The sequence below is a fragment of the Oryctolagus cuniculus genome, chromosome 16 (genome assembly GCF_051225735.1).
Source record: "Oryctolagus cuniculus isolate XC-2025 breed Fujian yellow rabbit chromosome 16, ASM5122573v1, whole genome shotgun sequence".
Taxonomy (NCBI): domain Eukaryota; kingdom Metazoa; phylum Chordata; class Mammalia; order Lagomorpha; family Leporidae; genus Oryctolagus; species Oryctolagus cuniculus.
In genome coordinates, this window is record NC_142882.1 from 75,733,671 (window position 1) to 75,875,921 (window position 142,251).

Genomic DNA, 142,251 nt, shown 5'->3' on the forward strand with positions numbered 1-142,251 from the left:
CACCCCAAACCCGCGCACAGTGAGGCTGCTGATTGGAACATGCTGTCTCCGGACCTCACAGAGCTGGGTGCTGGGGTTTGTATGTTCTTTGGTATTCACTAAAAACAGATTGCCAGAGTCCTCCCTTCCCCCTGCGCGCGGAGCGCGCGCGCGCGCGCACACACACACACACACACACACACGTCCCCCCTTTCCTTCTCTCTCTCTCTCTCTCTCTCTCTCTCTCTCTCTCTCTCTCTCTCTCTCAGCAATGCTTTGTTGTGCTAAAACTAGTTGGACGAGTTAGGGTGTTGCTGCTGCTCCCGAGGCCCTGGCCAATGGAACCGGATCCACCCCGCTGTGCGTAAGCGCGCAATTAAGGATTTAACCACGGCTGTGCTGCGCCTCAGCCAGCAGTCAGCGGGCGGGAGACGGAGCCTCCACGACTCCCAGCCTCCTCCTCGCCGCCGCCGCCGCCTCGCCTCCTCCTCTTCCTCCTCCTCCCTCGCGCCCACAGCCATGTCTGCTTAGACCAGCGCAGCCCCAGAGCCAGCCCCGGCTGCCGCCGCCACCACAGCAGCTGGGACAGCCGCCGCCGGGGAGCGATGACAGGCGTGTTTGACAGAAGGGTCCCCAGCATCCGATCCGGCGACTTCCAAGCTCCGTTCCAGACGTCCGCAGCCATGCACCATCCGTCTCAGGAATCGCCCACGTTGCCCGAGTCGTCGGCCACCGATTCCGACTACTACAACGCCGCGGGGGGAGCCCCGCACGGCTACTGCTCTCCTACCTCGGCTTCCTACGGCAAAGCGCTCAACCCCTATCAGTACCAGTACCACGGCGTGAACGGCTCCGCCAGTAGCTACCCCGCCAAAGCTTACGCCGACTACAGCTACGCCAGCCCCTACCACCAGTACGGCGGCGCCTACAACCGTGTCCCGAGCGCCACCAGCCAGCCAGGTACGGGGCGTGGGGTGCGCTGAGAGGTTGCGGGCCATGCCGGGCCCTGCCATCCGGGCACACCTAGCAAAAGGGCGTTCGGGCCGGGGCTCGTCGACCTAGGGAGTTTCTCTCGGGCCAGCATTGTAGGGATTCCCCGTGGAAGAATCCCGAGGGGGCTCAATCTCGCGCCTCCTGGGCCCTTGACCCTCTGGACTCCCAGCTCGCCTGGCCAAGGAGCCAGCCGGGCTGGAAAGGGAGTGAGGGGTGGAGAGAAGAAAGAATCAAGCAGCCATGGTGGCGTTTGCGTAACAGAAGGGAGGTTGGTCAGGACTTTGGGTCGGTGGTGCGAGGGCTAGCGGGTAGCTGCCTGCGAGACCCAGTTGGGATTGGGCTGGAAGCGGCCGGCGGCGAGCGCGATGCGGGTGCCCGGGGCGCGCGCGGCAGGGTGGGGGCCTGGGGAGCCCGGCAGGGAAGAGCGCACCAAGCGCTCTGCGGTCTCTCCATGGCATTTCCAAAAACAAAAAGGCTTTGAAAAGTGGAGAAGGGTTGCCGAGGGGTCACGTTGTCGGAGAGATTCTCTCTCTCTCTCTCTTCCCCCTTGAGTGCCTAAAATGTGCTTTCCTCCTCCTCCTCCTCCTCCTCTTCCCCAGCCCCTCCTCTTTGGTCCACCTTGGGACTGGCTTGGCGAGATCTCGCGGGCGGGGGGCCGCGAGAGGCCTGAGGTCTCCCAGGAGGGGTTGTACTGGTCGGGTTTGATCTCCCCCCACCGGCACATTAATAATCCTGCTAATATTAGCATCCCCTACTCTGGCGGCACGGAGACCGCAGCCCTCACCCTCCACCCTTCCTCTCTCGGAGGCCACACACGGACAGGCTCCGAACTGCTGAGGACGGGGGCTTGTGGCCCCAGGGCACGTCTGCCCCTCCCCCTCGTCCAGACTCCGACCTGCCTCCCCTTTGCTCCAAAAAGACCCCACGGCCGATTCCTTTCCAACGAGTGGCTCTGGCTGAACCCTGTGAGAGAGAATCCACGGGCGGGATGTCTTCCTTCCTTTCACTGTCTCTGCATTTCGTGCCTAAGTGGAAGATTTCTCCCCCCTCCTTGGCCAAGAACATATTAAGTCTATTTGTAAAAGAAACCAGACACATGTGCGCCCTCGCAGATCTGCAGCGAGATTATGGGGGCTGCATAATCGGCCCTCTGTCTGCGCCGCCCCGACCGCTCGCCGCTGAAGTGCTCGAGCCTAGTTTGCTTGTGGGCCTTTGAACTTTGGAGACCTCGGTCAGCGTCCTCGCTGCCCATGCGTCTGGCCTCTGCGGGCGCCCGAACAGACGCCGACAGAACCCGGGTCACAGCCGGCCCCAGGGCCCAGGGAGAGGTTGCCTCGGGGCGCCTCCAGGGAGCACAGCACAGGCGGAGAAACAAGCCCGGGAGAAAGGCGAGCCTCCTCGCGGGCCGCATCCTGGCGCTAAGAAGCGCTCGCGGGGCGCAAACCCACCTTGAGGGAACCGGGTAGGCTTGGATCCGGGCCGAGCGGGCTTTTCCGTGACGTGGGGCGTGCGCTTCCTTCTCTGGGGTCTGCCGAGCAGAGGTGGGGATTAGGGCGAGCGCGGGCGAAGCCCACACGGTAAGAAACTCTAGGACCGTCTGCAAAAGGGCCTCTTTCTGCCCGCCAGCTCTAACCGAGTCTGTTCTGATTATTTAGAGAAAGAAGTGGCCGAGCCCGAGGTGAGGATGGTGAATGGCAAGCCAAAGAAAGTTCGTAAACCCCGGACTATTTATTCCAGCTTTCAGCTGGCTGCGCTGCAGAGGAGGTTTCAGAAGACTCAGTACCTCGCCCTGCCCGAACGCGCCGAGCTGGCCGCCTCTCTCGGACTGACGCAAACACAGGTAAATCCGGCCTCGGCCCGGCGCAGGCCCCGCCTGGGCGGTCAGCCTCGCCTGGGTCCCGCCGTTGGGTCCCCAAGGGCCGCAGCCCTCCTCCTGATAGAACCTGCAAGCATCTCACAGACAGAAAGCGCCAGCCCCGCGCGCGCGCCCTGCGCCCTTAGAGTCCAGCCGGCTGGCGCCGACCCGCGGCAGAGGGGACGCGATTCGTCGTGCGTCCCGAGGTGGCCCCTGCATTGGGCCTGCGGGGCCGGGGTGGCCGGTTTCCTGGGTTGGAAACAAGGGGACAGGCGTTTCTGGGACAATCTCGCAGTCTTGAGGAACGCGGAGCCTTCCCCCGGGCGTGCGCACACCGACTGGAGGCCTCGCAGTCACCCCAGGCCACTTAAAGGCCGGGGAACCTAAAGGGTCGTGGGCCGCTCCCGCAGGAGCTCTGAGGGTCACGAGGCTGGGGGCGCTGTTGCACGGCGGCGCCTGCCCCGTCCTTTCACTTCACTCCCCCCCACACCCCAACACACACAGGGCTGTGGCCTATGGAAGCATAAAGAATCCGAGTCGCCGCCCAGAGCTGCAGACGGGCTCCGGCCCCCCAGGGCTAGCAGGGAGTGAAGGAGGTCGAGCGGGAGCTCAGGAGATCACTGGCACCCGCAGTCCATCGCCAGTGCGCGCACACGCTCGCTCAGGCCGCCCCACGCCCCTTCCCCGCCTGCCGGCACCGCCATTGTTCCGGGCACCCCTGCTGCGGTGAGCGCCAGCGGCAGCCGTAGACGCAGGAGCGCACCCCCACCGCGCTCGCACCCCGGCCCCCAGCCCAAACAAAAGACAAAAGCCTTGGGGTCGTGCCCTTGCAGCGGCCCCGGGAGCCGCAGCCCTGGCCGGGCGCCCCCTGGGGCCCCCTGCGCTCCACGCTTTGCCTTGGGCCCAGCCCCTAGGCGCCGAGCTGCAGGGAGACGCGGAGGCCGCGCCGCCACCGAGGGGCCAGACCTCCAGTCGCCGCCCGCCCCCAGGGAAGGCGCGGGCGACCTCTGTGTGTCCCGGTAACGTGTGCCTTTGTTCCCCTACCCAGGTGAAAATCTGGTTTCAGAACAAAAGATCCAAGATCAAGAAGATCATGAAAAACGGGGAGATGCCCCCGGAGCACAGCCCCAGCTCCAGCGACCCCATGGCGTGTAACTCACCGCAGTCCCCGGCGGTGTGGGAGCCTCAGGGCTCCTCCCGCTCGCTCAGCCACCACCCTCATGCCCACCCTCCGACCTCCAACCAGTCCCCCGCATCCAGCTACCTGGAGAACTCGGCTTCCTGGTACCCAAGCGCAGCCAACTCCATCAATTCCCACCTGCCGCCGCCCGGTTCCTTACAACACCCGCTGGCGCTGGCCTCGGGGACGCTGTACTAGACGCGCTGCGCTCTCTTGCTTTCTGTTTTGGGACTACTGTGTTTGGCTGTTTTAGAGAAACCTAAACGAGAGGAATCCAAATGGGCACGTTTGGAAAACGGAAACGAAAGAGATTCATGTGTAAAGCTTTTTTGTGCATGTAAGTTATTGCCTTTCCGGAGGACCCGCCCCCTTTTTTTACAGATGAACTTTTTTGCGCAACTGTGGACACTATCAATGGTGCCTTGAAATCTATGACCTCAACTTTTCAAAAGACTTTTTTCAATGTTATTTTAACCATGTACATAAGTGTAGATAGAGGAATTAAACTGTATATTCTGGATAAATAAAATTATTTCGACCATGAAAACAATGTTTCCAAAAAGTACCCCACCCCCTTTTGCCCCTCCCCCCCGCCCCCGACTGACTAGTGATGCTTTATGCAGGCAATCAGAAAAAAGACCAGCTCTGCAGAGATCCAACAAGGCAAAAAAGAAAACCAGACGAAGGGCTGCATGGAAGCAGAACTGCCTATGTGTACATGTTGCATGCCTTATATGTCTATATGCATATGTGGCCTGTTTACAGTACTGCTGTGTAATATGTATTTAGGTGTATTTTGGCCTAACCACAAAAGCATTTAGATGATTTTGTCTAACCCCAAATTGTTTCAGGTAGATAGTCATGTTGGAATTTAAGTGCATCCCTTCCACCCTGGAAGCAAGAGTGTAACAAAAACCCCTGAACAACCCCTCTGAATTCTAAGCTCAAAGCAATTATGGTGGAGCTGCCCCCCCCACCCCAGCTTCTGGGTATTGCCAGAGCAATTAGACAAATTACACTCCCCTCAGAAGGAGCTTCCAGAAGCGAGAAAAGGAAAAAAAAAAAAAAAAAAGGAAGGACATCTCCCCCTCTCGTTGTGTTGCTTTTTTTTGTTTTGTTTTGTTTTGTTTTGTTTTGTTTTGTTTTTTTTTGAAAATCTGAAAGGGTAGGGCCTTGGACTCCTTGGGAGTGTGATGCCGCATTTGTGTGAGCTCTTTGAGAGAATGGAAATTGGCAGGCGGTGAGAGCCAGGATGCGCCCGAGCAGTGGGCCAGGAAGGGTGTGGGGTGGAGGGGAGGAATGAGCCCAGTAAGGCCCGCGTGGGTTTCTTTCCCATGACAGCGCTCCCAGCAGAACTTTGCTCCACTTTCTTTACCACTGCCTAGTGTTTTGCTTTGTTTTTGTTTTTAACATGAAACAGTGGCAAAGTAGACTCCAAGCGGGGAGACCTGGAATCTGTTGGCGGGCATTTCTCCTTTGTAAGCCGCCTTGGAGCAGCCACGGCGGCCTGCGTCGTTCTCCGCCCCCTGCCGCCAACCCCGCGGAATCTCGGAGCCTGAGAGCAGAGCTGCAGCCGGGCTAGAGCTGCCCCGCAGGCCTCCGTGGGAGGCGTCTCTCTGGCTGTCGGGCCTTTAGTCTGCCCGACTCTGTTTCCTTAGGATACCAAAGCAAAGCGTGCGTTGGAAATTATAAGATGCATGTGAAATATTTTACAGCTAGGAAGTCGGCAGCAATAAATGTGACAAAAAAGCCTTCTTAAAGGATGGGGGTGGGGTAGGGATTAGAACATAAAAAATTACATTCTGTCATCTGAGGATTCTGAGTAGGCTCTTGCAGGGCTGAGAGGAGAGACCTGAAAGGGCTGGCTGGGTGCCTGCAGGGGAATTTACCTGTGTTCTCTCTCTCTCCATGCCCCTCCTCCCCTTCTCCCTCCAACGCCCACCCCCAGCCCCGATTTCTTCTCTTCTCCCTCCCTTTCTTTCCAGAAGGAACTCCAGGCCGGCCAGTTTGGAACCGCTTGGGTCTTGGGAGATGGTACTGGCTTGGCAGATCTCTTGACGTCCCGCTGCCTGGCCCCGGGCAGCAGCACGGGCGGCGACCCGGGCCCTCCTGCTCCCCGCCCCCGAGGCCGGAGCGGCGGCTCCGCGGCCTCTGCGTCTCCCCGCTGCCGCTGCAGCCGCTCCTGCCCAGAGGCAGCGCCCAGAGGCTCCGGCGCACGGGTCGGGTGGACGGCGGGGTCGCGTGCCCATTCCGTTTTCTGAGTTGGCAGAGATTCATACCTCCTGCTTTTCTCTCTTTGCTTATTAAAGCAAACGGCAAGTTTACAGCGCGTCGAAAGCCGGCACTTTTAATTTCTGGCGACTCAGGCTGCCAGAAATCCCGAGAGCACCTGGCGCTTCCCCGCGCGCGGGAGCCTCACCCCGCCCCGGAGCGTGAGTTTGGGGAGGGGGCGCCCACGGCACACACCCATAGGTTCCCTGAGAGTGGCGAAAATGTGCTCGGGAACTGCTCTCCGTTTCTACCCGGGAGAGGGAGGTCCCCACCCGTGTCCCTGGCGGACTAGGGGGGCTCGCTTCCACATCGCCCCCCAACACCCGGTGCTGGGAAGGACACGTTTGGCCGGCACTCCGGGGAGCAGGGCACCTCCTGGTTGGTGCTCGGCCCTGCACTCCTGGCCTTGACACTGCGGGCTGTTTGGGCTTCCCAGGCCCTGCGCACGCGGCCTCGGCTTCAGGATCCCTTCTCTTGTGCTAACCCCTCGCTCGGCCCTCTTCTCGCGCGCGGTGGTGGTGGTGGTGGTGGTGATGGTGGTGGGGGTGATGGTGATGGTGGTGGGATGTGTGTGTGTGTGTGTGTGTGTGTGTGTGTGTACGCGCCCGTTAACTTGGTCCGGGAGCTGTGAACAAAAATATTCCGGCAAACCAGTGTGCAGCGGGCTTTCCCTGGAACCGTGGGGATGCTCCTTTGAGAATTTAACTCCCTGCAGCCCCGTGCCCAAGATGTAAAAATAGCAGATCCTCAGCAAAGTCTAAAAATACCTGCGTGCTGTTCTCTCCCTCGCCCTCCTCCCACCTTCCCGGTCCCCGCCATTGTTTCTTCTTGGGTCCGTGCCACCCTCAGCAGCCTCCCTAACCAGCAGTCCCTGCTCTCCCGGGCTTCGCACGGGCGTACCCTCCGCCCGCACCTCCCAGACACCTCTTGGTGTCCCCGAGACGAGTCGAGCCCACCTCAAGGTTCATCTTCCTTTTCCGTGGGCCTCTTCACATGCATCCCCCCCCCACCGCGCGCGCGCGCGCGCGCCCTCCACACTTCCACATCCCCCGCCCCTCCTCCCCCGTCTTCAGACCTCGCAAAGCCCAGGAGGCCTGGGGCGGGCAGACAGGGCCACGGCGATTCCTCGGTGCCCTGCCTGCCTCCCGCTCCCCCCCCCCCCAAGAGATCAGATAAATTGGCCTTTGTCTGAGGCTCGGGTTGGGCTAGGCGGCTTTCTGCCCTTCCCCCTCCCTTCTCTGGCGGCCACCTCCTTGTGGGACAGGGGGCGGCCTGGGGATCCGAGAGAAGCCGCATTCCTGTGGGTGCCAGGCGGCTCCAGTGCAGAGCCACAGGGCCTGAGTCGCGCACACAGAGGAACCCGCAGACTCGCTGCCCTCGCTCTCGCTCTCCCCTCTCCCCGACTCCCCCGTCGGGGCACCCACCCGGGAGCCTGTCCACCCGTACTCGGGTGCGCCCGGGGCTGGGGCTCGGGCAGGAGCACGCTGACCCGCACAAAGACGCACACACCCGCTCCGGGCGACACAGGCGCGGCCAGCATCTCTCCGCCCCTGCCAGTCCTCTCTCTCCCGCCCCGGAGCCCACAATCCCAGACGCGCCGGCTGGCCTCCTCTGGCTCCTTTGATCCCACCGGACGCCCCACGGCTCGCGGCGTCCCGGTCGCGCCGTCCTGGGAGTCACCCACCGCGCGCCAAGGCCGGGCGACTCTCGCCTCCGCCCTAGAGCTCACTGCGGCCTTGACACCGCTCGGGCTCCTGAGCTCCCGAGCCCCGCGTGCCCGGGGTGCCAGGCTGGAACCCTGCCCTCGCCCTGTCCTCGGCGCTTCCTTGTGTTCCGGGCGAGGGGCTTTAAGGGGCTGCCCGAACACCCCACTGCCCGCCCTGTCCCCGCAACCCCTAGGATCGCGCGCCTCCCACTGGCCACTGGGACCCCGCCAACCTAGCGCTCGGCAGCCCTCCCCGGAGGCACACCCTGAGGGCAGAAGCCGTCGGGCACCTCTGGGAAGCGCGCCACGCCGGCGGATCCGCCTGCGGTCACCCCGCTCCTCCGCCCTTACGCACCCCCTCCCGCAGCGGCTGGGCGGAGGCCCCCGCCGCCGGGAGCTCGGGGAGGGGGCCCTGCGGCTCGCTGCAGCCCTCGGCTTGCCTTCCCTGGTTGCCTGCGGTCCTGGCACACAGAGCTTGGCCCGGTCACGGCGAACTCCGGGCCTCGAAAATAGCCCAAAGAGCGGCGCCACACGTGGAGCTGGTTAACTCCTCGCTGTGCACCCCTGTCCCTGTCCCCCGCCCCATGTATCTACTGCTGGGGGGCGAGGGGGGGGGTGCTGCCGGCAGTAACGCAATAACCTGCTTTATGGGTCCAGCGCTGACCGTGAAGATAGGAGCTGGGGGAATTTACATGAATCTCTCTTTAAAGAAGATCTGTTTTGTAGCAATTAACGTTTCTGCTCTTTTGTTCGCTCTGACTTCTTATTTCCTTCTGATTTATGGGGATCCGAAAGAGTCTCTTTGCCAAAAGCGCATGTATTATTTGAGTCTGTTCCACATCCTAAACCGAGATTTATATAAAACCGTGAAATACCACACATTACGACCTTTCACCACAGGAAGGGGAAAAAAATGACTTCATAACATCATTCTACACACACGCACGGTTTCCTACGATTCTCCAGGAGCCTCCACCATGCACAATCTAGTTTTTTTTTTTTTTTTAGAAGTGGGTGGGGGTGGAGGGCGGTAAACAGTTCGCAAGCTATGATTTATTTTAAAGCTTTTTTTTTTTTTCCTTGCAAGGCAAGAAGACAAACTGCCACTGGAAGCTTATTGTCATCCAAAGACTATTTCTGCCACTTGCCATTTGCAAGGTGGAAGAAGGGGGGGGGGCGGGAAGAGGCAGGATATGGACTCAACTTTCATCTATAAACAGGGGTCACTAAACAGGGGACATTTCATTATTGCCCTTAAATTCACAGGAACTAGCAAGTCAGCTTGCCACCCTGCAGGGTGGTCCTGGCTGGGCAGCTCCCAGGTCCCCGAGGTGGTGGGTGGAGGGGGAATCAAGAGGGCCAGGGCTCAGTGGCTGGAAAAGATGCCCGCCAGACTCTGCAGCTCTGGTGTGAAAATTGAGCTCCTGGGGCTAGAAGGGCCTTAGGCATCCCCGACCAGGAGGTCCTCACCAGGACCCAGAACTGGATGCCTGGAAGCACCAGCTGGAATCCCCAGAGGGCTTTACCTCTAAGACCTGCACTGGTCCCCAGCCTCCCTCCATCCTCTCTGCCTCTCCCCCTCCCTCCCTGTGGCCTTCCCATGTTTGGAAAAGACAGACCTTGCTTTTTCAGGTATCTGGGTGATGTGTAGCATTGAAGCGGCTGGACTGGTTTATATGGGGGAGGGGGTGGCAGTGTTCATTAATAAAAGTTAATGATGGGATTAAAACCAATACCAGCGAAGCTGACTGGAGAAGATCGCTTCTCAGCCAGCTATATTTAATTAACAGCAATTAATGCATTTTCTGTTAATATCCTCTAGGACTCTCCATGACTTGTCTGCCCTGAAAGCAGAGTGAAGATGGAGTGCGGGAACATTCATGAGCACTCGGGGTGTTTTGCTCTGATGACATGAAAGATTGCACATTTATTTAGGAAAAATGTTCATAAACAAGTGACAGGCAGCTCCGAGGGCTTAGGTGGAAACAATGGTGAAACTGACAAATGTTCTTTACTTTGGGGGAGGGGTAACTTTTTTTAAAGCAAGGAAATGCTTTGAGAGAAGAAGAAAAAAAAACCAGGAGGTTAAAAAAAGAAGAAGAAAAGAAAAATTATTTCAGACTCCAGGCAGCAGCAGACGCAGCAGCCCTTGCAAACACATCAGCCCTGCACTATTGAAGATTTGGACACGTAATGCTTCAGACCACTGATTTGCTATTTTCTTAATTCCCGCTCTTCTTTTTCCATATGAATCAAACAGTCTTTTGTCCTTCAGGGTTTGATTTGATCGCTACTGTTCACATTTCACTTTTGTATTTTCCTCTTCCTATACCATTACTCATTGAGTGCCCCGTGAAATTACAATCGTACATTTTCAACTCAGCAACCCATTTGCAGTGCAAAAATAGGGTCTAAATAATGGCTGAATTAGCCCTACTGGACAGTTTCAGATGTAACACTCTGTAATAATTATATTGCAGGCTGGATTAGGATGCTATTATCATAATCTGGCCGTTTACAATTATCTGTAATTTGCAAAGATGCGCCAGGTCTTGATTACAGCAGTTTTTTTTTTTTTTTTTTTGTATCACGCTAACCATCACTAAACAGTGACAGTAATAACAGCTAATTTTGCTGGCAATATAAGAGGTGCTGGGGTGTGCAAACAATTTCACACCTGGATGTGCTCACTCAACCAAGAATATAGAGAAAGAGCTTCTGCCCTGAGACTCAGAAAAATATTCTCTGCCTCGGTTCAGTATAGATTCTAGACCCTGGTCATTGCCCGAGAGATATTCACTGGGGTAAGTTTTTATTTCTTGCCTACTTCAAGGCATAGTTCCGATTTCTCTGCTCACACTCTCCAAGCTATGTGTGTTGCTGTTGCAGTGTATGGGGGCTGCGACCTCGCCTCATAGATTTTTTCAATTCTGACCTTCTAGCCCCCTTTCGCCGCGAAAGGGTGCTTGTTCTGGTGAGTAAGCGATGTGGGTGCGAGCGGGGTCCTTGCGAGCGCATTTGTCTCTCTTGCTTTCTGTGCGGCGGCTGTGTTTGGGGGCTGTTAGTGACCAGAGACGGAGCAAAGGACCCGGTTTCTGTAAGGCGTCGGGGGAGCCGGCCAGGGATTCCAAGCTAAAATCTATTTGAACGTTGTTACTCACAGGTAATCCTAGGTGAATCCATAGAGGGCTGTGTGTGTGGCCCTGATTTCAGGTGCTGAGGCATCAAGTGATCGATCCACGGGGCTCCTTGACAATTGCGGGTCTGCGGACCTTGGCAAGAGGCAGGGGCAGGGGCAGGGGCAGTTCAAATCTCTCCACCTCGAAGCCCCCTCGACATCTCTCCTCCGCGTGGGGGGAGTCACTGGCCTCCGAAGCCTTTCGGGACTGCTCCTCGGGGCAAGCGCCTCCACCGGGTGGGGCTGCGATGGGCTGGGGGAGGGCGTGCGGATCTGGGGAGCGGGTGGCCCGAGGAGCGCCCGCGCCGCGACCCTGGCGCTCCAGGGGCATGATTGGCTGAGACGCGGCGCCGGGCCGCGGAACCCAGGAACCCGAGTGGCTCAGGGGCGCACCGAGGAAGCCGCGCCGTCTGTAGATGACGCTGTCTCCCGACCCCATGGGCGATGTAAGCAGCTAGAGGTGGGGCGCACGGAAGCCTGAGAGCGCTCTGGCTTCCTCACCGTGGTGCAGAAAGGCCTCTGTCGGCTGGCTGGGAGATCGGGACTGGTTGTGTCAAAAGATAATGAGATGCTTATTGGCGCCGCGGAGAAACCATGCCCTTCACCCCTACCCCCTGCAGCTGCTGTCCCCCCCACCCCTGTGAAACTCCGAACTCTGCAGCCACGGGAATGGCGAACGTGGGGAGGCGCAGTGGGCGCCACAGCGACTGGGCGCTGCCTCTGCCCACGCCCCTCCTACCAGCCCCTTCCTCGGCGACCGGCTTACTGTGGGGCCAGTCCTTCTTCGAGAGCGAGAATATTAACCCTTGCGGCCCAGAGCACCCAAAGGAAGCCCGGTCCAGGGAGAGTTTCAGGGGCACTGTTTGGCAGAATTCCTTACTCGATTACACTCGTGTTAAGAGATACAGGGATCGATACAGATGCGTCACGGCCACACCTCCGTAGGATACGTTAGCGTGCATTTGTGGGGTTTCAGAGGCCCCTGCACTCGCAGTGGTTTGGCGTGTATTTTGGTGAAAAAAAATTTTTAAAGAAAAATTAGTGTTGGTTTCGATGGATGGTAGCTTTTCTCTCTAACGTAATCTGAATAATTCAGCAAAGCCCCACTACCAGCTGTACTTCTACAGCCTCTTCCATTCTTTCCAGCATTATAATTTTGGTTAATTTTCAATTTTAGGTCCTACGTCTCTGCAATTTGTGTATGAATAACAGAATAATTTCCCTCTTTTGTTTCGCCTTTCCTGTTCCTGAATCTAAATAAAGATGGCTTTTTAGTATTAAAAGTGGAAGAAAATTACAGGTAATTATCTTTGACGGTAAAAACGCTGTAATCAGCGGGCTACATGAAAAATTACTCTAATTATGGCTGCATTTAAGAGAATGGAAAAAAACCTTCTTGTGGATAAAAACCTTAAATTGTCCCCAATGTCTGCTTCAAATTGGATGGCACTGCAGCTGGAGGCTTTGTTCAGAATTGATCCTGGGGAGCTGCGAACCCAAAGTTTCACAGTAGGAAGGGAGAAAAAAGAAAAGAAAACATTTTTCCTAATGTAACAATGCGAATGCTAGAAAATGACAAGACTGATCGGTTTTAAACCATTCTGAAGACTGACTGAGCGTGGAAGTTGCTCAACAAAAAAAGGAACGGGTATATTGGTAAGTAGTCTTTGCTTTGTGTCTAATTATAGTGACTGTCCTTTTGCACGACTGTATGTCGCTGTCATTATATGGAGCACTCCGAGTATCTCTATTGACTTCTGATAAATGGCTCAGTGGTTTCAAGGTTCATAATTTGAAGGATGCCCAGGTCTGTAGCCATTAATTCTCACAGTATGGGGCTTCCTGCTTGTATGACGAAAGGACTTTTCATTTTCATTATTTCTGTGCTTTCCACAAGATCGAAAGGATGTATTTCATCCAGGATAGTGCATTTCTCTACCTAGCTAGCTTGCAATGGGGTTAAAGCATTAAGTAGGCATAATTGTGCACTTTACTTTCTGGTTTTTTTTTCTCTTTTATTCTTTTCTCCTTTTATTTTAAAAATAATTGTTTCCAAAGACAAATACAGCTGGATTAATTTGGCTGGGAAAATGGAAAGAATGTTTAGTTTCAACACTAGAGACTACTGGATGTCTAGAGCTTAACCTCAGGATAGGTCATTCTGGTGTTGTAAGAGAGAGAGAGAGAGGGAGAGAGGGAGAGAGAAGCTATATAGAGATGACAATAAAGACCTAAAACATAGAGGCAGCTGGGAAAACAACCACAGTTGATATTAAAGTACATAAGACAAGGGCTAGTGGTGCAAACCGCCATCCTCGCAGGCACTTGATGTTTATATATGGGGCTTCCCATATTAGGAAACAGGAATTCTTTGAAGAGTGATAGAAAATATAACGGGAGGGCAGGAGAGGGATGGGGAGACAGAAACAGACCAGACACTCCCAGCATTTTGTGGCTTTTACTCCATATATGAAAGAAGACAAAAACATACAAAGTATATGTACAACTAAAATTCAACAATATATACAGAAATGTTTCTCAATATAAACGTCCCTATTAGCTTACTCAATGCCACCAGTTCAACTAGCAAAGGTGTCAGAGCAATCGGATGTTGACTTCGGTTGCTTCCTCTGTCTTTCCTGGTTCCAGCTCAGGGTTTGGGGATAGGGTGGGAAAAGTGGTTGTTCTTTTATTTTCTCTTTTGAAAATCAATCCTCATTCCTGGTTGTTGCATTTGGATAAAACATGCAGCGCTCCCTTGGTGGCAACCTTCTAACAGCCGGGTTTTTCTTTTTCCTTTAGAGAGGGGCTGTTATGTGAGGGTTTTTGTTTTTTCTTTTTTCTTTCTTTTTCTCGCTTTCTTTTAAAAACCAGTCTGGGGTTGGTAAATAAAAACACAGGAGTCCAAAATGCTTCTCTTTCCCCATGTAATGTCTTAAGCTCATTAAACAAGTAAAAATGCTGCCATGTTTGTGCAGATTCTTGTGGTGGGGGGAAGTGTGTGTAAAAAAAAAAAAAAGTCACTTTGATGGATACCAAAGAGAAGTGGAGGCTCAGAGCCTGGATCCCAGGGGTAAGGGGAAATATCCTTACAGTGAGGGGCTTCAGGAGTGCTGGCATAGAGACCAGTTGCATGCTCGCTCGATCTCTCTCTCTCTCTCTCTCTCTCCTCCCCCCACCCCCCACCATGTATGTGTGTGTGTGTGTGTGTGTGATGCAAGATCAATTACTGAGGCTGCTCAGGGTTACAAGGTTGATGAGCAAAGGAAAGGAAAAAAGAAAGGAGGAAAGGTAAAGAGGAATGAAAAGAAAGTAAAGAAAGAGAGAGAGGGAGAGAGAGAGAGGGAGAGAGAGAGACAGCGCACACAAGCGCCCCGCTGGCTTCTCGCCACACCTACGAGTTCTCCCGAGCCTGCTCCTTTGGCTCCGTCTGGCAGAGGCTAGCAGGTCCCGGATCCTGCTTGCCAGGTGCAGACGCCTTCCTGGGGCGTTCCTCAGACAGCTCACATCATCTGTGGTCTCTGCATGGTGTCCTGGTGTGGAGAGGAGTACCAGTGCGAGTAGCCGGGCATGTAGCTGTTGGGGGGCATACTGACGCCCTTGGCCGAGGCCGAAACGTCCCACACCGGGGGCAGTGCCGGTGAGCGCGGTGACAGAGCCGCTGAGCCGGGGAGGGGGTCGCTCTCGTGAGGGTTGCTGCCTTGCTTCAGCAGTTTCTTAAACTTGGAGCGCTTGTTCTGAAACCAAATCTTCACCTGGAATGAATGCAGCAATGATTAGTCCCGATAAACATCCAACCGGTGCCTCCAGTGTCACTGGAGGCTTTCAAAGTAATATAAAAAAAAAAAAATCAGTGCAAAAGCTGAGCCAAGTCCCGCCTCCTTCCACCTCCGTCTAGCCTCTTCCACCCATCCCCACCTCCTAGCCTACTAGGTATCTTGTCTGGTTACCTAAAGTCACTGTAGTTCTTGAGTTGGATGCTAACCTGGTGTAAGTGAGAATAAAAGAAGAAAGAAAGTGAATGAGATAACAGAGTCTAAAAAGTCTAAAGAAGGGTCCTTTTTTTTTTTTTTAAGGAGTACTTTTTGGATCAAAACCATACAATTGAATGCACCTCTTCTGTAGTCTGTTTTGGTGTTTACCAAACTCAAAAGCTGGCATCTCCATACGTGTTCAGGGAGCAAATGGCTACAAACAGCTCACAGCCAATGCATTCATAACCAAATGCCTTGAATCTATTTCCATGTATACAGCTCTGCACAGAGCATCTTCCTCCAGATGTACATATATCCCCATAAGCCTGCAGGGATTAAGGATTGCACTTCCCTCATTCCCTGCTTTGTAGGTTGCTTAGACCAGCGTGGGCAGCAACCCTCACATGGTTGCTAGTGCAGTCACCGCAAGGCAGAGGAATCTGGGATGGCAGCACACACAGACCAGCCCTGCAGACCCACTTGGTGTGAAGAAGAGAACCTACAACGCAGCTTCCTTTTGCTTTAAAACTCCTTAGCCAGAGGTTCTGCTTTTCCCAGAGGAATACAAGTCACTGCGTACCTGGAATCCTTTCATATCAAACCCCAAATATTCTCAGGGACAACAGAGCAGAGAAAGCAGGCTACAATGAAAAGAGATATTCAGGGACCACAGAATTAGTCCCCGGCAACCGCCTCATAACACCTGAAGTCCCCTTGCTAAAGGAGGGTCTCCCGCCACTGCTGGGGCCTACCATGGCATGAAGCTAAATTAATCGACAAGAACAAAAAGTTCAGGTGCCAGCAGCCTGGCTTTGTAAGCGAGGTCCACCTAAAGCCCGTTCCTGGGAATCTGAAATGCCCTCCCCATCGTGTCCTTCCGGTTACTGGGACTGAGAGCCCTGGGAGCTGTATTTCACCGCGGCTGCACTGCTATGACCTGGAGAGCACCTCTCTTCCATCTTTACCTCTGCCATTTGCCTCCAGCATAATTTAACCCCCAGCCAAGGGCCAGCTGCTCAAAGACCCACCCTCCATCCTAACAGGAGCAGTTGGCCGGCGCTGACTTCCCTGTGCCCACCTGCCTCCCCCACCCCTTATTCCACTTCACAATTTTTCTTCCTATGCCAATGAGCTGAAATCCTTCTGAGTTCCTAGGGCCTACAAAAGAATCCTTAAGAGAGGTGGGCCTGGTTTTGCCCGCCGGTCTGCACATCTTTTCCTCCCACTCGTTTGTTCTCTTTCGTGGTGTTCTGCTCTGGAATAGCACTCAATGGAACTAAGTCTGGTCGCCAAAGGACGCTAGGCTGGGGCTGGGTCGCCGAGGGCTGTGGGGGGATGTGCAACTCCAATGTAGCATTCAACACCAGGTCATTTATTCCGTGCGTGTTGTCCCGGGGAAAGTGGCAACTGGAGCAAAGGCATTTGTCACTACGCTGGTTTGGCCAGGCCAAGAATTGCTCCGGGTGCGCTCCCTGCCGGATCTGCAAATGGGCCCGCATTTCCAGGCCACGCGGGCTTCCTGGGAATTACCTGCGTCTGGGTCAGTCCTAAGGAAGCTGCCAGTTCGGCTCTCTCGGGCAGGGCCAGGTACTGAGTCTGCTGAAAGCGATGGTTTAAAGCCTGGAGCTGCAGGCTGGAATAAATGGTCCGAGGTTTCCGAATCTTTTTCCCTTTTCCATTGAACCTGATTTCCCCGTTTTCGATCACTGTCGTTTTTTGTTGATCTGCAAGCAAATGACACAGGAGCGGTCACTCGTGAGGCCACTGCCGCCGCTTCCGCTTGCTTGGGCCTGGCCTGTGCTGGGTCCCCCCACCCCACCCCCAAATCCCAAAAGGGTTTCCTCCAGGCGTCCCCAGGCCGCCCTGACCTCTCCGCGTCCGCGGTGCCCATGTGCTGCGGGAGGCTGCGTCAGCTTCTCCCCGCCCCGGGCCCTGGCCCTCACAGTGGGCAGCCGGCTGCTGCACCGTGGGAGCGCCCAAGCCCTCCGGCGGTCAGCCCTGCTCCGCGGCGGCCGAGGCGGCGCCAGGAGGCCCGGGGCTCTTCGAAGGGCCTGGCTCCTTAGCTCCCGAGGCTGAGCTGGAGTCCCTGGGGCTGCTTACCCGTCCCGTTGGGTTGATAGCACCAGCTCCAAGCTCAGTGCATCAAGCCCCCTCGGCGCGTCTGAAAACGATTCTGCCGAGAGGGACCAGTCCCGCAAAGCAAACACGAGCAGCCGCTCAGGCCAGCTCCCCCTCTCCCCTAAGGCTGAACCGGTCGCAGCAACCTCGTCCCCTTGGGCGCTGAGAACCAGTGGCCGAGGCCCTCGGCTTCGACTCCACGAACAAAGAGCGGCCACCCCGGTATGGAAAACCCGGAGAGGGAGGGGGCTCGGCCTGGGGTGCAAGCGGGGGTTACCCCAAAGTCCCCAGGAAAGAACCCAATTGTCACTAGTTGAACCGGAGCCACAGGCCGCGCTAGCTTGCCTGCAAGCCACCGAGGCGCCCCGGGCAAAGTAGGCCACCGCCTGCCCAGCGTGCTCGGTGCAGCAAAACCCGCTCCTCGGTTCCGGCCCAGGGACGTCCCCAGCCGTGGCACTCGCTCTGCGGCGCCTTAGGGCCCGCAGCGCAGCGAAGGAGCGGGCAAAGGGCGCGCGGCAAGAGCGCGCTGCGGCCCGACGGGTGAAGCCGGCGCCGAGCGGGGCGCGCAGCCCCGGCGGCTCGCTGGAGGCGGGGGAGCCGCGCGGGCCGCGCCGCCAGGAGGCCCGGGGGTCCGCGGCGGCGGCGGCGGCGGCCAAGGGGCCCGGCCGGGAGAGGCCGGCAGCCAGGCGCCAGGCGAGCGGGCGCGCACGGGGGCCCGGCCGGGGGCGCGCCGCGGCCGCCGCGGGGAGGGGGCCGACCGCGGCGCGGGCGCCGGGGCGGTGAGCGGGGCGGGCGGGAGAAGCGGGCAGCCGCCGCGGCCTCTCACCTGTGTCGTCCCCTCGCGTCTGGGCGGCCGCGCTGCTGTTGTGGTAGGGCTGGAGGTAAGGGCTGTGCTGCGAGTGGCTCATGTAGGGGTAGGCGGCGAGCGAGCGGTGGTTGTAGGAGTTGCCTCCGCCCGCCGCGTAGGGCGAGCCGTGGTGGTGGTGCTGGTGGTGGTGGTGGTGCGAGCCGGCCGCCGCCGCCGCCGCCGCCGAGTGCAGGCAGTGCAGCGGGTAGTGCGCGCCTGCCATGGCCGGGGAGGTCTGCTGCGGGTGCGGCGGCGGCGGCGGCGGCGGCTGCTGCGGCGGCGGCGGCGGCGGCTGCTGCTGGGGCTGCTGCTGCTGCTGCTGCTGTTGCTGCTGCTGCTGCTGCCCGAACTCCATGAAGGCGGATTTGGACGAGTCCTGGCTTTCCAAGCCGTCAGCCATCGTAGTCATGGTCATCATCAAAACTTTGGGGGCTGGTGAAAGCCTTCTCCCGGGTTTCCTCCACCCTCCCCCACTTGGCTTGCGCCGCGGTCCCCTCTGCAGCCACCTTAGCTCTTGGGATCCTTGCAAAAAAAATAATAATAAAATAAAAAATAAAAAAACAACAACAAAAAAGAGGGGGCGGAGGTGGTTCTCCCTCTCCCTCGCTCTTCTCTAATATATATATTTTTAATATAAAGAGATACGGTGAGCGGGGCCTTGTTAACTCCAAGGGAGGAGGAAGGGGGAGGGATGGGAGAGGAGAGGGGGGAGGGGGAACCTGCTCTCCCCCCCCTCGCTTTCCCCCCTTGGATTTTTTGGGGGCTGGTGCAGTTTAAGGCAGAGATTTTAAGGTGGATTCTGCGAAAGTTGCGCGTCTGCTTTCAGACTTGATGCAGACGCCACGAGTCGAATGGTTTGTCTCCAAAGGGCAGCGCCTCGCCATTGGTCAGTCGCCCCCTGACGTCACAGGCGCACGGCTTCCACTGGCGCGCGCGCCTCGGGGCGAGTTCTTCGCCTGCCCGCGGCGGCTCCAATCCCAGCGCCGAGCCGCGGCGCCCGGGGCGGCCGGGGAGGGAGGGAGGCGTCGAGCCGCGGCTCGCGCCCCGGGCCCCCCGGCTCCCGGCGTCGCAGCCCCCGGGCCGCCCGGCCAGGCCCCGTGCGCCCTCGCAGGCTGCCTGCTCGCAGATGCGGGGCCCCCTCCCCTGACCTCCTCCCCCACCCCGCTCGCGCCGCACGCCCCGGGGAGCGCCCTGTCACCGTGGATTTTCCTAGGCACACTTTATTGAAACCACAGAGGGAAGACGAACCCACACACCTGGGCTCCACCCCACGGCGGGAGGGGGGCGCGGGGTGGCACAGGACTGGAGCAAGCAGGCCCGGTGCTGGCGAGGGTCCTGCCCTTGCGGGCTGCGCCGGGCAGAAATGGGGGGCCTAACCGCCCCCCTCCAGGCAGAAGCCTCCTCTGAAAGCGAATCTTTGGAGGAGTGACAGTAATGCATTTTTTCCTATTGAAAACAGAAGCTACTGTAATGCTTTCAAATATATGCAAATGATACATGCGGTTAGTGGTTTGGCAAATCTTGATTACAATATAAACTACCCAAGTAAAAGTGCCTTCGTCCTAAATTTGTCTCTCGATTACAATTCCAATTGATTTTATTTTATTGTCAACATTGTTAATGATAAAAATAGAGTCGTTTTACAGTTATTTTTACTTTCTGGAAGGAGGCAATTAGAGCTCTAATCAGGAATACACAAAAATCTCCCATGATTAACTGCAGTACTTTGTTCAAATTGCTGCTATAAAATTCAGAACAATTTGCCTGTAATGATTATGGACTGGGTTTATTTTGGGAGGTGGAATAAAAGTGGATATAGCATAAATTATCCTCTAATTATACACCAGTGTCGCCTCAATTATCCTCTTATCAAAATGGTTGTCTAACTGCCGCATTTAGTTTCAATTCTCTCCTTTTTTTCTATAAAAAGAACTTCATACCTTGTTATTATTAATCCATTTATTATTTGCAAGGGGATTTATATCCGCACATCCAGGTGGTAGAACCACTTCTCTTTCAAAGATGGACTGGGGAAAGACATTAAGTTCGGAGCAGCCCAGGACTGCGGATCTAACCGCTCTCCCTCCGGGCTCCAGGCAGCCGAGCGGAGACGGCGGAGCCCCGGGACGCAGCCCAGGCCCGACCACCAGGTAGGAGCGCCGAGCCAGGGGCCGGGCGTGCAGGACGGCGGGCCGGGCCGGACTAGGCGCCCCGGCCCTGGGGCCGTGCAAGGCGCAGGGAGCCCGCGCTGTCGGGGGTGATGGGGACGAATCCAGACTGGGTGGGCAAAACCTGCAGACCCCTGCGGGCTCGGCGCCGGCTTTCGGTTTGCGCCGCGAGCCCTGGGGAGAGACGTGCAAGCTCACAACCCTGCGTCGCCGGGTCTGGAGGTTGCGAGCGAGTCCGTGTCTACCTTTGGGGAAGCTACCGGCGACTTTTTGGTCTTTGTTTTCTGGGGGGTTTTGTTTTGTTTTGTTTTTGCACTCGACTGCGCCTAGACCCGTCCGGCCCCTAAGGAGCCCAAGGGTAGAGAATTCCGCGGTGCTGCCGGCGCCCGAGACTCCGGGACCAGGTGGCTGCGGACAAACGCCCCGGCTCTGCGCGGTGCGCGAAGCTCGCCGGCACGGCTCGGGCAGGCTGCTCGCCCCGCTCCCAATCCGGGGTCTCCAGGCACGGCCCGGTCAGCTTGCCTTTTGCCTTTTCTTTCTTTCCTCTCTTTGCTTTACGGGGCGACCAGAAGCCCGCCGCCCGCGGGTTTTCTCCAGGATCGCCAGGACAGCGGCATTCGCTCCCCGCGTCCCCTCCTCAAGTCTGGAGACTTGGGAGCCGGTTCAGTAACTCTGAATTCATTTTTAAGTGGCCTGCCTTGTTCCCCTTCCTTTTCACAAGAGATGCACTTTAGCGCGCGGACCAGTAACCTGATCCACGCGTTTACAAATCGGCAGTGAAGGAAAACAACAACCAAAAACGCTGCTAGGAAAGTGCAAAGGTGGGCCGGGTGATGGGGCGTTTGTGGGGGCCCCTGAAGAAGAGGTCCGGAGGGGAGAAGCTCCCCCCGCCCCGGGGAAGCTCTTGGCACAGCCCGGCTGCGCCCCGAGCCTGTAAGACCCTCGAAGCTCGCAGGGAGACGTGGCAGTTCATTGCTTTATCCCCAGCACCTTGCTTTTAACACGGCTCCAGAGTTTCCCCCAGCGCTCCTCTGTTTCTCCCCTATTGCTCGCAGGTGCCTGGCTTTCTTTGCCTGCTTCCCACACTTCGGGCCGCACCCGGAGCAGGACCCCGCATGGCAGGTCCTCAAGTTGAGCACCACACCCAGGGACAGCGATTTCCATTAAGCAAAGATTTTTCTCTCTCTTCCTTTCTCTCTCTCCTCCCTCTCTCTCTTTATTGAACGTCTGAGATAGCTGGGTAGACTGCAATGGAGCAGGCTGAAGTTTCAAGGCTCATATGCCTCCCGCATTAGCTGGGGAGAGAGTCCCTGCACTGTTGCATTGGAGCTAGGTCATGCAGAGACCTGCTGGGAGACCCTGGGTGGGCTTGGGGAGTGCAGTGAACGAAGGGGCCTCGCACACTCTCAGTGTGCACTGGTGGGACACACTCCAAACGGCAGGCAGGAGCGCCCTACTTTCTCCTACGCTCAGGAATGGGGAGCTGAGGAACTGGTGTGGCCCCACAGAGGGTGTCAAGGTGGCGCCCCCGCCCTCCCGTAGCGGCCACGTGTGGCCCTAGCCACCAGCCACACCACGGGGGTTCAGAGTGCAGAGGCCAGCTGTGGCTGGGGTGCTCATTTCTACCCAGTTGAACCGGGCAGCTCGGCTTCCCAGGCCTTTGCCCTGTGTCAGAAGCTGCGGTAAAGGGGCCCAGCAGCTGGAGCCACCCATTGTCCAGTTTGTACCACCAAGCCCTTCTGCAAGAGGCCAACTCGGTTCTTCGGGGCCTTGCAAAAGAGGCACAGAGCTCAGGGCCTCCATTTCGTGGCGCTGGCTTCTACCTCTTTGTCTTGCCTGCTGGGGAGGCCCAGCCAACCTTTGTGGGTAGGAGAAGGAGAGCAGGCCAGGCGGGTGAAGGCTTTAGCATTCAAAATATAGAATGGGAAGGAGCGGAGCCCTAGGGCTCACTCTGGGGCTGTAGTGCTTGAGGGTCATACTCACTGAGAAGTTTGAGAGGGGCAGCATCTGAGGCCAAGGCTGCATTTTGCTGTTTAAGGTGGTGAGGGGTAGAGGGCTCCGTGCTGGGGCTGTGTTATGGAGAAGGAAATTCTTGCCTAATTCCAACACCAGACCTTGCTGGTCCACCTACCAGAGGCCCCAGTTGGAGAGATGGGCTTTTTGGGTTGGAGCCTGGGCAGCTCCAGCCCTGGACCGGTGTTTCCTGGCACCAGACTGCTGGGGGCCCTGGGTTGCCTTCTCTCGGGCTGCAGAAATACAGTCAAGCTTGGCAGGGCCTAGCTGGGTTCGGTTGCTAAGTTGAGCTCAGTTGTCACGTTAATTCTAAAGAAATTAGACCTGGATAAATAGCCTTTGAATTCAAAGAAATAACTGGGTGTTGAGTTACACAGCCATGCTAAGAAACCCCTTCTCAACAGGAGACATTGGTGTAAAAAAAATATATATATCTAGCTGGTCTTTTTCCTCATTCATTGTAAAATATGGTGCCCATATCCTAGAAACTCAGACACCCTTCTCTACACCTCCCTCCCCCACCTGCCAAAGCTCTGGGCCACAAGCAGACTTCGGCTTCTCCTTTCTTAGCCCTTGGCAGTGATGGTATCTTTGCCAGTAGTAGCTGAAAATAACAGGCCAGGAAGAAGATACTGAGATGTTGGTGTTATTTTCTCTAGTGCTAAAACTCCAATGTCCATATTAACACCCTCCCCTCCCAGGCTCCCCAGGTCCAGCTAACTAGTGGGTTCTGTTGATTCCACAGCCAGGAGGAGCCTTGCCGAAGTTTGGGGGCGTTTCCTGCATTTCTCCAGCCCTGGGTCCCCATAACAGGCAGTTAGGAATCTCTAACATGGCACTGGCCCACCAGGGGGCTTCGCAGACTTTTGAGATTGTCCAGTTTGGAGACTATTAACTAACAGGTCTCTGACTGAGGCCCCTGCTCCAGGCATTTTCAAAGCTGGAGCCCAGTAACCAGGGCCACAGACTCATTGAGTGCATTTCCATGTATTGTCATCACCCAGAACTTCCTTCCATAGACTGGGCCCAGGGGCACAGTGCACTCCCATCTTTTCTGCATACCTGTCTTCCCTCCCTCCCTCCCTCCCTCCCTCCCTCCTTCCTTCTTTCCCTCCTTCTTCACTCCCACTCAAGCACAGGACTCCCTAGTACATGCCTGGGGCAGGGCAAGGAGGGGTGAGCTCCACAGTTGAAACGCTTAGATTAAAACAAGATCAGTGCTGGTGTTTGTCTTTTAATTTGTAGGCTAAACCAAGACTGCCCTGCTAGGGGAAGGAGTGGGGGTTAGAATCAGCTGTCATCAAGCCTGGCTCTGGAAAGCAGGACCCCTTGACCACTGGAGGACAAATGTAGCCCCAGAGTAGCAGGGAACAAGCATCAACAGGAAGCGGCAGGCTATTTTTAGGCATAATAAGGAGTTAATATAGCTGCCCAGTGGTCTTCCTAAATGCCTGCAGCATCTTCTGTGTAAGTCGGTGGAAAAACAGCAAAGTCACAGCAAACGCCTCAGGTTACCAGAGCACCGGGCTTGGGACAGCTCCTCAGCAGCTCCGGGGATGGGAAACACCCTCTTGCTATCACAGGAGCTCTTAGATGGCTCCCTTGTTACAACCAAAAAATAAGGTAAAACCACTTTTTTCATTAGAGAGAGAGAGGTTGATTCTGTATCTGATCGCCCTTGTGATGTGCTAGTGGTTTCCATATTCATACCTGCTCAGAGGCGTTTCTTCTCATCTTTATTTTGGAACATTCCAGTAAGTGAGAAGGAAATTTGTTAGGGTTTCGAGCAAAACTCACCCTAGAGGGTCAAAGATCTAAGAGCCCTAGAAGCTAGGATTGTTTTAAAAACCCCATTCTTGCAACTGTGCCCTCTTTTCTTTTGTGTAGTAAAACACACAAATTTCCTGAATGCCTCTGGTGGCCCATGCCACCCTGGGAATGGGATCATTTATTTTTTCTGTAGTTTTCACCAATTTTTGCAGAAAGCAAAAGTGCTTCTACCCCTTTCATTGTTTCAAGCAGGGCCCCTTCCCTATGGAGCTCCAGCCTTGGACTCTCGCTGTCCACAGGGAGAGCTGGTGTCCCTGTGGCTGGCTCCTGTTTGGGTTCCCAGTCTCTGGGAAGCACAGGCCGCAGAAGCAGGGGGCATAGAAGGGAAGGGAGTTACAGAGAGAATATGCCAGTGGGTGGAAAAGAATGAGTGGGACTCTGTTCACGGTGCCCGTTCTTTGCTCTCCTTCTCTTCCTTGGGCCTTTTCACTGGGGACCATTGGCCCACCGTGTTAGCTGCACAATAAATCAACAAAACTGAAGCTGATACGAGTGGCCCTGTTTGCCTGTGGGCCTGCGGTGTGTGTTAAATTCACGGAGTAAAACCTCCAGGGTCTGGGACGAGGGGTAGGGGTGCAGGGGAGACCCCAAAAGGAGCAAGGATGCTGCCCCTTTCTCCTGCTCCCCTCGGCACTCCGTGGCCTGTTTCTCCCTAAACAGACAGTTGCCCACTCTGACAGCTGCGACAGAGAAGCGGGAGGACCCTTTAAAAATCTACCAACGAGCTCGCCTCCCCGGACAAAGCGAGCCCTTTCGTGAACGAGTCTCTGGGGGATGAAGTCTTGGGCCCGGGAGCTAAAAAGCAAAGGCAGCTTATCCGCTGTTAGCCACGCTGTGCCCAACACGCAGGTGGGCTTCCGGGGTTACCCTCGGGCCCCGGTGAAGCCGGGGCCGCGACGCAGGAGCGCGGAGGGCGCGCGGAGGCGAGGGCCGCGGGAACGCCCACGCCCGCAGCTGCCTCCCACGCGACGCGGTCTGCAGGCACCCGGGCCGGGGTAATGGAATTCAGCAGGCCGGGATCCTCCGAGAGCCAGCCACTGTCTTGTACAGATTTGTAGAGAAACCCTCACTGTAATTAAAACCGTACAGTCAGATTAATTCAATGTGTTGCTCGGCAGCGTTCTTAATAGTAAAAATCCGCTTTAAAATTGAATTAGGGTTGAAGAAAATTTCTGCGAGACTCGCCGGATTTGCCAGCTTTCATTGAAGCCAGCCTGGGCTGGACCAGGGAGGTGGCTGCGCCAAATAGTCCCCTCCCCCGCCTCGGGGAAGGGGGCGGCGGGGCTGGGGGCTCCGAGCGACTTGGGGTGCCAGTTTGGGCGCCTGGCCTGGAGGGCGCAGCCCGGGGTTAACCCTTCTGATCCCGGGGGTCCAGGTTAGGCACGGATTTTGTCTGTTTTTTGCTTTGTGACACCCAGGACCCTCCAAATCTTGTCACCCTCTCTGCAAAGTTCACAGCTCAGGAAAGCTGGGGGGGGGGGGGGGGGAGAAGAGAGCCCCGCTGTATCTTGAAGCAATTTCCCACTGTGTGTTCCCGCCTGTGCAGGAGGTGGGAGCCCTCTCTGGCCGCTTGAGTGACAGACAGGAGAAAGTTGTACTTGTCTCAAGCCCCTCCCCCCTTTCTCTTCTTGAAAACCTTCCAAAAATTAACAGTAATATTTCAAGAGCGCTGTCAAAATGTCTCCCAAGCTTTGATTTGGCTGGCTGCCCCCCTCCCCTGCCCACCCCACCCTGCATCCTTGCGTTTGGGGTGGTTGTGAAATAAAAGTTAGTATTATGTCTGCCCCCCCTCCTCCCCCCTTTAACGTTAGACACCCTGGAGCTGAAAACTTGCGCCAAAGTTCCTGCAGGAAGTGGTGGGCCAACGCCAGCCCAGACGCTCTTGCTTGCGAGGCCTCGGGGAATGGTGTGGAGAGCTGGACTGGGCTGGATCTGAGGTCAATGGGATTTCGAGGGGCCCAGAAAGGGTCCCAGCCCCCCCCCTTGCCCACGACTCCGACCCTAGGAGCTGGCCCCTTGATTGCCGAAGGCCCGCGCGCGCGGACGCGCACACGCGCGTGGGCGCGCACTCGAGCACACGCACAACCTGGGGCGCAAATTCCCTAACAAGTTAGTCGCATCACCGGGCCTGGGAAAACAAAAACCGCTGTGGGTCTCTGTTCTTCCAGCAAGATCGCGTAGACGCTTTAACTGCCGCAAATTGTCACTCTGTCCCTTTTTCATTTTCTCGCTCCTTTTTATTTTTAGTACACTTCAAATGCCTACACACTTCCCTGGTAAGGAGAGCGCGGAGCACTGATTGCCTTTGCCTCCAGGGCCCGCTTTGCCAATCACCGAATGGGAGTAGGCAGGGGGAAAGCCAGGCGCTTTACTGGTCTTGCTTGTTGCGGGTGGCGGGCGGTGAAGATCTGTCCCAGCCGCGCCACCCCTTCCTCCTTTATTGGGTCTCAATTATCTGGAAGAAAGGAGATGCGCCCCCGTCCCTCGTGCGCCCCAGCATCCCCCCCCCCCCACCTTGTGCGCCAAGGTTCGCTCCAGCGAATCCCTTAGAGAGTAGTTAGGCTGAGAAAATACCTCAGGGACCCAGCTCTGAAGTCTGTATCAAATAGACAGACGCATCCGGTGCTGCCGCCTACCCTGCCCCCACACAGGGAAAGAGGACCCCTTTTCTCAGAGGGCTACGTGGGGGACGGACGCCCCCAGGATGGTAACGGAGAGCCCACAGGGTCTCCTTCTCCCTCGGTACCAGCTTTGAGATTGAATGGCTGCTGATGGGTATTGCTGTTGTTCTCAGTATTAGCCAGGACTTCTTCAAGGAGAACTTTAAGGTGGTGCGTGGGGGCCCAGCCGTTCTCTGTCACTGCCTCCCAAGGGGCAAGCGCAGCGGCCCGGGATGGCGAGGGAGGCAGGTGTCGGCCCGGCAGCCAGCCGAGGGGGGTATCCGGCGTCCTGCAGATGGATCCGAAACAAATCAGTGCGGGATTAACTTGTCTGTCTGCTGAATTGTCTCCAAGTGCACACGCAGCGCGGGCTGCGCCTGCCGGGGCGGATTCGGGTTACTTGCTGGTCCCGGGCGCGCAGTCTCTCCAGCGGGGCTGGCGGGCCGGCCTGGGACCTGGCGGGCACCGGGGCCCATTGGCTGAGCGTCTTAAAAGACCGCGGCGAGTAAGAACTGCTCCATTCTCTCTCACACACGCACCCTCCTATTTCTTTTTTATGAAAACGTTTACAAGGAACCTAATTTCAGATCGTGGAAGTAAATTTCATGCTAGGATATATTTTACAAAACATGTAATCTTTCGAGGCCGGAAGACGTTTAATTAAAACCATACTTTGACAAGTCGAGTTTCAAAGCGAAGTCACACCAGCGCGCAAGGCTAATTCATATTCAAGATGTAGCCTGTAATTCAAGTTGTTTGAAAACGCCTGCCGGGACAACGCGCTGCTCGCCGGGCTTGCTACCTGCCCACGGGCCGCGAACGGCCGAGTGAGCGCCCCGCGCTGGGGCGCTGCCTCCTGCGGGCTGGACTGACTTGGTTTAGCCGCCCCGTCTAGTGAAACAGCGAGAGGAAAGCTCCCTGGAGCACCTTCCAAGTCCCGTGTTGGCGCCATCAGGGGACCCTGGTCACTCCAGAGGGCCGCAGAGCAGGCATCTCTGGGATGAGAGTTCAGTACCCCGTTTCCTCTTTTTGCCTCCCTTGGCTGATCTGTGCCATAGAAAGGGAATCGCCCCTCCCCCAGGTCTCTCCTCCCCTGATGGCCCCAAACAGGAGAGGTGCATGATTGTCCCCAGCTGATGCAAGGCTCCATCCTGAGTCCTCCATGGAGTCCACCCTGGGCCCATGCTTCTGCCCTGTGGGCTGTGTTTTTGTAGTCAGCGTCTGCAATAATCTTCCCCTTTAACCCCTCTCCCTGCCTCTTCATAATTTGACCAGTTTCAAAGTCAGAAGACGTTAGCCCCACACAGGAAGGAAGACGCTCCCAGGTCGGCTTGGGGGTTTTGTTTTCTTCTTCAAACCAAACACACACAAGCCCAAGGTGCTGATGGCCCTCTGGGTCTGAGGTCAGTGCAATGGTGACACAGAGAGACTTTGCAGGGCCCCCCTGGGCTAGAGCTGAGGGTGCCTGTGAGTGGCGGCTCCAGAGACTGGGTGCTGGGTCACTGTGCTGGGTGCACACCTCTGCATCGCAGCCTGCTGGTCTACTCTCTCAGGGGTGACAATGACTTGTCAGCAAAGTTGGCTTCACGGGTGATCTGACACCTGCTTTAGAAAGAGGCCACAGTGTGGCTCTGAGACTTAAGTCCATTCAACTTTCCCCAGTTGCTCCAGAAGACAAATCTGACTTATCCCAGCCACCCACAAGACAGGAAAAGGGGATTTTGCTTCAGCTGAGATCAGTGCAAATCATTGATTAGGCCCATGTCTCCTTTCAAACACACTATCCTTTCCCTGTTCCTTAAAGCACAAAGGGGAGTCTTAGAAGTACAAGCCTAAAATCCAAAGTGCTCAGAAAGTCTTCGCAACAATATGGCTTTCACATCCTGAAGCCCCAGAGGACTGAAGCAGACGCTCCTGACCGTGCTGGGTCAGTTTAGGAGAAAGGGTAACTGCAGAGACAATCTGAGAAAGCTTGTTCTACAAGGAGACTGCCAGCTGGCATCGCTGAAAATCCAGTAGGTGTCTCCCCCTTTGAAACCACTCATGGCTATTGGAAGCTATGTGCTTCAACAATACGCCAACTTAAATACTTACCAGTCAAATAAATATTGACTTCAGATGCAAAGGTGAAGCCCTCGGGGTCATGTTTTTGTGTCTTGCGTTTTGTCGGGGCTGGGGGTGGAGGTCTGATTCATATTCTCAAAACCAAGGTGGGGGCATGCTGTAACTACAGACCTGCAGACAAGCCTCCCATTATTGGAGCTGAGCACTCTAATGCATGTACCTGCCCAAATGCATTTGAAGCCTATTCCCACGTTGGAGACTTGTGAATTACACAAATGGGAAGAGGGACTGCATATAATAATCCTCACCTGTTTTATTTCAGAGAGAAGAACTAGCAGTTTTCTTAAAGCTGAGGCTGAGTGCTGTTGCCTGGGGCACTGGAGGCTGGTGTGTGGACAGTGGTCCTGGCAGGAGTGTAGGCTGGAAAGGGCATGGGGCTGCAGCCCCCTGCAGCCCCGGTGTGCAGAAGGGGCAGCGCGATGGACATCTCCCGGCTGGCTCACCCCTCCTGTAGCTGCAGAGAATCAACTCCATGTCTCCAGCCTTGGAGCCTGAGGGGCAAGAGAGGCCCAGAGCAGGCAGAGGTTCCTGTCACTTACCTGCCTTTCTATAATTAGCCCCATTGCACAGATGTGGACCTCGCCCTGCAGGCCACTTTGCTGTCTGGGAAAGGAAGGGGGAGTGCAGCTGTTGGTTTCCGTTTCCCTGGCAACCACGGATGGCTGGGAAGGAGGTGAGGAAGGGCTGGGGTTGTGGTTGCTGCCTGCAACCAGGCCTTGCCCGGGAAGATTCTGCTTTTGAGGCCTTGGTCTATCCAAGGGTGCTTTGCTGGCAACAACAAGTAAGGCACAGGGAGTGAGCGTTGGCCAACCCTGAGGCTCCCAGGATTTCTTGACTTCCTGCAGATGCTCTTTAAACAGCCCCCTCTCTTTTGCCTTCTAACTTTTCCTTAAATTCTGAATACTTTAACCGTTGCTTGCAGTAAATGTGTTTGTCGTCCTCCAATGTGTCGATTTCCTACAGAAAGCCCCAGTGGCTAGGTGAGAATCAATACTAAAACACTCTTTTTATTTTTGAAAGTGGGTTTTAAAGGCCTGCCGTGTGTGTGGGGTGGGGGGACCGAGGTGTCGGTGGGAGCCGGCGGCGCAGCGCGCGGGGGATTCCATTGGCGGCCGCGGCGGTGCGGGCTGCGCGCCAGCGGGCTCACGTGTGCGCCTTGTCATGCAAATCCGACGGCTGGGGCATGCGCGCTGCGCCCCTCGGGGGACCCGCGGCGTCTCCGAGTTGGGACCTAGACTTCCAGATGCGCAATAATTAGGTTTCCTCATTAAACAAAGGTTTCCCCGTCATCCCCTCTTCCCACCGTTCTCAGACGCGGGAGCGCCTCACACCCGAGCCGGCGACCCCTCTTCTCCCTCGACCGCCGCCCCTCGACTTGGGACCCCAGCCCCTGCTGTCTCTTAGAGTCCCCGCAGTTCGGGGTCTTATGCGTACCTCTCCACCATCCCTTTTCTTGCAAAGACGGTGAACATCTAATGTTCTCTTTGTTGTAGGTCCCCTCGCTGCCTTCTCCCCTCTACGCGGTGGCCAGGGCCCTACCCGTGCATCCGAGGGAGAGTGCGAGTCAGCTCCGCCGCTAGCCCCCCCCCTCGGCCTCGACCCCCGCCCTGCCCCTCTGCGGCCCTGGGCCTGGCTGGGTTCTACTCAGCAGATAGCCCAAGACCTGGCCGGGCGCCAGGGCCGGTCACCGGCCAGGCCCAGCCGCGGCACCCCCAGGCCTCAGGCCAGCCGCACGTGTGAGGTCTGCGCTGGGCCTCTCAGCGCCCACCTTGCGGCTTTGGGGACGCCTTCGAGGACGTCCTCTGAGCCCCTCTAGGACCCTCTAAGCGGGCGCGAGGGATCCAGCTCCTCAGAGCAGGAGAAGGGTCTTTTCCGGAAAGGGATCTCAGTAGGTGAGAAATCGCCCCCATTATGTTCAAAGTCTCTGCTGGGGAAGCGGTGGCTGGGCTCCGCGTCGTGCGTGACCCGCGAGCTGCGCGCGGCGCCCCACGCGCTCTCCGGCGTTCAGTTGCTCGCCGCTTACCTGCAGGGCGCACGGATTTGTGTTTTGCCTCCAGCAACCTCCTGGCCCCGGATTCCCCCAGATCCCCCCCCTCCCCACATCACCCCCCCCTCCAAGCCAGAAGAAAGCCCAGATCCGGGTTTGAGCCTCTGATAGGACACGAATAATTGTTGCATCATGTAACTTCCTACATCTTGGTTTTAATTTTCGCTGAACCAAAGATCTTTGCAATTTTAAAAGCAGCCCTCGATTTAATAAATGGGAACATTGTGCGGGGACGCGCGCGGCCCCTCCGCCCGTCGGCAGACGTTATTAGCCCTGACAGCACGCCGCTCAGCTTTGCGCGCAGGATTTTGTAAAGGGATGACAGACAGGAAGGCCGGCACTCATGGGCTCCTCGCGCTTTTTTCCCCCCTTTTCTTTCTTTCTTTTTTTTTTTTTTCTTCCTTTCCTTTTTTTTTTTTTATCAGAATGTTCTGTTCGATGCCATTTATCCTTGATGATAGAAAATTGCGCTGTTGCCAGGACGCTGCCGCCGCTGAAATAGAGGGCAGGAGCCACATTTCCATTTCCAGCTTGAAAGCTATTCAAATGAATCTGCAGGGAGGGGGGGATGTAGCGATAAACAAATGGGAGTCAATCGAGTTCTCCTTCCCATTCTGTCTCTGCAATGTGTGGCTCCTCGTTTCGGATGTAAAGATTTTTGTTCATCAGTGTTTAGGAATACCTGGGAGATCGTGTGAGCCAACGCACAATTTATTTTGATGCTCTTAAAGCGACTAACCACATAAACATTTAGCAAGAAGTGTATGTCTAAATATATATAAAGGATAAGAATTATACATACATAGATCTCATGCATACATACTTGTACACAACTCCAAGCTACAACGGAGTCTAACGCTTTCAGCAGCACTTCGATGGAATATACTTTGCCAGCGACGCTGGCTGTTGATGGGGATGCTTTTTAGTAGTTGTGTGTCTATAAGTATTGCTACACGGGATCATTTTTTAAAGTCGTCTCTGTATTTTGTGTGTGGCAGGATGCTCTGTAATTTGATTGTCCTGTACATCTTCATTGACCTAAACACTTCTCTCAACAAAATGAAATAAATAAAAATAGAGCCACCCTCGGTTACCTGTTTCTTTCAAGTGGACTTTCCAGACATAACCTGAAAGTTTGGCTTCTAAATTAGGCAATAGGGGTCAAGGGAGTTAGTGTGTCTCCAAAAGATGTGAAACAAAGAGAGCTGAAGGCTGCATTCCTTTAAGACACCTAAAAAAGATCATGGATTAGAATCAAGGGATAGTGTCTGAAACAGGACATTGGAAAATTGAGAACCCAGAAAACCCATCTCTCTCTCTCCCCTTCTCTCTCCCCCCTTATATGTGCCATATATATATATTCATATCCACACACAAAGATGAATACACACATACATAATGAAACCTTAACAATGTCTTGACGCAGCTATGAAACTTGTAGGGTCCCCACTGGCTTTTAATCATTAAATAACTTTTGATGAATTCAAACTCTCATGTTTGTTTCCAAGTCATAACGTGGTCAGGAACACATCAGTCAGATAAAGGCCTCTGAAATACAGCAAATGGTCGTATTCTCAGATTTCACCTAGTACTTTATACTTAAAAAATCACCCAAGAACATTTTAAAACTTCTCACTTTTCCACACGAGTTGAATCGTGGGTGCGTGACTGTGCTTTTAGCTGCAGGGCTGTTTGCGGGAGATGGACCACCGCTCAGCAGACAGGGCTGCAGACAGAGCGGTGGTCTCAAATTAAAGGGGGGGAGACAGGAGTGGGCGCACGTCGGAGTGGCCAACTGGCCCACTGGAATGTTCCGGGTGACTCCTTCCGGGAAGCCAGGATTCCCGGGTACGGAGTCCGAGCTTGGTAGGTTAATTTCCCTGTTGAGAAATTAGCATCATAATGAGCATTAACACCGTCGGGTGAAGTCCAGTAAAGCCCGGGACGGCCCGAGCGCGTGCAGTTTGCCCGTGTTGGTTGTGCTGAAACAATTGGAGGTGAGCGGAGAGTGCGTAGGTAGCTCAGACCCCCCACCTCCTCCTGCCCCGCTCCCTTCTCCGGCCGCACCAAGCTGCTCCCCCAGCTGAGATAGCGCTCCAGGTGCTTCGGGCCAAGTCGCCCGCCAGGTACGCGCTCGGGGCGGGCAGCGGGAGACCCGCGCCGCGGCGAGGGCACGGGCACGAGCCGGCACGTGGGAGCCCCTTCCCTCCCCTCAGCCCTGGGCCTGGAAGGTGCCTGACTCCCAGCTTCCCCCCAGTCCCCAGCTCCACGTGGGACAGCACCCAGAGGTGGGGCCTCGTGGGGTGCCAAGGCGGGAGTGCGCGCAGGAGGGACCCCGGGCCTCGCGGCTGCTGAGCCTGCGGAGCCCTCGCTATCGGGTCTCTTTTGGCTGTCTTCAGCTCGGGTCGCCTCCTTGGCTCTGAGTGTGGCTGCGGCCGGGGGCGAGCGGGCGAGGGCAGTAGGAGATGCGGATAGGAAACTAACTTCGAGGGCCAAACGTAAGGGACCTGGGACGAAGGAGGGGGACGCTGTTGTCCGGCGGCAGCGCGGGGCGCAGCTGCTTGCGCGGCTCTGGGTGCTGGCACTTCTAATTCGTATGGGCGCGTTTGCGTGGCTGGGCGTGCGGAGTTGTGCGAAAGCTGAGCTTTGGGTGCAATTGTAAAAAGCCGAGAGTGGAGACCTGGGATGGGGGTGGGGGCGTCGCAGGCTGGGAACCGCCACCCCCACCCCGCGAGCCGGCTGCCCCAGGGCGGGCTGATCCCCCCCAAGCTGCGCGGTGACCGCGCCGTGGCGCACAGCACAGGCGAGTTTGGAGGAGGGTGCTTCTCCGGAGGTGTGTACACTCACCATTAAAAATGAAAGCGATTTTTTCCCTCACCTTCTGAGATCCCAGGAATATGGGACTTGCCTTTTTCCTCCACAAAAGAGCAAGCAGTTCTGAAAGGCTTGAGAAATACTCGCCCCTTAGGGGTTCCAGTATCCAGGAATGTCACATGCGGTGGAAATACAAAAGCTCAACATTGTGATATTTTAAAAGATTTCCCCCTCTTTGAAACCCTCCTTGTAAATGCCTGGTTGTAGCGCCGTGAAAGCGCTTTCGTGTGAAAACATGCCGCAGGGATCCCGTGCCTTTTTATGTGTACCAGCTCAGCTGCAGAGCCTTCCCGACGAGGCGAGGGTCATTACGGAGACTATTAATAAGATGCATTCAGGACCGGCCTCATCAGCTAGCTAAAGGCTTTGCACCAGCAAACGAGAGAAGAGAGAGCAACTGTGCTTACAAAGTACTCTCAATTCCACAGTGCCTCCCAATCCAAAGGACCTTCCAGAGTTAGCTAGCCCTGGTGCAGTTAACCAGCCTCCCTCAAACTCCACTTCCCTTGGTTCCAGGGAAACACACGAGTTCCATTCAGTCTCCAGAGCTTTGAGATGTGCAACGCAAACAGTAAAGAAGCGTATTAATCCTGCTTTGATCTGGGAGGGGAGATCATAGCAGAAATCAGGTGGCCACAAAGGTGCTGCTGGGAAGATCCCCCCCCCCTTTTCTTCCTCCTTTCCTCTCTCCCTTCTGCCCTCCTTCTCTCCTTTCTTCCTCCCTTCCCTCCCACCCACCTCCTCTCCCGCCCTCCCTCCCACCCTCCTTTTTCCATCCCTTCCTTCCTTCCCTGTCTCCTCTCTGTCCTTCAAGATATCTCCCTTAGCTTCGGACATTGCTTACCAGTGGACAAACAGGCAAGGGTCAGTACAAACTATGAATACCTTGTGATTTCGAAGTGGGACAATTAAGTTCCTTAGAGGGAGTCATTTTTTGGCTTATCGCTCCAGATACTGGGTTTAATGTACTCAGCATGCCTGCCTGGTTATTTACACAAATACGTTGGACCATGCTCCAAATACATGCCCCAGACACAACCTCCGCAGGAACTTAATTACCTGGAAAAATAACAACAGCAACAAAAAGAAGTTGTATTTCCTTTGCTTTCTTTTACCCAAGTTCTTTAAGCATAGAGCAATGGTGGTTAATCTGCTTAGACAATTTAAGACTTACAGATTAGAAGGCCTATATTGACAATTTCAAAATTCAAGTCTGAGTGCGTTGGCTAAGCAAAGCTTAGAAGATGACAGATGGGATAAAAGAACTGCCAAAAACTAGACTTTTTATTAAAACCAAAAACTGTGATGTTTTTGTGGCTTTGAAAGAAATAATTGTTACAAAGCTCACTCAATCCAAATGTGTCCCTAAACAAACAACCAGAAGGGTATTTTATTTTATGCTACCTGATATTTATACATACAATACAGTATTTCACTCTGCTTGCATGCCACCTCCCATATATATAAATATAGTTAATCAGTATAGTTAATATAGCTGAGCTGCACACTCAACACAAATGATGTGTGCAGAATCATAAGCATTCCTGCTGTCTACACACCCTTCCTCTCAGTTCTTAGGTTCTGTATTGCAAGAAGCTGCCCACGAAACTATGGCTTTCACTTGGCTGGCTTCAGAATTTGTAGAATGGGAGGAACACATGCAGATATCTAAATTTCTTAAAGCCCTATCTGCTTGCAATCATCCCTATTAAAGTTGGTCTTCATTTAACCTCAGTGGGCCATTCTCTGTGACAGCCTAACTCACCCTGACACCATGGCCACCCAAATGCATTTACATGGAGGACAAAGCACAGTCAATGACTTTGCATGGATCCTGTGCTTTTAAAGTGCCTTCAATTCACTGGTTTGGGAACACTGCTTGGGAGGAGGACTGCGATGGGCCGAGGGAGGAAGAGGGCAAAGAGAGAGCCAGTAGAAGAGAGCGCAGGAGTGCGGCATATGGAGGTAGGGAGCTGTCTGTGGCTACAGACTGTGGATTGCGTCCCCATCCGAGGTCTGCTCTCATTTGGTGGCCTTCCTTGTCCTTCCTCCAGGCCTCTAAATCTGCTACCCTGAAACTCAGGTGGTAGAGAATTTGTATTGGAAGCTACCAAACTATTCCTTTACATGAGGTTAGGGGATATTTGTTGCCTACAGATACTGAAAGCATTGTATCAAGTATCCCAAGATTGCTCATTTTGGTGACATTTAGCTAAAAAAGTGTTGTGTTCATATAACCTCACTTGTGCATTGTCTTACTTGTGACTTAACATGGCTCCATGGTTCACTTTATAAGCTGACTTTACACATATTTTGAAGGAAAAAATACTTTCTCTTTGGAAAAGTAACAAACGTCGGTTACTTGTTGTTCCTTAGAGTCAGTAATAAACATTCCATCTTAATTATATTTAGAGTTTCATTAAAAATTGTAATCTTTTCAGTCTGCTCTCTTCCTTTTCCCAGTCTCCCAAAAACCTAGCATGTCGCATGTGTGTAGGGAGAAAGAAAAGACCTCCTTGTCTTTTTAATTAAAGTTTATACAGCTTGTAGAAAGCAGTAATTTTCTAGAAAATCAAATCATTTTAGATCACTATAGTTCCACTCTTCTGTCTTTAACAGAGTTCTAAGCCAATCTTGCCCTTTAGAAACCAGCAATTATAAAGCAAAGATTACTGGAGAAGTATGATGAACTTAAAGTGGTTTGATTTGGAAAGGTAACCCCACCTCTCGGAGAGCGGGTACCAGTGGTGGATCCTGTTTTGCATGCATTGTGTGACAACCCTCTGCTTTCTGTAGGGCACATCAGAGCAACACCTGCCAATCCACATCCCTGCTTGTTGGAAACGGCGACATTGTCACCTTTTCACTCAGAGTTGTGATTCACATGGTGTCACAGGGTCAGTGTTCCTTTGCTCAACAAGGTGTTGAGCCAAAGGATTGAACAAAAAATTAATGCAGAGTAGGAGTCATTTTCTCATGAAAAAAAGTTATGCTTACTTTTAGGAGACTTGCTTAGAATTCTTAGTGGGCCCTCACTGGCTATAGAGAAAATAAGCAGCTCCTTATTGTGGCCTGCTTGGAGAGGCAGTGGAGGCTAGTGGTAAGTGCAGGATTTGCGGTCTGGAACAAGTTATTTTACTTCTCTGAGGCTTACTTTCCTTTCAGTACAATGGAATAATATTACACATAACTTACTTTGTAATGGTTGAATTAAATGAGATAAGTGCTTGTATAGCACTTAGCAAGGTGCCTTGTCAAAAGAAAACATTCAAGGAATACTAACTAATGCTTACTGTTGACATTAATATAGTGCTTAACAAGGCCTTTCAGTTCCTGCTTCTGCATATGCTATCCACTTACTCTGGAAAGCTCTCCCTGCCGCCTTGCCCACCTGGATAATTTCTTACCTCCCCAATTCTCCCCAAGGGACAGTGCCCCTGGGAAATCCCTGATGCTTGAAATTCGGAGGAAAAAAAGGCAAAATGAGAAAGTAGATCAAAGAGAACCAGATAGTACTCACTGCTTATCGCTTCTGTAGCACTTTGCAGGTTTTATTGTAATTACAGCTTTCCTTATCTGTTTTCCTTTCTTAGACTCTAAGTTATAGCAAACACAGTGTGATTAATTATCTTCCTCCGAGCTCACAACTGAGCCTGCTGGATACTAACACCCAACAGGTAAATATTCAGGTTTTCCCTCCTGTTTTGCTTGCATGGGATGGATAGTTCTGCATTTAGTTCTCTGTGCTTACTGTTCCTCAGGGGGCATGAGGAAAGGAACAGATTATTCCCCTAAGGAACTTTATGAAGATATTTGACTGTGAGCTTTATAACGAATTGTTGGTGAGTTGCCTTATGGACAAGTCGAGTTATCTGTCCAAGACTTTGATCATGACATTCAATATAAGGGTTGTGTTTATTCATTGGATGGTGATTTGGATTCTCCGTGAGTGTTAATAGGTTTCAGCTACCACAATGCCCTGTCCAACTGGGCTTCTTAATGAATCCAGCTATGTCACTGGTTTACAGGTCACAGGTGTATGTACATGTAGTTACTCGTGATTGGGGGTATAATAAACATTTCAAAAGACCACGTGTGCTTGTTTCACTGTCACTTTAAGTTTGTCTCTTAGAAATCTAGGGAATCCTCACTGTGCTAAGCTAATCCGAGGGAAAACCAGTAAAAAACTATGCTCTGTAGGAAATATAGAATATTGTAATCTACCTCGCAGAAAATATTTACACAAGTCAGGGAGTAACTCTGTGTCTGAGACCCAAAACTGGGTCTGCTTTAATGAGCAAGGCCAGAATTCTTTGTAATTATTTCATTAATCGTCAGGAACAGTTGATACTCGAGTGTTTGAGAGCTGTTTGTTTTCTTAAGAAATTAATCACCCCCTGCAAAGCTTATTTAATTAGATTCTGTAAACTCTCTTTCTTCTACCAAAGGGAAAGTTAAGCCCATTCCCTATCTTGGCATTATCCAGTGTTCCAAAGGCACAAGGTCAAAATGAACCAGACTTTCCTGGAATAACTTAGTAAATATAGGCGTTAAGCTATAATAATGATTCTTGTTGTTCTGGTCATGTAAACACTAATTAATGTTCATAATTTTTCCCCTAGCCCCTTTGAAAACAAAATAAATAAAGCAATTTAAAAGGACAAAAGAAATTCTACTTCGTTGTGAAAACAATAGAATTTCTATTGATGATGATTCTTTAAGATAAAGATTGAAGTCAATATTTTGATTTGGTTATAGGTCCAGAGACTGGGCCTCGTGGAGAGCTTGGGGACGGTCAGGCAGTGTGTTTTCCTGCACCTGCTGATACACTGCTCAGCTGCCAGTGAGCCAGTGCTGTCCCACATCCAAGGCAGTGCTAACCCCACACTCACACTTTCCCATGAGGCATTGCAGTGGAGTCAGACAAAGGAGATCAAAGAAAGGGAAGGAATTGAAGAGGCAAAGTGTAATTTGCACTGGACATAAAATGCTATGGGATCCTAAGATTAGAAAATGGTGAGTAACCAGTAAGGAAAACAGTAAGGTTTGCCACGCGCCTGTGTCTGTCCATCCGTTTCTGCCACTTTTGTGACGCTTCCTCTTTCTTTATGCTACACAAGGGGCTTTAGTAATTGACTTAGACAACAAAACAGATATTTCGCTCTGCCCACTCTCACTTCAGATTCAAACTATGGAGTCACTCACAGCAGGCTGACCAAGAAACTTCTGCCAATGGAACGAATCATTAACTGATTTTATTATTATTAACACAATGACTGCATATTATTAAAAACAAAACAAAGCAAAACTCTTGGCTTCTTTTTCCTAGGTAGATCATATTGGTCCAGAAACAGTCAACTTTGCCTCTCTCCAAATATCCAAGTCAAATTTCGTGACATCTGTGCCCTACCTGGCCCATCTACTGACCATATTAAAGAGAGACTCAAGTAAGAGTCTAGAGCTTCTCTTGGGCGCTTCTCTCAGTCTGTGTGGTTTTTGAAAGGATAGCGTGAAAACTTTTTATTGTTTCAGATCAGACCTCCCAAGCCTGACTGAATTTTTATGCCCAAGAACCTAAAAAACTCCAAGAAAAACACAGCTCAAACCACCACATTTTGCTTGCTTTCAGGTTCAGGCCCTATAAAACCACCACATTTTGTATGGTTTCCACCCCAAACCATAAGTTGGCCTGCAATCACTCTGGATGCCCTGCTCAGGTCTGATTGAAATGCTTACCAACCTTGACAGCATGTTGGGCGAACCAATCGTGAACTTGGAATGCAGGTGAAACAAGCTGAGTTCTCGGCAGGAGTTTCTTCTTCACTTCAATCCCTTTACCCTACCCCTGCGTTTCATTCTCCTCTGTCAGCCATTGTCACTTGCCGGGATGCACTGCTGTTGCTGGCCTTGCCTTGGATCCTTCCAACTTCTTTCTTTGCCTCAAAACTGACCTCATCTGTGTATCATTTCCCTTAGCTTGTATACTTGGAGGCTAATCAGGTAATCAGCTTTTGCTAGGATGCTAACAAGATTTCAAAATTCTTAGGGAATGCACAGGGTGCTAGATTATGTGGGTTTTTTTGTTTGTTTTTGTGCACAGACAGGATTTCTTGATGGCAATTTAGAACTGGCAGATAAAACACAGCCTTTTTATTAGCTAAATCTAGCAACCCTGTGACCTTTGTATCTTCTAGGAAACCTCACACAGCACGTATTCAAAAACTATTCGTTAAAAAAGAGTGAGGGGCTAGCACTGTGGCATAGCTGGTTAAGCCTTTGCTTATGACAATGGCATCACAGGTGGGTGTCAGTTCAGGTCCCATCTGATCCACTTCCCATCCAGCTCCTTGCTAACGGGAAGGCAGCAGAAGATGGCTCAAGTGTTTGTGCCCCTGCCACCCACATTGGAGACCTTGATGAAGCTCCTGGTTCCTGGCTTTGGCTTCTCTCAGTCCTGGCCGTTGGAGCCATCTGGGGAGTGAACCAGTGGATGGAAGAACTCTCTCTCTCTCTGTCTCTCCATCTTCTCTATAACTTTGACTTTCAAATAAATGAATAGATTAAAAAAAAAGTAAGTGAAAGTAGTAGAGGATATAGATCTTTGAGTCTTTTGATTCTTTTTAAATTATAATTCATAGGGAATAAGCTCACCCTGTAGACGTGGACATATTTCATATAATCTCAGACCTCTGAGTTTTGTTTTTGTTAGGGGTTGGGGTATGAATTTTTCTTTTTTAAAAAGATTATTGATTTATCTGAAAGGCAGACAGGCAAAGAGGAAGCTCCTATCTGCTGGTTCACTTCCCAAAAGCCCACAATGGCCAGGGCTGAGCCCAGAACCAGGAATTCAATTCTGATCTCTCAACCACTGGAGTCATCACTGCTGCTTCCAAGGTCTTCAGGACGCTGAAGTCGGGAGCCCCAGGCTGAGGCCGGTGTCCAACCCAAGCACTCAGAAATGAGAAGCAGCATCTGCACCGCCGGGCCCAGTGCAGGCCCCGGAAAGTCCTTGCCTTTCTTCATTGTGTGTTTCCTGCTGCCCATTGTCCTTCTTTGGATTGGGCTACAGGATAGAAAGAGGCAAGGGAGGAAAGGCTGGCTGTCATCTGTGGTTCACTACGGGAAGAGCCAGCCTGACCGTTGGCTTAGGGAATGAGGAAGCTGTCATTCTTTCCCCACAAGGAGGGGGAGCTCCCTTGACACCTACAAACGGGAGACTCCTTGGCTCGCATGGGTGCTGGGAGGGGAAGTAATAGTAGCAGCTTGAACTGAATGGGAGCTTTCATAAATAGTTCAGATGCCCCCAATTCATCATCATGGGGATTCATGCAGTCTCTGTGCAAGGAGAAACTGTCGCAACCTGTTTATTTTATAGTTATGTGAAATGATCCATCACGGTTACTGCTGTAGCTACTTTACAATTGCGACTTCCCTTACTTTAAAAACTTACCTTCAGTGTAAAGGCAATGTTGACTTTGTCTTCATTCATTGCGTCCGTTACTTCCTTCAGGAAGTTCTCAGAACTTTCTCAGAACTGACTAATCTTTGGCATGGAGCAGTCAATATCGCTGAGAGAAATGAGACTTGCGGGGTCCAGTGCGTGCTCCTTGGGGACCTCCTGAACACATCCTGTGTTAGCATGTGGCCTGTTGATTTGGAGCCGTGACTGAAGTTCGTGGGAGATACGTGTTCATGTGTTTGCTATGCTCCAAAAGCAAGGGAGATACTGCAGCCTTGAGACAGACGGCTCAGAATGCACGCAGCCACCCACGCTCCCGTAAGTGCTGTTTGCTAAGTGAGTTATCTCTGCCACTTGTTTATCTGATTTCTAGAATCTACTTCTAGCCTCAGGCACACTGACGGAGGAAAGCTATGTGTCCCCTTGCTTCTGAATTCTGTTTCTTTGACAAAGCCTTCCTCCAGGAAGAACACTTTGGAAAATATAGTTTTGGTTTTTTACATATAAGGGTTAGAAATGTGGGTCTGGGAGTCAGCCCTTTCTGCAGTGGAGTTCTGGATCTGTCTCTTTAATATCTAGAATCGGGTTATTTTACTCTTGGAAACTACAGTTTCCTAGAGCTTGAAGGACAGATAATTATAGTGACTATTGCAAGGAGTTAACATGAAGCGACTTGTTGGGTGGAGGGTCTAGCCCATACATAGCAAGTGTGCAGCAAGTGACAGTCATTATTGACTGTCCTCGTCAAAGTCTGGAGCGGAGCATTTTCCCTTTAGACAGAATCTCAGTGTCTAACGAACACACCTCTGTGGCCTGGATCCTGCGTGTGGGCCTTGATAGGAAGCGTGGAAGCAATGTCCCTGGACCTGGCCGGCCACATTCCTGGGCCCTCCCCTGAATGTCCAACTTCTGGTTTAACTGGAATTTGGGAGTCATGGTTAGGACACTGTGGCACCTTCTAACATGGTCAGGGTTGCAGCCCAGTGGAAGGTAGGGGAAGGCTGTCTAATGCTAACTCAGGGTGCCTCCAACCCTCCCAGCTGTCTCCCTTGCCCGGCCTTGTGGGAGCTGTTCTGGGGCAGTGTTTTCCCTGCACTCTGACGACTGAGCCCACGGCCTGGGGCTCGGCTGTGTTTCTGGCCCTCCCTCTGCTGAATGTCCAGTGCTCTTCTGGCTCAACCAGAAGTTCAGGTGCGAGGTGCCTAGTGGTGCGTTGTTGGCCTGGGACAGTGGGTGGGGTGCGGTGGAAAACGCTTGAGCAATGACTAGAGGCCCTGAGGAAGTTTTGCTTTTGTCAGTGGAATTTTACTTCGTGGCGTTTGTGCCTTCCACCTGCTGTGAGCTCTCAGTGGATCCCGCTCTGCTGGGAGCCTAAAGAAGAGGCTAGGGGAACAGGAAAGAACTAGAGGTCGCTTCCTCCTCCACCCTTCTCTCTGCCCCTGGCATCTTTTCCCATTTAGTCTTTCTAGAATTTCTGCCCATTTTTGTCCATCAGAGAAAAAGGAGCTGAGATTAAAATGCTTAAGGGCTTTAAAATTCTTGCTTTCTTCTTTTTTGCTCACCCATCTAACCCCAACTTCTAGGCTACTTGCTATTTCTTTCTTTTCTCTCTTTTCTTTTCTTTCTTTCTGTTCATTTATTTATTTGAAAGGCAGAGTTACAGAGAGCCAGAGGCAGAGAAAGGTCTTCTGTCTGCTGGTTCACTCTCCAGATGGCCATAACAGCTGGAGCTAGGCCAATCTGAAACCAGGAGCCAAGAGCTTCTTCTAAGTCTCCCACATGGGTGCAGGGGCCCAACAACTTGGGCTATCTTCTACTGCTTTCCCAGACCATAGCAGAGAGCTGGGTTGGAAGTGGAGCAATCGGGACTTGAACTGGCGCCCATATAGGATGCTGGCTCTGCAGGTGGTGGCTTTACCCACTATGCCGCAGCAATGGCGTATTCTTTCTTAGAGCACAGGAAAGAGATTTTTAACTAGTACAAAAAACATGGAAAAAAGAATGTTGGAGTAAAATAAAACTAGGGAAACCAGGCTGGTTCAGTAAGGGAGGTGGAAAGGAAGAGGGAGGGGGGTTAGGCCCTAAACCCCAAGCTGACAGGAAACTGTCTCAGGTTAATACAGATGGACAAGACTTCTGGTATTACTTCAACTTCAGAAAAGGATTTGCTGAAACTTGATAGAAATGGAAAGAAATATTGGGGGAGGGGAGAGTGATAGACAAAAATCCCAGAAGATTAAAGATGATCTTGAACAACTCAAAATGTTGAGGACATCTGGCCACACGCCTGCAAATGATCTATTCAGACAGACCAGAAGGGTTGGAATTAGTTCTCAATTTTGGTAATAATCATCGGTATCCTAGTGATGGGGTGACTGGAAATTTTAGGTCAACTTATGTGTGTATGATAGTTATATTTAATGTATACAGCAAAAACTGTACCGTTGGCTTGCTATAATTTTGTCATTTGGCATTAATATGGCTCACATTTAACTTGTTAAATTTTTAACCTATTTGAAATAACCACTAATTCTAGATAAATCAGTCCCAAATAAAATGATTTCTATACATATGGAAGCTATAGATTAAGGAGGAGACTTCTAAAATGTAAAAAAAAAACCAACTAACTTAAGTCATAGCTGTTAAGAAGAACAAATATTGGTCTTCTCACTTTCTAGATGTTATTACAATGGTAAAAGACTTTGCTTTCAAAGAGCCTCAGGTGTCTCATACCTGTGGAGTAGGACAGCCATGGCCAGGGCGTGGCCCCAGTCATCTGGTGTCTCCAGGCCTTGTGAAGGGTCAGGTGCCTGGATGCACCAGTGTTTCTCGAGTCAAACTGAACTTTGGTGGGAAATAGTAAAGGAGAAATTCTGAGAAAAAGCTATTTGTTGGTTTGCTCATTCTAGTATCCTTTTTGCTTTGTTGTCATCTGATTCAAACCCTGTTCGGATTTTTCTCACCCACAATATCGCAGTCGCAAATGTTCCTTGACTCCGGTGAGTTGTTGCTGGCTGTCAGGCTCTTCTCTATCCGGAGCGCCCAGCGCTCCTTACAGGTGATATCACTTAGTGCACACACAACCCAGTCATGGGGGTATCCTGGCTGTGCTCGTGGAGTCTTGCCTATTTCCAGGGCTCAGTGCATCAGCAACAATAGGAGAAACAGCTGTGAGAGTAATCCAAGGACCAATTTGTTGTAATAAAGCAAAACAGGGCTTTGCCATATGGGAGATATATCTAAGATGGGTTTAGTAGTTGTAGGATGATTTTTCTTGTAGCCCAAGGGCTTTCTGGAGGGAATCTGAAATCTTTTCACTATGCCCACATCATTGCCAGATGTGGATAGAGAGAAAGAGACCTACTCCTCTGTGTGTGTGTGTGCGTGCGTGCAAACGTATGCGCCTGAGGAGAAGTGCTGAATTCTGGCTCGTATTCCTAGCTGATCTCACATTTATTTTCGGATGCAAAGATTTCTTTATGAACCTTCTAAATATGCAGCAGGACTCTCCCTCCTCCCAAGTCAGCTGAATAAATGAATTTATATTTGTCAGTGTGTAAAACCAGAGGCAAGCAAATAATGTTAAAACATGGCTATTTCATAACGGAGCTTGTGAGTCTCGTGCTGTAATAATAGAATAAGATGAAGTGCTCTGTGAAAACTTAAAAATTCATAATGATTAGTGACCCTATTAATCAGAATTTTTCACGTGACCAGCTCAGGGATCTGCTGTCTTAAGCTGTCATGTGGCTGCAATCATACCTTTTTACCTGCCATCAGAGGTGACTGTCGGCAACCAGCATATGGTCTCTGCAGTCTAACAGCTTCAGTTCCCCAGGGCTCCATCCTGAGTCCAGGGCGATTTGTATGGTACACTAATGATCTGCTGATTGTCTGCACAAAAGCGAAATCATACACTGTTCAGGCAACACAGTGATTCTACACAAAAGCAAAGAACTGTCTGGTGTCAAAATAATACCATACTCTAACCTTGATAAAGGTTTTTTAACCGACTGCAAGGTACTGTTTGGTACTAAAGTGTGTGGCAGAAATAATGTTTAGTCAGGGAACTAACAAGTTAGCAGCAGGTAAATTTCAGGAGTGTGTGTTGTGTGTGTATGTGTGTGTGTGTGTAAAGATAACTGTTTCAATAGCTTTTCCTAGAAGTTCAATTTTTTATTCTGAATTCTGAAGAGTATAGAAACTATCCAAATAACCTTATTTTAGTTGAATATTGATTATATTGGTGACTATTACTATACATTTTCAATAAGCTGTCATCAGAGGGTTTGTTTAATAGGTTTTTGAAAATGTGTGGTGAACAATATATGGATGTATCTACTTACTGATCTATGGATCAGTCTCCATGATTTGCTTCAGAAAGCAGGTTTGGGGTTGGGGATGAAACCATTTTAGTAATCTCTGTGGGTGTGGCTGCCCTATGATACCTCCCTTCTGAGCCTAAGAACACAGAAGAGAACCTGGATTGGCACTGGAAAACCATTGTTAAGTCCTATCCTGCCCCTCTTTTGCCATCCTCAGGCCCTGCAGTCTCTTCTGTGTGTGTGTGTGTGTGTGTGTGTCCATGGCTGATTTTCCCCTAGGAGACTTGTCACAGAATCATTTCTAGAATACCTGAGACTGTGACCTGGATTCCAAAGCTTTATTCCAAGACCTGCCTTGTTCGCTTGCTCACTTGTTCAGTTCTTTATTCTTTCATTCATTCAGGGACTATTTTAAGTCCAGCACTGTGGTAGGCACTGGGATGCTGATGTTGAACAAAATTCTTTCTCTTCTCTCAAGGCCTTCGTAGTCTGGGAGCAAGTCATTGGTCAACTGGCGATTACCAAATGCTTAACAGATGGGTCAAGGATTCTTTGTCAGATCAACCCTGAAAATATTTAAAGAACATATGAACTGTACCATGTTGGCAAAATGAAGATTCTGCCAACAGACTGAGCTGGTGATGAAGGGGAAAAAATGAGTATTTTCTCTGTAATTGCTCATAGCTCTGAGCAGAGCAGCCAAATAGAGCCTATGTTCCATAAATTATGGTAAATTTTTTGAGATGTCTGAGAATCTTAAGGTATATATGTATGTCTGAAAGTCTTCGGATATGTATTTTATATATATCAAACCTACCAAAATCAAATTATTAATGTATAAATCTTCAGACTAAAAATGAATAATGAGATTAAATCAGTAATAAAAAGCCTCCCAACAAAGAAAAGCCCAAAACCTGATGGCTTCACTGATGAATCCTACCAAAGCTTTTAAGCAGAACTAATACCAGTGTTTCTTAAATTATTCAGAAAATTAAAAATGAGAGAACTCTTCCAAACTCATTCTACAAGGCTAGCATTACCTTGATACCAAAACCAGACAAAGACACAGAAACAACTACAAAACTATAGAATAATAACCTTGATGGACATAGATCTAAAAATTCTCAAGATAGCACTATCAAACCAAATCCAAAAGCATATAACAATGATCACTATAACCAAGTGGGATTTATCCCAGGAATGCAAGTTTGCAATGTATACATATCAATAAACATAATACATCACATCAACAGGATGACGGATAAAAACCATACAATCATCTCAATAGATGCAGAAATAGCATTTGAACCATCCATTTGTGATAAAATCTTGTGAACAAGCTAGGAATAAAAGGAATGTATTTCAACACAATAAAGGTGGTATGCCACAAACCCATAGCCAACATCATACTGAGTAGGAAAAAATTGAAGTATTTTCTTGTAAGATCTGGAACTTCATAAACATGTTCATACCTCTGTTCTTAGTTAATTTAGTGCTGGAAATTTTAGCCATAGAAATTAGGTCAGAGAAAGAAAAAAAAAAGGCCTATAAAAAGGAAGCCAAATTATATTTGTTTGTAGATGATATGATCCTATACATAGAAAAAATTAAAGATAGCATTAAAAGATTATAGAACAAATAAATTCAGTAAAGTTGTGGGATAAAAAAATAAACATTCAAAAATCAGTAGCAGCCTTATACACCAACAACAAACTCATTGAGCAAAAAAAATCATAAAAGCAGTCTTGTTTACAATAGCAACCAAAAAATAAAATAAAATATCTAGGAAAAAGGTTAAGCAAGGATGTGAGAGACCTTGCAAATGAAGGTCTGGGGGCCGGCGCTGTGGCGCAGCGGGTTAACGCCCTGGCCTGCAGTGCCCAGATCCCATATAGGTGCCGATTTGAGTCCCAGCTGCTCCACTTCTGATCCAGCTCTCTGCTATGGCCTGGGAAAACAGTAGAAGATGGCCCAAGTCCTTGGGCCCCTGCACCCACATGGAAGACCTGGAAGTCCTGACTCCTGGCTTCAGATCAGCTCTGGCCATTGCAGCCATTTGGGGAGTGAACCAGAGGATGGAAGCCTTCTCTCTCTCTTTCTCTCTGGCTCTACCTCTCTCTGCAACTCTGTCTTTCAAATAAATAAAACAATCTTTAAAAAAAAAAGAAAGAAAATGAAGGTCTGATGAAAGACGTTGAAGACAAAAAATATAAAGATCCCCAATCTTCATGGATTGGAAGAATTGATATTGTTAAAATATCCATGTTTCTTAATGTTATTTACAGATTCAATGTGATCCTCATCAAAATACCAATAAAATTCTTCACAGAACTGGAAAAAAAGAAGCCAAAGATCCACATGGAAACTCAAAGGACCTGGATAGCCAAAAAATGTTTTTAATGATTGATTGATTGATTTGAAAGGCAGAGCAAGGAGCGGGGAGAGATTTCCATCCACTGGCTCACTCTCCAAATCACTGCAATAGCCAGGTCTAGACCAGGCTGAAGCCATGAGCCAGGAACTCCCAACCTAGCCTCCTACATTAGTAACCAATGACAGTCTCACTCCATCACATTTGTTCATACATTCAAGCCCTGTGATATGTGAGGTGTGTGCTAGGTGTGATGAACTCAAGGGTGAGCCAGATAGAAAGCGGACTTTACCTCTTGGTAGAGGCAGTATGGGGACCTCAGGACAGGTAGAAAGGATTGTAACCAAGTGTGTTAGGTTTGGTGAGCTAGGTGAAGTACTGTGGGGGTGAGAGGGGAGGGGAAGGGTGCTTCAGGCATAAAGGACCATGTATGTGAAGGCCTGGAGTTGAGAAGGAACACAGTGCATTCTGGGACTTAGATCTATTCCAAGTCACTAAATCATGCCCCACATTGAGAGGAGCTTGAGATGAGACCAGGGAGGTGGCAGGGCTAGGTCCCTAAGGGCCTTTGCAGGAATGCTAAGCAGTTTGGACTCCATCCGAGATGAAAGGGAATGTATGGAAGGGATTCAAGTAGGGCAGCACTGTGATGGAATTTGCATTTTGGAAAGATTTCCCAGGCTACACACTGGGTGAGGAGTTGGGGAGGGTGAGAGAGGTGCAAGCCAGCAGGCTTCTGCAGTGACCCAGGTGGAACAGGGCCCTCAGTCCAACAGTGTGATGCGGTGAGAACAGCTTTAGCCTCCAGTAGCACTTGGCTCTAAAACTGTGTATAGATTTGACATTTCCTGGGAATTGATTTTATGTCAGTTCCAGGTATTTTTCTTTCCTTAAATTTTTCTTTCTTTATTTGACAGAGAAACACAGAGAGATCTCTTATCTGCTGGTTCACTCCCCGGATGCCTGCAACAGCTGGGGCTGAGCCAGACCAAAGCTAGGAGCCTCCCAAGTTGGTGGCAAGGACCCAGGTACCTGAGCCTTTACCTGCTGTCCTCAGAGTTTGCGTTAGCAGGAAGCCGGAAGTTGGAGAAAAGTCAGGACTCAAACCCAAGCATGCTGATTTGGGATAGAGGCATCCAAGGTGGCATCTTCATCACTATGGCAGAGGCCCACCTTTCTACAATTTTGTTTGGTAAATGGACCATCTTTATCCATTATGGAATTTTAATAGAATACTGTAGGTGAGAAGTTGGGCATTGTATAACACACTTGTAAGTGGTAGGCCCTTCCTGTTGCTGTCAATGACACTCCTTCCTCTTGCCTCCCTGTTTTCTTCTCCTTTGATGTACAAGTTGATGTTTTCCTTAAGAAACACACTACTTATTTGAGAGACAGAGAAACAACTCCCATCTGCTGATTTACTCCCCCAAATATTCACAGTGGCCAGGGCTGGGCAGTGCGAAGTCTGGAGCTTAGAATTCAATCCAGGTCTCCCATGTCAGTGACAGGGCCTTCTTCCAGTGGGGAATGTCTGGCCTACGGGTCCCACAAGGCCTGTGAAATCATCTGGTCTTGTCTTGCCAAGGCAACTGTAGGTGGGACTTGAAAATCAATAAATCTGTAATTTTTAAGTTGATAATTTTGTATGGCCCATGAATGATGTTATAAATATCCAAATGGTCCTTGGTGGAAAAAAAGTTTTCCACCCTACAAGCTGGAATCAGGAGCTGCAATTGGGCACTTGTGGGGAGCAACCCAGACTGGACTGAGTTACTGGAATTAAGACTTATTCTATGCATCTGCTCTCCCACAATATGGCGCTGGGAGAGGAGAAAACAGCTTCTACGCAGCTGCCTCTTGCCAACTTGAGTGCTGACCTCCAGGAGCTGATCCTGCTCCTGATTGGAGGAGAGCAGCGTACTTGGCGTGTGGGTAGCAGAGTTGGGATTGGCGGAAGAGGACTATAAAGGAGGAGAGAGACAACATGCACCAGGAACATCTAAGGGGAACATCTATCTGAATAACACCTGTGCAGCCCCCGAGAGAGCCGGCCGGCGGTGTGCCGCTCCCCTGAGGAAGTGGGGAATGTGGCAGGGGGAACCGCCCTTCCACGGAGGTGGAAGGGATGGTAGCCAACCCGGGAAGAACCAGCAGCAAACCTGGGGAGGGCCGAGCAGACAAAAGAACAGTGCAGGGTCCTGTGTCGTTCCTCCGCGAAGAGGGGGAGCGACATAATGGTGCCGTGACTCGGATATGAAGCCTAGGCAGGGTCTAGTGTCGCTCCTCCACGAAGACGGGGAGCGACAGGCACTGAACACAGGTACTCCAGTGTGCGGAGTGGGCATCTTAACCAATGTCTTAACTGTTTTGCCAAATAGTCACCTGAAACTTTTAAAGATTTATTTGTTTAATATTTATTTGAAAGGCAGAGTGACAGTGACAGAGAGGGAGAGGGAGCAGGGAGTATAGCTCTTCCATCTACTGGTTCACTCCCCAGATGGGTCCAATAGCCCTAGCTGGGCCAAGCTGATACCAGCAGCCAGGAATTCCATCTTGGCCTTCCATAGGGTCACATGGACAGAAGTACATGGGCCAGTCTGTTGCCTTCCCAGGTGCATTAGCAGGGAGCTGGATTGGAAGCAAAGCAGAATTTGAACTGCATTCCAATATGGGATGCTGATATTGCTAGCTTCTACCCCACAATGCCCCGTGATGCTTTTAATTAGGATATTATGTTATTGGTGCAGATGGTCCTTTTAATCTCAAGGCCACAAGGATGGCAAAGACTCCTCTTTTCTTCAGTCTTCTTGCCTACTGCTGTTTTCCCAGAACGCCTTGGGCCATCACGAGGTCACCTCTGACAAGGTCAGTTCTTGGAACACTTTATTCCGATGTGGGTGATGTTATGACCACGGACAACCTTGCACGGCAGAGACGAGCGTCTGCTCTGTTTGGAACATTCTGGTAGCTGCCTTCTTGTCCTCACGCCCTCGGAATGCAGTTCCCTGTTGTCTTTGGCTCCCCTCAGGGCCACTTCTTAAGCACTTGTGGAGAGAGAACTTTGCATTTTTTTATAGACCAGACCTTAGTTTTACTCTGAGCATATTCCAGAATCCCGTCATATGTTCCTTTCTGACATCTGAGGCTCATCTCTTCCCAGTGGTCTCCAGTCGCTCAAATCCTTTCCCACATTCCCGCCTCTTCTCTTCTTCCCCCTATAAATCCTCTGGCTGCGGTGTCTGTTAAAGCAGTCTCTGTGGTGCCGTCACATCTTTCCAGAATGCTGTCCCTGCTCCCTCGGTTGCCGAGCCTGGACCTGAGGGGTCTCCACTCTCCTTTTTTGTCTGCGGGTTTCGCCCCTGCCGGCCTGCCATGTCGCCTTTCTGAATACCTGACCTCCGTGTGTGTGTGTGTGTGTGTGTGTGTGTGTGTGTGTGTTTTCTTTCCCTCGTCCACTTTCACTTTCCTGGGCTGTTTTAAAGCTGCCTCCTCTCAAGCCAGAACATTTCCCTTCCTTTTTTCTATGCCAAGCCCCGCCTCCAATAAGCTGTATCCCAAAACCCCTGTTTCTCCCCCAGATCTCTTCCTCACGTTTCCCAGGTTTCCCAGGGGCTTCCTCTTCAGGGTCACAGGCTTTTGTTTTGAATGAAGTGATGCTGCCGCTGTGTAATTAATGGAGGGTGCATACCTGCCCTTTTGATATAAGCAAGTCCGTCATGAGTTCAGGGAGAGCGTGGCTGGTGGTGACGTAAGTTCATTCCCGCTACCTGGATTCAGGGCGGCAGCTGCGGGCACAGCACAGCTTCTGTCCTTCACCCTCAGCGATGTTGCTCTCCCTTTTTAGACACAACAAAACAACCAGGCTTCTGCCTCTCCCTGGCTGGAGAGTTGAACTTCCTTAGGTGCGTGTCAGGAGTCTTCTACCCTGGCCTTTCCACACTGTTGCGCAATCAGCCTGTTGTCGTCCACTGCACAGCCTAAATCCCTACCACACAGACCTGCTCGAGCAGGACTTTCTGGAGGTCAAGAAGGCCAAGACCAGGCTGCAGGTTGGGTTTTTTTTTTTTTTTTTTTTTTTTTGGTCATCTTTTAAAAGCCAAAAGATTTCATTTAAAAATGTGTTTATCTCAAGACTGGCGCTGTGGCACAGAAGGCTAAGCCTCTGTCTGCAGCATCCCATATGGGCGCCGGTTTGTGTCCTGGCTGCTCCACTTCCAATCCAGCTCTCTAATGGCCTGGGAAAGCAGTAGAAGATGGCCCAACTGCTTGGGCCCCTGCACTCACGTGGGAGACCTGGAGGAAGCTCCTGGCTTCAGATCAGCTCAGTTCCGGCTGTTGCTGTCATTTGGGGAGTGAACCAGCAGATGGAAGACTTCTATCTCTCTGTCTCTCCCTCTCTCTGTCTGTAACTTTACCTTCAAATAAATAAATACTTTTTTTTTTTAAATTCATTTATCTCAGAAACTATGGCAACACTGCACCACATGCCTACCTGGCACTGCAGGGTCGCAGCTGAATGATGGCTGTCCCTTTAGACAAAGCAGACTCTCCCTTTAATTGACCAGTTTATGTCCTTTGTCATCTGTCACCACTCTTGTGCTTTAACTGCTGGTGTGAAGAGGAAATCCTATCACAGATCCAAATGAATAAATGATGGGCAGACATTGTCTTGTGTTCCGAGATCTGTGTAGGGTCCTCCTCGTGCTTCCATTATTTTGTTATTGAAAGACAGAGTTCCAAGCCGGCGCCTCGGCTCACTAGGCTAATCCTCCGCCTTGCGGCGCCAGCACACCGGGTTCTAGTCCCGGTCAGGGCACAGGATTCTGTCCAGGTTGCCCCTCTCCCAGGCCAGCTCTCTGCTGTGGCCAGGGAGTGCAGTGGAGGATGGCCCAAGTACTTGGGCCCTGCACCCCATGGGAGACCAGGAGAAGCACCTGGCTCCTGCCTTCGGATCAGCGCGGTGCACCGGCCGCAGCACGCCAGCTGTGGCGGCCACTGGAGGGTGAACCAACGGCAAAGGAAGACCTTTCTCTCTGTCTCTCTCTCTCACTGTCCACTCTGCCTGTCAAAAAATAAAAAAATAAATAAATAAATTAAAAAAAAAAAAGAAAGAAAGACAGAGTTCCAAAGAGAAGTAGAGACAGAGAGAGGTCTTCTATCTGCTGGTTCACTCCCCAAATGACCACAATGGCTGGAGCTGTGCCAATCCGAAGCCAGGAGCCAGGAGTTTCTTCTGGGTCTCCCACGTGGGAGGAGGGGGCCGAGCACTTGGGCCATCTTCCTCTGCTTTCCCAGGTGCATTAGCAGGGAGTTGGGTTAGAAGCAGAGCAGCCAGGACTGGAAGGGTAGCCCATGTGGGATACCAGCCCTGCAGGCCAGGGCTTTAACCCTCTGTGCCGTGGAGTCGGCCCTCCCCTTTAGGAATCTGAGTTGGGATCTCTGACTCAGTGGCTTAGCACTAAGGGGCTGTGCTCAAACCCTGGCTCCATCACTGGTGGTCTTTAAATTGCAGATGTGGACATGACAGGTGTTCTGTGAAGTTTATATGAGCTAATCTATGCAGGGAATTTAGCAGAGGAATTAGAACATGGAAGGTGTAAGATAAAATCTTAGCTATGTTGTTATCTCAGTTATGATTATTGCATTCATCCCAAATCTAATGTGGAAGTGTTAGAACTAGGAGGGACATCATTTAGGGCAGAGGATCATTTGATCCCTATTAAACCCTAGCTCTTAGTTTTGCCACTTACTTGCTGTGGGCTTGACCCAATCATTTTCACCTCACTGTGCCTTTATTTTAACAGCTTTAAGAGGTTAGTTGTAGGGACAGGTGTACGGTGCAAAGGATTAAGCTGTCACTTGGAAGGCCTGTATCCCATATTGGAGTGCCAGTTTGAATCCCAGCTGCTCCACTTCTAGTCCAGATCCCTCTAATGCACCTAGGAAGGAAAAGATTATGGCTCAAGTACTTAAGTCCTTGCCACCCATATGGGAGACCTAGATGGATTCCTGGCTCCTGGCTTCTGGCTGGCCCAGACCTGATTGTTGGAGCCATTAGTGGAGTGAACCAGAATATGGAATCTCTCTTTGTCTGCTTTTCAAATAAATAAATAATATTTCTAAAAAGATGTTAGCATCTTTTTGTTATTATAAAAATAATGGGGGCTGGTGCTGTGATGTAGCAGGTTAAGCACCCACCTTTGGCATAGGCATACCACATGGGTACTGGTTTACTCCCAGCTGCTCCACTTTTTCCCCCCCGCCCAAAGAAACCTTTTATTTAAGGAATACAAATTTCTTAAGTACAACTTTAGGAATATAGTTATTTTTCCCACCATACCCACCCTCCCAGCCACACTCCCACCTCTCCTCCTCCTCCCTCTCCCATTCCCAGTCCCATTCTCCATTAAGATTCATTTTCAATTCACTTTAAACACAGAAGACCAACTCTATACTACGTAAATTTGCACACAAATACACACAAAAACAATCTGTTTGAGAACTAGTTTTACAGTTAACTCACAGTACAACTCGTTGAGGACAGAGGTCCTGCATGGGAAGTAAGTGCACAATGACTCCTGTTGTTAATTTAACAGTTAACACTCTTACGTATGACATCAGTGACCACCCGAGGCTCTTGACATGAGCTGCTCCACTTCTGACCCAGCTCCTTGCTGATGGCCTGCGAAAGCAGAAGATGGCCCAAGTGCTTGGGCCCCTACACCCGAATGGGAAACCCAGAAGAGGCTCCTGGCTCCTGGCTTTGGATCTGCCCAGCTCCAGCCGTTGTGGCCATTTGGGGATTGAACCAGTGGATGGAAGACCTTTCTGTCTCTCCTTCTCTCTGTCTGTAACTCTGCCTCTCAAATAAATAAGTGAATCTTTAAAAAAAATAATATTATGGTTTTATAACAACAGTGCCCACATCTTTGGTTATGACATGTTATCTAGGAAAACAATGTGTAATGGTGTGTTCCACACAATCAGTGCACAATAGCTGGCAGCTTTATTGTCATTGGCTGCCCTGCCTCTTGCCTGGGGAACACAGGCAGCCAGGTGAGCCACCTGCATGTGATATGTGGTACCCATACATCTCCATGGGTTTTCAAATATGAGATGGAATTCACATACCATAAAATTCCCCCTCTTGCAGTGTACAGCATTGTGGTTTTTAGTATAGTCACAAAGTTGAGCAATCATTGCAATGAGCTAATTCCAGAATGTTCTCATCATCTCCAAAAAGAAACCCTATCCCAGCAGCAGTCACCCTTCATTCCACCTTCCCTCAGCCTTTAGCAACCACTAATCTGCTTTCTATCTGAATGGATTTTCCTATTCTAGACATTTCATATAGATGGAATCATACAAAATATGACTATACATGGGCTTTTGCCTGTGTGCTTTCCTGAAGAATAAAGTCACCTATTTCTACTGGAAAAGGAAGGAGGCCTGAAGTAGGAAGTATCCAGTGGAAGAGAGCGTTGGCTAAGACTGACCTAAGAGGAACAAAACCAAGCAAACTTGGGTTCTAAGGGCCGGTTTAAGTAGCTTGAGAATACAGGAGCTGTACACCGTTAGTATAAACAACCAAGCCACAATCCCCTGGATTCTTCACAGCCTGGCCCTCAACACATTATAAGGGTCTCAGCGGCCTATCTGTGGACCTGCTGGGATTCATGAGGGAGCTGTTTAAAATACAGATTCCAGACTTCCTTGGGCTCACTGAGTCAGAATGCCCAGGGCTGAGGAATTGCCTCCGAAGATCCTGCCAGGCAATGGGTTTGGCAATCGTTGAGTTATCTGGAACATGCTTGCACGACACCCAGCAGCCCTGCTGTGTTCCATCCTTAGCAACTCTGCTCCATAATGTTGCTATTCTTAAGTATGCATGTCTGGGCCGGCGCCGCGGCTCACTAGGCTAATCCTCCGCTTTGCAGCGCTGGCACACCGGGTTCTAGTCCTGGTCGGGGCGCCAGATTCTGTCCCGGTTGCCCCTCTTCCAGGCCAGCTCTCTGCTGTGGCCAGGGAGCGCAGTGGAGGATGGCCCAAGTGCTTGGGCCCTGCACCCCATGGGAGACCAGGATAAGCAGCTGGCTCCTGCCATCAGATCAGCACAGTGCGCCGGCCGCAGCAGCCATTGGAGGGTGAACCAACGGCAAAAGGAAGACCTTTCTCTCTCTCACTGTCCACTCTGTCCAAAAAAAAAAAAAGTATGCATGTCTGATCTTCTTAATTGATGACTTAAGGTGGATCTTACTCTGCTGTGTCCCTCTCAGACCCCTGCACACACGCTTACATCAGGACATATTGGGAGACGGGTTGTACATGAACCTTGAAGAATGTGGGCAGCCAGAAGTCATTAAGGGCCATGGGCCCGAGAGGAGATCTTTCCCGACCGTTCTAGCATCCTCTGTTTGGGATTTCAAGGTTGGTGTGTGTCTTCCAGGCTCTGCCTGTGACCCCTGGTCAGCAGCCCTTTTGCACTTGGGCTCAAGAGGCGCTCTCAGAACAGCTCCAGCCGGGAGACCTCCCAGCCTCGTGCCTGGCGCTGGTAGATTGAGGAGTGGCCAAGTGCAGGGGGATTCCCACACCTGAAGATCAGAGCCCTCAGGGAGCCTTTTAACCCGCAGCTTCCTGTGCCTTGTCCCAGACCCACCCAGCCAGACTGTCATTCAGGAAGGGGAAATTACTACCTCGCTGCTGCCCAAACACTGCTTGCGAGTTTGAGGAATACGACTTTCCTGCCTGTGTCTGGAACAAAGCCAACGTGTGCTCACTGGGATTTACTTGGGCAGGGCTGAGGACGGGGGTCTGGGAGACCTGGGCTCAGTCCTGGGCTACCGGGGAGACACCGAGGAAGCCACTCATTCACCTTTCGGTTTGCTTCTTTGTAAAGTGGAGGATTCGGATGAGGGGAGACTCTGGACAAGCTGAGATCACTGGTATCTGCAGGAGGCTTTGCTATACACTCAGATGATGCTAAGCAAGAGTGTGTGAAGACCCTGCTCTTTCATTGTGCTCCTGTTCCCTCCCTCCCAGTTCTTCCCAAATTCCAATAATTCACTGTCCTGCATTCAAGCTCCATGTATAAGGTTCAAATAGCTCAAGGGCAGTGTTCAAGTCACCATTTGTTAGTACTCTAGTATGAAGTAATCAAGGCTAGTCATTGGAAGATGCTCTGTTTAATGACTACTTGTTGTAGTAAAGAGATTAAAGCGGGTAGATCATAGCACATGAACCCAGGTGTCCTGAGCCTCCGGAAGGGAAGAGGGGGCAGTGAGGAAGGGGACGGCAGCCGAGGGTGGTCAGGGCATGGGCCCTTTACCTCCCTGTGACAGTGGTGCTCGGATTCATCACCCCTGTTGCTCTTGACAGATGCGTGATTTACTGACGCTTCATCTGCGCCACTTTTGGGTGAGGACCTCGTCATTTTCATTTTGCAGAAGACTCTGGGAATCAATTGCATCAATTGTATAGGACCTGGACAAGGCATAGGCTGCTGTGCTTGTAAATTTTCATGGGATCTTAGATCCAAGTTTGTCCCCAAATACAATCATTGATTCAGCTCTTACTCTGGTCACATGATCACTATCCAGTTCAGGTCAGCCCTGTTACCAACACTGAAGGAGAATGATTTTTTGGGATTCTTTCTCTTCTCTTTCCTCTTTCCCCAGTATGTCCCACTGTAGCCCATTCGTGGTGTACACTGTACCATGCAGATTCATGTATATGCACATTTGTTTATTTAACTGCAGTTATAACTTCTCCTTTTCCTTTGGTACAGCAAAATTAATGAAGGCATGGAGAATGCTTAGGCATATTTTTTGTGTCCCTGTAGTCTCTGCCCCATTGTCTGCAAAAACCACAGACTTTATTTATATGCCAATGAATCCATCATCGGGTTTTGTTTAAGCCATATATTTACCAAGATCCTCACTTGAGCAGTGACTTAACTTTTTAATCTTTGATTTATAATTTTACAGTTGCTGAGACAGAAGGAAAACCCAGTCCTTTGGAGCTTTTTGGCCTTTTACTAAATTGCTTGCCCTGCTGCTGCTGAGTTGTTTGAAACTGGCCACTGGACACCATCATCAGGAAGACTCTGGATGGACTGCCCAGAGCCCAGAAGAGGCAGGACATCAGCCGCAGCTCCTCACTGGACCGCCTGCTTCATGTCAAGTAATGGCTGGGATCAGGGTCAGATGAAGAATGAGCCCGCTGGACAACTGCTGGCCAGTTGTCTCTCTCCCTGAGAGAGCTGTCTTCCATCCACTGGTTCACTCTCCAAGTGGGGTAGGCCATGCTGAAGCCCAGAGCCTGGAACTCAGTCCCGTTCTTCCATCTGGGCAGCAGGGAGCCAAGTACATGACCCATCGCTGCTGCCTCCCTGGGGATGCATTAGCAGGAAGCTGGATCAGAAGCAGATCAAACCAGGCAACTCAGGTGCAGACTACTGATGTCTCAAGCACCATCATAACTGCTGTGCCAAATGCCTAGTCCAAGGACTGACTTTGAAGGGCACCCAAACGAGAACAGCGTGCTAACACAGCCACAGAAACACAAGAAGGAGACGGATCTGCCATCCCATCTCGGGGAATTCCGGGTGGGTTTGATACATTTCTTAGGGGTGGGGAGGACAGAATAATCATATTATGGAGGAGGGTAAGGCTGTTTTCCCATAAGTCTCCTCTTTCCTGCTGGGATGTTTTTGCGCATGGAGTGTGGTTTGAGCATCGCAGTTGTTCTGCTTGGTTCTTCTCCATCAGAGCTCAGCCTTTCCTCCAATAGTGACTGAACAAGTTGTGATTTGAAGGAGGCACTGACTCATTAGCTTCCATTTCTCTTCTCTGCATTTTAGGGCTTGACAATGAAGACATTACTATAGACTCTGTCTTCCAATTCCAGGATGTGTGTCCTTAGAGTGCCTTCATTTATTGGGGGTGAGCCCTCTTGCTAAAACAGTAGTTCAAGTCAACTGGAACCTGAACTCTGCTAATGGGCCAGGAGGTCAGACACAGTGTTGAGTTAAATCCATGGAAGAAGATACCAATGGAGCTGAGACCTTCAAAAATATTTGGCTTAAGGATGACATTGCTGGCTATTTGTAGATGGGGACATCATTGAGCATGTTTGGAGTCATGGTCATGACTCCAAACTGTGGTCACATTTAACAACAAATAGGTACTAATTTAGAGTTAGACTTCAGAGTAGACACGGTTCCTACCCCCATGGAGCTCTCATCTTCTAATTTTTTCCTTAGATATGAAAAGCAGTGGCTACAGCAAACTACTGATCACAAAGATATTCTTGAATTCAATATGGTCATTCTTATTGCTTTTAAACATGCCTAGTGACCATGTGCTGTAATCCTGCATTCTAGAAATGCCCTAAAAGCTATTTTTTCCCCTAACAAGCTATGCAATATCCTGTGGAATCAGAAGTGGGAATTTGGATTAGTAGGGCTTTTAGGGTGGGAAATATAGAGTGATTTGGGTCAGGAAGTAGGAAAGAATAGAATTCTATTTCTTTTGTTTCTGTTCTATGTAGGAATCAGCGTGGAAAATATTGAGCTGGAAACCTTGAGATCTGAATTTTAGTAATTAAAAAAATGCTCTTGAAATGGAGAGAGAGAGAGAGAGAGAAGAGAGAGACACCTTCCTTCTCCTTCCATCTGCTGATTCAGCTCTCAAAATGTCCAACAGCTGGGGCTGGGCCAGGAGCCCAAAATTCAGCCCAGGTCTCCTACATTACCGGCAGGGATCCAAGTACTTGAAGCATCACCTGCTGTTTCCCAGGGTTCGTGTTAGCAGGAAGCTGGAATCAGAAGTGGAGCCAGGACTTGAACACAGGCAGTCTGATATGGGACGGCATCTTAACTGCTGCATCAAATACCCACTCTGAGTCTAGTCTTTATCCCACTACTGAGGAACTGTGTGACTGGGTGAGTTGCTCCAAGGTGCCCCTTGAATGACTCCAAACCCCTAACAATGTCAGGTCAGGCCCCAGGCCATACCAGTGCTTAGCTTTCCAGTTCCCAGTTAGGTCAAATAGATCTTCAACACTCACTTGACTGTGAGTTTTTTGGAGAGGGTGTTTTACTGGCCTCTTAAGCTACAATGAGTCTGTTTCTGTCCTCTGGAGTTAAGAAGGTTCTGGCAGCATGCCCTGTTCTGCTCATAGAGGCTTTGTTCCCTTCTTCTTTGCCTACTCTCTGCCTCTCTGCTTCCTCACTTTGCATCGAGCACAATCTTGGAACGCCCTGAAATACCCATCAGTAACCTTTCAGGCAGAGTCACCAGGGAAAGAGCTATCTCCAGATCTAAGGAGGAGACAACCTTTTACTTCTTGGCATGAATCTCCATGCAGTGAAGATCACCAACGACTACTACTCCCTGCCCCCAGCAACCCAGCCCTGCCCAGGTAGGGAGTCTGGGCTACTATTTCTTGCACTTAAAACAATGCCTCTCCATCAAGAGACATCTTTCATACACACAGTGCTTCATATATCCACATGGCTGGAGAAGTTTTTTGTTTTTTAAAAAGATCTATTTATTTATTTGAAAGGCAGAGTTACAGAGAGGCAGAGGCAGAGGCAGAGGCAGAGGCAGAGGCAGAGGCAGAGGCAGAAAGAGAGAGAGAGAGAGAGAGAGAGAGAGAGAGAGAGGTCTTCCATCTGCTGGCTCACTTCCCAGATGACCGCAACGGCCGGAGCTGTGCTGATCCAAAGCCAGGAGCCAGGAGCTTCTTCCTGGTCTCCCACACGGGTGCAGGGGCCCAAAGACTTGGGCCATCTTCTACTGCTTTCCCAGGCCACAGCAGAGAGCTGGATTGAAGAGATGCAGCAGAGACTCAAACCAGCACCCATATGGGATGCCGACACTATAGGCAGTGGCTTTACCCACTATGCCACAGCACCAGCCTCTGGAGAGCTTTTTAACAAGGAAAAACACTTATCAGATAAGAATCTGTTGTTATGTGTTCTTGCCTCATTATGAATCCTATATAAGGAACTTCTCATCACTGTTTCTTTCACCACCAGCAAATTTGTTTAATATATAGTTTTGGGTGCAGAAAATATAGAAAATTAAATCCGTGGAATTTCAAATTCAGAAATGCTGACACAAACTATTTGGTTTGAGAATCTCACCGTGGGATCTAGTTTTAGAGATTTCAACTTCTGCCTTAAATGGTGGAATTAGTTATTCTTCACTCAGTTTTACTTTATGGTTGAAGTCAAGGCATGGGTGACGCTTTCAGTTCATGTCTATACTTCTCCAGTGCCAAGGGCTTTAATCTTCTCTATTACCTTCTCTTTTGTGTATGTACATTATTATTAAATTTATTGGTTAGTGTTTTGTCTCCTCGGCTTGTGCTTTCTTTCCCTCTGGTAACTACATTAAAAACAGGGTAAGATTCATAGACAGAGTGGCTGGTAGAACTTTGAAGAGCAATAGCAGGCCTGGGTAACTTCTATAAATGAAAAGTTGACCCTGGAATAGTTGACAATGTATTCAAATAGTTTAGAGCAGTGTTCCTCCCACTAAGCAGACACGGCATCAGTAGACCCAGATGACTCCAGACATTCTATGAAAAAGGGCTCATTCTGTCTAGCATCTCACATTTTCAAATATCTGGACATTGGCCATTGAGAAGACAAAGTATACAGATGATAGGCTCGTCTTTCTACCTCTTGTTGGATGGTCTGGAGTCTGGTCACTCCAGCCTTGACTCTAAGGCAATTTACATTTGTTTTCCCCATCCTCCTTGAAAGGAAAGAAAACAAAAATCACATTTTTCCAGGCAATTAAAATGCTTCTGCTTCAGCTGAGATGAAAGAATTATGAGTTCTGACTCCTTGTATGTAATTGCATGTTTCATTTTTCTTGTTTTGATGATTGACAGAAAACTGATAAACCAAGACATCTCTGAATCAGGGTTGAATATACTCTCTTGGTGGCCTCCTTGCTAATTTGTTTGACTATTTTGTAAGATTTCTTGTTCTGTAATGGAAAGGTTTATTAAATATGAGGGGTGCAAAGCTTTCTGAATGCTAATGAACTTATTTGCCGAAATTTAAATGCTCTTCTTGTCAGTGAATGCCTGTCTCACTTAACAGGATCCAAATTGAATAATGAAGAAAATTAGACTTGATCGTACCCTCAAGAGAAATCATGTGTGAATTGTCATAGAATACTGAAGGGGAGAGGGGTCATATTTTAGAAAAAAAGAATAGATAATTTGGATTATTTCCAAAAAGGGATTAATGTAGGGAAACCCAATTCTTTTCAAAGCAACATCTTCATAGCCAGTCCAGGAGCAGAATCACCAAGGCAGGACCAGTTTAGGAGAGTCAAGTCATAGCCACATGGAAGCCATGCAAGCTTTCGGTGGTTATAATTCCCTGACCTCATTCTGCTAAAAGTCCCTCCCATGCCTGTGATAGAAAGGGAAAATCAGGCCGGCACCGTGGCTCAATAGGCTAATCCTCCGCCTTGTGGCGCCGGCACACTGGGTTCTAGTCCCGGTCGGGGCGCCGGATTCTGTCCTGGTTGCCCCTCTTCCAGTCCAGCTCTCTGCTGTGGCCCAGGAGTGCAGAGGAGGATGGCCCAGGTGCTTGGGCCCTGCACCCCATGGGAGACCAGGAGAAGCACCTGGCTCCTGCTTTCGGATCAGCACGGTGCGCTGGCCGCGGCGGCCATTGGAGGGTGAACCAACGGCAAAGGAAGACCTTTCTCTCTGTCTCTCTCTCTCACTGTCCACTCTGCCTGTCAAAAAAAAAAAAAAAAAAAAAAAGAGAGAAAATCAATCACCTGGAAAATGAACCCTGGTCCCCCTGGGCGTTCAACAGGGCGATGGTTGGAGCTCGGGCAACTGCTGCAGTTCTTCCTTTAAGCATTGTGTCATGAGGCTGTGCTCTCATCACTGTGTTTTCTCCCATCGCCTTGGTGTCATCACTAATAACGTAGGCAGCCATGATGCTTTTCCCCTGCCAGCATCTGCGGGGCATTGTGGGAGCAAGATGGCGTCCCCTTGCCCAGGGAGCCAGGCTGGGAGAAAGCCCACAGCCACAGAAACCTGCTGACTGTGGCCAGGGACAGCATTGGTAACGCAGAGTCAGACAATGACAGAGGGGAAGGGAGGGGACAGCAAGGTGGGAATGCATCCTCCTCGTAAACCCGCAACAGGTTGGCGTCACCAGGAGGGCAGGAGCTGGGGAAGGCTCCTGAAGACGGCACAGGGCTGAGCGGGGTCTCCAGGGTTGGTTAGAATTCCTGCTCCTGAGAGTTCAGGAGGGAGCAAAGATAGATCAAGAAAACCAGAAAACACCTCAAACCTGGGAGGGCTCAAAGCAAAACCAAACCAAAAAAAAAAAAATGCTGAAAACTAAAATTGTACTCTTCTAGAAAAAGAGAGTGGGCACTAACAGTTTGATGCTGGTAGATTTTCATTGAGGATTTTTTCCTTTGGCTAAGAGGGAAGGTTTATAAGACAAATTTCTAAGATGTCGGTGTGTCTTTTGAACATTGTACTGGATGTTATTCTCAAAGGACGAGGAGAATGGTCAACACAGCTAAGGTGAGCATCAGCCTTTACAAATGTATTGCCTTGTATTACCTTTGATTAAATAAAAAGACTTCTTGTGTGTTTGGTTGCTTCCGTGGGAAGGTTGGAGAGTTAGGAGCCTAGTTTCCCCCTTGGAATGATAGGTGCGTTTTTAAGAGTATGCGAGTAACTGGAAGAAGACGAAGGCTCATCGCCACGGTTTCAAAGCATGCTCTGCACCTTCAGAAACAGAGGGGAGCGGGCAAAGCAGGGAGGTGAAGGAGGGGGAGGAAGCAAGCCGCAAGCCGGTGAGACCACCCAGTCTGTGAGAAAGCTAAACGAACAGGGTTTGAAGGATCCGTGGGTACTGAGGAACACGAGAAGAGGAGATACTTAAAAACGGGAAATTTCTCAAGCAAGTGAGGATGAATGATGAGTTGCATGGAAGCTGACTAAGGGGCTCGGGGAGAGGCAGTGGGAGGGGAAGCAGAACACGACCAGTGCCTGCAAACGGCCAAGCTGGAACCCTCGATGGCCTAGCCGCCGAGCTGTGGCGCATGTGCACAGCCTAGAAATAAAGAGGGAAGAGATGGAAAGGTTCATGGTTACCGCGAAGTCCTGAGCACGTTCGAGGAAGCCGTAATGTGGCATTAGTCCTCAGGAATGAAAGTGCTCCTAGAGAAATCTCTCGGTCTGTGTTCTGCACTCATTTAAGCACGGAAGAGTGTTCACGTACCTTCTACAGAAGGTTGATGTATAAGATGAATGCTATTAAAAGAGAGAACAGCTCAGCATCATCGGGGCAAGTTGAAGAAAAGATTCCGTTTAGAACAACCGAATAGGGAGAAGGCGAGCAAACCTGCTCACAGCCTTGTAGGTACAATTTTAAAATTCAGAGTCTGATGAGAGCACTGGAGACAATTTATCCAATAGAAGCTGGGTGATGACGAGGTTTCAACTGCTGTCAATATTTGAAAATATCCTCTTCCAAAACCATTTCTCCCATAAAAATGAGCGAAATAAAGTTAAAAAGCTTTGGGGGATTGTTCTAAAAATTTTGGATAAGAGGATTGATAACAATGTAAAGTTATTCCCAGTGGTAGGAATGACAATTTTTCAGAAAAGCTGATATTTGGAGCAGGTGTAAATGCCTGTGATTATCTCTTTGCTTCCCTGTATTTGTGCAAGGGATTCCTTCCAGCCAGCCAGTACCAGGCCCCTTCAGAGGGAAGCTGATCGAGTAATTGAGGTGGAAAGCCTTAATGAGATAATGACGCGAAGGCCAGTTAACACTTAATAAGAACATAACCACGAGGGATGATATTGTTGCTTATTAATTATAATGATGACACGGAGGAAAGAGACAAGGTGGCACTCATTTACAGAGAGTACTCAAGAGGAAGACTGCTTTCCCAAAGGGCAAGCTGCAGTCAGCCTTAGAAGTAGGTCAACATCTAGTGGGGTTGGGAATTTATGGCCGTTGGCTTCTTCTGGCAACCGCAGAACTGGTGGCCAGGCAGGAGGCAGTGGCTGCCTTCCTGGTGGTGGCCAGGACTGGAGCAGGGGATGCGCATGGAGTCCCGGACTCCAGGCCGAGCTCTGGGGCGGTCTCCTTGCCTTCCATTCCACAGTGTCATTCGTGGGCAGACAGGCAGGTGTCCAGAACTGGTCTGGGTGTTCTCCCAGTTCTGCGACCTTCCCTTGCCCACACTCGGTGCGTGAGTCAGACCCAGAAGGCGTCTCCTCGCTCGGCATGGGCGCCCTGCCCTTTGCGGGAGCCCAGAAGATCCTTTCTTGTGTGTCAGAGGCCCAGGTCCAGCCATTATCATAGACTTGAATTTCATTGCCCTCACTGTGATTCCAGAATTGATTGCTGACCTGGGCACCTCCATGTTCACCCAAGGCAGGGAGTTGCAGGCTCAGCACCTCACAGCAACTCCACTGTCCCTATCCAAATGTGAGGAAGGGGCGGCCATCGGGGAAAACCTGGAGCTTCTGGAAACCACAGGACTCCTGTAGGCAGTCTTGGAAGCTGGAAAGAAGGGCTAGCCTGGGGAGGCTGACTTGGGGCTCAGTAAGGAACATAAAACTCCCCTCCTCATTCTCCATCATCTCCCTCACTCCTTTCTGGGTCATTGGATGCCACCTTTGCAATGATGGGGTGATTGTCAGGTTTTCCGTGCCATGAAGTTTAAATCACATGGGATTGTTCTTATCCTGTGTGATGGTGTCACTGACCCCTGCAATAGAAAGGATAGAACATTATCATCAATGACTTTTTTAAAGCATGCATATTTCATTTTGTATTACATGTGTGGTTTGAGGAAGGCAAGACAGTTAAACCAAAGATACAGCTCTGGTCCTCGTCCTTAGGCTGGGAGCTCTGTGGCCTTGGCACAGCTCTTCCCTTTAAAAAAGTATTTATTTACTTTATTTATTTGAAAGGCAGAAAGACAAGAAAAGAGATCTCTCATCTACTGGTTTACTTCCCAAATGCCTATCACAGCCAGGGCTGGCCAGGCTGAAGCCAGGAGCTGGGAACCCAATCCATGTCTCCCACATGGGTGGCAGGGACCCAGCTACTTGCAATAGTAGGAAGCTGGAATTGGGGGCAGAGCTGGGGCGCACATCCAAGCACTCAGACGTGGGATGTTAGCATCCCAGTGGCATCTGCACTGCTAAACAAACACCCTCCCTACATCTCTTGCCTTTCTGAGCTCACTTTCCCCATTCATAAAATGAGGGGTTATTGAGGATAATGTATAATTCCAAAGCCATTTCTGATTTAAAAGTCTGACATATGCACAAGAGGGGTCTCCAAAAAGTTCATGGAAAATATGTATCATGAAAAGCTATGCATGGCTTTCAAATTTTTTTTGGATTAAATTAAGCTTTTGTTTTATCTCCATTTTCCATGAACTTTTTGAAGCCCCCTTGCATGTGCTTGTATGGGCCCTACATCTATTGCATCTTCTTTAAAAAGCAAAATTACTTATTCATTCGAGAGACAGAGAGTGAGCAGATGGAGAGTGAGCTCCCATCTGCTGGTTCACTGCCCAAATGTCCACAGTAGCTATGACGGGGCTGGGTTGAAGCTGAGAAGTGGGAACTCAATCCAAGTCTCCCAAGTGGGCGGCAGAAATCCCTGGCACCATCACTGCTACCTCTCAGGGGCTGCAGTAGCTGGAAGCGGAAGTCGTGAACTGGAGTCGGAAACTGAACACCGGCACTCGGATCTGGGACACGGGCATCTTAAGCACTAGGCTAAATGTCTGTCCTATTAAATCTTTTTGAGAAAAAGTAGTTGGTAAACCTCTCTGGGAAGAAATATTACCTTAATTCATGGTTCCGAGGGGACAATTCAGGCCAGAGTTGCCAAAGACCCAAAGGCAAAGCTATTTATTGAATATATGGTTATCTAGAAAATGTCATACTTGGGAACTTCCTGCTGTGCTGCAGGTTCATGTTCTGATGTTTCCAGCATGTTTCAGAGTAGGAAGAGGCAATGAACACAATCTTTCCTCGTCTTCCAAGTGGAAGATTGAATCCCACAGGATACTGTCTGCCCAGCCAATCCAGTTAATAATGTTTTTTTTTGTTTGTTTGTTTGTTTGTTTGTTTTTTTGTTTTTGTTTTTGTTTTTTTGACAGGCAGAGGGGACAGTGAGAGAGAGAGAGAGAGGGAAAGGTCTTCCTTTGCCGTTGGTTCACCCTCCAATGGCTGCCGCGGCTGGCGCTGCAGCCGGCGCACCGCGCTGATCCGAAGGCAGGAGCCAGGTGCTTCCACCATGGGGTGCAGGGCCCAAGCACTTGGGCCATCCTCCACTGCACTCCCTGGCCACAGCAGAGAGCTGGCCTGGAAGAGGAGCAACCAGGACAGAATCCGGCGCCCCAACCGGGACTAGAACCCGATGTGCCGGTGCCGCTAGGCGGAGGATTAGCCTGTTGAGCCATGGCGCCGGCCAATATAGTAGGAAAGGGTCACTTTTTTTTCCTGAGTATTTCCTGGTAAATGCATTATTTCAGTGACATTTGTTTAATTGCAACATAGGTAAAATCAGCCTCTGAAAAATATCAACAGTAACAGCACTGACACGTGGAAGAGAAGTTGGTTTCTTAGCCAGAAGTTTCTGTGAACATATAAATGACTTTCAACGTTCATTGATTCCAGATAAAGGCTTCTTTCAGGTCGTTAAGAGGACTTAGGTGCCCTGAACAGAGAGGGGCTCTTTATTGCTTGTATCTTATTTGGAAGTCAGAAAAATAATCGATTTTTTTTTTTAAAGAGCAAGGCCAGACTGAAGCCTGGAGCCAGGAACTCCATTCTGATTTCCCACATGGGTGGCAGGGGCCCAAGTGCTTGAGTGATCGATCACCTGCTGCTTCCCAGGCACATTAGCAGGGAGCTGGGTCAGAAGCAGGAAAGCCGAGAATGAACCAGCGCTTCAATAGGGGGTGTGGGTGTCCCAAGCCATGGCTTTACCCCTTGTGACACACTGCCCTCCCCATCAATCCACTTTTGAAAATAAGAATATTAGCACCTGGAATTGCAAACTGCCTTAATTTATAATTCTTAGCCATCTAGAATGCCTTCTTTTGATCTTCTTTCAAGGTTGGTTTCTCCTCTTTTGCTGATTAAATTCTAAATTGTTCAGTATGGTTGCATTAAGCTGACTGGGCAAAGTTAGAAACATTCAGATACAGAATTTGATTAAATAAGAATACAAGAGAAGCGGCAGCTCTATTTATGCAACACCTACGTATCAATATTTGAATGCAGTAGCTAACTGTGGAGGACAATGCAGGGATGGAGAATAGTGGCTATCCCTGGGGAGCAACTGACTGGCTGGGAGGTTGGAGAAAGACTCTCTATATATCCTGTTGTCCCTTTTATACAATGCATCATATTCATATTTTACCTATTCATATTTTTTATAAGAGGAAAAGCTATTTTTACTGAGATGGAAAAATACAAAAGACACATTGTTGGGTATAAAAGCAAATTGCAGAATAGTGTAAATAGTATTTTTGCTGTTTTTGTAAAGTAATTACGCATACACACACACACATATATACACACACACATATGTGCACACCCACATATCTGTAAGAACACACACTGAATTACATGAACAATGGTTCCCCATAGGGAGGGAGAAAGAAACAATATGGGTATACTGTCAAAGCCTATGTGCTTTGACAGTCTGAATTTTTAAAGTCCTATGTATTTATTTGCAAGGCAGAACAAGAGAGAGAGAGAGAGAAAGTCTAACTACTGGTTTAGTCCCCAACTGCTTGAAGCCAGGGTGGGCCGACACCAGGAGCCAGGAGCCCCATCTGGGTCTCCCATGTTGGTGACAGGGGCCCAGGAACTTGGGCCAACATCTGCTGCCTCCCAGGTACATTAGTAAGAAGCATGATCAAACCAGAGGCAAGGGCCTGATGCCAGGCACTCTGGTTAGGATGTGGGCATCCCACATGGTGGATTCACACACTCCGCCACAATATCTACCCTGAATTTTATTTTCTTTTACCCAAAGAGCAAACATATGAATTCAGTTTAAATAATTCATAAAAGCCCAACACAATCAAAAGTTGGCACTTGATTTCTACACACCCGTAACAACACCTTTGTCAGCCTTACTCTGGCTTGCTGTAATCTCCCAAATTCACTTTAGACCTCTCCCTGGCCTCTTTTAAGGCTTCCAGAACTCTCTGTTCCTTTACCTCTGTTATTCATCAACAGGTTAAAGCCATGACTGACAGGTCACGGCAACACTACTTCCAGCTCCTGTCCCTACCACTTTCCTCTTCAATTCATCCATAACAACACAGCTAACATTTTTCTCATTCCTACTGCGGGTTAAGCCGAACTCTCTACCTCTTTCAGGAAAATTTCCATGCTCTCAAGATCATCCCTGTTGGTACTTAAATATGTCTCCAATCTCACGCAATGAAATCAAGAAAACTTCCTCCAATTCTGTGTACTTCTTTAGAGCAATTTCCCTTGAAAAAGCTTTTCTTTGATAAAGACACTTTCTTCCCTTCCATTCATTTTTTATAAAGAAATTTTATTTTTATCTATCTGAAAGACAGAGAAATAGACATAGTCAGTAAAAGAGAGAAAGATCATCCATCTGCTGGTTCATTCCCAAAATGTGCACAACAAGCCAGGCTGAAGCCAGGAGCCAACAACTTGATCTGGGTCTCCCAAGTGGGTGGCAGGGACCCAAGTGCTGGGGTCATCCTCTGTTGCCTCTCGGGTGCAATAGCAGAAAACTGGATTATAAGTGGAGGTGGGACTTACCCAGGCACTGAGATAGGGGATGTGCGGGTTGAAAGTGAGAATTAACCCAATGTGCCAGGACACTCACCCTCTCACCCATTCTTAAACCCATGCCTCTCCAGCTGTCAGCTCTAACCACTCTCCCCAGACTCTCGTCAAGGTCACTTGTGGTGTTTACTTGTGAAATACAATGGTCAAATTTCAGTCCTCATCTTCTCTACCTCTCAACTCACTGGCCACAGTGGATGACTTTCTTCTCTTGGAAATCCTTTTCCCTCTTGCTCCTCTGCACACTTGTGTCCCTTAGATCTCTTCCTACCTCACAGACTGCTCCTTCTAAGCTTTACCTTTGTCCTCTTCGTCTTGAAATGTTGTGACTATTCATGGCTCAGTCCTTGGGCCACCTGCTTTCTTTATTTAAACTCAGTTCCTTGGTGATCTCATGCAGCATCTTGGCTTTGAATACCTTCCCCACGCTGATGTCTTCCCAGTTTTATGTCTAAATTCCAACCTGAACCTAAACTATACATTCGCTATCCTTTGTACATCACTAACTAGCTTTAGCAGGAATCTCAAACTTAACACACCCCAAAGAGGCAGACATTTCTCACATCCTTTCCATAGCTTCATTAAATCAATGAGCCATATGTTGCCAAATGGTATGTTGTCTCATATATATCACAGATGTGTAAAAGCCATGACTTCTGTAGTTGCAACAGGCATGTATCACACTTGTTATAAAAGCCCCTTCCAAATGAAACATTCGTTAGAAACCTGCCAATCTCCTTTGCAATATCAGTAGGGCGGTCCTATGCCCTTATTGGCTTGAACTGTCCAGATGCACACCTGTTGTTGCAGCATAATTGTTAATTGCAGTCCCTCTCACTCTCTAAAGAATCTTGGTTTGGACGATAAATTATATGTTCGACCCAAGTATTAGGGTCTCCAGGATAAACGATCAAGGCGCCATTCCTATTTATTGGTATTACCTTGTCACAAGCTGTGAAAACAATTTTCCTTTTGATTGTTTCTTCCTGAGTTGTCACAAAGACCTTCACATAAAATCGCTCTCTCCCATTAAAGTAATTATGGAAACCCCCTTCAGTAATGACCACTTGTTTAGTTTCCCGCCTCAGATTCCAGAGACCCAGTGCACACATTGCATTTGCTGGGTCAGGATCAAAATTGTTCTGAGGCACCCATCTTGGACAGGGAAAATTTTATCTAATCCACAAGGATCTCAAATAAACATTTTTTTTTTTCATTTTTTTCCCTTTGGTAGCGTTATCTTGTGGAAATGTGATTCTAGCGTGTGGCCAACTACTGCTTTTAGCCCAGTGAATGGAAGACACAATGCGATATACTTAGTTTCCACGGGACATGTGTATTTCTGGCGTAAGGAGCTTAATGTCTTTGGAGTTGCTACTAGGGAATGAGTCATTGAAAGGTGAATCTGGGTGGCCTCCTTAGACATAATCTCTGTAAAAACGATTTAATCTCTGTGATTCACAAGGGAAGATTTTCCTGAGTTGAGAAGAATGACATTCCTGGGACTACGTTTCCGCAACTATATTCTTGACTGATGGTTGTAGCAACTCCATTGATTCACTATTTAATGTTGAAAATTGATTTCTACTTTTTCTCATCTAAGGCTGTGTCCTTCTCGTACTGCTCTCCCCAGTCAATTTGCTGGGGAAAAAAAATGTCTTTTTGAATAACGTAGACTCACAAAGACAAAGCAACTAGCACAGAAAAACTACATTGTTTTTTCTCTAATTGTTCTGCTGTTTTGTAACCCATCTGTAAGTCATGGATTATTCTGCTGGGGTTAGCTTTCCTGACACAGTTGCTGCAAAATAAATGATACACTTAGCAAAATATCAGGAGTGTTCAGGAGAAGAGATGAGGAATGGCTTCATTCCTGTTCGGAGCTGGCTTGGAAATTAAATTGAATGAGGTAAAGTGGTTAAAGTGTGTTTTTCTTCTTCTTCTTTCCAGTTTTTTTTTTTTTTTTAATCTTCTCTACTTCAAATGAAAGTACACTTAAAAAATACTCTTAACTGGCATGGTCAGCTTCATCCCAAGACACTGATCGGAAATCAATGGCATTACCCTCATGTTGACTGGCACACATTCTCTGCTTTTAGCAACATTAAGATTTCAGGAAAACTGGGCTCCTAAGTCCTTCTTAACTCAAAGAACTGGGTGAAATGGCTGAAGAGACTTTTCTTAGATTGATTGCTTTTTCTATTTCAGACATCAACTTCCCTTTTTTCATCCCACCTCACCTGCCCCACCTAGGTGACCCATAATGGTCCTGGAGATCTCTCTCCCATAGTAGTCCAGAAAGGTCCTTTTCCAGGGGTGCAAGAGCCTGTTTACTAAACACAGCCTTGACAATTGCCCCAAGAGCCCTGCAGGCCCCGAGTCCATAGGGAAGTCCCATGGCTTGGAAGCCAGGGGCCTCAGGTGGTTGAAGGGGATAGAGCCATAGACCAGGCTTCCAGCCTTCTGGGAAACCCATGTTGCATTGGGATCGTTTTATTTTTTATTTAAAAAATATTTTTTTTGTTTATTTGAAAAGTAGAATTACAGAGAGAGGAGGAAAGACAGAGAGACAGGGAGCTTCCATCTGCTGGTTCACTCCCCAAATTGGCTGCAATGGTAGGAGCAGGGCTACCGTGAAGCCAGGAGCCAGGAGCTTCTCCTGGGTCTCCCTCGTGGCTGCAGGGGCCCAAAGACCTGGGCCATCTTCTGCTGCTTTCCCAGGCCATTAGCAGGGAGCTGGATCAGAAACAGAGCAGCTGGGACTCCAACCAGCACCCACGTGGGATGTCCGCACAGCAGGCAGTGGCTTTTCTCTCTATGCCACAGTGCCAGCCCATCGGGATAATTTTACTGAGGCCTATTATATATTATACAGCATAACGATGTACAGTTCTCTTAAAGAATAAAGGCCTGCAAAAAGGAAGGAAAGAGTTGACAAGAGGGGCCGGTGCTGTGGTGCAGTGGGTTAAAGCCCCAGCCTGCAGCATCGGCATCCTATATGGGCCTGGTTCAAGTCCCAGCTGCTCCTCTTCTTATCCAGCTCTCTGTTATGGCCTGGGAAAGCAAAAAAAAAGATATCCCAAGTCCTTGGGCCCCTGCACCCATGTGGGAGACCCAGAAGAAGCTCCTGGCTCTTGGCTTCGGATCAGCTCAGCTCTGGCGGTTGTGGTCCTTTGGGGAGTGAACCAGCGGAATGGAAGACCTCTCTCTCTTTGGCTCTACCTCTCTCTGTAACTCTTTCAAATAAATAAAATAATTCTTTTTTTTAAAAAAGAGTCAATAGGATCAAGTAAGATTTTTTCCCCCTGTTTAAAAAGAATGACCAATTCCTAATTATAGGACAGGACTGACCAAGAATACACCTTTGGTTGGGTTACTTCCAGGGGCCCGTGTAGATCTTTGCAATTCCCAAGAGATCGACACACTGCCTCCCGGCCAACAAGGTGACAAGGATTCATGCTGTGCCACAGCCAGGGGTTGCTCAGCATGGAGGAACCCGGGACAGGATCGTGGGCTGTTCTAAGCCTGGTTCACGAAGCCCAGACACTGCTGGAGCCGCTGCGAAGCTCCCAAATGAGACACAGGCAGAGGCACAGGGCAGGAGGTGGAGCACACGCTGGCCGGGAAGGGGCGACTTGGGGCCGTGTATGTGGCTGGCAGTTCCACTGGCAGGGCCTGCCTTAAGTCACACCAGGCAGTCGCTGCTGGTCACCACGCACGTACTCTGAAACGGCCCTTGCTCTGTCCCACTGCCCCAAACTCAGAGGTGTAGACGCTGGTCACCCAAGGTCCCCGCCGTGTCCCTCTCCTGATCGGCCATGCTCTGCACCCCGTCTGTGCCCCATGTGGACCACATTCCCCGTGAAGTTCCACCTGTGTCACACCCCATGCGTGTTGAGAGTTTACCCAGGGGACGGGAAGTTACGTGACAATCCAATTGGGACGCGAGCAGGAGGGGTCAGAGCGTTTTCCTGCACTGTTGCTGTCCCGTGTGGGGGGGGGGTGTCCATTCCTTGGCCCCCCTCCAGCAGCAGTCCTGTACGAGCACGAAGGTGGGAACTTTCACTGGGGAAATTTCAGCGTCCAATGGGTAGGAGTCATACTTTGGGGGCAGTGACATCACGCTTAGCACCCTTAAAACTGTGCGCAAAGACAAGGCTTGGCTCTGCTGGAGGCGACCGGGCCGGGAGTGTGGGAGAGTCCCTGGGTGTCTGGCACAGCCAGGGCTCAGCCCACGGGAGGGTGGAGGCGCTGGTGAGGAGGGAGACGGCCCGAGAACGTGCTGGACCGCTCTGTTCACCGCAGGGGCAGCGCCCACACGTACCTGTCTCCTCCAGGGGCTGGCACCCAGACAGGGCGCTGGGCACAGCCATGGCCTCTCCCCATGGTGTGCCTGCAGGCTGATTCCTACTTAGACTATGTAATCTCACCATCCGGGCCTGTTTTCTTTTAAGTGGCCGCACATCAAATCTTTACTGCTCTCCACCGTCCCTTTGAAAACAGCAGCCATGCTTTGTTTCTGATTACATAACGACTTAAGCCGGAGAACTTTTTCTTTAAAAGAAAAATGCCCACAGCAGTTTTGATTTGACACTGTTTATGTTTCATTTTTGCTCTACTAATCCAAGATTTTCTGAATAGCTTCATGGCCTAGCCAGAATATATTCACTGAGTTATTGACTGGGCAGGGCTTTGCTTTAACTTTCAACTCTTGGGAAAATTTCCCATGTGATTTATAGTGATTTCCAGGGAGAAATCAGGAGGACCATTGTTGGTTCTGAATAATTATGTGGTTTGTGCATCTCGCACAGAAGTGGGCCTGAGGCCTGGGGTTTCCAGTGTTGGCACAGGGCACACGCACACGCTCACCCCACCAAGGTCCATCTTCATTGACCAGGCGTTCTCCCACTTGCCGTAACTTCTCTGCTTCCATCACTGTTCAGTAATAGTACACAGAGAAGATGCATCAGTAAAACAACCTGCTGTCTCACTTGCTCCCTTTCAGAAAAGGCTGACACTCGTGCCTAGACACAGGCAATTGGGCAGGGATTGTTCTAGGAGAGTGGTGAGGCCGCGGAACTGCAATACACGGCGTCCGCCTTGCTATCTCTCAGAAGCGGCCAGTAGGCAGCTTTGCCGTTCCTCTGCGGGCGACGCCGCCTGCAACACGCACGAGCGCCTTCCGGGAGGTTTGCTCCCCACTGCGGCGGCGATCTCTGTGCGTGCTGCTTCCTTCCAAGGAAACCGCGGCCTCTGCGGGGTGGAGAGACTGCTTTGCAGGTGCGCCGTGGTGCGGGGTTCACGGACTGCTCAGTAAAGCTGAGCTGGAGAAGGTGCGCGTGAGAAACAAACTGAAGATGGACTCAGTTATCCACTAAGCGCAAGGCTGGCCCTCCCTGCTGGAGAGGAGGCTGTGGGTACCGTTACTGCACCACAGTTAAAGCATCCCCTTGAATCTTAGCCTACATCATAACACAGGGAGCAATTCTCGAGGGCCGGCTGTGTTCTGAGCCCCAGGTTCACTGTGTCACCCACTTTCTTCTCATTTCAGCTTCCTAGTTACTCGGCAGGCCGAAACAATGAGCGTGCCCATCTTATAGGTGTGTCTATATTTCAGAAGTATGCAATGTGAAAAGCAAAACCTGGGACACATCATTGCATCATTCCCCCCACACAGAGCTACGTGGCTTACTGGGGAGGTGCAGCTGGACACGGGGACCGGTTCATGTCTTTTCTCTTCCACTTGCCACCGAGGAGCTCGGTACATCGTGGTGTGTGTGCACACACAAGTGCAGCACACAGTCCAGCGTTTGTCCCCGGTTTTCCCCTTTGCTGTATGGGTGATGGAGAAATTGGCTCACTCTGAGGCCTCTTGCCATGGAATCTCATTTCCAGTAAAACCTCTGGCCGGTTCACGTTTCTTAGGAAGTCACCTTTAGAAATTCCAAAGGGGTATTAGTGTTTCATAACACAGACACGTAGAAAGTCTTAAATTCACAATAACAGAAATGTTACGGCTCTTGGTGCCACCTTCCTGGTCCCTGCATGTGCCAGACGCCGCTCGGTCCTTGTCTTTTTTTCCTGTGGGTTGGGGGCCTTTACAGCCTTTGCATCCCCTTGCCCGGCTTGGCGATCAGGCTCCCTGACATTGTACCGCCGTGTAGCTTAGAGAGGCAACTTAAAATATACAATCTCCAGACAGGAGCGATTTTGCAAAATTGAAAGCAGACAGAGGCCAGAGGAGGCAGGAGGTGTCCCGTGTTTCTTCTACCCTGCTACCATTTGGATGTGGTGGCCTTGTTTCTACCTAGTCCACTCTTTGAAGCTGAAATGCCACTGTCGCTACCAAAGTGCACAAGGTTAGAGACGTGCGTGGCCCTTCCCTACTCCCTCCCAACCTAACACGTGGAGTTTTAATTGTGGCTTATTTCCTCTTATTTCTGCTTCATTCTTAGGATGAATGTACCTGTATTACTATGTCTCAAGAGACAGTGTAAAATAGAGACAGATTTCCAAGAATCAGCTTAACCATACCCAAGGACAATCATTATTTTTTTTTTAATTAATTAATTTATTTTTAAAGGAATACAAATTTCATATGTACAACTTTAGGAATACAGTATTCTTCCTGCCATACCCTCCCTCCCACCCACACTCCCACACCTCCATCTCCTCCCTCTCCCCTTCCCAGTCCCATTTTCCATTAAAATTCATTTTCAATTAACTTTGTACACAGAAGACCAACTCTACACTAAGTAAAGATTTTAACAATTTGCACACACATGCATACACACACAAACTGTTTGAGAATAAGTTTTACAGTTAATTCTCATAATACAATTCATTGAGGACAGAGGTCCTGCACTGGGAGTTAGTGACTCCTGTTATTAATTTAACAACTAACACTCTTATGTATGACATTAGTGACCACCTGAGGCTCTTGATATGAGCTGCCTAGGCTCCTATGGAAGCCTTTTGAATCCACAAACTCCGTCAATATTGACAATCATTATTTTTGATAGATTATTTGGTTTTGGAATGAGCTTCCTTCTACTTTCCAAACACAAATATGGTCCTATCAGTGAGTAGATGTCAGCGTTGCTGGCTTTCTAAGGCACACATGGATTCATTATGAATGCAAATAAAATCTCTGATCTAGTTAGAAGCAAGTCTAACAGGAAGTGTGCAAAAGCGCTACATAAAGGTAAGAATTCCCACACCCTTTTCTTAGTCACTGCCTGAGGCAAGACACAGGATACGGCAGCCCAACAGTGCTGAGATATTTGATCACAAATGGACAATTTCCCAATTACCCCAGATCTCACAGTTAGCACGGTTCAGGGCTGGCATTGCGGCACACTACTTGGAATGCCAGCATCCCAGAGCAGAGTTCTGGTTTGAACCCCAGCTGCTCTGTTTCCCATATGGATCTCTGCTAAGGTGCCTGGGAAGATACTGAGTGGTGGCTCAAGTGCTTGGGCTCCTGCTACCCCCATGGGAGAACCGGAAGAAGCTCCTGGCTCCTGGCTCCTGGCTCCTGGCTTTGGCTTGGACCAGCTGTGACTGGTCTTTGTCATTTTGCCCTTTGAATAAATAAGTGCATACATAACAATGTCTAAGAACTCAGCATGGGTGAGCATGACCATGAAGGCCAAAGGTGAAGCATCATATTGGCCTAGACAACTACCACTGAGAAAATGGCTCTTGTCTGGCCACTGTTTTCTCCTTACCATTGCCCCACTGTTTTCAGATCTTGAGTAAAAGGCATCAGATTTCTTTCTATGTTTGGAAGAGAAACCAGGGGCAGGCACTGTGGTGTAGTGGGTTAAGTCACTGCCTGTAATGCTGACATCCCATAGGGTACTGGCTCAAGTCCTGGCTGCTCCACTTGCGACCCAGCTCTGAGCTGTGGCCTGGGAAAGCAGTGGAAGATGGCCCAAGTCCTTGGGCCCCTGCACTCATGTGGGAGGCCTGGAAGAAGCTCCTGGCTCCTGACTTGGGCTTGGCAGTGTCCCGGCCGTTGTGGTCATTTGAGGAGTGATCCAGCGGATGGAAGATTCTCTCTCTCTCTCCTCTCTTCTCTCTCCTCTCTCCTCTTTCCTCTCCCCCGCCCCCCACAGTCTTTAACTCTGCCTTTCAAATAAGTAAATAAATCTTTAAAAGGAGAAATAGGAGTACTGTTTTCATTTTTTAAAAAAGATTTATTTATTTATTTGAAGGCAGAGTTACAGAGAGGCAGAGGCAGAGAGAGAGAGAGAGAGAGAGAGAGTCTTTCATCCTCTGGTTCACTCCCCAGATGGCTACAACAGCCAGAGCTGCGCCGATCCGAAGCCAGGAGCCAAGAGCTTCTTCTGGGTCTTCCACACAGGTGCAGGGGCACAAGCACTTGGGTCATCTTCTACTGCTTTTCACGGGCTACAGCAGAGAGCTGGATTAGAAGTGGAGCAGCCGGAATTCGAACCGGCATCCATATGGGATGCTGGCACAGCAAGCAATGGCTTTACCCACTATGCCACAGTGCCAGCTCCTGTTTTCAGATGTTATGTTCATTTTAAATCCATACCAGGCAAAAGGCTATTACTGGCTAGACTGCACCTAATGTCCAACGTGCCTCCTGCTCACAGCCATAGCATGCACTTACAGAGGTTTTAGGCTGGGATTTCACAGTGGTTTCAAGCCCAATTTTTGAGATCTAGTGGGGGATGCAAGCCCTTGTACCCTGCTCTTGTCTCTTGTTTGTTAGTGCTTTGCATGGCTTTCTGCGAGGTTCAACCCATGGATTTCTGCAGCACAAAGAAAGATAAGATGCTCAGTATCTTTCATTTTCTGCAAATAGTCTGTATTTACAATACTACCCCAGTGGCTTCTGACTACCGCTTAGGGCAATTTTGCTTAGCCTAGCGGAATGTCCTGGAAACTACTGGCAATGATTTAGCCTCCAAAATTGGAACGCATTTAGGAGAGACAGAAAGCCTATGAACAAATAGTGGGCATGAGCCAGAGTAAATAAGAGTGGTTCATGGGCTGCGGTCAGAAATGTCTCTCTTTCAGTATGCAGGGCGAAGCTTTGGCCAGCATTTGCCATAAAGTCATCACACAGAGCAGTTTTCCCTTTCAGCCAGACAGACTCAATGAAATAGGGCTGCCCGTCTCGCAGACTACTACTGGGGCACGGTCGTCGGTCAAGGCCAAGGAGATCTGGGCCTCGGGGTCTTTTCCTCTGGTTGGCCTTTCTCTTTCAGTCTCCAACTTTCTTTGAAAAAGAATGAAGGAGGTTAGGGAGGAGGAGGCGGCTGGGAGGGTTGGCAGAGGAAAGACTCTTTGTAGCACTCAAAAGCTCCTCCCAGGATCTCCTAACAGACCACAGAATCAGTTTGCTTCCCCTCTTTTCCAAACCCAAACGTTGGCCCTTGCTGCAGAACTCCGGAGCCCTTGGTGAGGGCTCATTACTGGGCAAAGCGTTAGGATGACATTCACATGTTTGCCACCACCTTCCTACCGAGACCGAGCAGACAGGCATCTATGGTTTCCACTCCGGGCTGTTTGCATTTTCCTTTAGAACTTAACTCCTTGACCACACATTACAGGAGGATTTAGTACATTTGGATTGGACTGACATGATTTCTGGTGCAGCTGTATGCTTGCCCTCTGAGTTTGGAGTCTGGTTTCATGCAGTTTTCTACTCCTGTGTAGACTGTGTCGTCTTAGCAACCACTGAAATTCAAGAAGTAACCGTTAAAGAGAGAGAGAGAGAGAGAGAGAGAGAGAGAGAGACTGAAGGAACCATCAGTCAATAGCTGTTAAGACTTATTCACCATGGGGGATATTGTTATAGGGGCATATGTAGTTTGCTTTTGAAAAAAACATATCGTAAGAGATATCATTTGCCAAAGCCTCTCTTACGATCTCTGTCATCATCTCACGATCGAATAGTAAAATCTGAATGAATGCTTTAGAAATACTTCCAACATGCCAACTTGAAGAATGAAGAAATAAATCCAAAATACTATTTCTGTACTAGGTAACAGGTTTCCTGACTCACTCCTACTACTATGGATCCCACAGTTAAATTCAACCAATGCTCACTTGGCACCCGCTATATGCCAGGCAATATACTAGGTACCAAGGACACAGAGGAGAAAGATAGAAAAAAATATATCAAAACATTGGCAGTTCTGACACATGAGACTTAAGAGTTCACACTCCATTCAACTTAGAAACTTAAATGTCTTTTTACTATTCAACAAGGAACAAAGGAAAAAAAAACCTAGTCCCTCATTTCAAGGGTCTGAGATTTATTGGTGGAGGCAAGGATGGTCAACCGAGTCATTCCAATGCTGTGGGATAAGAGCATTGTAGAGGGATGGCCCCAGGTGGCACCGCTTTCTCAGTGCCACAGTGCTAGGCGGGATATGAATCTCGTGTTCTACTATGGAGGAAAGTTAACTGGCTGGAGTTAAGAAGGTCAAGCTCATGTTAAACTCTTGTTTCTTGCTTATCCATGTAATCGCAGGCAAATTACTTAACCTCTCTAACTTGTGGCTTCTTAAGAATATTTGCTATGTTGTTTAGTTGTTTTGGTGGGGAGGATTAAAGGTGAAAATATATGTGAAAGGGCACGCAGAACTGTGCCCCTAAGGTAAGAAGCTGTTTTTCTTATTTATCTCAGAGTTGTGTTTGCAGGGCAAACCTACACAGCCACTAGTACTTATCTATCTATTTATCTATCTATCTATGTATCCATCCATCAATGAGAGGACTTCAAAATATTTGTGGGAAGTGACGATAAAAGGCAAAAATAAAAATATCAACTTTATTTCTCAACATAAACTCCATCAAATTCAAGAGACTTTTGTGAATGATGATACCAGCCATTGGGTCAATTTCTAGAGAACTGTGTGGATCCTGGGAATGTAACCATGTCAGTCAAATCTTCTGTACATTATCAGTTCAGAGAATGCTTGTCTTTTAAAGATTTCTCTAAATTAGGATAAAAAAGAAGTCAAAATGGAGCCAAATCAGGACTGAAAGAATACCTGGGGGCCAGCACTGTGGTATAAAGGGTAAAGCTGCCACCTGTCGTGCTGGCATCCCACATGAGCTGCTCCACTCTGATCCAACTCTCTGCTATGGCCTAGGAAAGCAGTAGAAGATGGCCCAAGTTCTTGGGCCCCTGCACCTGCATGGGAGACCCGGAGGAAGCTCCAGGCTCCTGGCTTCAGATTGGCACAGCTCCAGCCATTGTGGCCATTTGGAGAATGAACTAGCAGATGGAAGATTTCTCTCTCTCTCTCTCTCTCTCTCCCCTTCCTTTTTTCTGTGTGTAGCTCTTTCAAATAAATAAAAAAAGATTTATTTTATTTGACAGGCAGAGTTACAGAGAGAGATAGAGACACAGAGAGAGGTCTTCCATCCGCTGGTTCACTCCCCAGATGGCCGCAATGACCGGAACTTCGCCAATCCGAAGCCAGGAGCCTGCAGCTTCTTCCAGGTTTCCCACGCAGGTGCAGGGGCCCAAGGACTTGGGCCATCTTCTACTGCTTTCCCAGGCCATAGCAGAGAGCTGGATGGGAAGAGGAGCAGCTGGGACTAGAACCAGCGCACATATGGGATGCCGGCGCTTCAGGCCAGGGCATTAACCTGCTGAGCCACAGCGCCGGCCCCTAAATAAGTAAATCTTAAAAAAAAAAAAAGATGAATGCCTGATGATTTTCCTTCGGAACTCTCCTTGTATTGTTTGTGGATGAGAGAGATGAATGGCAGTGTGGAGGGTGTGCCCACCACAGCTTTCTCGTGAAGACTCAGTGGGCATTTTTCTGCTAATGCTTTGGGTAACTTTCTCAAAGCACTCTCCTAATAAGCAGATGTTATTGTTCTTTGACTTTCCAGAAACTCAACAGGAAACATGCCTTGAGCATCCCAAGTAACCGTTGCTAGGACCTTTGCTCCTGACCGGTCCACTTTTGCGTCCACCTATTTGAAGCCATTGCTTAGGCTGGGTGTTATCTTTCAGGAGCATGCTGGCCAAGCCATGTTTCCTCTCCTATTCCAGTTCTTCAGAGAAATGCTTGGCGATCCTGCACCCACTTGCCGAAAATTTCCATTGAAAACTCCTTTCTCGTCCACTGCTGATCTGGGCACAACAATCTTGGTACCCATTGAGCAGAAGGTTTCTACACTTTAATTTTCTGTCAGAATTGTGTGAGCTGAACCAGTTGGGATGTCTGTGGTGCTGGCTATTAATCGTTGGTCCTCTGAAACTGGGCGTGGACACAATTGATGCTTTCTTCACAAATTGACACGTGTGCGGTGTCACTGGGGAGTTTGTCTTCAACATCATCGTGTCCCTCTCACGGTGAGTTATCTGGTCATAAACTGCTGGCTCCTTTGGGTCTTTGTCCCCATAGACTTTAATGTGTCAGTGATTCCATATTTTTCCCACCCAAGCTTCACCATGAATGTAATGTTTGTTCTTGCTTCAATTTAAGCAGAATTCATATTGCTCTGAAAAGAGCTTTTTCATTTTGGTGTCTTATCTTTGTTACTCCCTCCAATAGATCCTATAACAAGACAGTGTGAGTTATTTTGGTGCAAAAAATCCCTTTGAAATCCATGCACAATTTTGTCATACTATGAACTTCAGAAAGTAGTATTTTACTTTCTTTTCACCTGAAGACCTCTGAAGTCTTTCTCAAAAGTCTCCCCATCAAGGACTGAGGTCCTAAATGCAGAAATATTTGGGCTCATGTTGCTGAATAAGTCCAGTCCTCAACCAGGAAAATTAATAGAAGAGTACTACCTCCAGTGAAATTGGGGGGCAGAGCAAGCTTGAGAGGGAAGGAGGGATGTTGGAGTAAAAGGATCTGTAGGTTCCGAAGATCCCTGCATCTTAATTCCCCCCTCCCCTCTGCAAAGTGGATAATAGAATCTATCTCGAGTTTTTGTGAGGACTAAATAGGTGTATGAAACCGCTGGAACGTGAGCACTCGGTAAGTGCAGCCCATCCTCCGGCACCAGTGACAATGGTCCACAAGAATCCTAAATTTTGTTTTAAGGTGGCCCAGTCCCTTTCTTCTATAAACCAATGTTAAGAAGTAAAATGACCTATTTTGATATTTCAGGATGAGAACAGAAGTGACAGCAAAGAGAAAAGGAAGAACTGGAAAAGGAAAATGGAAGGAAACCTGCACCTGCCACCTGGAATCGGCCGGCCTGGAGCTCTGGGTTGGCCCGAGGACGAAACGAATGGTGCAGTGAATCTGGACTGCCAGGAGCCATAAGGAAAATGGGCCTTGATTGACAGCTGGGCACTCCAATCTCACTCTGTGTATTTCCCCTAAACTTTATCTCAACAGAAGGCAAACACCTTTCCTTTCCAATTTCCTTTCGTTTTTACTGGACTGGTGACCTTTGGTGCTAGACCCGGCAGGCCAATACTAATTTTGTTGGCCACGTGTATGTGAGGAGAAGCCTGATGCCCACAGAGACTCTGCACTTGTGTTCCCTGGTCAGTCACAGAGAACAGGATGTCACGCATTCAAAGTGCACCAGCAAACGCACAGCAGCTGATTCCTGGGAGGACAAAATGGCACGGTGTGTGTGACACTTCTGTGAAACTCAGCTCCTTCGTCATCGCTGGGTTCCTACCCCCGACCCCGAGCACTGTGCTCCAAAGCTGGGGGGAAGCCTGGCTTACAGATGGAACAATGCAGGGGCTGGCACTGTGACCCAGCGGGTTGAGCCACCACCTGCGGTGCCAACATCCCATTTGGGAGTCAGTTCATATCCTGGCTGCTCCACTTCTGATCCAGCTCCCTGCTAATGCACCTGGGAAAGCAGTAGAAGATGGCCTAAGTGCTTGGGCCCCTGAACTTGTGTGGGAGACCCAGATGAAACTCCTGGCTTTGGCCTTGCCCAGCCCTAGCCACTGGGGCTACTTGGGAGTAAATAATTCTAACTTTCAAAAAAAGGATTACCAGGTGACTCCAAAGTGAAGCCAAGGCTGAGACTCCTATTAAAAAAAAAAAAAAAAAAAGATGAGACAATGCATTCCAGGTGAAAAATGCGTGTCTCTTCAAAACGGTTTACATTTTTGCTTTACATCAATTTGATAATAGAAATAAATTTTCCTGCTTCTATGGGTCATTTTCTAGAATTTTCACTCTGGATCACCTATTATCAAAGAATCGTGAGATCTGATAAAATAAGGCCAAATCAAAACCTAGTCATTGGGGCCGGCGCCGCGGCTCACTAGGCTAATCCTCCGCCTTGCGGCGCTGGCACACCGGGTTCTAGTCCCGGTCGGGGCGCCAGATTCTGTCCCGGTTGCCCCTCTTCCAGGCCAGCTCTCTGCTGTGGCCCAGGAGTGCAGAGGAGGATGGCCCAGGTGCTTGGGTCCTGCACCCCATGGGAGACCAGGAAAAGCACTTGGCTCCTGGCTCCTGCCATCGGATCAGCGCGGTGCGCCGGCCGCAGCGCGCCGGCCGCGGCGGCCATTGGAGGGTGAACCAACGGCAAAGGAAGACCTTTCTCTCTGTCTCTCTCTCTCTCACTGTCCACTCTGCCTGTCAAAAAATAAAAAAAAATAAAAAAAAAAAACCTAGTCATTGGGGTGAATGTTGTCACTTGTGACACCTACATCCCATAGGCGAGTGCTAGTTTGAGTCCTGGCTCCTCCACATCTGATCCAGCATCCTAAGAATGCACCCAGGAGGCAGTAAATGATGGCCCAAGTACATGGACTGCTGCTACCCACATGGGAGATGTGGATGGAGTTCCTAGCTCCTGCCTTCAGCCTCGCACAGTCCTGGCCATTGCAGCCATTGAGGGAGTGAACCAATGGATGAAAGATCTCTCTCTCTCTCTCTCTCTCTCTCCCCCCTCCACCTCTGTCATTGCCTTTTAAATAAATAAATCTTTTTTTAAAAAATCCAGCCATCATTATTTTGATAATCTCATTCATATCCTATGATTGTGTTTTCAGAACATTGATTTGTTGGGTCTTTATTTTCTTTAAAATTTCTCAAAGGTATGGGTGGTGGTGGGGGGGAGAAGGTTATAGAACCTAGAGAAAGCAAGGTGCCAGGTTAAACTGGAACAGGCTAAGCATCAGGCTATGCTCTGTCCTAACTAGAAAAAGCAAAGGGATGTTTTTGGTGAAGACAATTCAAATACAGACACACACACACAAACACACACACTCACAAATAAACACAGGCACAGGCCTACACACATGCATGCACAGGCCCACAGAGTAAGTTTCTCTACCTGAATTTCTTTCCCTTATCTCTCCTGTCCTTGCCTGACTACACGCTTCCAATATTTAGAGTGTCTTACTCTCTATTTATTTTGGTAAAACAAAACAAAACAAAACAATACAAAACAAAAAATCCCACTGTTAGACTCCATCAGAGGCCTGAGAGCAGCACAGTTGAGAAGTGGTGTAGCTCGAACTGATCCACCTTCTGACTTGCAATGTGGTCAGGGCGTCTGGACACTGTCAGGGCATTGCAACTCACATCCCAAAGTGACTTTGTTATATGAAAGGAGTTTAATTTTTTCCCCTCTTTGTAACCTTGTGAAAGTTCTACATTAAAAAGCAATCACATCTTTCAAACTAGAAATGATTGTGTTTGGCACCACAGTCTCTGGTGTAATGGGCTGAGCTTGTTTTCACTGAAATGAAATCAGCTTTCAAAATAAATCGTCTGTAGCAACATTCTACCCCCCAAATCGTATAATCCTATTAACAGAGTTTCATTTTATTTATTTATTTTTTTTCATTGTCACTGGGCTGACAACGTTGGCCAAGTTTTAACATGGAGAAACAGAGTTTGGGAGAATCTGGCCTTGGCCAGGAGATCTACCCAGCTCTGGCACAAGCACTTAAAACATTCTCATCTGTGGTTCACCTGCATCACACAGGCTTCGGGCTAACTCGGTTCTTCACTAGCTCAGCAAGTCAAGCCGCCCAACAAATAGTCCAGCTAGCATGGTGGGTAGCCAGGTCCATCCCAGTGAATAAGCCCTTTATCCAAACCACAGAGGACGGCCAACGTGCTTCATGCAATGGATCCGAGTAGCTGTTCAGAGACTCTGTCAGAAGCGGTAAGTTACATGGCAAGATCTGAAAGAGCACCTTCGAATTTCAGACTTCTCAGGGAAGCGCATTTTTCTTTGGGGATGAAAAGAAGAAAAAGCAACATCTTATAATGACCAAGCAGGCTTGTTTTCTTCATCTACCAGAAGAAAGAACTCCTAGAAAATGTGGAAGGGGTTCCCAGCCCAAAGCGGGTGTTCCTCTGGGTCTTTGCGCCTTCCAAACCTGTGAGGCACTATTTGCATTTGGGTTTATCAGCCAGGCAGTTGACAGCCCGAGGGCATATTGTTCTGATTAAAGTAATCAGGCCCACGCACTTGGAAGCTGGGGGCAAGTTCTAATTTTCTAGAATAAGTGACAGATCACAACCACTGTTAGCCCAAGCCAGGTTCTGGGCTGTTCCTTCCTGGACCAAAATTCACATGGAAGTCATCTCTTCTCCCTGGAGAGTCCTCCTTCAGGTCAGTCTTTGGGGACAGCTTTTCTGCGATCCAGTGTGTTCTGACATAACATTTACATGCTGGCTGAACCAGTAACTCCGTTCTTCAGTCAACTCGAACTTGGTGCTGGTCTGATTTTGTCCTCGGGCAGCCTCCCCAGGGGCGGGGTCTCACAGCAGCCTCCTTGGTTTTCAGATTCTCTTGCTATAGTGCCAAGTAGTTCCCTGACTAGACAGTCTTTGGCTCGAACGCCAAGTCTGCTGCGGCATCAACTTGGCTGACATATTCAGTCTCCTACGACTCAGTCTTTCAATCTACCGAAAGGGCACAACAATGCCACCTGGCTGAAAGGCTTATCGTGGGGGGATCCGGTGATAACCAGAAACTATAGAAATGAGCAGCTCGCCACCCCTTTGAATACCCGTGGGCCAATTATGCATAACATTAATTCTCTAAGAGAGCAAATGCAAACAGCAGGAATAATTGATTTTGTGATCTCTTCTGAAAACATTTCTCTCAAGGACTTTTATAAAAAGTAATTAGATACAAATGGAGGGTTCTAGATGTTCAACATTTGCCTTCCTTAATTCCCTAAAAATATAGCGGTTTTCTTGCATTACAGACTAAACAGTGCTCGAGAGGTGATTGATTTCCTAGACCACAAGAAAAGCAACAGTTCTCTGTGGGAAGTTTCTTTGGAGTCTGAACTCGCTTTAGATAAACTGGCGAGAATCCTGGCGCTTCAGTGAATGAGGACTGATCTTTGTAGGGCAGTCCACTGTTCAAAGATTCATGCTCACTGCTTCAATAGGTGAGAATGGAAGGCACACGAGAGAAAGATTTCTCCTTCAGTGACGACTTGAGAGGTTACACTAAAGTGGGTGCAGAGGTCTTTCTCCTTCTGTGTCACAGCCTTGCAGGGTTCAATTCTTTCAAATAGTTAGTACTATTTTCCCGAGAGAGAAATCAATGTACTTCACTTTATTAGACTATCAGACAATCAGAATATACCTGCAGGGGATGGTTACAAGGGCTTTTTTTTTCCTGTGATCATTCATAAAATTATTCTCATTTTTATTTTTTTTCCTGGTGACTGGGAAATACTCAACCTTCTTTATGTACTCTCCAGCTTGAAAATGTATTTTTGATTTTTAAATACATTGTGTGTCTAATTGGAGATGTGAGTAAGCCAATGTTTATCTTGGTTTAAAAAAAGGCTCAGTGTACGTAAACTAAATTCTATTTTAACAAATCATTCCTTATGAAGAATTGGAACATTTAGGAGCCACATAATGCCATACTCCTTTATGATTGATGGGGCCGGGCATGAAGTTAACTCAAACTAGTTGTTAAAATATCCAGCAATATCATATAGGCTACTTATATTTTTCTTTTTCCACAATATTTGCTGTTTATTATAAACATTAACACTTATGAGGAATATTTTAGAAATTATAAATTCTCTCACTGTGAGTGCACAGTCCAGTATTTTAAAAGTCAGTTTACACAGTTGTGTAACCATCACAACAAGTTTATGATCGATTGAGAAGTTATTGATCTTGAGTTTAAGGCTGCGTAGAGCCCCGAGGAGGTGCAGGTGAACTGGAATGTTCTGAAGCATTCACTGTTGTCAGATCACGTTACTACTCTTCATCATACAGTGATGAGACCACTCCTGCACACGTCTGTCCCCTCGACTCCGAGCCCGGAGCCCTGCAGGGGCGAGAGTCTGGCACAAGTGAATGCTTTAGCATCCGTGTCAGAACCTCTGCGGCTGGTAGATCCAGTACCGATACCAGAATAGTGTTCAGTTCCTCAGGTTCTCTACCATTTGATTTCCATTCCTTCAGGACCAACATATCCTACTCACTTTAACACATTTGTGCAGAAATGGAACTAAAAGGTAAGGCACCCCGCTTTTTCATAGTCGATATTTTCCATGAGCATTTTGAGGGCTCCTCATACATGTGATTTCAAGATTCTTTTGCACCACAATAAACTTATCTTTCAATTCCTTTAATTTTTCCCACGGACATGATGACGTCCACTCATACTAGAGCTGCTTTTGCCAGCGCCAAACAGGTCCAGGCTTCCCCCAGCTGTGCACTGCTGACTTGGTATTTTTACGCAGCAGACACTTCTATCAGTACACAAGAAGTCAGTGGTCTGAGAAGCAGCACGTGGGACTTCTGAATCACGGGGCAATGGCAGTCGGTGCACCTGCTTTTCGGGAGCAGCTCCATTGTTCCAGGCCATGTCTTCACGGAGCAGGGCATATCAAGTCCACAGTGAAAGCCAAAAGTGGTGGCTGGAAATTGCTACTTCCAGACAGCAATCATTGTGCTTCCAAGCAACCAGATTTGCCTATGGCACTGCAGGCGTTGGAACTGGCACGCCTCACTGATGACAATAGCATGCAGCTGGAGACGGATCGCCTGACCCCTTCCTCAAGCTGCCCAAACAGCTGGTGGAAAAGTGAAAATGCAGCCCGTCGATTGAGTCCTTCGAGCCATGATGGATTTCCTCCTCATCCCCACGCCTCAAGATCCAACTCATTGGAGCAGCTTTTCTTACAGAATTGGCAGCCGCTCTGGTTGTGAGGGGAGAAAGCCTCCGTGAAAAACACCAGGAAGCGCTTCCTGGCCTCGTGGGGTCTGGTGATTTAAACCTCATGCTGCGGTAGTCGTGGGCGAGACCCAGAGCTGCAGCCAGGCCAGGTATTCCCATTACACGGAGCCTGCCAGGCTTCTCTAAACAAAGCGAAAAGGCTGTCAGCAGAAAACCCCCGCTCCCCGAGTCTTTGTGTCTTGGAACCGGGGGTGTGTGTGCAGCCTGCTGCATGCAAAGAGGGACAGACGCCCCCTGGAAAGTTAAACTCCCGGATTCCCATCAGAACGGTAAATCCTGAGCGCCGTATACAAAAGACAGCACCTGCACTCCGAGTTTGCGAAGTGAATTTAGCTCGGAGCTGGAGTAAGCAAGGATATTACCCCATTAACCTTGGGCAGACAACTGGGCTTATATCATGGTCTGGAATCGCGCCCTCAGAATCCACAATTGCTGTGTATTACATGATCACTTGCCTGCTAACAATTACTCCCATGTGGTAGGATGCCATTTTCCCTGTTCGTAATGAGGACGATTTCCTTGGGGCACAGGTGTCATCCAAGGAAGGCTTTCTCTTCTGCAGGATTTGTTTTTTCAGAAGTCTGCCTGGCCAAATGGCTACCATTTATTCTGTCTCCTCTTCAGCTCCATTAAAGTTTGCTGAACCAAGCAAGACTAAGTAAAAGAAAACCAGAACGGGACGTGGGGCTTTCAGCCTGCATCGAGTGGGCATGTCAAAGGCCAGAAATCAGTAAGTAAGGCTTCTCATCGATGAGAACAGTGTGAGTTTTGGACAATTCAAGATGGCAGCCTCCTAATTTGAGTACCTCAAACTTTCAAATCATGAAAGAGGCTCAGTGTGTTGTGATGGCTGGCCAGGGGGACATAGGATGATGGGCAGAGGGGAGCGGGACTCAAACCTGAAAGCTTTAGGCCATATTTGCAGAACACACGTATGGTGGAACGTAGAACGTTATCCCAAGCTCCTACTCCATACTACTCTGTCACAAACGAGGGAGCTTGGGATGCATTTTGACTGGTGCATAGTCGAATTATAAATATTGCTGTGTTGGCTCTGGGAGGACAGCGGTTTATCTTACACATGGCAAAGGCTTCTTCTAGCCCAGGTGCTCAGCAAGTATCTCGTCAGTGAAGAGCCGTGGCAGTGTGCCGAGACGGTGGTGGGCATGATGGAACACATACTGAAGGACATGGGCCAAACTTCATCCAAGTCAGGTTGGAGACTTCGAGTCTGATCACCAGGAGAAAAATAATTCATCTCCCTTTAGCCTTCAGACAACCAGCATGTGTTTGTCTAACTCTATAGAAGCAGGATCGAATATAATGTCAGGTTACCGTGAACAGAAATTCATGGAAAATCAAATTAGCTTAAAGTACACTTGAAAATATTCTTCTGGATTCTGAAAAGAGCACAAAGAGGACTCATCTCTGGTTTTCAAAAAGCTAGAGATTGCATCAAGGTGCCTGCTTTCAGAAGGTCTTTCAAATACTTCTGGGGACTGAATTTCCTGTCTAGCTACCCCTTGGGTAGAAAGGCTACATAATTTTACACACATCCAACTAACAAGGAACCCAGAGGTTGACAGTTTGATGAATTACATTGTTATTGAACAGTTACTGACTTGTCTTAGTTATTAAAACCTCTTTTAAGAAGAAATGAAGATATAATTTTTACCTGCTTAATATTCTAGATAATGCTCCACACTCCCCCTTGGGTACATTGCTGTAGTGACTTGGGGTTCTTGGGTCCTAGACACCTTCGAGTTTTATGTAACTTGACTTCTACTGGGCTTGTGTTTACTGGGTACATTAAAAACTTGACTGTGCTTATTCTGTGCTTAGCTTTGAATCCCCAAGGAGCTCAGAGTGGAAGGTCACACAATTTGTTAATCTTCACTGCATTTCAACAGAGGAGTAGATATTGTGATGTTAATTACAGATTTTAAGCATTGAAAACAGAAGTTACAATGTCATAGGTCAGTCAGATCCAGCATTCGTTCATTCTGTGTTGGATAACCTTTCCTGATACCTGCCCAGCAACATCAGAACAGAAAGGAGCAGAAAAAGAAAACAGAACAAGTGTTTCAAGTTCCTGTGCTTTTTCTCTTGCAATATTCATGCTCCAAATATTTATAACTTAGGATAATGCTAGTTGTATTGGTTGGGGGTAATGCTGACTCTTAGAACAAGCAGATGGCACAGTGTACAAAGGCTCTCAAACAATAGGAGTTTAATTTTGGCTTGTAAAACGTCCTGAGTTGTAGAAGGTAAGTGGGAGTGGGAAGGACAGGATGTTCTCAGTCATCAGGGACCGAGGCTAATGGAATCCTCGGCATGTAGCTCGTGAGAGCACTGTGCTGGCCTCTGTCTGCTGTCTGGAAGAGAAAAGCATTGTTGGGAGGTTTTACAAGCTGGGCCTGGACATGGCACCCATCGTATCTACTCCCATCCCATTGGCTGGAGCTCAAGCACACGGCACTGCTAGATGCAAAGGCGACTTAGGGAGAGGTTCCTGGCTGAGCTGTCTCTTTTGCCTCAAGTTTGTGCCATGCAAGGGGACGCACACCTTTGGGGGAGCATTAACTGTCCTATCACCTAAACTAAGTCATAGGCAGGTGTTTCCAATTGACCCCTTTAATGGTTTTCACCAGCCTTGTCCTTTCCTTGTCGGGTCATCAGGGTGATGATTTGATGTCAGAGCAACCTGGACTCTGATGTACAATAACAGCCACCTGTGCGCCGTGGTTTGCATGTGTCTGCCGATTTCTATTGTTTCTCAAAGCTGGTGCTGTACACATGCTGAAGCTCACGCTAGTGACACAGTGGCACTCCTAAGTCACTGCCGCTGACTGCAGACTGGCTTGCGTCCCTGTGTGTGTTGTGCAGGTAGACCCCATGATGTTTGCTGTGTATTGCTGCTTGTTGTATGTCGTTTAAATTTGTTTATAAATAGCTGTCTCTTGTGTAGAGTATCATCATCTGCTACTTTTCGCTGCTGATTGTTGGAACGCCTCTTGGGAGCTGGGAAAGAGCAGTTTTTCATTTTGAAAAAGATTTTTTTCTCCTTCTAGCCCTGTTTCCTCTCTCTCTTGTACCATAGCTCCTGAAGGCTTGACGTGTGCTTGTAGGGTCTGCTTGGATTCTACCCATGAACCAGAAAGGAGTTTTCCCAGGATAAACACAATCCAAAGTCACCTCTGTTTCAGATGCCAATAACAAGGGCTAATACATATTGAGCACTTAGCACTTTCAAGGTGTGGTGGCTGATTTGATGCATCCATTTGACTAGACCAGAAGGTACCCAGACTGCATGTGCCTGGGAGGGTGTTTCTGGGTGAGCCTGACATTTGAGTTGGTACACCCAGTAGCTGCCCTCCTCAATGCATGTGGACACCATCCCACGTGTGGAGGGGTGAGTACAGCAAATGTGGAGGAAGGAGGCATCTGCCCCTTTTCCTGCCTCTCTGCAGGAGTGAGGCCATTTCCTTGCACCTTCTGCTGCCCTTGAATGGGGCCTTGCACCACTGGCTCCCCTGGTTCCCTGGCCTCCAGACTCCAGCTGAATTCAACACTGCACCTGCTGACTTGGGTCCCAGGTCTCAGACTGTGGGACTTCTTCCTAATCCTTCCTCATCACATGAGTCAGTTCCTCGTGGTAAGTGTTTCTCTCTCCCTCTCTTTATATGGAACCTATTGGTTCTATTTCCCTGGAGATCCCGGACTACTCCACCAGACAAAATGCAAAGCATCCTGCAGACATCACTCCATCTACTTTCTACCCTCACTTACTCTTCCCATTTCAGACCTGAGGCTGAGCTAGAGGCAATAAGTGACTTGTCTAGAAGGCCCCACTAGGAAGCCACAATGCTGAGTGGAGCCCATGTTCCAGTGACTTCAAGTTTGTGTTTGCTACCACTTCAGTATCCTGCCACAGTTCCTCTTTTCCATATTCTGTATATAAACTCGACGTAGTCCCTCAGTACGCCTTGCAAATAAATGGTATGCTAAATAAAAATAGATATTTCAAGACATTTTTCTTGATTGTCTTGTTCCTCCCATTAAATTATATGCGTTGAGGAAGGAACAGGCTTCTTGGAACCCAGAGCACATTTCCCACCAGATGAGCTGTGATTGTAGCTTCACCACCACATTTGACAGCATTGCTTAATAAAGAGATTTAAATCCACCTACAGCTTTATACTCAAAAACAGATGACACTGTCCTTTAAAGGCAAAATAGTATGAGGAAAATGGTATTGAAATTGTTCCCTGGTGTGTATTGATTAAATATGAGCATTTTGATCTGATTATGTTGGCTGTTTTGTATTGAGGTTCTCAAGTTAGGTTTCATTTGATACTACCAACAAAAAAATCCAGAACTAGGAATGGGAAGAATAAGTAATGCTTGCTAGCCATAATACAACTTAAAAGTCTTGACACATCTTGAAGATACCTTACATATTTTCATTTATTTGCTGTCCATCTAAGGTCAGAGAAATTTGATGCTGTGCATATATCCTTTCCCAGCCGCAGTTTGCTCATATTTAAAATGGGGATAACAACAGCACCTGCCTCACAGGCTTATTGTAAAGATGAAATGGGGGCCAGCGCCGCGGCTCACGAGGCTAATCCTCCGCCTTGTGGCGCCGGCACACCGGATTCTAGTCCCGGTCGGGGCGCTGGAGTCTGTCCCGGTTGCCCCTCTTCCAGGCCAGCTCTCTGCTGTGGCCAGGGAGTGCAGTGGAGTATGGCCCAAGTGCTTGGGCCCTGCACCCCATTGGAGACCAGGATAAGTACCTGGCTCCTGCCATCGGATCAGCGCAGTGCGCCGGCCGCAGCGCGCCAGCCGTGGCGGCCATTGGAGGGTGAACCAATAGCAAAGGAAGACCTTTCTCTCTGTCTCTCTCTCTCACTGTCCACTCTGCCTGTCAAAAAATAAAAAATATCAAAGACCCGAAGCCAAGGTCAAGGTGCTGTCTGGCTGGGTTCCGGTGAAGCCTCTCTTGGTCCTCTGTCCTCATACAGCCCTTCCTCTGTGTGCGCATGGAGGGCTCTGTGGTGTCTGCTGGTTCCCTGGGAAGAACATCAATAAGGCCTCACCCAACCTCTATTCCATCCCCACAGCTCTCAATCCAGTCATGCAGGGCTTTGGGCTTCAACATATGAATTTTGGGGTGACAACAAGTTCATACCAGTGCTCAAAAAGAGTGCATTTTTTAGTGGTTCATTTGTAGGATGTATCTACTCAGTACCCACCCAGCTTTGTCTTACATGCATCTGAGACCTTGAAAATGGTTTTAAAGTTATCCTCAGCTTAGATTCATTGAGACAATCTCGAGAGCGAAAGTAGCTTCAGTATTGACTATTGCCTGGAGTTAGCTGGCAGAGGGGACAGTCCCTGATCTCTGGAGACAAAGGATGCTGGTGCTGATGGCGTGTGTGTGTGTGTGTGTGTGTGTGTGTGTGTGTGACAAGTTGCTAGCCAGAGATGACACTACAAAAAGAAGTGGCTTAGGTCTTGAAAAGTTTGGCTAACTAGAATTAAAATTTTGAGGCAACTTGCCTGATTAAGGCTCTTGTGGAAAATGAGTGTCTCTCTCTCTTTCTTTCACCATTTTCCCTCTAATTAAAATTGAGCCGGAACTGTGAGTGCCCATTTCGCCTGAAATGGAAATCTGGCATCAATGCTCAGCTAAATGCGATTTTCTTCTTTGTGTTTTTCTACGCTGCCATCCACTTTCTGCCTCATCGCATTCCTAGCATCTGACAGGTGGTCGGAGTCCCTATCTTATCAAGCATCTATTCTGAAGTTCAATGTCTGAATTCTTCATTTGGATTCTGGCATTTGGGGGTCATTTTGTTGACCACCAAAGACAGACAACACAGAGCAAATGTTAGCAAGACAGCCGGCTTTGGTTTCTTAGTCAAAGCAATTTTGAAAGAACGTTCCAACTTGAAAGAGCTCTTCTCAAGGTTTGGAAGTGAGAGGCTGCCTGGGGTGGGGATGAGGGTAGGGGTGGGAGTGGAGTAGGAAGGAGGAGTCTGTCGCTGGACAGAGCCACCTGTATTTTCCTGCAGAACAATTTTGAAAATTTTTTTCTTGTTCTTTTGGCAGGATATTAGTCATCATATAAAGATCTGTTATGCACCAGGTCCTTTAAGATAAATATTCTGGAAGCAAAAGGAGGAAATTTGCAATAACTTACAATCAGCTCTTAAATTCTAGCTGTTCAGATTTTTTTTTTCACAGTATGCCTTTATTGAGCAGTGTTTAGACGAAGTTCAAGACTTTCACAGGCAAATCTGCTCCCCTGAAGGTGAGCCCTTGCTCACGACAATGCCAGGGTCTCCTGTCACGTTCTAAGAGTGGTCGGTCTACACATGGGGCGGGGACCACTCTGGGGATGCTGCTCTCACCAAACCCAATATTTCTGTTACGTTAGCTTTAAGATAAATGCATGCAGATCTTTGCTGGGAGGTTGGAAAGGATGATGAGTAGTAGATCTGATCCCTAATCTAGATGCATATAAATGAGATGAGATGACGTCACCCAGCCGAGGGCCTGAAAACCATAGGAGGCAGCGCTGTGCCCTGTGAGTGCAGGAGTTTCTTTAAGTGCTCTGTCCAGAAGAGGCAAGATCCTTCCAGACTGAAGTGGAAAAGATGGGGCCTTGGAGAAGACTCTTCATTCCTTGAACACTCTCTCAAACACTTCAGTAGTGTGGACAGGCAGGGCCTCCATTAGGAGGTGCCATTTTGGTGCCTGTTAGAGGAAGAAAGAACCCACCACTAGGGGAGGAGCACTGCACGGTGGGGAACCACCCAACCGATCGGTAAGGTGATGGATGCACAGTGGCCGAGCGTGGCTGAGAGCAGGGGCAGGGCTGGGTTGGGGTGTGAGCATGTGATTTAAGGTGCTGATATACTTACCTCTCAGAGGTAAGCTAGTAGCATGCCCAGAAGTTCTTGAAGCACAACCAGTCTAGTGAAGCCAAAGACTGACTGTGGCCATCACTTGATCATTCACAGACCTGGGGATCCCAGTCTCTGTTGTTGGTTCCTTCTAATGACTTCCCATCTATCCCATACTTAGAAGAGGAGGCAGTTTACCATCACCGTATTTGCCTGTCATTAAAACATGCAATGTGCCTTCCTGAAGACAGTTGCTATCCGTGTGTATGTGCGCATGTGCACACCCGCTCATGCACTCGCAGGATGGTCTTGCGTCTCGGAAGTCTGTCTCAGGGTGGGCCCTGGCATCCTTCCCTTGCCTCCTGCCATTCACTCATACATCAGCTGAGATCTGCCAGAGCCCCTCTCCAACAGCTCCCAGAGCTGTGCTTGGGTCTACGGAGCCAGGGCATACTTTTTTCCATGGGAGCAAATCATGGAAGTCCTTTCTCTTGCTGCTCTGTGAAAGTGTCACTTTGTTAAAGTGTTTCTGGCTCCCATTCTTTGGAAACCATTGTGAAGGGTTTTCATCACAGTGCTCAGAACTGGCCCACCTGACATGGCATTACATCAGCAGAAACTCTGCCTCTGACTCGAGTGCTTGCTTCATATACCAAAACCCTGCAGAGTTCCCCACTTGGTGCTGTCCTGAGCAGAGTGTCACCTTGGTCTGTCTGTATTTGTAAACAGCCTCAGGCTTTGAAGTCAGAGAAAGTCCCAAACCCATTAGCATCAGACTCACATGTCCTCCATGGTTTACCCTGGAAAGAACTCGGTACGTTATTCTGCAAAGACCACGATCTCCACTCTTGAACACTTTGCTTCTTGGACTCCCTTCCTACAACTCACTGTATGTCTCAGAAAAGAATTAATGGTATTTCACTTTTTTCCCTAATAAAACAGGAGAAGAATAAAGTAGAAGGCATGCCAAATCTTTATAATAGTGACTTCTTCCTGATAAAATCTTTAGAAAATAAATCCTATAGATAAGAAGAGGTGAATTACCTGGTCTCTCTAACTCACAGAACAGAGGATGTGCTAATGTTATCATGATAGTAGGTACAGATGCAAACTTTCTCAGTAGTAGAGTTTATCAGTATAAAGTATAAAGATCAGATTGCAACTGAGGAATATTTCAAAATATAGCAAAATTGCATGCAGTCTATCTTTTCATGAAGGCAATCTTTCTTGTCTCTATACTCAGAAATATAGAATCATTCATGAAAATACAGTTTCTCCTATTAATGATAATACTGTTAAAGATACAAGTTCTCTACAAATCTGTATTGTTCCTAGAATCTTTTAAAATGCTGAGTTTGAAACTCCCATTACTTTGAACTCTATAAATGTCGTTCCTCTGGAGAACGTCCCCTACTGCGAGTCGCACATCCCAGGATGAAGGATGGAGAGGGCTTTGTTGAACAGTTCAGGTGATTATTCGGTGAGGTGTTTGTGACTCACCTCGGCAATCACCTGGGTTAGGAACAGGGGGGAACCCAGGGATGTCTAGTCCAGGGCTTTACCACTGGTCCAAGAGGAGCTGAGCAGTGCATCAGTGCAGCCAACTCCATACGCAGGGAGACAGAGGAGGTGACAGGTGCTGAGGCCATGCTGTACCGTTGTGGGACAACAGCTGGGTTGTCAATTGTGGCTCCCTGCTGGGCACCAAAGGCTACAGGCAGCCTCCTCAAAGTGCACCCAGTATTTAATGGAGTCTGCATGCTCTGCTCATCCTGGGAGATTACCGGATTACCTGGGATAAAAGAGGGAAGGTCATCGGATCAGCTGACACTGGGTCCAATTTAGGCTTTAAAACTCTAACAGCTTCTCAGCTTTTAAACAAGCCTATCAACAACTTTTTATTTTTCAAGGCTAAAGCCATCTTCTCAAGGGCTTCTTGGAGTTGGAAGGCAATGAATTTACAAGTGTTCCTGAGAGTCCACAATGGGTAGGTATCCAAGGTTCCTTATCTGTAAAAACAAGAATAATAACATCTACTTCCAATGAAACTCATAATACTGTCTGGAATACAGTGAAGCCTCAATAAAGATAAACAATTAGTACATACCAGAAATCACGGTTGAAGAAGTTAAATGGACACTACACTAAAGTGCCTACCTGGAACCAAAGCCGATACAATGCAGTGTGTACAGCCAATATCCTAGGACACGTCTCCAACAGAAAGTGTTTTACTTAGACACTCCATAAAATCAGGTGAAGCAACTGGCCCACCAGATGCACAAATGTGAAAGTGAGGTCAAAAGAATGAAAAAGTACTGCAACTCTCTCGCAACAGACCCAAAAGAAAAGCAAGTCAGTGAATTTCCTGAAACAGAATTTTTCCAAAAGGATTTTGAGGAAACCATGAAATACGAGAGAATATGGGATGGGAATTTGACCTAGAGGTTAAGATGTTACCTAAGATGCCTGCGAAGTGCTTGGGTTTGATACCTGGCTCCGGCTTCTGACTCCAGCTTCTTGTAGACCCAGGGAGGCAGAAGTGGTGTCTCAAGTGATTGAGTTCTGTCATCCATGTGGGAAAGTGAGGTTGGGTTCAGTTCCTGACTTTGGCTTTGTCCCAGCCCTAACTGTTGTGGGCATTTGGGAAGTGAACTAGTGATGGAAGATCTCCTATGTCTGTCTCTCTGTTTCAAACAAAATTTTAAAACATTAAAAAAAATACAGTAGATTCAAAAAGGAGTGTCAAACTCTAACAAGACAGAGGACCATCAAGTCACAAAGATAAATGACAGATTAAGAAAGGAACAAAGGATACACAAAACAACTAGAAAAAAAATGAGCAAAATGACAGGAGTATCTTTACTTATTGATAATAGTCTTGAATATAAAATGATTAGATCCCCAAAATAAAAGATATAGACTGTACTAAAAAAGATTCAACCGATGCTGCAAAAGCATCCAAATAGGAAATAGGAGGTCAAACTACCTCTGCTTGCAGATGTGATTTTCTGTAACAAAAACGTAAAGATTCCAACAAAAACTGTTAGAAATCAGTATTATACAAGATACAAAAATATGCAGCTTTTTTTTATACATTAACAACAAAATTTTGAGAGGAAATGAAGAAATCCCATTCACAATAGTGGCAAAAATAAAAATATCCAGGAATAGCCTTAACCAAGGAAGCAAATAACCTCTACAATGAAAATTATAAAATTTTATAGAAGGAAACTGAAGAATGCACACAAAAAATTGGAAAGACCGCCCATGTTCACAGATTGGAAGAATTAAAATGTTTAATGTCCATACTACTCAAAGTGGTTTACAGATTTAATATAATTCCCATCAAAATACCAATTTCATTCTTGGCAGAAATGGGAAAAACACTTCTCAAATTCATACAGAAGCACAAAAGATTCTGAATAGCCAACAGAATCCTGACTAAAGGAACAAAACTGGAGGCTTTACAATACCTGACTTCAAAACATGCTACAAAACTATAGTGACCCAAACAGTTTGGTACTGGCATAAAAATATACACAAAATCTAATTGACCCAAATAGAGATGCTGAAATAAATCCACGTATTTACAATCATCTGATTTTTGACAAAGGCAGCAAGCACACACTCTAGAGAAAGGAATGTCTCTCCAATAAATGGTGTTGGGAAAAGTACACAACCATATGCAGAAGAAAAATCGAGACCCTCATCTCTTACCATATATGAAAATCAACTCAAAATGGATCACAGAGTTAAATGTAAGACCCAGAACTACAAACTACTGAAAGAAAACATAGGAAAATGCTTTAGGGTGATTGTTTAGGCAAAGATTTTTTTTTTATATGCTCCAAAACGCACAGGTAACAAAATAAGAAATTGACAAATGGGATTAGGTCAAACTAAAAAGCTTCTGCATAGGAAAAGAAACAATCAACAGAGACAACTTAGACAAAGGCAGAAGATGTTTGCCAGCTACTCAGTCTATAAGGGTTTGATGTCCAGAATATAGAAGGAACTCAATAGCAAAAAAACAAATAATCTAATTGAAGTGTGACTAGCCAGTTCTCAAAAGAGGACATACAAATGGCCAAAAAGTACATGAAAAAATGCTCAGTATCCTGAATAACAAAAGTAATGCAAACCAAAATCACAATGAACTATGATCTCACTGCAGTTAGAACAGCTCCTAAAAGACAGACAAGAATAATGAGTGCCGGAGAGGATGTGGGGAAGGGAGAACTCTCATACCCTGCTGGTGGAAAGGTAAATTAGCATGGCCATTACGTAAAAAAGCATGGAGGTTTCTCAAAAACCTGGAATTAAAACTTCCAGATGACCCAGCAATCCCACCACTGGGTCTATATAGCCAAAGGATTTAAAATCAGTGTGTTTAAGAGATACCTGCATTCATATGTTTGCTCCAACAATATTCACAATAGTCAAGATGTGGAAGTGAGTGAATAAAGAAAATGTAGTGTGTATGTACAAAGAGAGATTATTCAGCCAGAACAGAGAATGGAGTTCTGTCATTTGCAGCAGTGTGGATGACACTAGGGGAGGCTATATTAAGTGAAATAGGCACAGAAAGCCAATACCACATGTTCTCACTTCGGTGTGGGAGCTCAAAAGCTGATCTCAGAGAGGTTGAGAACAGAACAGTGGCTACCAGGGCTGGGCAGGATGACAAGGAGGTGGGGCTGGAGAAAGGATGGTTAACGTGCACAGGGCTGCAGCGGGTAAAAGGAAGAATTTCTAATGTTCCATAGATCAACAAGATGCAGTCGACAATAATTAATTGAATATTTCCAAACAGTTTGATACAGAAGATTCTGAATTTTCCCAACACACAGAAAAGACGAATGTCTGATATAGTAGTTACCCTGATAGATCATTGCATGTTATATGTACGTGTATTGAGATGTCACACTGCACCCCGTCAACATAAAAGTCTATTAATATAAAATTCTATTAAAATAAAAGTCAGTATTTCAATGACAAAAAGAAAAGGGAAGCTCTCGAGGAGGGAGTTTTGTGTTTAACATTTTCAAGGCAAAAGAAGAGACTCTCAAGATCCTTGTTCACCTGCACAGCTGAGGCAGTGGCTACCCTTGCCTCCTTGCCTTGGTTCATGCTACAGTCAACTCTCCAAGCAGCCAACACAGCACTTTTCTAAAAATCTTAAATCAGATTATGTCATTTTCCAGATCATAGCTTTATGGTGGTTTCCCATCTCATTTAGTGTTCACGGGACACCCAAGAACACCTGGCCCCGCCTACCTTTTCGACCAGCAGCCTTTGTCAGGTAGTCTTTGCTAGGAGGGAGTGAGGAATATGATGTTGAGATAGAGGAGATTTGTAGTAGTCAAGGTGAGACTCGAAGGCTCTGCTGAGATGAAATGGCATAGGGAAATTCTGTTCATTGAAAAATAAAACTTTACATATATCAGCTCTTAGTTTGTCACTAAGTAACCGTGACTCCGGGAGGACAGGAGGCTCAAGCTAGGGGCAGTGATGGGTGGTAGTGATGGGTGGGTCCAAGTGGGTAGACTGGGGAGAAGGTGGGGGAGATGCTGACAGGTCTTGCCACAGGCTCTGGCTTTCTGGCTTCTTAGCTTCTCCATTACCATGTTGCTACCGGCTACCACTAGCTTGAGCCTCCTGTCCTCCCGAAGTCATGGTTACTCAGTGACAAACTAAAAGCTGATACATGTAAAATTTTATTTTTCAATGAACAGAATTTCCCTATGCCATTTCATCTCAGCGGGGCCTCAGAATTGAAGAGAAGTCTCCAAAATTGCAATACAGCCTGTGCTCTCTAGGGTGGACATTGTACCAGTGCATTGTTCAGGGTCCTGAAAAGAGGGATGGGCTGGGAAAAGAGATGCAAGTCAAATCTCTGTTGTCCTCCGCGTTTAGACACACCTCTCATTGAAGCGGATGTGCACATTACTGGCTGAAAAGGAGTTTGGGATTATCCGTGAGCCTATTTCTGTGAAACAGATCTTACAAGATTGAGGCTATTAAATGCTGAGAATGTATCATGCAAACTATCCGTGCCCCAAAACTGGAACCAGCCTCCTGGATCCATGTCATCTGATTCCCAGTCTCTCTCCACTTCCCCTTCCTCACACTCTCCTTCTCCACCCACTTCAGTCTTATGACCATTTCGAGAATTTGTCTCCTGCGGTATCCTGCAGTGGCTTCAGCGTTTTTGTCTCTCCTCTCCCATGCCACAAGGCTATATCTCCTTCACTTCTTTCAAGTCTTCTTCCAATGTCACCTCCTTGGTGATTGCTACCCTGAGCGATCTGTTGAAGTTGCGCCAGCTATAGCCTCCGGTCTGCTCCCTCCCTCCTGATCTCCAGTTCTCTGTATTCTGTCGCTCAGCTTCTAGGTCACCATGTAATTCCCCGTTCCATTTGATCTGCTTACTGTGTGTCTCACTAGGATGAGGTTATGAGGGCAAAGATATACGGTCTATGTCACTCCCTGAGAGAGTCCACTCACCTACAGCAATACTTCTACAAAAACCAGGCAGTCAATGAATTCTTGTCGAATGAATGAACTTCTTTTTATTATAACATGGTGAGCAGGAGAGCCGAATAAAAGAAATCCCCAGCATGAGCATCTAAGCTGTATACCCACCACAAATTCAGATATATTTTCCAGAAGGCCAAAAAACAAACAAAAAACAACACAGCGCTTAGACGATGGAAAAATGTCTGTACTGAGCTACCCAGCTGATCCTTGGCTTCCTGGCCTCGCCCTGCTGAGGGCTAAGAGGCACTCTCAAGTCCTGCTGGAGTGTGCAGGATCAGGACGACCTCATCCTGGGGAGAGAGTTCTAAAGCCAGTACATCAAAGGAAGCTGCCCCCTCATTGCCAGGGACCCCTCCCTGTTTGAATCAGGGCCAGAGTCCTAGGAGATGGGGCTGGACAAATAGTGGGGCTAATACAACTCTGTGTCGCGAGGCAGCCCTGTTTTGCGGCCCACTGGCCCAGTGTGGCGCTGTCAGGGAGGAAGTTTGCCTACACACCCACTGGAGTTTGGGAACGGTTGGCATCAGGGAAAAGTGATCTCAGAGGAAAGCAGCAGGGTGGGTGATCCAAGAATTTCTTCTTGTAGCTGGGTCTTCCAAAGGACAGCAGGTGCACAAGGATGCACCCTGTGGTCATAATCCCGGGTCAGAAGGCCACAGTTAGTGGCAGAATTTGGAAGGGATGGTCCACCAGTCACTTACCTAGGGTGGGGGAAGGCCCAGCCGCTGGCCTATCATCTCTGCTGCTAGAGCTTTGTTAGACCAAGGCGCTCAGGTGCTGAGGAAGTTCCCACTACACAACGCTTACTGCTGGTGGTCCCTGTGAGATGAGAAGTAAGAGCTCTGGGCCGGCTGCCGGTGACAGATTTCCCAGCCAAGGGAGATTGTCCCGGGTTCCTCATCACGTAGCCCCTGCTTCTCCTGCTACTGCACAACACTGGCAGAAATGAGCTCCTTCTCAGGGTGATGGCAAGGAGTCCAGGTCACTCTGCAAGAACAGCCAGATTCCCCGAGACTGGGGAATTGGGAGACAGATCAGAGGTGGGATTCGTGAGCACGCTCATCTGGCAGATTTCCTGGGCAGCTTCATCCGCTCTGGAGTTCTTGCTACCAAACTATGGGAATCACATTTGTAAATGGGGCTGGAAGCTCCAAAAGGAAGAGAGAGAGGGAAAAAAGCCCAGCTAAGCAGGTGCATTTCTCCGGGATTTCTCACCTTTTCCTCTTGCAGGCCGCCTGAAAGTGGCACAGAAAGCAAGCTTCTCCCTAGAACTTCGGCTCTTTTCTTCCCTCTGGAGAGAATAAGAGAGGAAGTCATGAAGCAGCAGCACACTTGCTTGGGGTTTCTGAACAAAATTCAAAGGAGACAAAATCACAGTCTTCCTTCACTCCCTTGAGGAAGGTGTCTGGAAGTGAAATCAAATGAGAAACAGAAAAATGGTAGAAATTTAACTCTTTGCTTGTACGGCAAAACAGGGCTGACTTTGCGACCACAGGGAGGAGAACACCCAAGCTTAGCGCTCACTGTGTGCTGCTATAATTTAAACACGTGAACCATGCAGCAGAACTGACATTTACAAAACCCATACCAGCCTCTGTTCGTTTGGCTACATTCCTGTCTTCTCACCACAGCACTTTGGCCTGACTAGCATTTTATCAGTGTAAGTGATGTCTTAGGAAATGCAATCTGATGGCACAAGGACCTGCCGACTCTCCTTGAAGCATGATGAAGCCCAAGGTTGTACAACTTTCAATTAGGAAGGGCTGATTATCTGATGGATATGGACTTTGTGAAGTTCCATGTCTTTTGTCGACAGAAAAAATATTATTGTCCCAGAGGCACCCTAAATTGTTTCAGAAGGACATAAGGCATAAGCCAACACACGGCTAAAAACACTCAGCTCTGTGCTCCCTTCCCTGGTTTGCTGTCCAGTGGCCCTGGGAAAGGAGTCACAGTCTGCATGGTGTTTCCTTTGATTCTCTGGAGCTCTATGTTTGACCTGTGGGCAGCAGCTCCCAAGCCTGACAGCTCTGCCAGGTTAGGTAGGTGATTGGTTTTGAAAACTATAATCATTGGCTTCCACTCCAGACAGTGGGGCACAGTCATGTGTATTTTAACAAGCTCCCCAGTGACTCCCAGGGAATCCAAGGATCCAATATCTAGAGGTCCCATGGAAGGGCTGGTTGGTTCCAGGGACTGCTCTGAGATGCTTGATACACTTCTGTGGGATGTGAGCTGTGTGTACGTGTGTGCGTGCATGTGCTTGTGTGTGCGTGTGTGTGTGTGTGTGTCTGTGTGTGTAGCTGGGGAGGAGGAGGGGTAAAAAGTCAGCAGTTACATCCTGGGATATACAGAAGGAGGGTAAAATCTCACAGCTGTTCCTGTAGAACAATTACAACCTCAGACATCCTTTGATGCTGGACTTGACCTGAGAAAGAAGTAAAGGAAACCCGATTAACCTTCATGGAAAGTCTACCGCCCCTTTCACTCTGTGTGGTGGAGGAGTTCTTTTCACTTACTCAACAGCAATCATAGAGCACAACGATCCTAAGTGCCCTGCACTGGGCTGGTGTTGGAGTTTCAAAGACAAAAATGGGGGCTGGTGCCGTGGCTCACTTGGTTAATCCTCCGCCTTGCAGCGCCGGCATCCCATATGGGTGCTGGGTTCTAGTCCCAGCTGCTCCTCTTCCAGTCCAGCTCTCTGCTGTGGCCCGGGAAGGCAGTGGAGGATGGCCCAAATGCTTGGCTCCTGCACCTGCATGAGAGACGAGGAGGAAGCACCCGGCTCCTGGCTTCTGATCGGCACAGCTCTGACTGTAGCGGCCATTTGGGGGGTGAACCAACGGAAGGAAGACCTTTCTCTATGTCTCTCTCTCACTGTGAACTATCTATCAAATAAAAAAAAAAAGACAAAAATGATAATGCTCATCTTTAAGGAGCCTGCAGATGCTTGCCACCCGGAGACACATGTGCTATCAGGGAGTGTGCTTCGGGACGCTTCGGCAGGAGGCTGTCAGGGTGAGTGCAGCGACAGGGTGAGTCTAGGAGGATTTCTAAGAAAAGGTGGCACTTGAAATAAGTCTTAAATGATTCTGATGCTGATATTTACTACCTCAAATAATCCAGTACGGTCTGTGCAGAGGGACTTGAGACAGGATGAAAGGGGTGGGGTTGGGGAGATACAGCCACAGATGAGGTGGACAGGTAGGTATGCTGGAGCTAGGGGATGGGTTGCTGTGGCTCCTCTCTGAGTGCAGGAGGCGTCCAAGCAGACGACACTGCAGCACATTGGTGACGGAGAGAGCACAGTATAGTGGTGGCATAGAGACTGCATGGGACATGGGGGTGGTGAGACGAGATGGGAGCTTGCTGGCCCGAGAGGATGCAATGGATGTGAGAGTGGAGAGGCAGGGAGCAGCAGGAGCTACCGGTCAGTTGTTTGGGTACAGGGGAGAGAGAGGAAGCAGTTGAGGATCCCACTCAGGTACTTTTTGGTAGCTGGTTACATCATGCTGCTGTTCACACGCACTGTTCGCTTTAACATAGCTCTTCATGTTACCTTCATAATAATCCCATGTCATTTTGCACAGATCAGATAGGAGGCTTTGTGAGATCAAATGGCCAAAGGGAGGAAAGTTCAAATTTTCCAGCTGGTTAGCGGGAGCTGGAAACCAAATTCAGATCAGCCTTAGTTCTGAGACCTGGGCCTCCAATGCCCCAGGCAAATGCAAAACTCAGTAAGACTAAAAAGGAAGAATGTGACTTTGAGTAGGCTCCATTCACAATAGCAACAGCGTGAGCCAAGACCCGAAAAGTAGAATCGAAGCCCTTGAAATGTATTCTTGCCTGCAGTTAGCGTGGTGAGATGTGACCTCCTTTTTGAAAGGAAGTCAGTGGTCTCTCTCCTGTGCCGTACAGCCTTCGTATATGGCACCAATGGCAAATAGGATCAGAGCAAGAGTTTTAAAGAGGAAAAAAATTGCCATTACAAAATGTCCTTATAAAAAAAGTGAGATGAAGTGCCTTAACCTCTGTCTCAGGCGTTTGCTCATCCCGCCTTCAAGAGCCATTTGTTTAAAGACAGTGGTCTCACTGGAGGAATTCAATAAATACTTGTACTTAGCAGTCTTTCATTGGTGAAATAGGCCTCTTGCAAAATCTTGTATGACAGCACACACTTTAAAGATAGTATATTGTGCATTTAGGCTCTCTGAGCCAAAGGATTTTTGCAAAAGATCTCATAGTATCAGGTCGTTGAGAGAGACTCTGTGAGTCCGACCTACCTGGATAGAGACTAAATCACCCCTGGAGCCATCAGGTAGGCAAACATTTGACTGTTTCACAGTGAGGTATGACCTTGAACTCATGCTGGTGTTTGGGTTGAAGCTGAATTTAGTCGATGAGCCTGGTTGAAGCAACTTGTTAGTTACTTGTTAGTTAGTTACTGCTCACTTGTGATATTCTGATAATCCACTTACCTTGCTTTGAGGTGTTTGCGTACAAAAATAGACTTGACTTAGCTTCATCCCCTGTATTTATCTCCCTGAAACTTTTCTTTATCCAACTTGTCTCTCTGTCTGTACTTTACTTCTCCTACTCAAAAATGGATAACCTTCAGGGCTGGTGCCATGGCTTACTTGGTTAATCATCTGCCTGCGACACCTGCATCCCATATGGGCGCCAGGTTCTAGTCCCAGCTGCTCCTCTTCCAGTCCAGCTCTCTGCTGTGGCCTGGGAGGGCAGGGAAGGATGGCCCAAGTGCTTGGGCCCTGCACCTGCATGGGAGGCCAGGAGGAAGCTCCTGGCTCCTGGCTTTGGATCAGCACAGCACCAGCTGTAGCGACCATTTGGGGAATGAACCAACGGAAGGAAGACCTTTCTCTCTGTCTCTTTCTGTCTATAACTCTACCTGTCCAAAGAAAGAAAGAAAGAAAAGAAAGGAAAAAAAATGGATAACCCTCATTTCATTGTTCAATTGGTTGGCTTGAACAGTTTGTTGGTCTGTCACTCCTTTTCTTGGGCTGCAACTTGGGGCCTATACAGGGGCCCCTGACACTTGAGCTTCCCTGCTGTTGGATTGCTTTCACTCCCCTTGGGAGATGACTGCGAGGCATAGCCCATAAATGTCATCATAAACGGCTCTGCAGACGTATGTGTCAACGTCAGTGATGCCAGATTCAAAAGAGTCCAACTGTGTGTATCTGGGGAAAAAATGAGGTGGCCTGTTGCCACTGGACAGTGTGGTGAGGAACTGTCGCTCTTCCGGTCTCTTGTGGCTATTTGGAGGCTATTTCTTCAGCTGTCCTTGCTAGCATGAATTGTAGCATTTTTGCCTGTTAACAGCAGCCAGTGGGCTTGCAGGTCAAAATGGTTTGTCTTTTGCTTCAGAGAGTTGGAAGGGCCTGCTTCCTCCTGATTTTAAGAGCCGAGATGTTTGAGACAGGAACCCCACCCTTCCGTAGCAGGTCACATAAAATGCCTAGACACCACCCTCCCCCCATGGGCAGCTGGCCCATTTATGCAAGAGAACAATAAGGAGATGGTTCCTTTGCTTCTGGGTCTTTGGCAGTGTGCGAGGAGGAGGAGGCTGAAGCCAGACACGTTGGCTCCACGCACATGCCCAAGCCTTTCTCAAAGTCGCACCTTGTTGAGCAACAAGAAGGCAACTGTCTCCATACCAACACCACCAATGACGACCTTATAACTGGATTGGCTAGTTTTTTTCATTGAAACTCTGGCTTACTGGGTGTGTCTATGTGTTTGCAAACCATAAATGGGAAGAACCAAAAGGGAAGAGAGGTGAAAGTGAAATCACAGTTTTCTTAGCAAGAAAAATAAGATGCCATTTTAGAATAAAGGTAATTATCACTCTGACTGAACTAGTTTGGGTTCTCGGTGTGTGTGTGTGTGTGTGTGTGCTAGTTTGAGACATTAACCAATCATTTACATGTACGGTCTTTGAGTATGTGAAAGCCATTCACATACAAATTGAAATATCTGGGCAACTGCTGATCTCTCATTCAAGTCAAGTGCTCTTCCCACCATCATTTCCAAATTCTTCTGCTGAGTTACATACAACCTTGCCACAACTATAGTAGTTGCTTTTTTTGTATTCTTGCCTTTGGGCTTATTGTTCTGTCTACTAGAAAAACTCTTCCTACTTTTTTTTTTTTTAAGATTTTTGGTTTGTTTATCTGAAAGGAAGAGATACAGACAGAGGAGATACATACAGAGAGAGATCTTCCATCTGCTGGTTCACTCCCCAGATAGCCACAACAGCTGGGGCTGGGACTGGGGCTGGGCCAAGCCTAAGCCAGGAGCAAGGAGCAGGGACCCAAACACTTGGGCCATCCTCCACTGCTTTCCCAGGCGGGCGCATTAGCAGAAAGCTGGATCGGAAGTGGAACAGCTGGGACTTGAACTAGTGCCCATATGGGATGCCGACACTGCAGGTGCAGGCTTACCTTCTATGCCATAGCGTGACCCATCTTCCTAGCTTTTTACGTGTGGGGAATGCAGGTTCACTTTCTGAACTCCATCTCAAAGCTCTCACCCCAGGCAGAATTGATTGCTCAAGAGGAGCCCTGTTCAACTTAAGATTACTCTTGGCACATTTATTATCCCATGGGATTGTGACTTTCCTGAGTTTGGAGCCTGCTTCCTGTTCATTTTTGCATTTTGAGTGCTTTCTATGTTTTTTTTTTGGACAGGCAGAGTGGACAGTGAGAGAGAGAGACAGAGAGAAAGGTCTTCCTTTGCTGTTGGTTCCGGCACCGCGCTGATCCGAAGCTGGGAGCCAGATGCTTCCTCCTGGTCTCCCATGGGGTGCAGGGCCCAAGCACCTGGGCCATCCTCCACTGCACTCCCTGGCCACAGCAGAGAGCTGGCCTGGAAGAGGGGCAACCAGGACAGAATCCGGCGCCCCGACAGGGACTAGAACCTGGTGTGCCGGCGCCACAAGATGGAGGATTAGCCTAGTGAGCTACGGCGCCGGCTGCTTTCTATGTTTTATCACACTGGTAGGCACCAAGCTAGCTTTGATGGTCTGAACCATGAAATGGAAATCTTCTAGCTATTCAAATTCTAGTTATAATGATATTTCTTAATGATCAGAAATGATTTTTAAAGATTTATTTCTTTATTTGAAAGGCAAGAGTTACAGAGAGAGGGGAAGAGAGAGTGAGAGAGCAAGAGAGAGAGCCAGAGAGAGAGAGCAAGAGAGAGAGTGAGAAAGAAAGCGAGAGAGAGAGCAAGAGAGTGCTTCCATCCAATGGTTCATTCAACACATGGCCACACTGGCCGGAGCTGGACCAATCTGAAGCCAGGAGCCAGGAGCTTCTTCCAGGTCTCCCATGTGAAAACAGGGGCCCAAGCACTTGGGCCATATTCCAGTGCTTTCCAAGGCCATAAGCAGAGAGCTGGATCAGAAGTGGAGCAGGGGCCAGCGCTGTGGCGCAATTGGTTAAAGCCCCAGCCTTCAGTGTCGGCCTCCCATATGGGCACTGGTTCAAGTCCCAGCTGCTCCTCTTCTGATCCAGCTCTCTACAATGGCCTGGGAAAGCAGTAGAAGATGACCCAACTCCTTGGGCCTTTGTAGCCACATGGGAGACCCAGAAGAAACTCCTGGCCTGGCTTCGGATCAGCTCAGCTCTGGCCATTGTGGTCATTTGGGGAGTGACCCAGCAGAATGGAAGACCTCTCTCTCTCTCTCTCTCTGGCTCTACCTCTCTCTATAACTCTGTCTTTCAAATAAATAAAACAATTCTTTAAAAAAAAAAAGTGTGGCAGCTGGGACTCAAACTGCTGCTCATGTGGGATGCTGGCGCTGCAGACAGAGGCTTAGCCTTCTACACCACAGCACCAGGTGCCCCCACCCCAGTGCTGATTTTCAACACACACTCTGCATGTTTGGTTTTATGTTGCTTCTCCTGCTTTCATGCAGTCTAAATGAGAATGTGAGGCATCACTATTGCTTTAACGAAAAATTGAACTCAAAGTATCTTCGTTTTGAGTAGAAGATAAGACTCTAGCATTTTGCTGTGTTAGTGAAGGAAGAAAAAGGTTCAGCCATGGCTACGAAAGCCAGTGTGGGTAAGGCAGTCTGCTGGCTTTGGAACAGAATAGCGTTTCCTCAGCCTGCCTGTGCAGACCCCAGCTGCCTGCAGGCAGCCTCCTTGCAGAACCCGCGTGCATCCAGGCGCTGGAGCTTTGACTGACCTTAGCTTCAAAGGCAGGTGGTGTTCTGCGGTCAAACTCTTTGATCCACTTTAAAATCAATGACAAGTCTTCTTAGGACTCCAGGTATGTTCTCCCCTCTGAATTCTCCCAAATAAAGTATGAAAAACCTAGGTCTCTGCGCTCATCTAGCTCCTCTCAATCTTCTTCATTTTTTTAAACATGAACTAGGGATTGAGCCCAGGTACTTGGTGTGAGATGCAGACACATCCTAACCTGGAGCCTTAATCACTAGGCCAAAGGCCAGCCCCGATCTCTTTGTTCTTCATATGAATTTATTTAGAGTTATAAATAATCTCCACCCTAGTTCTTTGTTTCCTGTCACAGAGGCTCCTTCAGTGCAGAACTATTAACTGAGTGTAATTATTATTATTATTACTACTACTGCGTATGATTTCAATAGGGATACAATTATTAATAAGAGTGTAATGCACAATCTGATCTTTTAGGAAGGTGAACTTTCCCCTCATGCACACTGGGGTCAGAAGCATCGCCTGGGGAAGGCCCACACTGAGCAATGCCCCAGGCCCTGGAGGCAAGAAAAGGCAGTTTTGTTTTGTTTCTTCAGCTTGAAGGTGGAGCTCATACTTCACATGCAGCAGTTTGGAAGTAGAACTTGCATAAACACGGGTGTCAGAGAGGGAGCTGCCGACGCGAGCAGGAGAGTGAACGCCTGGGATGCCGTGGCAAAAGTCATCCTCCACCACTGATCTTTCTGCAGGGCACCTGCTTGGCCGTAGTGGATCCTGGCTTTGGTTCTTCAACTATTGCATACAAAGTTTCAAGCCAGTAGGGTCGTAGTTAGTGTACTGCAAGAAAGACTTGTGCTTTCTTTTTCTTTTTATGGAGGTTTCTACTTTAGAACAAAAATCCATGCTGGTTGTTCTGTGTAGCATCCGTGAGATCCAAACCTGGTGTTGCTAAGTTCTTATCTGATTGTAATCTTTAGACTGTAGGAATGAGAGATCAAAATCCCCAGGAATTCTCAGGAATTCCTGAAGGCATCAGGTGTTGTCTTTTAAATACTTCTGAGGCAGGCACCTTGGTACAACAGTTAAGACACCTCTTGCGATGCCAGCATTCCAAACCAGAGGGTCTGGATTCAAGTTCTGGCTCTGCTTTTGATTCCGGCTTCCTGCTAATGTGTACCCCAGGAGGCAGCAGGGGATGGCCCAAGCAGTCTGGTCCCTGCCACCTGTGTGGGAGACCCAGGTTGAGTTTTGGTCTCCAGGCTTTGGTCTGCCCTAGCCCCAGCTGTTATAGGCATTTATGGAGTGACTCACATATGGGAAGATCTGTTTTTGTCTCTCTCTGCCTCTATCTCTCTGCCTTTCAAATAATAAATAATTTTTTTTCAAAAGGACACAAAAATAAAATACAGCATTATTTACATTATTTGCATATTATTATAAACACCTAAAATTGCAGTTAATAAATAAATATTACATTTAATAGTTTGAGGGGATCTTCAAAAAACTCAAGGAAAATGTGTATTATGAAACAACTGTGCAGTAATTTCCAATTTTTTGCACCAAAATAGACTTATCTTTTAAATCAATGTTTCCACAAACTTTAGGAAGTAACCTCATAAAGATTTTTTTTGCCCAAAGCAAACATTCAAATATTGTAAAAGGCCAGCGAGCATTATTGGATAGTATGTGAATGATGTAACATTCAGATCTTTCAGCACTTCACAGAATCGTGTCCTGAAATTGCCAATTTAAAAACTTATATTGCTTTCAAAACTTGTTTTCTTAGAACACAGCTCGAAGGATTTGTTTAAAGTATCCTACGTGTATAAATACACCAATATTTATTTTATTTGCAATCATGACTCACTGTCAGCACCAGCCAGAGCTGTGAACACTCACCTACAGCAACAGCTCCAGGCAAGACTGGCACATTCAATGGGGTCCACTTCTCCAGTCCCAACTCTCCGAGACATGGCCCACCTTGACTTCCACTCTGCTCACACGCGTCATCGGAACCCTTCAGCTCCGAAACAGCTCCTCATTAACGACCACCTTTTTAATTCTTGCAGGAGAATGGGAAAAAAAATTTTTCCCCAATTTTCTTGATTTCTCCACAGATTTTTCTCAGGACTTAAAAAACACTCAGTTTCCCCCAAACATCCTAGGAAGAGATTCTCACATGGAAGCGCTACCCCAGCCTGACCTTCCATGGCTGACGATAGCTGAGGCTTGCAGCTGCAGATTGGGTAGAAGGTTTTAATCCTACACAATCCTCGGTAGAAGGCTTAACTCCTCTAACTAGTATTGTAGAACGTGGAGTCTGTTTCCTAACTTGTCAGAGCTTCCACTTACCCTTTCTTTTTTTTTTTTTTTAAGTTTTTACAGTTTACTAATTCCCATGAAAAATTCGCACAATCACTGTAGATAAATTCACTGCAAAATCTTTACTCCTTCGGCTTTTTGCCAGCACCAACGTTGGCCTTGGCAGTTCCCCTGACCTTCTTCATCCTGTTCTTATGCTCCTTTCGCTGCTTTCTTGAAGTCTTTTTCTTCTCATACAGACCATGTCTTGCAAGTCTGTGTTTGGGTTCATTTTTCTTAGCATAATCCAAGGAATCGTAAATCATGCCAAAGCCTGTTGTCTTGCCACCACCAAAATGAGTTCTGAATCCAAACACAAAGATGACGTCAGGAGTCGTCTTGTACATTTTGGCCAGTTTTTCCCGAATCTCTGTCTTCGGCACCGTCGCCTTGCCAGGGTGGAGCACGTCAATGACCATCTGCTTCCTCTGCAGTAGTCGGTTAGTCATGAACTTCCGGGTCCGGATGGTTACTGTGTCGTTCATGATGGCGGTAGACCCTCACACAGCCAGGGAGGAAAAGAGAGCCACCCTTTGCCGGCCAATCATATCAGCGCTCCCACTTACCCTTAAAATTGAGAGTTCTCATCAGTTTTAAGAGAAGCTTAAAGTTATTTCGTGAATATATGTGCAGGTCTTGGTTACACTTATTTTAGTTCTCTTTGATTATGTTTACCCTTAAGTGTTTAATGCTTTTTTATGCTACTATAAATGAGATGGTTTTCCTAATCTCCTGTATGGATGGTTCTTTTTAGTGCATAGGAATGCAACTGACGTTTGTGTGTTGATTTTGCGTCCTGCTGCTTTACTGAATTCATGTACTAGTTCCAACAGTTTGTTGTTGTTGTTGTTGGAGATGTTAGGGTTTTCTACACATAAGAACATGACCTTTGCCAACAGAGATCATTTTGCTGCTGCTTCTCTAATTTGGACATCTCTGATTTCTTTTTCTTGCCTACTTGTGAGGACTTGTAGCACTATGTTGTGTGGAAGTGGCGAGAGTGGGCATCCCTGCATTCTCTCAGATCTTAAAGGAAAAGTTTCCGGTTTTTCACCATTGAAATGGTGGCTGTAGGGTTTAATTGTGTGTGTGTGTGTCTGTGTGTATTTATGTGTCCTTCATTGTGTTAAGTTCCTACTACAACTGATTGTTGCCAGTTTTTATCATGAAAGGATGATGAATTTTGTCAAACTTTGTTTCTTCATCTATAGATAAGATCATGTGATTTTGTTCTTAATTCTCTTATTGTACCAGCTCTATGTGGAGTCTAAAATAGTCGCTCATACAGACAGAGGGTAGGGACCCAGCCAGGGGCTACAGGGAGCTGAAAACAGGGATGTGTTAGTCAATGGTACAGAGTTTCAATTGGACTAGCAGATTAAGTCCTAGAGATCTACTGTATGACATAGTGTATAAGTCAATATTGTGTTGTATGCTTAAAAATTGGCTACAAGGGTAGATCTTATATTAAGTGCCCTTATCGTAAAAATTTAATAATAATAATAAAGAGAGTGGAGAAATCTTTCAGAGGTGATGGATATGTCTATGGCATAGAGTGTGGTAATGGCCCCACAGGTGTAGACTTGTGTCCAAACTCAACAATTTGTATAGATTAAATCTATACTGCTTTGCATGTCTGTCCTTCCTTAATAACATGGTTTTTCTAAGAGAAGCTGGAGGTATGGGAGTGGTGCCAGGGCCACTATGAAGAGCAGAGGGTACAGGTCTGTGGGGACAGTGCTTGGGGGGACAGGGGTTCCCATGAATTCCCATGAGAGGCCAGGGTGGATACTGGCTCCAGCCAACAGCACTCTCCCAGGGAAACTGGGGGCTGCACCTGGCAGGAGACCCCAGCACCTTTGCTGGGTTCATTTCCAACTTTCTCTGTGCTCAGACATTACAGGATACTTCGTGCTGAATCCACATCTACAGGGAAGTTTGTTGGTTAGTATGAAACAGTGATAAAACAAGAATGGAAGTCTCCTCCTTCCCCCCGCGCTGTGTTCCCTACCTAAACAGAGCAGACATGTTATCACTCTGGATGCGTCTCCGAATGCGATGAGACTGGGGTGGAGTGGGAAGCGCTGAGCTTTTCCTGAGTGGGAGAGGGGCTGGCAGTTAGTGAGCTCAGGGTCGATTCGTAGCACACGTCTCCTCCTGCTTCTGGGACCACCGAGTGCTCTCTGCTGTGGCTAGGTACTGTCAGCTAACTCTGGCTTTGTCAAGGTAACTTGTTTGTAGCAGGAGGAGCCCTGGTCAGTGTGGGAAAAGCTGTATTAGAAAACTATTTGGCATAGCTGCTTTAGCTATGCCAGTTTCACATGTTTAAGTTTCCATGGAATGTTTACCATCCGCAGAGGAATGAGAACTTCCTGGCGAACCATCTCAGCTTCCCATCTATGACCGGAACAGATTACGTAGAAACAACCACACACTCACACCACCCACATCACGGCCTGCACCTGGCAGGCTCCTCGTCTTTCGCACCTCTGATGCTTGCCCAGAGACCCCAGGTCCCGAATCCCAGCAGGCCACATGCACCTGCAGTAGCTAGTGATCGTCATCCTAGTTTTGCTGGTAAAGAAACAGGTCTAGTGAGACCAAGGAGCTCACTGAGGATAACAGTGATGGGAGTGCCGGAGCCGACTTCTGAACATGGCTTATTGTCTGTAAGATGTGTTTACTGCAGGGTTTCAGCACGATCGAAACATTCTTCAAAGAGCTCGAGATTATACATAAGTATTCTGTCACAGCCGATAACTTTGGGGAATAAATGCAACCCCTGCTTTGTTTCTGAGACACTTTTAAAGAAGCACTTATTAGGAACATTTTGCATAATAAAATTTTCTCCCACATTTCCTGTAGGTTGAGGAACTGCTGCTGTTGTAATTTTGCTATAAAATTTTCATGGTTAATCAGCTGATTCTTTATAGCTCACTGACATTGACTGGTCTTCCTTAAAGTCAAGATTTTTACAAAAATCTGCCCAAACCAACTCAAACTAACAAGCCTAGAATGGAAAATTGCCTAGTTGTACAAAAGGATACATGCTAATAATCTAGTAGTTGAATGATAATTTAATGGTTACTTTGTGTCATAGTTGCTGAAAGTAACTTTTAAAAATATTTATTTATTTAATTACTTATTTGAAAGGCTGGGAGAGAGAGAGAGAGAGAGGAGAGAGAGAGAAAGAGTTTTTCCATATGCTTGAATGGTTCATTCCTCAAATGGCCACAATAGCTGGGGCTGAGCCACGTCAGAGCCAGGAACTCCATCTGGGTTTCCGGCAGGGACTCAAGCACTCGAGTCATCATCTGCTGCTCCCTGTGAACAGTAGCAGAAGCTGGACTAGGAGGACAGCCAGGGCTGTGTCCCAGGCAGCAGCATAATCCACTGTGCGCGGCAGTGCCCTCCCTGAAGGTAGCTTTTAATAACTCACAGAAGGATGAAACCTGCAGCGTATTGGAAAGGCATTTTTCAAGAGGTGAAGAGGTTCATGGAACCAGGAATCAAGAGCCATGGATGATGGTGTAGAGCTAACCCTCTTCTCTTCTCTTCTCTTCTCTTCTCTTCTCTTCTCTTCTCTTCTCTTCTCTTTTCAATTTAGTTATTTGAAAGGCAGAGTTACAGAGAAGGCAGAGACAGAGAGAGAGAGAGAGAGAGAGCTATCTTAGAGAGATCGATCTTCCATCTGCTGGTTCACTCCCTAGACGGTTATAACTGCCAGCACTGAGCTAGGCCAAAGCCAGGAGCCAGGAGCTTCTTCCCAGTCTCCCACGTGGGTGCAGGGACCCAGGACTTGGGCCGTCTCCTGCTGCTTTCCCAGGCGCATCAGCAGGGAGCTGGATCGGAAGTAGAGCAGCCAGAATGCCTGTGCGGAATGCCAGCAGTGCATGTGGTGGCTTTACCTGCTACTCCACAGCACCAGCCCCCAGCCAACCCTATTCCTTGTGGAGGTTTAAAGTGAAATCCATCAGGAAACCAACTGGTGAAGAGGCAACCTAAAACATTCGTTTGTCCAAGACAGTTCCCTAACCAAATTAGGGAACAGAATTAAAAGGCCATTTTGGGATGATGATTGGGGATTTTGAAAAAGAAGAAAACGCACCTTTCAAAGGATCCATCTTTTGAACTTGGGGCAGAGCCCTCCTTCGTTACAAGAGCTGTACACCTCTGCCCACCTGGCCACTCTTTGGTCCTAGTTATTGTGTCTTTGCATGCTGTAAATCCTATCACTTTGCACTGGATTCCCTACTCACAAGTTTCCTCTTGGACTCTGATGGTCTGTTATTTGGAGTTGAAACGTTTAAAGGTTTGACCTGGCACGATCCATTCCAGGCCACCTTGATTAGATGCATCACACTTGGTCACCTCATGCTTCAGCTCTAGCAGCTGGGTCTGGGTCTTTCCTTGGGTCAGTCTTTCCTGCTGTCTTGCCCCAGAAAAGCTCATGATGATCTTGCTGACCATGATGGACGAGAGATACCAGAGAAGGGCAGCCAGCATCTAAAATGCAAAGGAGAGAATGAAATTAAGGAGCATCTCAAATGAAAACTTAACAGAATGTCATAACTAATCAGATGTGGTTAGTGAAGAAAAGACTGCTGTGAAATGGTGTTTGAGCTTCGGGGACTGGGGAATGATGGTACCTATCATCAGATAAATAAAAGGCACATAGGTAAGAGAAAAGATATTGACCTTGGGCCATCAATGGGACTTCTTGTCAGGTAAGAATAACAGGATTTGTGGCCTTACAATGGAAGCATGAGAGGGGCAGATACGAGGATAGAGATTGGTGGTTGCTAAAGCACTCTGAGTAGAAGAGAATTCAACTAAAAAAGAAAAGATAGCCTGAGTCATGACCACACAGTGGGACGGGAAGAGCACAGGAGATAGTTACAATTAGGAAAAATGAAAGATATGAACAAAGTGAGGGCTTTGTAAGAGAATCCAAAGGAAAAGACAATGTCAGAAAGTAGATATCACGGGGTGGGCATTTAGGCAGCAGTTAGGATGCCACATAAGGACCTCCCCACCCCCCACCCCCGTCTCATACTGGAACACGTGAATCTGATTCCAGCTTCCTGTTAATGCTGACTTTGGGAGACAGCTGTTCTACTAGATGGCTCTAGGAATTGGGCTCCAGCCAACCAGGTGGGAGACCTGGATTGCACCCCCGGCTCCCAGCTCCCTTGCAGGCATCTGAAGTAAACCAATGGGTAGAGGCTCTCTGTTTCTCTGCCTCTCAAATAAATGAATTAATCATTTTCTGAAAGCAGGAGTGGCAGGAGGACCACCGTGTTTAATGGTGGAGGAAGCGCTGATCAGCTGGGGAGAAAACTTTCAGGAGAACTAGCAGAAGGCTGCCTCGCTGATGTCTGTGTCCTTCCTGGAGGGATGGTGGGAGGACAAAAGCTTGGAATGCTATTCCAGTCGGAATCTGAGACCAGCATGGGAGGCCATGGAATGTGCAGCATCATGGGTGTGAAAAAACACAGCCAGTCTTGAGATAGAAAGTCCCCAGTTCTGTGAAGTTAGTGTTCTTTAACCACTGAGCAAGATAACAAGCACAAAGGTTTGAAGCCAAAAGAGAAATCATAATGGCTTTGAGATAGAAAGTGAACCATATATAGTTACTGTAATATTTTAATCCAACAAATCAGCAGATTTTTAAAGAATCAGCAAAAGCAGTTATATAAACCTGCATAAATGTAAAATCCAGAGAGTGACAGAATAGGCTGAAAGACTTCATTTTGAAAGGATGGCGAATGCAAATGCTAATGATAAGAGAGAAGAGTGTGCTCTTAGCTGGAGATGTAAGCATTCCCTGGCCTTCTCTACACCCACAGCACCCAGTGACAACGCCACTGCCATGGGAAGGAGCCACAAACAGCCCAGTGACAATGCCACTGCCAGGGAAGGAGCCACAAACAGCCCAGTGACAATGCCACTGCCATGGAAGGAGCCACAAACAACCCAGTGACAATGCCACTGCCAGGGAAGGAGCCACAAACAACCCAGTGACAATGCCACTGCCAGGGAAGGAGCCACAAACAGCTGCGTCTGATAAGAAGTCTGTCACTGTCGCCAACACACGTGGTTGATTTCAGGCACCACCATCAGCTGCATTCGTGGTGAGCCCCTGGTGAGCGTGGGCAGAGATCCGATGGCTTCAGAGAAAGCACCATGGCTTCCCCTCACAGGGCAAAGGCAGGCCATGTTGCCCCTTTGTCTCCCTGGGCTTAGTTTTCCTTGTCAGAAAAATGACAGTTGGGTGACACTGCCTCTGGTCTCCTTCTAGAAGTAAAGGTATATGATTGCTTGACTCCTCGATTCTTCTTCCTGTACCCATTACAATCCATCTCAAATTTAAGATAACATGCTTGCTGAGATATTGCTTAATTTAAGTTTGATAATAGGATAGAGAACTGTAGGTCTTAAAGGCAAACATTGGGGTTTATTGGTAGTCCCCAAAATTCTGTATTTTGAACCTCTTAAAAATGGTTGGAATACAAACTTCTGAAATATACATATTTCTTGACAAGTTACATATATATACTATAAAGGTATACATACATTACAAAATGGACATAAAAAGCATTGGAAAAATATCATACAACAGTAAAAAAGCCTGAGGCATTCCACTCTGGGGTTAGCACATCCCACTAACAGATATTTTCTACCTTACACTAAGGATTTAGTAGTATAGTCAATAGCCTTCCCAAATTAGCATTTTTTAAATAAGAGAATCTCCCTAAAAGCTAACCACTTTAAATTAGGAAATAAAAAAGAATTAAGAAAATATAGGTTGGAAGTCTTTGACTCTAATAAATCTTGCTTTTAAATCTCAAAAAAAAAAAAGAAGAAGAAAATATGGTTTTCCTTGCTTTTCAAAAAGACAAACACTTCCAAACAGCATTTTTTGACAGCAGCCTTCAAAGCCCAGTCTGATTCTTACCAAGTAAAGTTAGCCAAAGAATTTGCATTCACATGAGAAAAAAAAAATGACAATTCCCAAAGTTTCCCCAAATCCCATCCACTGCATTTGACTGAAAACGATTGCGTAAGAAATGTGCAGGTTTATCGTATCTGTGCACATTAATCCTTATTAATCACCAGAAAGGGTCATTTTCATTGCCCAGTCTAGTTGTTTACTTGCCCACAAGGAGCCAGCCCTCGCATTGCCAGCCTTGTGTCCGATGTGAGTGTCTACACCTGCTGTTTTAGACTTTGAAGAGTGGATTCATACTCTGTCCTATTCCAGGCATGGCAGTTCCGGGCTCTAAGATGTCTAACCCTTACTACATCTTCAATCCTTTCCCTAATTCTACTGTCAGAACCAGAAGAGAAACGAGTAATTTTCTGCTTAATCAATATCAACTTTGGTGGAAAAAAGGACTTGTGTACAAGCAATTTTTTAAAGCAAAAACTAAAATAATTTTACTCATTTTAGAAGGATTGATTCCTGTCTCCCATAATAAACATAAGACATATTTTTATCATGTCAAGAATGGCTTTAAGAAATCACTGAACTTGTTGACCCTTTATTGTAGAAAATAGTTGTTTAATATCATCTTTATTAAAATGAATTGCTTGTTTCTAGCGTAGTATTCATCAGATAAATCAATTCACTCAAGTAATTGTTTCTCCATAATTAGGATTCAGCCCCAAGCTTGCTTGTAGAACAACAGGACTGGACAAAATAACATCTTCCATGTTCCATGATACAAAAGGTCTCCATGTTCAAGTACATGAGCAAAATCACATGTTTTCTGGAGGAGGGATGTGCTACATGCTGTCCTGGGGGCATGTTCATGCATTTATCTCTTTCTCCCCATCCCCCTCCCCTGTACTGAAGGGCTAGGTGGACAACATGAGCATTTCCCATATTCCTTGGAAGCTGGGATTCTGCATGAATTCTGATATGCACTTAGACGAGATCTGGAAAGTGGGAGGCAGGTGGGGCTGTCTTCTTGCCGCACAGCAGGCGACACAGAGCCCTGGATGAGGCAGCAGCTGCATGGGTGGGAGGCAGCCCCATTCCCAGCAGTCCCCACAGCAGGGACTGGTGCTGCTGGGCTGTGGCTGGTTCCAGTGATTTCCTAAAATACGCTTCCCAGCAGGCCTTGAAACCAGACTTGGGGCCGTTCCTTGGCTTAGGCTTTTCTCATCCTCCTATGTTGTGTAATCATCTAGTTTTCTGTATTAATTCCCTTTCTGTGGAGATACCTAGAGTTGTTTCTGTTTCCTGCATTCAAGTCCAGCAGGCACAGAAGTACTTTGGATCTTGTGCAGAACCTGGAGAGGTCCCTCTGGGGGTTGCAATGTCTGCTCTTGGGCTCAAGACCCCTAGCTTTCAGGGCACAATGTCGATGTGGTCTCTTTAAGTCTTTGTCGGGAAGACAAAACCTTGAATGCGGGTTCTGTAGTGCCTGTAAAAAGCCAATTTAAGGGCTGCGATGCCTCCTGGGCACAGGTGTGTCCTAGCAGCCGCCTAATTTCCTCCAGCTTGGACTGGCCCATCTCTGGGTCCTTGTCTGTCTGCTTGCCTGGGACCTGCTGCCGATTCACCTGTTGCCTGCCTCCTCCTGGTCCAGCTTCCCCTTCCAGCTCCACATTTGTGCATCCCCACAGAAGCTGCAGGCCGGAGAGGCCGGGCATGGCTCAGACGTGCCCACAGCAGGTGGTACAGACCAGGCGGGACCCAAGTTCACCGTCGTGAATGAGGTGTCGCCTCGATGACAACCTGTGGATCCTCTGGCTGAGGCCGCGGGAGACACAGGACACGCTGCAGCTGCTGGGGACCACCAGGTCCCACCTGGAGCCCGAGCTCTCTGGCAAGGCCAAATGCCTCTGTGTGGTCAAGGGTGCCGGTGTGCGCAAGATTTTCCCCAGCGCCCCATGCGTGGTGGGCTTGCAGCTACCTCTGGCCCTCGCGCTCTGCTTTGTGAAGCAAACAGCAAAGTGGAACAGTTTCGTTTTCTGACTTTCTTTCAATAATACTAATAATACTAATAATATAATAATATATAAAGAACCAAAATAAATGTACCCAAAGTTTTTTTTTTTAAAGCCTATTTACAAAGTATGTATCTGAGGTTTATTAACTCCTTCCTGTACACCCCTGCAGCTCTGCTCCTGCCACATAATTTCAGTGGGAGCGATTGAAAGTTACATAAGGGTCTTTCAAATGACACTTTACGATATAGGTGACCGATCCCTACTAGCATTTGTTACCAGAAAGACATTTGCTTCTCTCACTAATCCTGGTAATGACAGTGGGGGAATACATTTTTCTTTCCCATTTTTTTTTTGCTCTAATTTCCCCAAGCTCTAAGCCAAATTAGAATTAACCATAGCATCTTTCTGGAAAAATATTTCTCTTTTCTTCTTGGTTCCTGATGGTGTCTGCTCCACCTGCGATGGCTATTGGGAAGCATATGCATGGGGTTTACTTTAAAATGAGGAGTGTCTGCACAATGTGCAAGTGAAAACGGAGCCGTGTCCTCCCTGCTTTGCTATTTGAAAGACAGAGCCAGAGACTGATGTATATAGAGAATGCTCCCATCTGCTGATCTTCTGATCCACTCCCCACATGCCCATGACAGCAGGTGCTGTGGCAGGCCCACGCCAAGACCTGGGAACTCAACCCCCACCTCCTAGATGGGTGGGGTGGCAGGGACTCGGTTAGCGGAGCCATCACTGCCGCCTCTGGGGATGCACGTGAGCAGGCAGCCGGAAGCGGGAGTGGAACCGGGACTCAAACACAGGCCCCGGCACGCGGGATGCAGGCGTCCTGACCAGGCCTTACCCGCAAGGCACGTGCCGCCCCTCCTCCCCATTTTGTATGGAGGCCTGGTCAGAGCTCAGTGTTCTCTGCGTTTAGTTCAGTACTCTCCCCTTTTCTGCTTTTTCAGACATTCAAAGGGAAACCTCTTGGCTAGTGTGTCTCATGCAGGAAATAAGAACTCCAAAGTGAACTCTATTCCAAAACAATTATTTCCTCAATGTCCCTCCGGGGCCCACAAGCTCCTTCCCCAAAACAAGCAAGTCAAAGCAAAGCGAATAGGAATATAACTGACAGCAAAGAGTTAACTTTAAAAGCGAGAGTAAAAACGAAACACAGAAATCCTTGCCTGCCTTTCTCGCTCTAGTATTCTCCTCACACGGTTTCCCGCGAGTCTCTCTGACTTTTCTGAGAGATATCATTTTCCTTTCCAGTACCAATTTCAGCAGTGATGGCCTAAAAGGTTCTGGTGCCCCAAGTGAGACGAGATTATAGGACTCCATATGGGGTCAAAGACAGAAGGGTTCTTAAGGATTTTTACCAACAAAATAAAAGCGGTGGGGTTTCACTTCGCTTCAAAGTAAAGATACCAATACAAGCAAATTCCCTTCTTGTCATATTGATAAAGAAGCGGAAAGATCCTTCCCACCATGCCAGTAGGAGCGCTGATGGCCTGAGTGCAGAATTGCGCTATAAACTGGGGTGTTTCAAGAAATCCTCCACCACACACACACACACACACACACACGTGCACACGGGGACACACAGAGATATCCGAGGTTGCAAAAGGGACTTTATATCTGCAGCAGTACCTGTCTTACCCATAGCGAGCTCTTCTTTACAGACTACGACCTCCAGGAGATGGGACTTCAGTTCCTGCAAAGCGTTCCCCATTAACCTTGAGCTTCCCACCCACTGAGACACCAGGAATTGGATGGGCCTGAGGGGAGGGCAGGAGCAATGAGAAACGCACTGTTCCTGCCTTTTTGTGTTTGAAGAAGGCAGGGTTTCTGGGAGTCCCCGTGCCTTGCTGTCTGGGGACCAGGAAGCAGAGGGGCTCGTAGATGCCTTGTGACTTTTCTGTCTGAAGACACACAGCCACTTGCCATGACTGAGGGCCAGGGACTTCACCCGTTGCACAGTGGCAGTCTTGGAGGAGCGAGTGCATCGTTAGTACTTTTCGGGATGTAGGAGAAGGCTGCAGGATATTGGTTTTTGTTTTTCCATTTGGCATCTGGAGGTCTGATTTTGAGTTCTGCTGACTGGGAGCTTCTCACCTGCTCCGAGCAGCGTGTGTCTCAATCCCATGGCACACGGACTCAACAGGAGCGCAGAGGAGGCTTTGCTGTCTCGAGGGAATGCTGCCCTGCGTTGTCTGTGGGGCCGGGGGAAGGATGCTTAGGGCTGTGGCCCGGGGCTCTTTCTGGCTGTGCTTTTGCTGGCATAGGCTGCCCTTTGCATTGCAACCTGGCTGACCTTGGCTGGGGTTCTAGACACTTCACATCTCTATCCTCATATGAGACAGAGGGGCAGGGGAGGGTGTAACGGTGCAGCGGGTTAGGCTGCTGCCTGGGATAGCCGCATCCCATAGCTGGGTGCAACTTGTTGTCCCAGCTACTCTGCTTCTGACCCAGCTCCCTGCTGATACCCTGGGGCAGCAGAGGGGGATGCCCCAAGTACTTGGCCCTGCCACCCACATGGGAGATCCCGATGGAATTCCTGGCTCCTGGCTTCAGCCTGGCCCAGCTCTGGCTGCTGCTGCCACTTGGGAACTGAACTGGCAGATGGAATATCTATCTCTGTCTCCCCCCCACCCCATTATTCTGCCTTTCTAATAAATAAATCTTAAAAAAAGAAAAAAATAGGGACCCTAATGTGATCTATTACCCATGGCTGTGATCAGAAATACTGCAAGTCAAGGGTCCACCTCAAGGCCTACAGATCCAAGAGCTCCCTAACTCTGAGCCCCTGAGGCGGCTTTAGGAACTCACTCATCTACTCCCTTCCAGTTCTGCCCTCACGGCTCCCTGGTCCTCTCTGCATCTGTGCTGTGCTCGCGCCAGACTCTCCGTTCCTCCTGTTTCAGTCTGTGCTGCTGTAGCAAAATACAGGAGGCCAGAAAATACGTAGAGAGCACTGATTATTTCTCACCATTGTGTGGGCTGGGAGTCTGAGACGAAGCTGTTGGCACTTGTGGCATCTGGTGAGGGCCCGCGCGCTCCTTCCAAGATGGCGCCCTGTGGCTCCATCCCTTGGAGGGGATGCCCGCTGTGTCCTCACGAGGTACAGGGAAGTGGAGGGGGGAAGGGTCGAAGCTGGTTCCCTGCAGCCCTTTTACAAGGCCCCAATCCATTCACGACAGCAGAAACCTCAGGAGTCCATCACTTCCCCAAAGGCCATCTCTTACTGCCACCACAGTGGGCATTAAGTCTCAACACATGAATTCGGGGGACATTCAGGACATAAGCATTTCCCTATATGTTCCCTTTAACACCCAGGCAGGAGCAGATATAATGAAATGAGTTAATTATCATATCAGAGCATCTGTGACCTAGAGGTATTCACAAAGGAGAAAACAATATGAAAATGCTTTTATTAGAAGAGACTCTACTCCAGGGCCATGATGCCTCCATAGCCTTCTGTATTCATTAGGATGGTTTTGTATATCCCAGACTGAGATTAGGATTACAATTTACATACCTAGCGTTATTGTTAAAGATAAGTGAGAAAGGCAAGTGCCACCGTGGCTCAATAGGCTAATCCCCCACCTGCGGTGCCGGTACCCCGGGTTCTAGTCCCAGTAGGGGTGCCGGATTCTGTCCTGGTCGCTCCTCTTCCAGTCCAGCTCTCTGCTGTGGCCCGGGAAGGCAATGGAGGATGGCCCAAGTGCTTGGGCCCTGCACCTGCATGGAAGACCAGGAGGAATCACCTGGCTCCTGGATTCGGATCAGCGCAGCGTGCCGGCCATAGCAGCCATTTGGGGAGGTGAACCAACAGAAGGAAGACCTTTCTCTCTGTCTCCCTCTCTCTCACTGTCTAACTCTGCCTGTCCAAAAAAAAAAAAAAAAAAAAAAAAGGTGAGAAAATCTCATGCCTTAGTCTCATCTCAGCGACAACTAGAATGTTCTCAGTTGAGGCCGAGGCCGTCGGATTGAGGCCAGGCACACCGACTCTTGTCAGCTGCCGTGCAGACTCTGAAGCTGGCTCTCACCTGACACTGAAGGGGAAGGGCTGCTTCCTCCGCGTGCGCCTTTCTGTCTGCAGAATTCTTCCCACCCAGATGGCCTCAAGCCCTCAACAGCAACAGCAATCCAGAGTAGCTTTTAAGTTTTTGGAAGTCGTGATGGTAAGGTTCTTGTTACATCATGCGAAATGCTACCCACTTGTCTGCCAGAGATAGTTCAAGGCCGCCTGATACATTTCGGGTGGTTAATTCCTCAGGCAAAATCTGGGAAAGAAACTTGAAAGTTCTGGTACTGCATGAGGTTAATTACCTGTGTGGTGAGGCTCAAGTGTTCAGTTCTTTACGATACTGATCGGTTCTCTCCCCCATCTACACGAATGTAACTTAAACTGAAGGCCTGTTGTTGTTGGCGGAGATTGGGATTCGGATTTCTTTGAGTACATAGGGATCAATGCAACTTTTAAAAAATGGTTATTTATATATTTTTCATTTTATTTGAAAGCCAGACACACACACACACACACACACACACACAGAGAGAGAGAGAGAGAGAGAGAGAGAGAGTGAGAGAGTGAGAGTCTATCTTCTATCCACTGGTACACTCCCCAGTGCCAACAACAGCTGTGACTGGGCCAGGCTGAAGCCAGGAAACCTGAAATCTAACCTAGGCCTCCCTTCATGAGTGGCAGGGACCCAAGAAGTTGAGCCATCACCTGCTGCTTTCCAGGTGTGCATTAGCAGGAAGCTGGACTGGAAGCAGAGGAGGCTCCCTCTCCAACCAGGGACTCAGATATGGTATATGGGCATCCCAAGTGGTGTCTTTATCACTATCACTGTGCCAAATGTCTGTCCCTACTTTATTTTTTAAATGAAATTCCATACAAAACAAAAGCCAGGAAATAACCCAGGAGCCAGTAAATTTTCACATAGATGAGAAAATTGAAAGCATTCTCATAATAGGGTCAGGAAAATTCCTATTTCTCTGAAGCCAAAAACCTTGTATCTCAATTTTCTTAATGTATCTAAATGTCTTTATGTAATATATTCAAGAGAATTATAGGAAGAAATCACAGCCCTTTGATTGCCACTAATTGCTGTTAGTTTTTGCTTGAGAAATGCTTTGATCTTTTTGTGCACTTATTAACGTTGAAATAGCCATATTTATCATTAGTATTAGGTTAGGAGATAACACACAACTGGATAACTGCAATCAATTTAAGAGCATTTATGAGGTTGCAGGATAATTATGGTGCCAATGGATATTTTCATAAAATAGATACAGATACCTGGTAACAAATTATAGCTAAATATTATTAGGTATTTAGAATAGAATATTGAATATTAGAATATTTATAGATAAATATTATCCTAATTTATTTTGAGAGAAAGCATTAGCAAAATTAGTCAGAAACATTAAGTTTTTCTTTTTTTCTTGGGATAGAGGAAAAAACAGGGCCATATGTGGGTGCCACGTGTCTGCTTCCTCCTGCTTCCCAGGGAGCAGTTGTTGGGTAGGTGATGTTCAAGTGAAAATGAATATGAGTGATAGTAATGTTTTATGCCTCCTGCTTCTGCTGAAACCCCAACTGATAGTGAAATGCCTCAAACATTTTTTTGGAATTAAAAATTATAAGGTACTGCTTTGCACTATCACAAATGTACATGAATGATATATATTCATATGTGCATGAATGACTTTTCTTTATTTTATTTTATTTTTTATTTTTATTTATTTTTTTTTAACAGGCAGAGTAGACAGTGAGAGAGAGAGATTGACAGAGAGAAAGGTCTTCCTTTGCCATTGGTTCACCCTCCAATGGCCGCCGCGGCTGGCGCATTGCGGCTGGCGCACTGCGTTGATCCGATGGCAGGAGCCAGGCGTTTCTCCTGGTCTCCCATGGGGTGCAGGGCCCAAGGACTTGGGCCATCCTCCACTGCACTCCCGGGCCATAGCAGAGAGCTGGCCTGGGAGAGGGGCAACCGGGACAGAATCCAGCGCCCCAACCGGGACTAGAACCCAGTGTGCCGGCACTGCTAAGCGGAGGATTAGCCTATTGAGCCACGGCGCCGGCACTTTTCTTTATTTTTAAAATTTTGGATTAACATGAAATTCCTGTCCATTTTATGGAATCTAGTGCTGTATTTCAAGAGATAGATACACAGAGTAAAGCAGTCAGACCAGTCTCATAGCCCTCCCATGTATTCGATGGCCGACTATAGTTAGCCTACTGAGCTGTAATTAACACCTAGTTATTGTACATGTTTATGGGGTATAGTGTGGCATTTCAATACATGTATACAGTATGTATGATCAGTTTAGAGTCAATGGAATGTTTATCACCTCAGATGTATCATTTCTTTGTGTTGAGAACATTCAAAATCCTCTCCATCAGCTATTTTGAAATATTTAATCACATGGCCAGCGCCGCAGCTCAATAGGCTAATCCTCCGCCTATGGTGTCAGCACACTGGGTTCTAGTCCTGGTTGCCCCTCTTCCAGTCCAGCTCTCTGCTGTGGCCCAGGAAGGCAGTGGAGGATGGCCCAAGTGCTTGGGCCCTGCACCCGCATGGGAGACCAGGAGAAGCACCTGGCTCCTGGCTTCGGATCAGCGCGGTGCGCTGGCCACAGTGCGCCAGCTGCAGTGGCCATGGGGGGTGAATCAACCATAGTCCTCCTAGTATGTTCTTGACCATTAGATGTTATTCCTCCCACCAACCTCACCCATTAACCACTCTCTCCCCAGCCTCTCCCCCTTCACAGACTTCCCAGGCTCAGCTCCCCACTCTTCTGTTCTGTGCTTCTCTGAGGTCAAGTTTAATGGCTCACATATTGGCTTAATGAAGAAACACACGATGGTCCCAAGACAGATGACAATTTGGATTTTGCCCTGTGTTTGGCACTTCCAGGATTCTTCCTGAAGAACGGTGCTTTCACAGTGGGGCATGCCGTATCATTTGAGTTGTGGTTAAATGTACAGTTTGAAATACCCAGAATCTTCTTCATGCTAGCAATGCCTCATGAAAATGTCTCTGGTTAAAGGACTGGTGAGGGCCGTGACTTTGAAGGCCTCTTTTGGAGCTGCTCTGATTTTTCATGTTTACTGCAGGTAAATTTAATAACTTCCTATCTAAGTATAAGAGTGCTTCCACAGGTCCACGGGACAACTGGAATGAAAAGACAAGTTTATTTGGGTGCCAGACAGTTTTGAAGCCCATGCATAGTGTTTTCTTGATGTGCATTTTTGAAGACCTCTCGCAAAGGGAGGGCTGAAAATAGTTCCTGTGAAATCCCACTGTTCACCTGTGTGGACATTGGCATCACCGAAACATTAGTGCTGAGATGAGGCCATGAGAGGCTACCCAGTGCCTCGTGGAACTAGGTCCTGGACAGGAGGGAGGGGAGAGCGTGACCAAATTTGTTCTTGGAGGCTGCAGAGACCTCAGCCACCTGAGGTCTTCAGTGGTAACTTTCCCATTTTTTCTCTCTCAAGAAATCAAACCAGAAAAGAACCAGTTTAAAGATGTTTCCAGTAGTGCTGATTCCTTTGGTGATGCATGTAAGGTTTTTGGATAGAAAAGAGGCTGTCCAGTGTGGACTTGGTTGGAGGGGTACCCTAGGCAAGGAAATGCTTAGGTTTGTCCTCTCTGAGTGTTAGGAAATAGCCATTTGGATAGAAATAGTGGCAGGCAAACTTGGCAGAAAAACTGGCGGAACCCAAAATAATACACATAGCAAGCACACGCTATCCAGAATCTGTCGTCTTGCTGGTGTGTGTGAACAAGATAGGAAGCAAGAGGCCACGCTGTGTGATTGCATTAGAACAAAAGAGAATAAGAAAACCACAAACGTGTGAAGAGTAAACAAAGATAAAATGCACAGGACACCCACTGCGATGGGTCCAGTTTCCCTCTAATCTTTCCTGCATCCCTCCCAGCTTGCAGGAAAATGGGGCGCGTCTAGTCGGAGACTCTTGCAGCCAGGTTTAGCTGACGTTCCCTATCCGTCTGTGTGGCCGTTCAGGTGCCCGAGGTCTCTTGCAGCACAGGTGTACAGGTGGGCCAGCCACTCGACGCTGCTCGTCACTCTCCTGCGATGATGCTCTTGCAGGCACTGTGTGTACAAAACCCTCCTAGGGCTACGGTAACGGGCAGCTGTCTAGACATCTCTTTATGGCGGGGTTCATAGAATTCACATTCTAGTCTTGCACGGTGACGGCAGCTCGATGGCCCTCTTCCTTCCTTCTGCCTTTACTCCAGTGTGTGCCCCACCTGTCCCCACACTACTCAGGACCCCAAACATCCTCACTGAGGCAGGAATGGTGGCTGCTGTTCTGTGGTGGGAAGGAGACTTTGTACAAGTAAATTGCACTAGGATCTTTTTATTTAAAGATTTATTTGTTTATTTGAAAGGCAGAGCTAGAGAGAGAGAGAGAGAAAGAGAGAGAGATCTCTTTCATCCACTGGTTCACTCCCCAAGTGGCCGTACTGGGTGGAGGAAGGCTGATCTGAAGCCAGGATCTTCTTCCAGGTCTCCCACATGGGTGCAGGGGCCCAAGCACTTGGGCCATCTTCTGCTGCTCTCTCAGGCATATTAGCAGGGAGCTGGATCAGAAGTGGAGCACCTGGGACTCAAACAGACACCCACATGGGATGTGGGTGCCACAGGCAGCGGCTTTACCGGCTCCACCACAGCGCTGGCCCTGACTGGGATCTTGTGGGTGAGACTTCAGCCTTCGTTGTTATCAGCCGAGCTCCTTGGTAACTTCTGCTCCTCCAAACACACCCAGCTGTGGTCCCTGAGCCCTGATGATTGCATGCGGCTGATGTTCCTCTTGGCCGAGGCCTCCTCAGAGCCCTGAGAGCTCCACCTACCCAAGAACGCAGTGGCCCTGGCAGAGCCTGGCCTCCCGACCCTGGACCCCTCCGCCTCCTCCCACTAAGGAACTCACTGGATCTCTGCCTTTCTCCTGGAGCTTATCAAATTACACCTTCTACCATAACTTCATATTTCAGTATGTCACTTCCTTAATGGCAAACCTCTTTTCATCTTTGATTGCAACACAGTGCTACCTGAAGTTGAAAAAATAAATAAGCCCAGTGCTACAAAGGAAGGAGCTAAAATTCTACAAAATTTCCCTGGGCCTAATCTGTGCCTTGTGTGAATAGAGGTTTAAAAAATACTTCTCACATAAATGATTCTTAAGTGCCTGTGTTCCTTTAGCCTCAGAGCCTGAAGCCTTGCTAATGGTCATGAGAGGATCCTCCTACACCGTGGGTTTCCGGGAAATAATTAGGTGTTTGAATGAGGGCTGGGGAAATGAAATCTTGTACTTTCAAATCCTTCCACCAGGAATCGTTTGGGGGATTCAAGTGTGGGTAGGTGACTGACTGCAGGAAAATGCATATTAATCCTGATGCTTTATGGGAAGTTTTGCCAGAAAAAGGGAAGACACTATAGAACTCATTGCGATTTGTATGCATGCGTTCATCCACTCACTCACCTAAAAATAATTATTCACTCATGGAAAATAATTATTTGCTAGATGGTATTACACAACATATTAGTTACAAGGTTAGTTTAGCACTTCAAGGAATCCAAGGGTTATGAAATGATCAACCTGAGCTCCGGGTAACAGTTATTTCCCTAACATGGTACTTCTTGAACCTTAACGGATAGAAGTCATGGAGGGTGGAGGGGCAGTGTTCTGGTTGAAATGCAGATTTTGGTTCCATTGGTGGTGATGGGGCCCGAGATCCACAATTCTAATGAACTCCCAGGCGGTGCTGATTTTTCCTGTGGTTCACATGAAGACTCCCCTAGTAAGCAAGGCCCTAGGAGACCCTGCTCTTGCTTGGAGTGATGCTTACAGGTCAGGACTCCCAGGAAGAAGGCTGTGCACAATCTGGCTTCCTTCCCCCAACAATGCCACGGCTCAGGAGCGCCAGCGTTTTGAACATTGCCAAAATGGGATGATTCCGCTCAGCCCACCTCTCAAGTGAGCAGAGATCCTGGGGGATTCAGGTGAGAGCCCTCTGCAAGTGAAATGCTTCATGGTTAAGCTTGACAATGACAATCACTAATTTCACTCTTTAGTTGAGATGTAGAGTCAGGAGTAACAGAAACGTCAGATAGGAAAGTGCCAGAGGCTTTGAGAACACCAGCATGTCACAGTCTGATTTCTTGACTGCCAGGGCAGTTGGGTGGGCTCTGACATGAGGTGGTGCTTTGGTTGGAGATGGGTTAAAGGGCCTTTTCAGGAGGCTTGCTTGTGTGCTGAGTGGTGGTGATTCTCCTCTGCTGCCATTTAAATGGGTCTTGGTAAGGAAACAAATTCCATGCAATGGCTTTGCTATTGAGTTTTCATCTCAGTTGACCTGTACTTTGAAGACCAAGATTCATGAAATACATGCAGGCAATGCCTGTGTCGCATTGCTCTGCAGTTCATGTTTTTCTTTTTAAATTTTACTGATCTGAAAGACAGAGTGACAGAGAGATAGATCTTCCATCCACTGATTCAGTCCCCAAATATGTTCAACAGCCAGGGGTGGAGCTGGGCCAGGCTGAAGCCAGGAGCCAAGAGCTTCTTCCGGGTCTCCCACATGGGTGCAGGGGCCCAAGGACCTGGACCATCTGCTGCTGCTTTCCCAGGCATGCCATCAGGGAGCCAGATAGAAAATGGAGCAGCCAGGACTCGAACCAATGCCCATGTGGGATGCCGACCTCACAGGCAGCGGCTCAACCTGCTGCGCCACAGCGCTGGCCCCTCTGCAGTTCATCTTCACAGTGGCTGAACAGAGCAAGTCTTCCACACTCCTTGTTGAATGACTCAAAGAGATGAGCATCTCACTTCAGGTCAAAACAGTGGTGGAGAAAGTGTTGGCCCCGATCTGTTTGGCTCCCAAATTAATGATTTGTTTATATTTTTATTAAGCACCTCCTTGGCTCCCCATGACTCATTCATGTATTGAACATATATTTATGAATCATGTATTATACGCTCACCCTACTTTAAGTTCTAGGGCTCCATCAGCAGGTGAAACAGAAAGGTGCCGTAGAATAGGGGCACCAGGGCAGTTTGAGAAGCCCTGCCTTACGCTGTGATGAAATGCTTCTGTGCCCCCAGTCGAAATCAAGATCCCAGGCGAGGGCCTTTAACCTTTCATCAGATCTGTTGGGAGGAATAAGAGCTTACGGGGCATTTGAAACTCATTTCCAAAGGTCTCTTGTCCGAGAGAGAGCCAGGGTCTTTTGGCTGGGACGGGCTTTCCCGGGGATGCTTGCCAGGCATCCCTGACCCCTGCAGTGGGGCTCCACCTCATTTCAGGAGGCATTCTATCGAGACCACGTTGTATTTGGATTATCTCCGAGGCTTCCACAAATCATCCATTTTAGACTTTTTATTTACTGCATGAAGGGTCCTGATTACTGTCACTTAACACTCATTGTCCCGCTTTTATTTATTTATTTTTTTAACATGAAGAGAAATTCCAGGCAGCCAAAGGAAGGAAGCAAATGACTCCCTGCATCTTTAAGCGTCTGCCACTTTGAAAACCTGCAGTTACTTATTCACTTCAATGAGTAACCTGCATAATTGCCATATTTTTAGTCCTTAAAAATCTGTTTTTGCGATGGAAATCTTCATGCAATCAGTATAATCAATTGCAAAATTAATAAACCGGGGTGATCTTTTAACACAGCTTTTTTCTGCTTTGAGAAATGAAGGGAAAAATACCTCCATGTGTGTTTTAGTCCGGGTGACTTCTAGTAACAAATTCTGAATTGTATGGCCTTACTTTGAAGTTGCTGATGACGCTCATTTTTCTGTCATTTTCTTCAAAGTTTTTTTTTTTTTGTGCCAAACTCAGCATTTAAAATGGGCAGAAGGCAGCAACTTAGGGAACCTCTTAGAGGAAGAAAAACAATTTCTGAAAGAATTTTGCATAAAATTTCAGTTTAAAGTATTCTCTATTTTAGAAAAATAGCAAAGCTAGTTGCATGTTCAAGGAGACATGTGGAGACTTGAAATAAGAGGCTTGTTTCATTTGTTACCATCATATCAGGGACCAAATTAACACAGTTGCTATACCACAAAAGGAAGTTCAGATTGCTACAGATTGTGACTTCCTATTTACAAACTCACATTGCTATAAGAAATGCAATTTGTTGGGGCCAGCATTGTAGTATAGCAGATTAAGCCACCACCTGAGATGTCAGCATCCCATATGGGCACCAATTGGTGTTCTGGCTGCTCCATTTCTGATCCAGCTCTCTGCTAATGGCCTGGGAAAAGCAATGGAAGATGGCCCAAGTACTTGTGCCCCTGCCACCCACATAGGAGACTAGGATGAAGCTCTTGACTTTGGTTTGGCTCATTCCTAGCCGTTGTGGCCATCTGGGGAGTGAACCAGCAAATGGAAGATTCTCTTTCTCTTTGTCTCTCCCTCTTTCTCGATAACTCTTTCAACTATCTAGGTAGGGCTCCACTACTGTTCATAATGAATCTCATTTTGCACAACGTAGAACTGTCCCATGTTAGGTTTTGTGGATAAAAAGCAGAGTGGTGTAAAAAGGCAGGCTTGGAATAGTTTGCTTTGGGAAACCTAAGGTAAAATGATTTACATCCAAGAACAAGTTGCTTTTCATTTTGCTTGGTTAGGGAAAGGCAGAGAAAAAAAACTAAAGGAAACCTTCAAGCTCAACTGCTGTCAATATTGAAAGTGTTAATTACCTAAAGAGAAGTCTGCAATAAACATATAGGAATAGTGCCAAACAAGAAACACAGGAGATAAATGGATACTACCTCTTTAAAAAAAAAACTCTGTTGATTTAAAAAAAAAATCCATACCATTGAAAACATGAAAATAAAAATAAGGATTTTATTTTATAGTTTATTTCTTTCAGGTGCTTGAAAGCTAAGTTGTCTTTTTATGAATAGTGAAGACACAGGACATGATGAAATGCAAGCACTATGTAAAGACAGGCATTCTCATTTAGAAAACTAGCTGCTATAAAAATAAATTACACCGTATGACTCAGGGAAGCTGTTAATAATTCTACTCTGTTTACACTATGCTTAGAAAGCAACATCACTTAATGAGATCAGATAGTAAGCTGATGGTGTGTTTTGGAATCATAACATTTTCAAGCTCTGCCAAAATCGTAGGCAGATTGAATGTGGGTAGTTTTTACTGATAGTGTTTTCAAAAGAGGAAATGAATAAGGCCCTGTGTGCAGAAGCTGTGCATTCATGACCTAAGAAAGAGCATTAAAGTGCATACAGATCACTGATCTCCTTTGAAAGGAGCAAAAATGGGGGAAAGTTCGAGAACTCTGGGGGCATATTTATTTAAGAACTATGAATAATAATAGCAGCAATAATAAATTTTAAAACCTCTAGGCCAGCACCGTGGCTCAATAGGCTAATCCTCCACCTTGCGGTGCCGGCACACGGGGTTCTAGTCCCGGTCGGGGAGCCGGATTCTGTCCTGGTTGCCCCTCTTCCAGGCCAGCTCTCTGCTGTGGCCAGGGAGTGCAGTGGAGGATGGCCCAAGTGCTTGGGCCCTGCACCCCATGGGAGACCAGGTAAAAGCACCTGGCTCCTGGCTTCGGATCAGCGCGGTGCGCGGCTGCGGCGGCCATTGGAGGGTGAACCAATGGCAAAAGGAAGACCTTTCTCTCTGTCTCTCTCTCTCACTGTCCACTCTGCCTGTCCAAAAAAAAAAAAAAACCTCTAAAAAACCCATAATAACAAATGACCAAATACCCCGAAACTTATGTGATCATCTTCTAAAGGAGGTGAATGGGGCCTGGAGTCCAGTTTGTTTGCAAAAGGAAGTTTCCACACACTTACTCTCTGATACCTGTGTGGATTAGTTGTATCGAAATGAACCATGCTCAGCTTGGACTTCTGAAACTCAAACATAAACACCGCAACCTTGGAGTTGCCTATCTGACTTTCTAAAATAATCGAACATTCAAATGGATAAGGCTCACTCATCTCCCATTTATTATGGACACAACTGATGGTTATCAAGCCAGATATCATAATGAAAACTATGAAAGCAAACATTATTGCCTGTGATTTTTAGTTGCCACAGACCTGGATGTTGCCAATGTACAGGATGAGTGAGTTCCATCCCCGTTCTATTTAGCAGAAGAACGAACAGTAGATTCTTCACAGGATTATTTGTGCATTTATTTTTTTATTTGCTTTTACAAAGCTGACTTAATATTGCTTCCTCTCGCTCCCAGCTGCGTGCGTGCCGCTGTCAGGTGCAGCACATGCACCTTTTCCAAGGGAAAAGCTTGTGTCAGAACACTCACTGTCACATATAAAACATTTCTAAATAAATAAGACTAAAGCAATAATTTTTTTTTTTGCAAAGCTCATTGCCAACCAGTGAGAAGATGGTGTGATGCTATTTTGTTCTTGCAAAAATGACCAGAAAGTGACGGCATTTTTAGGAGTAGAGGACATGCATACAGGGTAAATGAGCCCTCTGTCCAGTGCTGAGGAGCCTTGCCTACCTTGAATATGACGCTCTGAGGCATGTGTAATAAGCTGCTAAAATCTGGTGCTGAAAGATCTATGCATGCGAGTAGGTTACTGAGTCATACTACCTGTAGTTAAAGTAGCAAAAAGGAGTGAGTACGATGGGCTCAGTCCATCACCCCTTCAGCTCTCATCTTGCCAGCAATTGCAAAAGTATCAAGGAGACAAAGTCACGGGCTGTGGCATTAACAAAGCACCCCAGCGGTGAGTGGTGCCAAACCACACTCCTATTATCTCCGTTTCTGCAGATCACACATTTGCAGCAGGTGGAGTTATATCTAGCTTGGGATCTTTTACATGATTGTAGACACCCAGCAGCCAGAGTTGAGACTATGGGCCGGAGTCCTGAGGTCTCTATGTCTGTCTGTCCATCCATCCACCCATCCATGAATCCACCATCATCATATAGCCTCAGGACTTCTCTTAGAAGTTTGTCCTGGTGGATCGGCTTGGGTTTCCTCATAGCATGCTGGTCTCAGAGCAGTCTGACTTATCTGGCAGCTCGAGGCTATGATAAGAGTGTTCCAACCAGCAAGGCGAAAGCTGTAACATTTTTTTCTGACCTGATCTTGGGAATCGCAGGGACTTGCACTGAGTTTTACTGGTTAAGAGGACAGGGGAAAATTAGACTGTGCTTCTTTTTACAATTGTTGAATATCTATTTATTTCTTAGAGAGAGAGAGAGGGAGAGAGAGAGAGAGAGAGAGAGTTCATAGAATCTATCTGCTGTTCACTCCCCAAATGGCTGCGACTGCTGGGCCTGGGCCAGGCTGAAGCCAGGAGCCAGGAACTCCATCTGGGTCTTCCACATAGTGGTAGATATTCAAGAACTTGAGCCAGCATCTGCTGCCTCGCAGGTGCGTTAATCAAGAAGCTGGGTTGGAAGACAGAGTAGCTGGGACCTAATCCAGGCAAAATTCATGTGGGATGCAGTGGTGGTGCGATCGACTGTGCCACAGCGCCGGCCCCGACTCTACTTCTTCATATGGCAGTGGCAAGGTCTGGAAGAGCTGGTGGGACCAGAGACCTTGCGCGAGGACACCCTTAGGGCACACTGCTGCGGTGGTTGTCTCTGTCCAGTCGGTGACGGGACACTTTGTCAGTATTTGGCTGAGGATGGATTATGGTGAAAATAAGAGAAATCTGGTAGTCTCAAGATATCTTGTCAGTGATGTCCCCATTGCGTGGGATTTCAGTGATTTCCCACTCAATCAGCAGGCCTTCGTTATTTCTTTAGCTTTATGCCTGCCGCTGACAGTTGAAACAGATTCACTTTTATTTCAAAAACTTAGTTGGTGACTATTTGGCTCGGATAGGTGAAGACAGAGGAGAGAGCTGATGCCAGCTCTGACTTCACAGAAGGAATGAGCTAGTAACTAACCTGGTGATCTCTCCGTGTCACTTCCCCTTCTATGAAATAGACAGGAGTGCTCCTGACTTCCTCACAAAGCGACAGTGATGCAAAGCCAAGAAAATATTTGGGAAGCAATTTTCAAATACAGGGTTCTCTCTGGATGTCAACTGGGAGATGCAGTTATGGTACTTGGACTGGCTTGCCTACGTGTCCATGGCACGGCCTTTGTCTTCGGAAGGGGAGACCGTAGTACACCTACCAGCCAAACTCGAGCATTTAATCTCCTCCCTGCCCCCAGGGATGGATTTCTGCTGAGTCATCCAATTCCTACCTGGTCTTCCTCTCCAACAGTGGAATGCCCTTGCTTGAAAGCCAGCATTATTCGCTAACCCCCACTAAGAGGAATAAGATGTATCGAATTTGTGATCCTTGAATCTATTAAAAGCAAATAAATTATAACCAAGTGAGAAAAACAAGTCAGATCACAAAGATCTGCTAACCCTTCTGGGCAAATGTTTGTGGAATTCTGATGTAAATTCTTGAGAATCTGCAGGGAATGGGAGCTGACATTCTTGGAAACAGAAGCAGGAATGCAGTGGTGCAAGGAGATTTTTGGTGCCCAAGCATCAGAAGCTCACCTTGAAAGAGAGAGTGACCCAACAAAGGCTACAGTGATTCTCTGCTGGTAGTCGGGGGGAGCTCCTGTATGCAGGAGGATTTCTGTGCTCCAGATCTCATAGAACCCCAAAATGTTTGTGTTGGCAGCCACCCCTTCAAGGTCAGTGGGGTTGATAAACCAGAGCCCTTCTGGACACCATCCTCTGAGTTGAATCTCGCTCCGGAATTCCAGACCTGTGGGACCTTGAGGGTAGGTGTATTGCAAGGCTCAAGGAGCAGGTGGGGATTGTGTCCAGCTCCCTGCTGCAAGGGTGGAAAAGGTAACCCGCCTTGGCGTTTCAATCAAAATGACCAGTTATCTTCCACATTCTCACCCACCTCCTCCATCCTGGCTTTTAAGATACCGGGAAGGAACCAAACCCCAACCAAGTTTTCAAAAGCAGATTAGAAATATAGCAATTATTGCCCGGATAGAGAAACAAGAAAAGTTTCTAACAATCCTTTAAGTCAAATTATTTACTTGCAAGAGGCTCACCTGTGTGGCAAGCGCAGCTTGAAGCTTTTGTAAAGTCCTCTAACTCCCTTCTAAAAGAAGCCGTATTTAAGTAATCATCCATTTATACCATTTATACCGGCAGATAACTGCACACCAAGCAACACTTTGTACTTCTCTGAGAAAATTTCAAAGAAACAGATTTTCCTAAAATGGGATTTCAGTGGTATTTTGGGTTAAACACAGTGCTTCTATTGTTTCTGTAATTTAGAGTCTTTACTACCAGTGAGTGAAGAAAAGCAATGATTTCCAAGACTTGTGTGATGCAGTTAATACAGAGGCTGTTTCACACTCTTGCATTGTTTCTGGTGAGTGACTTCCGCTGGGCTAATTAGTCTTGGAAAGAATTTCAGCTCTGTGTACTACCCTGTTGAAGAACAGAGCAGTAAGCTGCCCAATGAATGAATACTATTTTATATGAATCCTAAATCCATCGAGGAGGCAGAACCCCAGATTGAAAGAGCTCTTCTGGACAGAAAAATGTTATAAAATGTAGAACTTTGAATGCAATAAAAAAAAAAAAAAACCTGCCGGACTTTCTCATGTGGTTATTTCATGGGAGCACTGCGTGAACAGGTTCACTTTGCTTTCTACACGTCCCCCAAGATCATGAATCCAGCATCCAGCGTGGCTTCCACCCATCCCTGACACCACCACACTCTCCTCCGAACCCAGCACCTGCTACTGAAAACCTCGGGCACAGTGGCCTTTCTCCTCCGCTGCGCCAACAGATGTGAAGATGCCACAGGGTCCTCAGATGTGTGTGCTTCTGGGTCTCAGAGGGGCACCAGGAAGGGGAGGGAAAAGGATCCTGGAATTCCAAAGGTCACTGCTGGGCCGAAGTAATGGAAATTGCCCACCTGTCGAACAAAACTCTGATGTGATCAGCAGAAAGTCTGGCCGTCAGGTCAAGAACAACTTACGGGGCTAGAATTTCATTTATACATTTTTAAAATAGAGGAAGGAAGGAAGTACGCAAAGGGAGGGAAGAAAGAAAGAAAGAAGAAAGATGCCAGGCCAGGAGAGAGATAATTATCATGTTCCCCAGCCTTCAGGCTACCACGATGAACAAGTTCAAACAGAAAATGAGAGAAATACTTTCCTGTGCCAGGGATGTGGTGTCAACGGCCACCTAGACACTCGCTTCTGAAAGCAAAACGTAAGGATTAACTGGAAGTGATTTTAAAAAGTGGAAATTATAGTAATGTTTTTTTCCAGCAAAGGAAGAAGAGGAAACATGGGCACACTTGAATTCTGTTTTAGAGCACTGATTGGGACACACTGCTACTTCCTGGGACGGTCTGCTAAGCACAGCTTTTCTTGCCCACGGATCTCCCCCTACTCTTCATCCAAAGGCTTCTAGAATGCTTTGTGGTGATGCTCAGACAGTCACAAAACATGAGGGTACTACGAAAGCTTCAGAGGCAAATGTTCCCAAAAGATAAGCTTTTCTTGTTCAAAATTTTTGAAAGCCAAAACGTTTTTTCATAATACACATTTTTCTGGGTAAAAAGTAGTGCTTTCTATATACAGTAGACTTCACAATTTAAGTCACAACCTTTGCTTTGTGATCTTTTTACTCTGGGTTATTTGACTTTTTAAAATTCTGATTTATTTGGGAAGGAGAGGAAGATGAAGGAGAGGGGGAGGTGGTGAGAGGGGAGAGAGAGAGAAAGAGAGAGAAAAATATTCTCCATCTGACAGTTCTCTCCCTAAATTCTCACAACAACTTTTGCTGACCCAGGCAAAAAAAAAAAAAAAAAAAAAAAAAAAAAAAGCCCAGAAGTGGGAACGCCATCTGGGTCTCCAATCCTCCACCTGCAGCACCGGCATCCCATATGGGCGCCCGTTATAGTCCTGGCTGCTCCTCTTTCCATCCAGCTCTCTGCTATGGCCTGGGAAAGCAGTAGAAGATGGCCCAAGTCCTGGGGCCCCTGCACCCGTGTGGGAGACCTGGAAGAAGCTCCTGGCTCCTGGCTTTGGATTGGTGCAGCTCCGGTCGTTGCGGCTATTTGGGGAGTGAACCAGCAGACAGAAGACTTTTCTCTCTGTCTCTCCCTCTCTACCTGTAACTCTACCTCTCAAAACAAAAATTTATATTGCCTCCAAAATCCGGAAAGACCTGCTTAGTGCTGCACCTCTTCCTCAGGGCAGGAAGCTGCACGTGGGGGGATCTGTCTCCTTAGCAGAGCCGCCACGATTTGCTCCAGAGCACTGGGCAGGCCCCTGGACTTCCTTGGTTTCTGTCTCAGCACCCACGTCTTATTAACGTATCTGAAGTGCGTGCTTTTCCTCACTCATCAAATCCAATTAGTATAACATTACCAGGTCGTGAAATGGGGAGACGCGCTGTGTGGGATAATTCAATCAAGGGCCGAGCAAGACGCATTCAGAAATACCTACAGATTTACAGCTGTCAACTTGGCCTGTGATTGTCTGACTGTCCCATCCCCATCCTCAGAGCCCAAATCCTTCCCAACTTGTCTCCTAGCAAAAGTGGTGTGGTGGTCTGCTATATTTAAGGGAAGCAAGAAGTCCAACTCTTACTGTCAAGTCTTGGCCTCATTCTCAGCCACACTTGCCTTGCAACTGCATGAGATAAGGAGATCCACAAGGCACCATAGAAGACTCCAGATGCCCCACCCTTGCCTTGGGTTGGAAATTCAAGGCTTTCTGCTTATCTGTTTACATGTGCAATCCAGAGCACTCCACCCCACCATCTTGGGAGTTACCATCTTTACTCAAAACATTACGTGCTGCAGCCACTTGATCTCTGCCTTCACTCAAAGCCACCACTGGTGACACTGATGCCCAGGGTGCACTTAGCCATGGGTTTCTTATGTCATTATAGTGTTTCTAACTTGCTGGCAAGGAGGTTTCTGGGTCACACATGGTCACATACCATGCCTGGTATCAATTACCCTCCCAGCAGAAATCGGGGCACACTCATAGGTTTTAAAGATTGTTTTTAAAACAGAAATAATCCAGCGTTTCAAGGGATACCCATAATTCTGTGATGGACTGAAAGACCCTCTATTTTCTATTAAGTATATAGGATTACTTTTTACAGATAAGTTTTAGAAACCACATAAAATTTACCTTTGCATATCATACAGATTCCATATTCTCTATAGAATAAGCCACTTTGTTATCAATCTTGCTAAAATCA

At 48.1% G+C, this 142,251-nt stretch overlaps 2 protein-coding genes, 1 long non-coding RNA gene and 1 pseudogene across 11 annotated transcripts; 2 read left to right on the forward strand and 2 right to left on the reverse strand.

Annotated features, from left to right (window-relative positions):
• The first annotated feature begins 370 nt into the window (after positions 1-370).
• Positions 371-4,554, forward strand: DLX5 (distal-less homeobox 5). Of its 2 annotated transcripts, none has more exons than XM_002713784.6 (3): positions 371-939; positions 2,628-2,812; positions 3,876-4,554. In XM_002713784.6, exons 1-3 carry the CDS (start codon positions 585-587, stop codon positions 4,203-4,205), a joined length of 870 nt encoding a protein of 289 aa, XP_002713830.1. In that variant the 5' UTR covers positions 371-584; the 3' UTR covers positions 4,206-4,554. The 2 variants fall into 2 exon arrangements, with proteins under 2 accessions (XP_002713830.1, XP_089171835.1); XM_089315709.1 differs by having other exon boundaries at positions 392-939; positions 2,710-2,812.
• Positions 4,555-12,354: 7,800 nt separating this feature from the next.
• Positions 12,355-83,816, forward strand: LOC127492624 (uncharacterized). Of its 7 annotated transcripts, none has more exons than XR_016222760.1 (3): positions 12,355-12,817; positions 48,889-48,999; positions 57,955-69,604. It is a non-coding gene; the product is annotated as an uncharacterized LOC127492624 (long non-coding RNA). The 7 variants fall into 7 exon arrangements; XR_016222758.1 differs by lacking the exon at positions 12,355-12,817 and adding an exon at positions 19,904-20,250; XR_016222755.1 differs by lacking the exons at positions 12,355-12,817; positions 48,889-48,999 and adding exons at positions 19,970-20,250; positions 82,969-83,816 and having other exon boundaries at positions 57,955-59,912.
• DLX6 (distal-less homeobox 6) lies at positions 13,193-18,938 on the reverse strand. The gene is made up of 3 exons (XM_051852954.3): positions 18,080-18,938; positions 16,666-16,859; positions 13,193-14,916 (listed from the first exon to the last, which is right to left on the reverse strand). Exons 1-3 carry the CDS (start codon positions 18,516-18,518, stop codon positions 14,665-14,667), a joined length of 885 nt encoding a protein of 294 aa, XP_051708914.1. The 5' UTR covers positions 18,519-18,938; the 3' UTR covers positions 13,193-14,664.
• A 29,210-nt stretch (positions 83,817-113,026) lies between the features above and the next one.
• LOC149121829 (small ribosomal subunit protein eS24 pseudogene) lies at positions 113,027-113,531 on the reverse strand (annotated as a pseudogene). The gene has a single exon (XR_016222761.1). The product of XR_016222761.1 is annotated as a small ribosomal subunit protein eS24 pseudogene (transcript).
• Positions 113,532-142,251: the final 28,720 nt, after the last annotated feature.

Bases quoted from the DNA above. Each gene is read 5' to 3' on its own strand.
- DLX6 (XM_051852954.3), bottom strand. From the start codon at position 18,518: ATGATGACCATGACTACGATGGCTGACGGCTTGGAAAGCCAGGACTCG. The intron at 16,860-18,079 runs GTGAGAGGCCGC...ATTTGCTTGCAG, and splicing joins GACGCGAGGGGACGACACAG to ATCAACAAAAAACGACAGTG. The intron at 14,917-16,665 runs GTAATTCCCAGG...CATTCATTCCAG, and splicing joins TAGGACTGACCCAGACGCAG to GTGAAGATTTGGTTTCAGAA.
- DLX5 (XM_002713784.6), top strand. From the start codon at position 585: ATGACAGGCGTGTTTGACAGAAGGGTCCCCAGCATCCGATCCGGCGAC. The intron at 940-2,627 runs GTACGGGGCGTG...CTGATTATTTAG, and splicing joins GAGCGCCACCAGCCAGCCAG to AGAAAGAAGTGGCCGAGCCC. The intron at 2,813-3,875 runs GTAAATCCGGCC...TCCCCTACCCAG, and splicing joins TCGGACTGACGCAAACACAG to GTGAAAATCTGGTTTCAGAA.